Source organism: Labeo rohita, chromosome 7 (assembly GCF_022985175.1).
Source record: "Labeo rohita strain BAU-BD-2019 chromosome 7, IGBB_LRoh.1.0, whole genome shotgun sequence".
Taxonomy (NCBI): domain Eukaryota; kingdom Metazoa; phylum Chordata; class Actinopteri; order Cypriniformes; family Cyprinidae; genus Labeo; species Labeo rohita.
In genome coordinates this window covers 15,368,157-15,469,438 of record NC_066875.1, presented here as the reverse complement: position 1 = coordinate 15,469,438, position 101,282 = coordinate 15,368,157, and the positions used below count along the sequence as shown (strand labels likewise).

The 101,282-nt window shown below is 36.6% G+C and overlaps 6 protein-coding genes across 8 annotated transcripts; 3 read left to right on the top strand and 3 right to left on the bottom strand.

Annotated features, from left to right (window-relative positions):
* Nucleotides 1-14,874: 14,874 nt before the first annotated feature.
* Nucleotides 14,875-17,633, bottom strand: smim20 (small integral membrane protein 20). Its single transcript, XM_051114043.1, has 3 exons — nt 17,459-17,633; nt 15,474-15,530; nt 14,875-15,226 (listed from the first exon to the last, which is right to left on the bottom strand). Exons 1-3 carry the CDS (start codon nt 17,565-17,567, stop codon nt 15,186-15,188), a joined length of 207 nt encoding a protein of 68 aa, XP_050970000.1. The 5' UTR covers nt 17,568-17,633; the 3' UTR covers nt 14,875-15,185.
* A 210-nt stretch (nt 17,634-17,843) lies between these two features.
* Nucleotides 17,844-32,120, top strand: plaa (phospholipase A2-activating protein). Its single transcript, XM_051114709.1, has 14 exons — nt 17,844-18,054; nt 18,736-18,929; nt 19,043-19,143; nt 20,768-20,888; nt 21,088-21,255; nt 21,355-21,490; nt 23,149-23,318; nt 25,464-25,615; nt 25,858-26,077; nt 26,171-26,236; nt 26,316-26,387; nt 26,465-26,566; nt 26,756-26,923; nt 29,917-32,120. The coding sequence occupies exons 1-14, from the start codon at nt 17,906-17,908 to the stop codon at nt 30,486-30,488; spliced, it is 2,391 nt and encodes a 796-aa protein (XP_050970666.1). The 5' UTR covers nt 17,844-17,905; the 3' UTR covers nt 30,489-32,120.
* A 207-nt stretch (nt 32,121-32,327) lies between these two features.
* On the bottom strand, nt 32,328-60,368 carry tdrd7b (tudor domain containing 7 b). Of its 2 annotated transcripts, XM_051114707.1 has the most exons (17): nt 60,237-60,368; nt 55,610-55,816; nt 55,380-55,524; nt 53,095-53,290; nt 50,562-50,644; nt 49,902-50,122; nt 47,143-47,711; nt 46,757-46,946; nt 44,307-44,418; nt 44,017-44,219; nt 42,372-42,506; nt 41,930-42,013; nt 40,471-40,605; nt 39,968-40,078; nt 38,276-38,799; nt 37,711-37,871; nt 32,328-35,271 (listed from the first exon to the last, which is right to left on the bottom strand). In XM_051114707.1, the coding sequence occupies exons 2-17, from the start codon at nt 55,814-55,816 to the stop codon at nt 35,051-35,053; spliced, it is 3,297 nt and encodes a 1,098-aa protein (XP_050970664.1). In that variant the 5' UTR covers nt 60,237-60,368; the 3' UTR covers nt 32,328-35,050. The 2 variants fall into 2 exon arrangements, with proteins under 2 accessions (XP_050970664.1, XP_050970665.1); XM_051114708.1 differs by lacking the exons at nt 55,380-55,524; nt 55,610-55,816; nt 60,237-60,368 and adding an exon at nt 54,540-54,818.
* Nucleotides 60,369-65,479: 5,111 nt separating this feature from the next.
* LOC127168539 (SH3 domain and tetratricopeptide repeat-containing protein 1) lies at nt 65,480-87,304 on the top strand. The gene is made up of 18 exons (XM_051115484.1): nt 65,480-66,033; nt 66,999-67,064; nt 67,819-67,949; nt 68,054-68,159; nt 68,352-68,492; nt 68,610-68,808; nt 68,909-68,985; nt 71,469-71,664; nt 71,765-71,895; nt 74,867-74,899; nt 75,446-76,359; nt 77,646-78,405; nt 79,568-79,748; nt 80,251-80,401; nt 83,036-83,158; nt 83,316-83,466; nt 83,719-83,915; nt 86,043-87,304. The coding sequence occupies exons 1-18, from the start codon at nt 65,859-65,861 to the stop codon at nt 86,307-86,309; spliced, it is 3,999 nt and encodes a 1,332-aa protein (XP_050971441.1). The 5' UTR covers nt 65,480-65,858; the 3' UTR covers nt 86,310-87,304.
* On the bottom strand, nt 71,827-74,854 carry LOC127168540 (gametocyte-specific factor 1). Of its 2 annotated transcripts, XM_051115485.1 has the most exons (7): nt 74,666-74,854; nt 74,381-74,476; nt 74,176-74,273; nt 73,210-73,336; nt 73,026-73,109; nt 72,571-72,640; nt 71,827-72,430 (listed from the first exon to the last, which is right to left on the bottom strand). In XM_051115485.1, exons 2-7 carry the CDS (start codon nt 74,442-74,444, stop codon nt 72,343-72,345), a joined length of 531 nt encoding a protein of 176 aa, XP_050971442.1. In that variant the 5' UTR covers nt 74,445-74,476; nt 74,666-74,854; the 3' UTR covers nt 71,827-72,342. The 2 variants fall into 2 exon arrangements, with proteins under 2 accessions (XP_050971442.1, XP_050971443.1); XM_051115486.1 differs by lacking the exon at nt 74,666-74,854 and having other exon boundaries at nt 74,381-74,495.
* A 1,080-nt stretch (nt 87,305-88,384) lies between the features above and the next one.
* Nucleotides 88,385-101,054, top strand: htra3b (HtrA serine peptidase 3b). The gene is made up of 9 exons (XM_051115911.1): nt 88,385-89,117; nt 93,301-93,400; nt 94,754-94,976; nt 95,076-95,270; nt 98,947-98,979; nt 99,178-99,292; nt 99,442-99,499; nt 99,613-99,708; nt 100,125-101,054. Exons 1-9 carry the CDS (start codon nt 88,703-88,705, stop codon nt 100,291-100,293), a joined length of 1,404 nt encoding a protein of 467 aa, XP_050971868.1. The 5' UTR covers nt 88,385-88,702; the 3' UTR covers nt 100,294-101,054.
* Nucleotides 101,055-101,282: the final 228 nt, after the last annotated feature.

The following is a 101,282-nucleotide window of genomic DNA, read 5'->3' as shown; positions in this document are numbered from 1 at the left end:
CAGTTGTTTGGCCAAGAATTGTGATAATCACAACGAATCTTTGCAGTTTCATAACACGCAGTCTTATTTGCCATTCAGTGCACGTGTAATCACCCTGCATGAACTGACATTTATAGCTGTATATATTGGGGGGAGGCTGTCTCAAGACAGGAATTAAAGCCTCTACCAAACATGACTGTAATTATACCCTTTCATTTGTGAGCGGCCTTTCAAATGAAAATTCCCTATAACGCGCTGAGGAATTTGCAGTGCTAGTGTTAGTGCTTGTCAATCTAGCAAAATTCCAAGGAAAACACCAACGTTGTCAGACAAATATATCACAAAGTTGGTGTAGCGTCTCTCCAGTAAGAATAAAACACCATTCCAGCTACTGATCCGAACTTCCATAGAGACTAAAACAACATTCCACCTATTAACCTGGAAACCAGCTTTCGGTCTCACAAGCTCTATGTGGACAGCGCTTATTATAATAGCTGGAATCTCATTTGTGGTCCTTCTCTAAAAGCGTTTTGCGATGTTTTCGCCAAATAAAATTCACAAGTTCACTGGTAAGACTTATGTAGCCTCATACATAAGGATGAATTAGTATTACAATTGTATTGACCACCAATTTTCCAACTGAAAAACGGCTAAATACGTGAAAATAAAACACTAAAAACTAAAATCCACCTTTTTAAATCCAAATGAAAAATGGATATTCAGCTTGGCCTTACATACATTGTAAGTTAAGGCGATACATTGCGCATCAAAAAGTTTTTTTTTTTCCAGAAATATCAAAACTTTTATTCAGCAAGCATGCATTAAATTAAATACTTTTGCAATGACACAAATATGTTCTATTTAAAATGAATGTTGTGCTTTTGAACTTTCTATGTATTAAAGTATCCTGGATTTTTTTTTTTTTTACAATTATTTAAAAAAATATTAAAAATTACTCCTAAGCAGCACAACCATTTTCAGCTGTGATAATAATGGGAAAGGTTTCTTGAGCGCCTAATTAGATTTTAGATCTGTTTTTAAATCAAATTAGAATGATTTCTGTAGGGTCGTGACACTGAAGAATGGAGCAATGGCTGCTGAAAAATCAGCTTTGCCATTACCGCAATAAAATATTTTTAAATGTTTTAAATTATTATTAGATATTTTAAACTAATGTTTCACAATAAACTGATTATGCTGTATTTTAAACAAATAAATGCAGCCGTGGGGGACATTAGAGACTTACTGTCTTACTGACTCCAAACTTTTGAACTGTAGTGTAAATTCAAATATTGATTATAATTTATAAAATGATTGATAATAATTGAAAAGCGCTTAAGACATTTAAGCATATACATTACATATTATTTAGCAAGGCTGTACCCACCTAAATCAACGATTAAAAAAAGCATTTTTGGCAAATCCAGTTAATTTTTTCAGTTTAGAATAGGGTGACCAGACATGCCACTTTGGCGCAGAACAAACAGCGAACGCCTGGTTATTTTAGGCAATTTAGAAAACCTTTCCCCAGGAAGTGGCACATCTGGTCGCCCGACCACAGAAATATGCCATTTTTAACATTTTTAACTAAAAGTGGCTCTGCCCCCTTCAAATGCTTTGGCGCCCCTTTGCGACGGTGAGTTTTCTTCTATAATTATTGATATTCACTCTCCAGAGAATCTTTCTGCACTGTTTTGGTTCCAATCAGGCGAAAAGCTAGAACTAGTTCACAATTGTATGTTTTTCAAAAAATGCACAATACCTGAAAAAGTATTCTTTTTTTTACATTTTCTCAATCATTTAACATACAATTTGATTGACAGTAGCAGTTCTAGAGGAAAAGTTGTCCGGAGTGAGGAGTTTTATTGTATGATATAAATATTGTGTATAAGTGAAAAACTGCGCAATGTATAAGCGTTTATGCTGTAGAAAAATGCGGTATCGCCCCCCAGTGGCTTATTTCTTGAAAATTTCTCCTAGACCTTTGCGGCCGTGAGTCGAACAGGCCCAGCGAGTTTCATTACAATCGGCCTTTGTTAAACTTGCCTAACAGGTGCTCAGACATCGTCGGCCAATGGGGGCCATGTTTTTTTTAGATACACAAATGTCCTTATAGACACTTGTCGCACTTCAGACCAAGACTACGCACAGTTTGGCAGAGATATCTCATTTCGTTCAGGAGTTATAGGTATTTTACTAATTGCCCTGCCCCTTTTGAACGCTTTGGCGTCCCTTTGTGACGGTGAGTCGACTCTCCAGAGAATCTTCTTGCACTGGTTTGGTTCCGATCAGGCAAAAAACCTAAAAACCTTTTTTCAAAAAATGCAAATTACTCCAAAATTTCACATGGCTCACGATCGAATCTGGCAGCCATTTTGTCCAGCATGAGCCAAGGAATTCAACGACATAAAACACTTGAGCCTGCAACTGACAGTTTAGGAGTTATAAGCAATTTTCATTGATCACTGTAGCGCCCCCGTCAGGCCGATTGGGTCGTGCCTTGGTCACATTGTCCATCAAGACTACATTTAAAGGGTCACCAGATGCCTATTTTCCACAAGTTGATATGATTCTGTAGGGTCTTAATGAAAAGTCTATAATATACTTTTATTAAAAATTCTTAATGGTTGTGTAAAACAACATCCTTTTTACCTTGCTAATATCCGTTCTGCAAAAATGATCCAATTCTGGTCGAGGCTGCTTTAAATGCAAATGAGCTCTGCTCGCCCCGCCCCTTTCTTCTCTCTGTGGAGTGACGAGCATGTTTACTTTAGCCGCATTTAGCCGGTAAACTTGCTAGCTACACACCACGCCACAACGACAGGCATCTGAGAATGGCTCAATTTGAAAAAGGGGGATTTTTGCATCAAAAATATCATAATTTAGAATAGGATATTTCAGTTATAGAATAGGTCCTCTTTCTTTCTGTCTTTGAGATTCAGTCTTTCCGAAAATCCAGCGTCAATTTGTGCCTTGTTTGTTAACAAATCCACGGTAAAATAAATTAAACAAAGGACCACGTTCTTATTGACGCGGTCTGGATCGTCATTAAAAATAGAGGTAATACACTCTTTTCTAACATTAGGATCAGAAGGAAGGCAATGCTAAAACTGTTTACAACTTGGCACCTTCTTATTTTTGGCGCGATCTTTATCATTTGGTATCTGCGTAGACCTGCATTTGCCTCTCTTATTATTTACGAGAAACGTTTGAGTTCTAAAACTTATATGTTATTAAATGTTATTTAGTGTTATTAAAGTGCAATAACCTCTGATATGTCAAAAGATCAATTCACACACTGCACTGACAGATGCTGACAAATGACAGCACTTTCGTCAGGTTTTGTAGGATCAGTGTGTTTCCCCCGTAACTGTCTATTGCTATTGGTCTGCGCTTATTTTCAACGACTGAACATGTTGAACTGGCGTTTGTGGGGTCAAGAAGTGACGTGCTGTAATCTGCTAACCATCGATGTTGGTCTGCGGTGTGAATTGGCCTTATGTAACTGAAATCTAGCGAAAAGCACTTTTTTTGGTATGTGTTGCAGAATGATCTAAGCAATTGAGAAATTAAACATTTCTGAACAACCGCAGATTCTCGAGTTACATGTGACCCTGAGGCAGGAAAAGCTTCAGCTCTAACTGTTCACTAATTTTCATTTTTCACAATTCCTTATTATTCCAGTGGCTATGGTCCTGAAAATTAACCTCCATCATTAATAAAAGTCGAAAGGAAAAACCCAGCATACACAATTTGGTTTTTCTGACCACTACATAGCTTTTGCAGTGCTTGTGAAGGTTAATATCTCCATAGCAAACCTCATGATCGAGTACCATATGAGGGGTTCTTCCAAGGGCTCGCGAGCCAGCAGTGGACAGCACTGTGTTCCGTTGCTTGTTCCAAAGTTCCACGTCTTTTCCCAGAATCCTCAGTCCCTGCCAGGCCGTATATTGTGCTGTCATCTGTTGCACGCTAATGAAAAGTCATGGGAGACAGCGGTTGTGCATGTGTATGTACTTCTACTTTTTAAATGCATAATTTATATGCTGTGTGTTAGTGGACGTTGCACGCCGTGGATAAAGTCATACGCAGACTGCTAATGTGCCGGCATATAGTATGTCTCACTCATATCTCCAGCATTACAGTAAAACATACTGTGGGTTAGATTCCTCGGCTCTTAAACCGACAGGATTGTGCGGTTTGAATATTTACTTTTGACCGTGCATTGTGGGGGATCATATATACAGTAAAAACCAGCTTATCCTTGTTCAGTAACTCAACAAACGACCAATAAAAACACACTGTTGTCCAAAGCAGAGATTTTTAAAATCAAAATCTTCTTGGTGTCTACTGATATTGGACATATTTTTCCTAAAGGGTCGCACAATATTTATTTTAAATGCACACAATTCATATTGAGGTTAATTCTTTTCCTTCCATGTCAAACATCCACTTTTCACCTAGACATCTGTTATATTGCCTGTTTGTTGTTCTATAGGTTTTGAGGCCAGTTCTCAAAATCCAAGCCAGGAAATCTGAAATGAAGTCTTTAAGGACAAATGTATTGCGGAATAGTTCTTTGATATGGTTTTGAAGTGTTTTCAAGGCTGAAACTGTCAGCTATTAATGGAAGTTTGCTTACAAGGAGCACCTTGAGCCAAAGGAAATGTTGCCTGAGGCAACAGCCCCCCACAGTTTATTACCCCACTGATACAAATGTAAAGGGCTGTATTAAATTCATATTGTCTTATTTAACTGACAGCTAGGTTACAGGAGTGGCAGTCAAGCCAAACATTTCTTTATAAGACTACTGATCATTTGAATGGTCATCTTCCAATTTAAGATCACTCAAGTAATATGATATAAGCACTAAGCCACAGGTAATCACAGGCCTGGTAATATTCAGTTTGACAGAACATTTGAGAGTATTAAAGGGATAGTTCACCTAAAAATGAAAATTCTGTCATTAATTCCTCACTCTCATTTTGTTCCAAACCAGGAAGACCTTTGTTCATCTTCGGAACACAAATTAAGTTATTTTTGATGAAATCCGAGAGCTTTCTGACCCTGCATAGACAGCAGCACAACTGACACTTTCAAGGCCCACAAAGGTAGTAAGGACATTGTTAAAATAGTCCATGTGACATCTGGGGTTCAGCCTTAATTTTAGGAAGCTATGAGAATACTTTTCGTGTACAAAGAAAATAAACATGAACATTTTTTCAGTCTTCGACACGTTATCTGTCACAATAATTCTAATGTTTTTATAATCATTCTGATTATGTCAGAAAAAGTCCACATCGCAACTATAATGATAACGAGGCAGAATGAACCACTTTCAGAATGTTTTTTTTTTTTTTTTTTTTTTTAGAACATGAATGGCAGATACATTGACAGCCAATTGGAATACACCCAACTTTAGAGTTTGTGCATATGAGGCTGCAGACAACAAAACTGCAGGGCATACTAATAGCAAACAGAATGTTATCTAAAATAGGTATTGTTATTGTCATCTTTATTGTCACAATATGTAATGTAAGTCTCAGGTGTCCCCAGAATGTGTCTGTGTAGTTTCAGCTCAAAATACCCCATCGATCATTTATTATATCATTTTGAAAATACCTATTGAGTGGAAGCAGAAGCTGTTTTCGTGCATGCCTCTTAAAATGCAAATGAGCTGCTGCCTCCCGCCCCTTTTCCAGAATAGCGCTGTGCCTTTACAGCTCGTACCTCAGATATTCTGCTAAAAAACATCTGTTTGGATTAGATTATCATGTCTGTCATGCTGAAATCACGCATTTTAAACTATATTAGTTAAACTTTTGATACGGTTAAACTTCTGATATGGTCTGATGCGGTTTTCTGAACGTACATATCCGAAGCGAACACACAGAAAGTGGCTGTCACACATTAAACTTCTCTTTCATGTCTTATTGCATTTAAACCTTTAAATACACACAAGGGTATATTAAAAACACACAAGTTACAAAAACAGACGGTAATATACAATAAATAAATCAATAAATCCACAGCTCTTTTGTCTCCTGAGGCTAGGACTCTAAATGTGCTCGTCTGTGCAGCCAACAAGAGAACAGTTAGCATGAACTCGAACTTTTGCCATGGCGTTAGAGCTGGTACACTTTTGTCACTTGCGAAAACAAAATAACGGCGCCATAGGTGGAAACGTGGAGAAATCTGACACGTAGAAAAAAGCTTACCAAAACAAAGTTAATGGTTTGTGCTTTGTTTTTGTTTTTTTCTGGGTTGGTAGAAGCACCAGGGAATTTATTATAGCACTTAAAAACTTAAAAAGTCAAATTTTCATGAAATGTCACCTTTAAATAGCATATATTTTAGAGACATGATTGTTAGTTAATTAGCCTGTTTTTGCTCCACCAATGCAAGTAGTATAAAATGTCAAATTTGTCTGTCACATGACAAATAATCAAAAGATTCTGGACTCGGGGGATGAACGAATCGTTTGCGATGAGACTTGCACTTTAATTTGATGAGTTGATTTACTGTGGGGAACGCGCCACTATTTTTGAAAATAGGCTCATTTTCCAACTCCCCTGGAGTTAAACAGTTGAGTTTTACCGTTTTTGAATCCATTCAGCCGATCTCCGGGTCTGGTGGTAGCACTTTTTTCCACAGCTTGGCATGGATCATTGAATCTGATTAGACCGACACCATCTCGCTCAAAAATGACCAAAGAGTTTCAAAATTTTCCTATTTAAAACTTGACTCTTCTGTAGTTACATTGTGTACTAAGACCGACGGAAAATGAAAAGTAGGAACTATACTCTCATTCCGACGTAATAATCAAGGAACTTTCCTGCCGCAGCACCTGAAAATAGGCTAACTTTTGTCAACATAACCAACATGACCACCTGCTTGCACAGGGAGAATATTTTCAGGTGCTGCGTAATATCATTGCGCCTGCTGCACCCATGGTGAAGAGTCAAGTTTTAAATAGGAAAAATATTGAAACTCTTTGCTCATTTTTGAGCGAAATGCTAACGGTCTAATCCCATTCAATTATCTATGGTAAGCTATGCTAAAAGTGCTCTTACCAGACCCTGAGATCTTTTAATGTTCCACTGCTCATAGAGCATTGTGCAGTATGTAATAACCAGCTAGTGGCTGAAATGGGTACTGCAATTCCTTCCCTGAATCTGTCCGAAATGCACATTTCAGAGTAGAATTACTGGCTACAGCATTATTTTTCAGAGAAACAGCTATGTATACAAAACATGCTTTTCAAATATCTACAAACATATTATGTTATTTTTGGGCTTAAGAAGAGTCAAAAACTTACATACAGCACCTTTAAAAGCACAATATGTAATTTTTACGGCTAGAGGGTGCATATTCAAAACAAACAACGAAACAAAGGCGTAGTTTGATGATGCCGGGATTGAGCGTGGAATTATGGGAGTTGTCAACTTCATTCCCACAGCCGATGCAAGCCGATTGCAATCATAGCCGACTGCTATGAAGCAGGGTAGGGCTGAAAGTCATGAAATAGTTACTATAGCTACTCTGTGCATTCGTCACCTGTCTACTAAAATGCATAACATATTAAAGTGTGTTTGGTGTTTCCAACATTCTTGGAAACATTTGTGATCATGTAAGTACACGTCAAGAAAATATATAACATTGTTCTAGTGGTTTTTGGATATTTTCATCAAAAAATCTTACATATTGTGCCCTTAATACTGGAAAAAAAAAAAATGATTGTGGCAACAAATTAGGAATTTTAACTACTAATTGTACTAATTTGTTTTAGTTCAGTTAAACCAAGACCACAACTGAACTAATTAAAAAAAAACTGTGGAAACAAATTCCTAAATGAAAGTCATGTTGATTGTTTGTGGATAATTGTGATGTTTTTATCAGCTGTTTAAACTCTCATTCTAACAGCACCAATTCACTGCAGAAGATCCACTGGTAAGAATGCTAAATTCCTCCAGCGAAATAAAAAAAAGAGATGCCACTTCTTTCAGACTGCAGCTTTGCTTTATGGTTCAGTACAGGTGGCAGACAGCTCTAAACACACACATACACCCCATTAGCTTTTCATTAAGGAGTCGCACTTGTGTTCCACATGCTGAAGATCCTCCTGTGTCATCTGGGCTAGCAAGGCCTCCCAAGGCTCATTTTCCCAGATAATACCAAATACTCAAGCTGTCTGTTGGTAACTCAAGAATGAAACAATCAGTGCAATTATGTTGTTTTGAGTCATATCATTGGGGAACGAAGAATGTGAGCCATGCTTTGGAAAGTGTGTGTGTCTTCAACAGCATGTTGAGTACACATGTTTAGTCAAGGAGGGAGAAGAACTGTGAGCACATGTAAATGTGTGGAAAACAAAAATCCCTCATGAAGAAGTAATTATAAGATGGATGTATAAATAGATTAATGACATCATTGAAACTGAATCGAAGAGTGATTTGGTTTGATTTACTACAGCTGTTGATACTCCGACAGTAAAAACATGACATGCAACTTAGTAGGAAAAATTTGCTTTTGATTTCCCCACACCATTGAACAGTACTTTTTTCTTCTAAAGCCCTACAAATGGTTACCTACAAGTTTTGTATTTTAAAGCGAACTGGTTCTAAGAAAGAATAATTTGCTTTTTGGGCTAAAAGAATTTCTTTATATGAAATTCAAACTGTATGACAATTAGAGATCTACATCCCAGATAGCACATGTATGTCTGTTAAAGATCTCTTGATCTGTAAAGCATCTGCTGTGTACAAACGTCTACATTTTAAATATTAAACATCTTAAAGACATCTAATAGACGTCTATTTGACATCTGACAAGAAACGTCAACAAACGTATTGCAGATGAGCAAACTACATCTTGCAGATGTCTTGAGATGTAAATGCAGATGTAAATGTAGGCGTCAAATAGACGTCTCCGAGATGCTATCAGGGATGTAACACTAATACACACTTCATACACATCACACAATGCTGATGTTGTTAACGTTAACATTTTGAGAACAAAGTATAACAGTAATAATAATTTGCATGGTTAGATGTGATATGAGGTAACTGATCGTTAGACTTAATCACCATTGTAGCGCAATTTATTGTAATGCTTTTTTCCTCAGCTGGTCAGAACAAACGTTTTAGACTTGTTACTTACATGTTCAGATGACAATATCCAGTGAAAATTCTTATTTGGTCACATATTCCAATCTGTGATTCCTACGTACAGTATCCCCACCGGTGCGGTGACTGACAGCCACACATAAATTCAAAACATTAAATTAATCCGCGCTGGAGCTGTGCTGGTGCACAACCCACGAAAGGAAGATAATTCCGCAAATAGCTGCAAATGCAGGTTTTCAAACAGAGATGGTGACAAAGAGGCTAAATTTACGGGCTGCAGATTTATACTTGGATTATACTAGAAAAAAAGCATATTTGGTAGATATTGTATATAATTCTAAGTATACTTGGCTAGAAGTTGTGTAGTATAAAGTGAGCAGTTTTGCATAGAGTATAGCTAGTATATAGTATATAGCTAGTAAACTAACAGACTTAGGCAGCGTTTACACTATTGCGTTTTCATTTGAAAAAAAAACACCATAACTTTTGCTATGGTTATGCCTGTCGTTTATGTTAAAACAGAGACTTTTGAAAACACTGCAGACCCCGTTTTAGTTTGAAAACTCTGGGGTTGCGTTTCAGGCCCTGTTCACACCAGTGCGTTTTCGTTTTAAAATGAAAACAATCCTCGTCTACACGAGCATTTTCACTGCATTTCAGAAACGATATCCGTCTACACAACCGAGAACGCATGTCACATGACCATTCATGCAGGTACAACCATAGATATGTATAGATAGATTCCCTGTTATTTAGATGGGTCTATGTGCTTGGAGCGGTCAAATGATGAATCTACCTATACATATCTATGGGCACAACAATGAGCAAGATGTTATTGTTTACACGGTCATCAAGGATACGCAGAGAGAACGTAGGCAAAGACTATAGAATACCCAAGACTTGACACTCGTATAGTTTTGAATGGGGAAAGATGCAAAGCTCATTATGGCCACGAAGCCCCGCCTTCTCAATGAAAGAGCCAATCGTTGATTAGTAAAGTCAGCGCCTCACTGCAGCTGCCGTTAGAAGAAGTTAGAGTTCTGAGACGTGCACTCAGTACTGCACATGCGCACTGGCTGAAAAAGCCTGAAAAATATGCTTTTTTATCATTATTGGAGCATAAGGAACTATATTTATGACGCAGTTCTTGTCAGATTTCATTGGTGATTTCATATATGAAATTTAATTTACGCTTGGTGAACAGTTTTGGAGAATTTGATGTTTCCCCATTCAAAGAGACAGCCGCGCTTGCATGCCCGAGAGGCGTTTCAAAGATGGTCGCCGAGTGAAATTACTTGCCTTAAAGGGACTTTGACGTAGGCAGCCACGCCATTGTTTTCAAAAGTCCCCCCCTTCAAAATTTTTCAAACTAAAACGGGGTCTGCAGCGTTTGCAAAAGTCTTCATTTTCAAGGGTCGAAACGCCGGGGTGGTGTAAGGCCTAACCGTAGCAAAAGTTATGCATTTTAAATGAAAACGCACTAGTGTAAACGCAGCCTCAATGTAAAGGGGCCAAAACGGAGACTTTTGAAAACGATGGCGTTGCTGCCCACATTCGATCTGTGTATCCTTGACGACCGTGTAAACAATAACATCATGCTCATTGTTGTACTCATAGATTTCTGCAGGTAGATGCATCATTCGACCGCTCCAAGCACGTAGACGCGTCCGCATAGGGCATCTACCTAGCGTTATACATATCTATGGTTGTAAAGATTGTATATGGTTGTATGTCGTGTGACATGCGTTTTCATTTGTGTATTGTAGACGGAGATCGTTTCTGATACGCAGAGAAAACGCTAGTGTAGAGGATCGTTTTCGTTTTAAACACTGTTTTAAAATGAAAATGCACTAGTGTAAACAGGGCCTTAGTTAAGTTCACTTATAGTACAGTTATATAGTTGCAATAACTTGCGTACTTACACTTCAGGTACACTTAAAAGTATACTTTTCTAAATATAAAAAAAAAAGTGGGCCAATTCAGTCCTAAGAAGTATTAAAATAGTACACCTACTCCATACTTGGGAAAATATACTTCAACTTCAGTTTACTTGAGTACTCTTCTTTTTCTTAAGGGAATACTTGTTTAATACAAACACCAACTTCACATATCTACACTATCCATGTCCGATTTTGGTTTTGTCTGGAGTCTGTGCACTTATTTTTCCCAATGGAAATCATTTCTGCCATTTCCCAATAGCTTTGGCTGGAGAATCGGTTCCCGTCCCATTGCTGTTAAAAAACTCTGACAACCAGAAAAGTGCAAAAGAGGCTTCAAGTTCGTCTCTTGAGTTTATATCAGCAGTACAATCTGTGGACAGCTGTACAATAGAGCCTTAACAGAGACAGTGACTTATGAAACAGCCATCTGACTCCCTGCTGTGAGTGTTTAACTCTTTCACAGCTAAACTAGATAAAAAGCCAAACTCTTAGGAGGATGAAAGCCCACGAGCGCACTCAGAAACGCTTTTTCACACGCAGCCTGAGGTGAAGGATTCCATCGATCTTAACGCTTCGTGTTTAGAGGTCTGTCGGGTAACTTGAGGAATGCTGCTCTGGTTGCTCCAGCACAGTTTTTTGACATTTCCCCATTGTGGCGGCCTCTGCTCGCATCCAAGGCCTTGTCGTCGTTTCAGGAATCTGGAAAACACTGTAGGAGGAATGAGAGGAATTTTGCGCTTCTCTCAGTCCCTGTTTTCCTCTCTTCACTCTGGGTTGTCCTCATGGCCGGGGCCCTTAAGATTTTCTTTTGTTTTTTTGAATGGTGACCAACAATAACAACATCCCATAAACAATGGAGTTGGTTGAGTTGATGGGGGGTTGGGGGGTGAAGTGTTATTGCGTTTGGCAGCTGCTGCGCTGGCAGGCTCTCGGCTGAGGGTTAGCAATGTGCTCTTTGTGGTAGTGAGGAGATATTATGTCAGTTCTTGGATATGCGGCAGGTCTCGCGGGACAGAGGACTCTGCATCCTCTAGTAAACCCCCTCTCTGTTCCTTTCTCACACGCATTCATTTTAACAGGCACAATGTCATTGGAAAAGCACCTCAAATAACTTTAGTTCACAGTTAGTCTGTTCATGCACATATGGTTAACAGAAAACTAATACAAAGCTAAGTTTATACATTTTCCTAGTGTACTTAATATTTGGTTAGCTTGCACAATACACTCTTAAATTTTTAAGAACCATTTTATTTATTAGTGAAGAACAATTTAATCTAAAGATGCTTGGTTGGTTGGTGTTTTAACACCACACCAGCTTCTTTGGCTATGGGTGAGTAACAAGTTAAAAGAGGTCTACATATATTTCACAAGACAAAATAGTAGTTGAATTTATAAAAATGACCCTGTTTACATCCGCTTGATTCTTAATACTGTGTTGTTACCTGAATGATCTTGGTTTAGTGATAATTGTTCATGAGTCCCTTGTTTGTCCTGAACAGTTAAACTGCTTGCTGTTCCTCTGAAAAATCTTTTAGTTCCCACAAATTCTTTGGATTTTTGGCATTTTTATGTATTTGAACCCTTTCCATCAATGACTGTATGATGTTGAGATCCATCTTTACACACTGAGGACAACTGAGGGACTCATATACAACTATTACAGAAGGTTCAAATGCTCGCTGATGCCCCAGAAGGAAAAACAATGCATTAAGAACTAGGGGTGTAAACTTTTGAACAGAATGAAGATGTGTACATTTTTCTTATTTTGCCTAAATATCTTCTTTTTTCATTTAGTACTGCCATTTAGAAGCTACAGAAAATACTTACATGTTTCCCAGAAGACAAAATAAGTTACATTTACGCTCATCTTCAAAGTCAAAATGTTTTCACCCCCCGGTGCTTAATACATTGTGTTTCCTTTTGAAGCATCACTGAGTGTTTGAACCTTCTGTAATAGTTGCATATGAGTCCCTCAGATACTCATGAACAATTATCACTAAACAAAACCAAACAAAAACTGTGGATCATTCAGGTAACAACACAGTACTAAGAATCTTTTGAACAGGGTTGTTTTTATAAATTTAATATAAATCTATTTTCTCTTGTGGACTATGTGTAAACGTCTTGTATGTGAAATATCTTATTCAGGTCAGTACTAAATAAAAAATAACATGCATTTTGTATGATCCCTCTTATTTTGGTAAAATATTTACCGTTTTGCAGATTCTGCAAAGTGTATGTAAACTTTTGACCTCAACTGTATATAAATTCTTATAAAACATATATAAATCTGTTTTTTATGAAAATTTCTAGAAGTGTTTGCTGAGTAATATCATTTCCTAGGAGAACTTAATAGAGAAAGTAATAGTTCAACTAAAAATGAAAATTCTGTCATTAATTACTCACCCTCATGTTGTACCAAACCCGTAAGACCTTTGTTTATCTTCAGAACACAAACTGAGACATTTTCAATTAAATCTGAGAGCTTTATAACCCTACATAACGTTAATCAGCAATCTAATTAGCACATTCAAACTTCAAAAAGGTAATACATACATCAATAAAATGGTCCATGTGACATCAGTTGTTCAACCGTAAATTTACAAAGCTACAAGAATAGTTTCTGTGCACAAAGAAGATTAAATAATGACTTTAATCAACAATTTCTTCTCTTCTGCGTCAGTCTTTAGCGTGTGTTCACGAAAGTAACACGCCATTGTGGTACTCAAGCCGTTATTTTTGTTTTCTTTGCGCACAAAAAGTATTCTTGTACCTTCATAAAATTACGCCTGAACCACTAATGACACATGGACTATTTTAACGATGTCCTTACTAACTTTCTGGCCTTTAAATGTGGTTATTACATTGCTGTCTATGCAGGGTCAGAGAGCTCTCAGATTTCATCAGAAATATCTTAATTTGTCTTCTTAAGATGAACAAAGGTCTTTTGGGTTAGGAACGACATGAGAGTAATTAATGACATTATTGGGTGAACTATCCCTTTAATTCAGCTCAGTTTAATAAAATATGTTTTTACTAATGACCTAAAGAAACCTTTTCCACAATAAAGAACCTTTTATGCAGTGGAAAGGTTCTATTAAACGTTCTTCATAGACCCCTAGATGCCAATAAAGAACCGTTATATTTAATTCTCTCTCTCGATATATATATATATATGCCTGTACAATGCATATATTGTTAAGTATATTGTAAAGCTCAGCTTGATATCATTGTGTCATACTTAATCTTGTGTTTAGCCTGTGCAACATTGTTGAAGATCTTGTCCTTTGGACCCTCACACACAAAGCGGTTCAGTAAAAAGGGGCAGGGCCTTGGGTCTCTCCGATGCACAGGTGCTGGCCCAGTGTTGTTGCCATGACAACAGGTCTTGGTTGGCACAGGGTCCTGGCCGAGGTGTGTGCTCTCAAGTTACAGATTTTGCAACTTTTGAGGGCCAAAAGACTCCTCCAACTCTCGGCGCCAAAATAACACAAGAAATCTAATCAGGAAAAAGGGCAACAAAAATATTACAAAAGCACAGTTGAGTGGAAATGATGTTATTATAGAGTGAAAATATATTAACACAAAGGTCTCTAGTGTGAAAATAATGCTGATAGACAACAAAGCTCTAGTGTCAGATTTGAGGTTTTCAGTAGAGGTTTCTGACTTGTGTAAGCAATTTGATTGTAAATATACAGCATGATGAACTACGCAAAGTTAAGATCCTGCTTTAGTATTCATGAAAGGTTTGACTTGTTAACAGGATGTAGTAATGTACAACATGAAGTGACTGCCATCTAGTGGTCATATTTGTAAAACAAACAGGCAGGTTGAGGAACATTGTTTTTATTCAGAATACAAATAGCAGAATAGTAATTTACTCCATTAATACACCAGCAATAAACACAACTATTCAAAGTGATTCATGAACATAATATTTTTAAGTGCTGAGAAACAAAGCAACTTTTTTTTGTTATTCAGTCACATTCCCACATAAAATATGCACACTCAAAATATTCAAACATCCTTAAAGTCTCATCTGATGCATGGCAGCAACGAGTTAATGTGTTTGTCTCAAATACTCAATCCTCACACATCAATCCTCATGTTTATTTACTTAATTTTCGTCCACACACTGGAATCATGATTTTGGCTTGAAGGGATCAGACCAGATCTTCACACCTATTTCAAATAAGACACACAAATGACAATCATGTAAAAAAAAAAAACATAATGTCTGTTAAATAGCTTTCACTTGAGCCCAATGCAAATAAACTGCAAAACACAGAACATATAATCCTGCCATTTAATGATCCTGTAAATCACGTGTGATGTGAGGTGTCACATGTATGTTTACAGTATGTTTACAGTCCTAACAATGCAAACGTATCACACTGGACAGATGATATAAAGAGTGAACACGACTTACCAACCGGCTGCACATCTGCTTGATTGATTCCGGCTCGATTTACCTTCTGGATCTGCTCTATAATTACATTGACACAAATTCAGACAGCATAAAGACAAGTACTGGGGAAAATGCTGACACTTTTTAGGGTAAATCTCACAAAAACAACCTTCCTCCACTTTATTATTATTATCATCATTATTTTAATATATATATTTTTTTGTTTACTTAAGAATCTTAGTGGTGTTCTGTTTTATTTTAGTATAACTAAAAAAAGGTAACTATATTTTTAAAACTAAAAATATATATATATATATAAATTTTATGTATATATATATATATATATATATATATATATATATATATATATATATATATATATATATATATATATATATATATATATATATATATATATATATATATATATATACACACACACATATATATATACATACATATATATACATATACACATATACATATATATAACTTATAAAAATTTAGTATAACTAAAATATTATATATATATATATTCTTTTTTTTCAATTTACGTTTATTACTTTTATTTATTATTATTTTATTTATTAATTTTAGTACTTTAATGAAATTAGAAATGTTGCTTAGGCAGGTAGCTGAAATTACATACATTTTTTACAAATTATTTATTTTGCATGTTTTTAGTTTTAGTAGATGATAATAACCCTGGTGGTTAATTTATTAAATGATTTTTAGTGCTGTTTATTTTTCTCATTATAATATTATTAGAATACAAAATGCAATATAATTAAACTTGATTTATGCCACTTTAGTTAACAACACAGCAGAAATTAATTAATTAATAATTTCCATTAGGGGCAATATTTGCCCCCAGAAATTGATTTCCAGGGGCATTTTTTATATTCGTGAGGGCAATTTTTATAATCACCTTAATATTATAATCACCATGCTATGTTGTCTTTAATGTCAAAAACTTAAATTTACCCTATTACATTAATAGTCAATATTTTAATAGTCAATATTCAACGTTTTAATATCAAATCAATATTTTAAACTGTTGTCGATAACAATAGACTGTTTAAAATTGTATCTATATTATACATGAAAAAAAAAAACAGGAGCTCATAGGGATGCAATATTATGACAAAAAGGATTATTGTAGATTATATTATATTAATATGAAAACGTTTTTGTTTTGTGTGGCACATCACATTCTGGTTTCACAGACAAAAAACATGTCGGTCTATGACCTTATTCTAGTCTAGAGTACGTTATGCAAAAACTGTTATAATCACTGAAGCTACAATTTTTTTAATCTTTTATTTTACATCGTATCTGCACTGTTGTTTATGATGAGGAAATTCGCGAGCGTTTCCAGCACTGACTAATCTAAGCGCCTCTGATTGGCCAATGCATTCCTAAATTCAACAGAAACGCGTTTGATTGGTTCTAAGGCTCAACGCTGCACAAAAAGCAATCTGATGCAGTGTGAGCGAATCTAAATATAATCTTGCGAATTGACACTTTTCATTCATATTCACATTTCATTTTAATCGCGACAGCCGTAATGCCCTAACTGTGGAGGAGCTTTTTTGCCCCTTTGTCTTTAATTTATGTGGCATTTTTGCCACACACCCTCTCTAATTTCCGACCCTGCAACAGTGTCGAATTGTTACTTTAGATTTTTTTTATTCCCAGTTGATCTCAGTGGTGTTTCTCATTAGAGTAGTTTTACTACAACATATTGCTCTAAATTGTATATATCCCCTTTTATTTAATATAGTATAGCAGTGTAACTGTAAGTTATATAAAATATTTAATAGCAGTATAGCAGTATGGTGATGCACAAATTCTTCACAATAATATAATAATATGTGTTTTAACTACTGAAACTGATTATAGGATTATTAGGTTACAAAATACAATATAACTGAACCTGAAGTTCACTAACAACACAAGAGCAGTGTCATAATGACCAGTGTCACTGCGTTGTGATAAAGACTTACTGTAGTCTTCAGTGTGAGTGAGCGGATGGAAAAATATAGGATAAAAGGCCACAGCAACAGCTGCAATGAAGCCTCCAAATATGAGCGTTATCCTTCTATTAGCAGACATGATTTTGATAGATTCACCTCATCCGAGGACAGAAAGCAACTCTTTCATGCTGTTCCGGGTTGAAGTTCATATATTAAAACAAGTTTAAAGTCTATCATTGTTTAACATTTGTTTTACATTGAAAGTGTATATTTAAAATTATTGTAATGTAAAAAAAATGAATGAATGTGATATTATGTTCTTATAATATAAGATAATATTGTGAGCTAACAGTATCCCAGTATAATATTTAATAGTAGGGCTTTTATTTTGTCGGGAGGTTTCCCGTCATGCTGTGTGTGTGTGTGTAGTGTTGCTGTGTCAGTGTGTGTAGGGATCGCTGTCTTTCATCAGTAATAATGTCGGACAGTAACTCATACAGACTGCGTTGCTCTCTCCCCGCACACGAGATGGATGTCAGGGGTCTCGCCGCTACCGCGTATCCAGACGGAGCGTTTGTGTCCGTGTCCAGAGACCGAACCGCACGGGTTTGGGTACCAAACCCAAGGTAACGTTACATCTCCAACAGCTTCCTCCTGCTGTTTTTTGAGACCTGGTTTACTTTTCGTTTCGTTGGTTACTAGGCTAAGTGGTTATAAGTTTTAAGAGTTAGTTAATGTATTGAAAGGGGTTGCCAGATCAAGCGAAATTTGGCAACTGATGAACATCATACCTGAAAGAAAACTGACCGGGTTTGGTTTCCTGACAGGGAGCGATCTATAAAAAGCCTATGAAACGTTAAAGGAATAGTTCACCCAAAATGAAAATGAAATCATACATTCACTTTCTTGTTGTTTCAAGTCCTTATAACTTATTTTTCTGTGAACACTACTGTAAAACAGCATTCACTTGGATCTTTCCATACACTGAATAGCGATCGAGTCATTCTGCCTAATCACTGCCTTTGTGTTCCACAGAAGAAAGTCATACACGCTGGCAGATTTGTCATTTTTGGGTGAACTGTCTCTTTAAATTTCACTAAGCGTTCTCCGAGATTAAATTCAGTTCAATTCAACTCTGTTGAATTTATTTTATTTAGTGAAGCTTTATTATTTAGTAGTGTACAGCACTGGCAAGTAAAAAAATGCCTACCTCAAATTTTTAAATAGGGTAAATAGGATAAATAATATAAACAACAACAAAAAATTACCAACATCTGTTTAACTCTCTTGTGTTTTTTTCTCCACAGTGAAAACCATGCCTTTACGGAGATGCACTGTATGAACGGCCACTCAAACTTTGTGTCTTGTGTGTGTATCATAACTCCTAATGAGACATATCCACGAGGACTCATCGCCACTGGAGGACATGACAACAACATCTGCGTGTTTTCACTAGACAGACCAGACCCTTTGTTCACCCTCGAAGGTCACAAAAACACAGGTACTATCCACTGCTAATGATGTAACTGCGAGCAGGTTGTCTTGAAATGCCACTGGAATGATTTCTTTAGCCATATCTGATGTTTTTGTGTGTCTGTGTGTGTGTGTTTACAGTCTGCACACTCTCAGCTGGCAAGTTTGGCACGATACTGAGTGGCTCATGGGACACTACAGCCAAAGTCTGGCTTGGTGAGAAATGCATGATGACCTTACAGGTAAAGTGGCATGGTTCTTGGTATCACCACAGTAGTATTGCGATTTGGCTTAGTATAATGTATCAAATCACAAAGGCTGTGATTTAATCAAATAAATGCGCTGTGTGGTTCAGAGTGAGGCATGCTACATGCTTTAACATGCTATAAGAACTTGAGGTTTTCAACAAATGTTATGCTCATTAAAAATAAAGAAATTAGTTTGCACTGTAAAATAAAATTATTCATTTATCACTTTTCTTAAAATATATATATATATATATATATATATTACAATGGAATATGACAATAATAATATTTTTGGTTTTTAAAATGCATTTATTATTATTATATTATATTATTGTTCTTTTTTCCAAAATTTGCAGCCTTACAAATTTCACAATTATATTTTTTACACTTTAGTTGAAGCCTTTATGTATAATAAAGTTAAAAAAAATATATATATATATATATATATATATTCATTATAAAGATATTCGTAATATATATTCTAATACATTAAATCTTCAATAACTAATTGTACCCCAACATAAAATGCATAATATTTGCAGATTCCTGAAATTGTAAAATTGATTGTTTTTTTATGTTTTAATGCAATTACACTACCAGTCAAATGTTGTTGAACAGGAAGATGTTTTTAATGTTTTTTTTAAGAAGTCTCTTCTGCCCACAATCCAACGTACAGCAAGAACAGTACAATTCTGAAATATTTTAACTATTTAAAATAACTGTTTTCTATTTGAATATATTTTAAAATGTAATTTATTTCTGTGATGTCAAAGCTGAATTTTTAGCATCATTACTCCGGTCACATGATTCTTCAGAAATCATTTTAATACTTTAAATAATTTTCTTTGATCAATAGAAAGTTCAGAAGAATGGCATTTATCTGAAATAGAAATCTTTTGTAAGATTATAAATGTCTTTATCATCACTTTTGATCAGTTGAATGCATCCTTGCTCAATAAAAAAGAAACTATACTGGCTCCAAGCTTTTGAATGGTATAGCATATAATGTTACAAAAGCTTTTTATTTCAGATAAATGCTGATCTTTGGATATTAAGCAAAGAATCAGCATATTAGAATGATTTCTGAAGGATCATGTGACAATGAAGATTGAAAATTTAGCTTTGATCACAGGAATAAATTACATTTCAAAATATATTCAAATAGAAAGCAGCTATTTTGAATAGTAAAAATATTTTCATAATATTACTGATTTTTCTGTTATTTGGATCACATAAATGCAGGCTTGGTGAGCAGAAGAGAATTCTTCAAAAAAACATTCAAAATCTTACTGTTCAAACACTTTTGACTGGTAGTGAATACATTATAAATGTGTAACAATCAAAAGAAAACTATTATAATGTATTATAACCTATTATGTATTTACGTAATTATAATTATTAATTACATAATATTACATATACATAAAGGCTTTATGCAAAGTGTTAATTATTCTGCAAATCATGCAGCCCTACTTCACAGCTTTTCTCAAATATTCTTTTTTTCTCCTCACACTATATCTTTAAGAGGGAGATCAGATATACTCCCATTGCCTGCAATCGATTTCAGTACAGTGTGAGTATGTGCTGACTGGTTTCTTGTTTAATTGCTGCTTCTCAGGGACACACCGCTGCTGTATGGGCCGTAGTCATTTTGCCAGAGCAGGGCTTAATGCTGTCTGGATCAGCTGACAAGACCATCAAGTTATGGAAGGCTGGTCGCTGTGAGAAGACTTACACTGGTACATGGGTGCAACTGATACCTCTAATGCTTTTAACAGTGAAACAATGTTTATTTGATGCTGAATATAGACCCTGTGGAGCTTGTTAAGTTTTAACAGATCTCCAGCAGGGGTCAGCATTAGTAAAGATTGTGGCAAGGGTCACATGCAGTTTTTGACTTCAGCTGTGTGAAATATTTATAGTGTGTCTGCTCTGCAGGTCATGAGGACTGTGTGCGAGGGCTCGCTGTGATAAACGAGGTGGAGTTTTTCTCCTGCAGTAATGACGCCAGCATTAGACGGTGGATGGTGACGGGTGAATGTGTGCAGATTTACTACGGTCACACTAACTATATCTACAGCCTTGCTGTCTTCCCTAACGGACAAGGTGCTTACTTTTAGTTTTGCAGTAGGTTTGATATGGTTTAGATATTTGTGCATAAAATCGTAATAATTTCCCATATTGTTGTCTTTTTTTCTGTCATAGACTTCGTAAGCACAGGAGAGGACAGGACACTGAGGGTCTGGAGGAAGGGCGAATGTTCCCAGACTATCCGTCTTCCTGCCCAGTCAGTATGGTGCTGCTGCATTCTACCTAATGGAGACATTGCTGTGGGAGCCAGGTACACTACTGTTTGTGTTTCGTAAATATCTGAACTACAGTGCCTTGCAAAAGTATTCATACCCCTTCATTTTCTTCACGTTTTATGTTGCTGCCTTATGTTAAACTGCTTTAAATTACTTTTTTCCCCATCAGTCCTATACTCTATTGACAAAGCAAAAACAGAATTGTCACAAATTCGTCAATTTATTAAAAATAAAATCCTGAAATAAGTACATTGCATAAGTATTCATACCCTTAACTCAGTACTTAGCTGAAGCACCTTTACAGCCTCAAGTCTTTTTGGGTATGATGTGACAAGCTTTGCACATCTGCATTTGGCAATTATCTGCCATTTTTCTCCTCACCTCTTCACCCCTCAAGCTCTGTCAGCTTGGATAGGGGCAGACACACATTTTTGGGATTCTCCAGAAATATTTGATTGGGTTCAAGCCCAGACTGTGGCTGGGCCACTCTTGCTGTGTGCTTAGGGTCATTGTTCTGTTGGAAGGTGAACCTTCTGCCCAGTCTGAGATTCTGAATGCTCTGGATTGGGTTTTCATTAAGCTTATCTCAATATTTTGGTGCATTGAGCTTTTCTTCTACTCTTGATGTGTCCGTCAGTGCCACAGAAAAAGCCCCACAACATGAGGCTGCTACCACCACACTTTACTCTTGGGATGGTACTCTGCAGGTGATGAGCAGTGCCTGGTTTCCTTCAAACATGATGCTTGGAATCGAGGTTCATCAGACCTCTCATCAGAGAATCTTGTTTCTCACAGTCTGAGAGCTCTTTAGGTGCTTTTTTTGCAAATGCTAAATGTGTTTTCATGTGTCTTCACTGAGGAGAGGATTGAGTCTTGCCACACCGCCATAAAGCTCAGATCAGTGGAGTGTTGCAGATGTTTGTCTTTCTGTAGGTTTCTCCTATCTCCACATATGATCATGGAGCTTAAGTAGATAATCTCCTTGATGGAGAAGGGCGTCACCACTCTAACCAAAGCCCTTCTCCATCAATTGCTCAGTTTGGTCAGGAGCCCAGTTCTAGGAAGAGTCATGGTTGTTTCAAACTTTTTCCATTAAGGGTAACAGAGACTACATGCTTCTGTGAACCTTCAATGCAGCAGATTTTTTTTCTAAATCCTTCCACGGATCTGTGCCTTGCAACAATCCGGTTTCTGAGCTGTACAGACAGTTCTTTTGAACTTAGGGCTTGGTTTTTGCTCTGATATGCATTTTTAGCTGTTAGACCTTTTATTGAAAGGTGTGTGCTATTCCACACCCATTATATACTCATATATACCCATTATACCCATTCAATTGAATTTGCCACATGTTAACTTCACTCAAAGTGTAGTAACATCTGCAGGCAATATAAATGCTGCTAATGAGCTAAATTTCAACTGTCCCCGATAAGGGTTTGAATACTTATGCAATGAAATCATTTAAGTTTTTGTTTTTTAATAAATTTGCAGAGATGTTAAAAACCTGTTTTTTGCTTTGCCTGTGCGGTGTATGGAGTGTAGACTGATGTGGGGGAAAAGTAATTTAAAGTAGTTTAACATGAGGCAGCAATATAACAAAACATGGAAAAATGAAGGGGTATGAATATTTTCACAAGGCACTGTATTTGTAGTTTATTATTCTGCATGAGGCTGACCAGGTCACGTTTCTTTGAAGCGATGGTGTTATCCGCGTTTTCACCGAGAGTGAAGAGCGTGTAGCAAGTGCTCAGGACCTGCAGGCTTTTGAGGATGAGCTCTCCAAAGCCATCATCGACCCCAAGACTGGAGACTTGGGTGACATCAAGATAGAGGACTTACCTGGCAGAGAGCACCTGAATGAACCAGGTAAGCAGATTAAAGTGTGGCTTGAACGCATATAGTATTAATTAATATTTTGAATTAGCTTTCATTTTTATATATTTATTTTATTTTGAAGTTTTATTTTAATTTTAGTTCAAGTTTTTGTGAATTTGTTTGTCACTTTTGTCATTTTTATTAGTTTTTGTTTTTCATTGCATATTGTTTGTTTATTTATTTTTAGTGTGCAGTTTTTTAAATTATTTTAATTTCAGTTTTAGTAAATTTAGTACTTTTTAGTTTGTTTCTAACTGAAGAGTTCAGATGCAAAAGCCTCTAAATCCATCTGACGTATTTCTTTAAAATGAGCATTTCTTTCTGGCTACTTTGTATAGGTTTCTATGCAAGTACTAGCACTTCTGTTTGGGCTGAGGCTGGAATTTAGAGAATTTGAAGTAAAAGTATTTGATGGACGTATAATATGTGTGTCAGGAGCATTCACTCAGTATCATTATCTCATTTTTGACTGAAGATGGCTTTTAGCTGGTTTTGCATCTGAACTCTTCCATTTCTGTTTTAAATCTAATACAGGTGCATCTCAATAAATTAGAATGTCGTGGAAAAGTTCATTTATTTCAGTAATTCAACTCAAATTGTAAAACTTGTGTATTAAATTCAGTGCACACAGACTGAAGTAGTTTAAGTCTTTGGTTCTTTTAATTGTGATGATTTTGGCTCACATTTAACAAAAACCCACCAATTCACTATCTCAACAAATTAGAATACTTCATAGGACCAATAAAAACATTTTTAGTGAATTGTTGGCCTTCTGGAAAGTATGTTAATTTACTGTATATGCACTCAATACTTGGTAGGGGCTCCTTTTGCTGCAATTACCGCCTCAATTCAGCGTGGCATGGAGGTGATCAGTCTGTGGCACTGCTGAGGTGGTATGGAAGCCCAGGTTCTTTGACAGTGGCCTTCAGCTCATCTGCATTTTTTGGTCTCTTGTTTCTCATTTTCCTCTTGACAATACCCCATAAATTCTGTATGGGGTTCAGGTCTGGTGAGTTTGCTGGCCAGTAAAGCACACCAACACCATGGTCATTTAACTAACTTTTGGTGCTTTTGGCAGTGTGGGCAGGTGCCAAATCGTGCTGGAAAATGAAATCAGCATCTTTAAAAAGCTGGTCAGCAGAAGGAAGCATGAAGTGCTCTAAAATTTCTTGGTAAACGGGTGCAGTGACTTTGGTTTTCAAAAAACACAGTGGACCAACACCAGCAGATGACATTGCACCCCAAATCATCACAGACTGTGGAAACTTAACACTGGACTTCAAGCAACTTGGGCTATGAGCTTCTCCACCCTTCCTCCAGACTCTAGGACCTTGGTTTCCAAATGAAATACAAAACTTGCTCTCATCTGAAAAGAGGACTTTGGACCACTGGGCAACAGTCCATTTCTTCTTCTCCTTAGCCCAGGTAAGACGCCTCTGATGCTGTCTGTAGTACAGGAGTGGCTTAACAAGAGGAGTACGACAACTGTAGCCATATTCCTTGGTGGTGGCTCTTGATGCCTTGACCCCAGCCTCAGTCCATTCCTTGTGAAGTTCACCCAAATTTTTGAATCGATTTTGCTTGACAAGCCTCTCAAGGCTGCGGTTCTCTCGATTGGTTGTGCATCTTTTTCTTCCACACTTTTTCCTTCCACTCAACTTTCTGTTAACATGCTTGGATACAGCACTCTGTGAACAGCCAGCTTCTTTGGCAATGAATGTTTGTGGCTTACCCTCCTTGTGAAGGGTGTCATTGATTGTCTTCTGGATAACTGTCAGATCAGCAGTCTTCCCCATGATTGTGTAGCCTAGTGAACCAAACTGAGAGACCATTTTGAAGGCTCAGGAAACCTTTGCAGGTGTTTTGAGTTCATTAGCTGATTGGCATGTCACCATATTCTAATTTGTTGAGATAGTGAATTGGTGGGTTTTTGTTAAATGTGAGCCAAAATCATCACAATTAAAAGTCTGTGTGCACTGAATTTATTTAATACATGAGTTGAATTGAGAATTTGAGTTGAATTACTGAAATAAATGAACTTTTCCACGACATTCTAATTTATTGAGATGCACCTGTATAATATAATACATAGGATGTAACCATTTTGCTCACTGTATTATTATTGTATATGTGTAGGGAATCGGGATGGCCAGACGCGGCTCATAAAGGAGGGTTCTAATGTTGAAGCGTATCAGTGGAGCGTGAGTGATGGACGCTGGATGAAAATCGGAGATGTAGTGGGCGGGTCTTCTCAGCAAAATTCAAAGCGAGTGATGTATGAGGGCAAGGTGAGATGAGTGGTGTTTATCTTGTAACGATCCAGTACATTTTGTGCACAGTATGTAAGTATGATATAGTCACAGTTTGCTGTCAACAGCAGTTTTTCTTCATAAATTGATTCAAGCAATGTATTTATAGTCAACACTTATGTTAGTCTGTTGTGTGAGAGCTGTTAAATGTCCAGTGTTGGTGCTGTCCAGAGGTTACTGTAGTTGCAATCATGTAACTCTTGTGATTTCCCTGCCTGAAGGAGTATGACTTCGTCTTCAGTATCGATGTGAATGAGGGAGGTCCTGGTTTGAAACTGCCTTACAATGTGACAGACGACCCCTGGCTGACAGCTCACAACTTCCTGCAGAAGAATGACCTGAGTCCCATGTTCTTAGATCAGGTGGCTAATTTCATCATCGAGAACACTAAAGGACACACCATAGGCCCAGCCACCGCCTCGGCCACAGACCCCTTCACAGGTATCTGGAATGATATGCTTTCACATATGCACACTTTGTTCAGCTGAAGGTAAAAACTGAATTGTGTGATTCATATCTCTCCCCTGTTTTCAGGTGCGGGACGGTACATTCCGGGTTCAGGAGGTGACAGCCAAGGATTTGGTGCTGATCCTTTTACAGGTAGGCCTTTTTGAATAGCATTTGTTATTTGCTAATATGAAATCAAAGTTATGAGAGATGTTCGTGTTTGTTTGGGCAGGGGCTGGTCGATATATACCAGGGTCAGGGTCTACAGGCACAGTGCCTTCAGGCGGAGCTGATCCATTTACTGGTAAAATATATAGAAATATGCAAATTCACAGCACCACATGGATCAGGTAAACTAATACACCTCTTAATTCTTTCCAGGTGGCAGTGCGTATTCCTCTCTTCCAAAAGCTACGACAAACATCTTCTTCCCCAATACGGATGGAGTTATGTTTGAACAGGCAAATACAACTCAGATCCTTGGTAAGTGACACTTCTACTTGACTTAAAGGAGCAGTTCACTTCCAGTACCATATTAATGGTACTATTACCATGGTAATAAGATTGTATTCTGTGAAGTATTATTGTTAAATGTTCCTTTATAGTTTTTTATTATTTTGAATAGATTGGAATGGGTTTTTTTTAATGTATTTTATGTTTTTATTTTTGTAGGTAAGCTTCGGGAGCTGAACAACACTGCTCCTGCGGACCATAAGTTGAGTGATGCAGCACTGGACTGTCTGGAGAAGTTGTTGCACTTAGTTGCAGACCTGAAGAGTCAGGAACAGCCCACGGCAGAACAGATCAGTGTTCTCTGGAGGTCTTGCCACTGGCCAGAAGGTAAGACTATTAAGTCTAATTAAGTCTACTAGTAAGTCTACTATTACTAAATAAACAATTCACTATACTAAGGCTTTAGCAAAGTATCACTGTGGGCAGGGGTGTGCGGTCCTGTTTCTGGAGGAGCATGTTCCTGCAGAGTTTAGTTACAACTCTAATTAAAAGATTAGTTCACTTCCAGAAAAATTGTAATTTCCTGATAATTTAACCACCCCCATGTTACCCAAGATGTTCATGTCTTTCTTCAGTCGAAAAGAAATTAAGGGTTTTAGGAAAACATTGCAGGATTTTTCTCCATATAGTGGAATATAATGGGTATCAACGGACTGAAGGTCCACATTACAGTTTTAATGCAGATTGAAAGGGCTCTACATGATCCCAGCTGATAAATAAGGGTCCTGTCTATTGAAATGATCGGTCATTTTCTAAAAAAAAATTACTCGTCTTGCACTAGCTTGACCGTTGGAAAGGTCAGACATGATGTAGGCGGAAGTAGCGACCCAGTGCTTGCAAAGCAAACATGCAAACGCCCTTCACAAAAAAAAAAAAGGTAAAACAACAATGTCAGACAATTGTGAAATTGGAGGAGAAAATGTGATGAAGTTTTTCACTATACCCTACCTTTTTGAACTGGAATACACAGACGAAGAACTAACCAAATGTGACCTTTCCATTGTGATTGGATGTGCCTGTGCATCACAGAGCTAGTGCAAGATGAGCATTTGTGGTTAAAAAGTATATACATTTCCCTGAAGTCCACTATATGGAGAAAAATCCTGGAATGTTTTCCTCAGAAACCTTAATTTCTTTTCGAAAGTGTTGCCTTGTAAAAGTGAACTGAACAAAGGAGAAATTGAAACGTAACAATGTAGTTCAATTCACAGTTGTTGTATTATTTATATACTATATTATACACTATATTATAGTTTTTATTAATATTTTGAATGAGCTTTTATTTTTTATATTTTCTTCCATTTTTAGTAATTTTGTTACATGCTTTTGGAATTTTTACAAATTTACAAACGAAGTAGGGTTGGGTATCGAAAATGAATTCCGATTCCAGAATCAGATACTTCAGGTCAGGAATCGGATACTTCTTGTGAAATTAAAATTTCGATTCCACATCGATTCCTATATACGGTTCTTTTTTCTTCCGTGCAGTGTACAACCTGGTCTGTTTTTTTTTTTTCTTCAGAATCGTAAGAGAACCATTTAAACTTTTGAACTTCCATTTAAAAAAAAAAAACCCAACCCAAATTATCCAGAATCACACAGCTCTATTTTGCAAACAGCTCTTAAGTGAATCTTGTTTTTATGTAGCCTGTTGATTTTTGTTCATGGTATTCAGCTGCAACTAAATGTTTAGCAAAAAAAAATAAATAAATAAAAAAATAAATATGCCAATATGTGTTATTCACATTGGAATCGAAAAGAATTGGAATCGATAAACAGAATCGGAATTGATAGTATTATAACAATACCCAACCCTAGTGCGACGGCACCTATTTTCAACATACCGAGTCTATGGCAACCAATAGAACCGCTGGTGGGAAAGTTGTGAAATTTGCCACACTGATAGAGGACAGTCCCATCATTAACCATAGCAAGTTTAGAGTCTCTAACTCAAGCTCTCTTTTCCAAAGTTTAAGTTATGTTTATGCTAATAACTTTTGAACTCTGAATCCTTTGGTCATGCCAAGTTGAATGAAATCCAAAATCGTAAGGTTTCTTTTTTTCCGCTATTTTTAATAGTTGGAAAAACCTACTTTTTCAAACTCGTCGTAGACGGTTTGTCTGATTTTCACCCAAATTGGATCAGATCATCTTCAGACCGTGCTGGCTAAAAGTTATGGAATTCAAGTTGATTTGTCAAACTGTTCTCGAATAATGCGCGAACGAATTCTACAAAAAGCACACAAAAATGGATGTGAGGCTATATCTCTGCAAAGTTTTGGCATATTAAGACCAAACTTGGTTTGTGTTATAACAAGCATGACCTGAGGCTACCTGCAGTGTTTTGCCGCAGTGCCACCTAGTGGTCAGAAGATATGAAAAATGGATATTTTTGCTTATAACTTCTGAATGGTCTGGCCAAAAATCACTTGTCAGCCATTTTGGACATCTGCCATTTTGAATTTTGTTGTAAAATGCTATATTTTACAACGGCATTGACATATTATGAAGCTCTGTATGTGTCTTCGGCGCCATGTCCTCACACTACTCAAAAAGTTTGAAGGCAGCGCCACCTTGTGGCCAAAAGTTATAATGAAACGTTGAAAAATGCTAATAACTTTTGTTAGCCCATTGTAATAAAACTGGTCTTGATATATTCCTTGGATCATGCCGAGAACATTGATGCCAATTATGCCGTAATTGAATGAACGTCCTGTTCATCATTTTGATTTATGAAGAAAACCTACTTTTTCAAACTCTTTCTAGACCGTTAGTTTAGTTTTTCACCAAATTTTAATCGGATGATCTTCAGACCATGCTGACAAAAAGTTATTGACTTGTGTCGATATATAAAACAGTTTTTGTTTTTTACTATTTAAAATAACTGTTTTCTATTTGAATATGTTTTAAAATGTTATTTAGTACTGCTGATCTTTGGATCTTTTTATTCATCAAAGAATCCTGAAAAAAATTACTCAGCTGTTTTAAATACTGATAATAATAATAAAACATGTTTCTTGAACAGCTAATCAGCATATAAGAATGATTTCTGAAGGATAATGTGACACTGAAGACTGGAGTAATGATGCCGAAAATTGAGCTTTGATCACAGGAATAAAAATATTTCAGAATTTTACTGTTTTTGCTGTACTTAGGCTTGGTGAGCAGAAGAGACTTCTTTAAAAAAAACATAAACATACTGTTCAAAAACATTTGACTGGTAGTGTATAATCTGTTACACTTGGACGTTCGTCACAGTACAGTCGAAAAGATCTGTCACTACTTCCAATCAATTAATCAGTCATGATTTCCGTCCTCAGACATTGTCTTCCCAGTGTTGGACATCCTGCGTTTGGCTGTGCGCCATCCTGAAGTCAACGCCCAGCTTTGTGGTGGGACTGAAGGTGCCAGTCTTTGCAACCATCTCCTGGGTCTCATGTCCCCCGAGGGCAGGCCCGCAAATCAGATGCTGGCGCTCCGCACTCTCTGCAACTGTTTCACTGGGTCTCACGGCCGCGCTCTACTCCTGGGTCAGCGTGACACAGTCCTGTCCCGGGCCGGAGACCTCCGCGTGGTCTCCAACAAGAACATCCACGTGGCGCTGGCTACCCTGGTGCTCAACTACGCTGGAAGGTTGTACGGTCAACCCACTGAGATCGAGGCGAAGGCACAGTGCTTATCAGTGGCCAGCACTGCCTTAGAGGTCGTACAGGACAGAGAGGCCGTCTTCAGGCTTCTGGTGGCCCTGGGGACTACAGTGGCCGGGGACAACACCGCAAAGGACCTTGCACGATCTTTGGGTGTCAACTCTCAGATTTCTAAATACGCCAGGGTCTCTGATCCGGCTAAAGTGGGCGAGTGCTGCCGACTAGTGCTTGATGAACTGCAGTGATCTTATGAAGGTGTCGGAGTGCAGCCAACTTCTCCTTCCATTACTACTCCTCCATGACAAAAACCTGTCTCTTTCAGATCTCTTAAACCTCAATCTCTATACCATTAGTTTGTATTTAAATTTTCACATTTTGATGCTGAATGGATCTGAATGAATGCATGATGTGAATAAACACTGATCATTAATTGAAATCTTTCCTAAAGCAAGGCTCGTGTTATTGAGGTCAGGGTTCGTACAATGTGCTTAAAGGTCCACTGAAGTGCTTTGAAACACACAGCGTTATTCTGTGCTGACATAATTTCAACTGAAACAGGAAGAGAGGACGTCAAGCAGTCCTGCACCCTTTTTTAAATAGCCAATAGAGTTTAGTTTATTTCAGAGGCATTGATCTTGGGAAAGCTACATTTGTCAGCATATTTTACATTTTAATTAACAATTTTAATTTCATAGGGACTTTAAAGTACTTGAATTTGACTTTTTGAAATTTAAGCGCTGGAAAATCTTTGATAATAGCAGTATTCATGAAGAAGTATTTGAAAAGTGCTTAAATTATTGAAAGGCAATGTATCTATCAAATAAGTGTTTAATTTTGTTAATAAGCACGTCTTTTCACGTAATTAAAAAACATACCTTTTTCGCTTATTTTAGTTAATGTCAGAAAAGAATCAAACTAAGCAAGTAGTAGTACTGACAGTAAACATGGCTGAAGATGTGAAAAAAATACTCATTTACGCTGGAACCGCTGCGATTGATTTAAACTTGTGACTTTGATCATTCATTTCAAGAGATTCAGTTAATTAGCAAAAACCACATCAAATTAAAAGAGCTACTCATTTTCAAATTTAGCCATTGCTTGTAATGATTTTAAAAATGCATGTAGTTATTGTAGAGCTTTTCGAAACTCTGAATCAGTTAAACCATTGCATCGCAAAATGATGCACTGTTTTGAACTGTATCGCAAATCATTTGATTCAGATCGGGCCTTCATATCGCATATTGCAAACTGTTTGATTTAGATCTGAACTTCAGAAAGTCCAAAAAGAAAATGTCAAACCAAGGCAGTACAGTTAAAAAAAAAAAAAAAATACGCAAATACAAATCCTTTAAGAAAATTAACCAGTTTTACTATAGTAAAAGTGTAGTATACTTTGTAATACTTTAGTAGTAATACTTTGCATGTGCTTCACTTTATTTTTGCCAATATATTTTTATTTATCTATTTCCTTTTTTTTTTAAATTTGAAATGGAAGACTGTTCGATAAGTGAGATCTCTTATTGAATACTTGAAATCAGTATCAGTGCTTGTCAAGTCCTTGAAAGTCCTGGAATTTCATTTTACAATATCTGTACGAACCCTGTGAGGTAGATTGGAGGTTCTCAACTTTTTGACTCAAACTCCCCCCATAGTTTCCCAACCACATTTAGACTAAAACATTTGTAGTGTTTCTGCTGTAAATATTACCAAACTCCTTGTTTTTAGACCTTTAAAACTACGAGTATTTATATATTGATTTACATATAATGAACAATTTATTTAGTGATTTCAGGACTCTCAAGAACTGAATGATTACCGTTCATCTTGATTTAGATTTATTTTTATTTATTTTTTAGCATTTTAATGCCTTTTTTTTGTTGTTGTTGTTTTGTTTTTTTTAGCATTTTAATGCTATATTTTCTCCAGCCCCATGGTTGAGAACCACAAATATAGAGATAATGGCCTTCATATCTCATTTTATTTTCATAATGTGACAGTTCTGAATTAAACTTAATATTGGACATTGAAAAGTCATCTTTTACAGCAGGTCAGAGGAGAAGATTTGTAAAATAAGACTGGTGACGTCAGCTGAAAGAACAAACTATTTAATTTTGATTGCGATTGATTCTTCATTCACATAAAACCAGAAAGGTGTATTAATAAAGAAAATTGGTTCAATTTTGATTCCAAGTTGACATTTCAGGTGAAGGAAATATATTAAGTTTAACTCTACTACCTATGGAAGCCCGTTTCCGCCACTGAATAAAAAACTAAAAAGATAATTGCTACTTTTTATCTCACAATTCTGACTTTTTTTCCTCATTTATATGTTGCAATTCTGACTTTTTTCTCAGAATTGTGAAATATAAACTCGCAGTTGTATGTTATAAAGTGAGAATTGCAAGATATAAACTCACAATTGTAATTTTTTTTTTTTTAGAATTCACAATTCAGACTTTTTTCTCGCAGTCTCGAGTTTATATCTCAATTCTGAGAAAAAAAGTCAGAATTGCGAGAGATAAACTCGCAATTGTGAGTAAAAAATCTGAATTGCAAGTTATAGAGTCTAGTTTTGAGGGGAAAAAAAGACTGATATGTTCTCAGAATTGCTAGCTTATATGTGACCCTGGACCACAAAACTAGTCTTAAGTCGCTGGGGTAAATTTGTAGTAATAGCTAAAAATACATTGTATGGGTCAAAATGATTGATTTTTTCTTTTATGGCAAAAAACATTAGGAAATTAAATAAAGATCATGTTCCATGAAGATATTTTGTAAAATTCCTACTGTAAATATATGAAAAATTAATTTTTGATTAGTAATATACATTGTTAGGAACTTTATTTGGACAACTTTAAAGGCAATTTTCTCAATATTTAGATTTTTTTTTTTTGCACCCTCAGATTCCAGGTTTTCAAATAGTTGTATCTCGAACAATTCTAATCTAATCTCTACAATTCTATTCTACAATTCTATTCTAATCTCAGTTTTGAAAAATTGACCCTTATGACTGATTTCGTGATCCAGGGTCACATATCACAATTGTAAGAAAAAAGTCAGAATTGTGAGTTTTTCAGAATCGCAATTCTAACTTTATTCTCGCAATTGCGAGTTTATATCAATTCTGAGAAAAAAAGTCATAATTGCAAGTTTGTATCAAACAATTCTGAGAAAAAAAAGAATTGCATGTTATAAAGTCACAATTGTGAGTTTGTCTCGCAGTTGTGACTTTATAACATGCAAGTTTCTATCAAAATTCTGAGAAAAAAGTCAGAATTGTGAGATATAAAGTATAGTTTTGAGGGGGAAAAAAGACAGTTTTCTCAGAAATGTGAGTTCATATCACAATTCTGACTTGATAAGTCGCAATTGTGTTATAAAGTCACAATTGTGAGATATAAACTTGCAATTCTGGGACTTCGTGTAACAGAATTTGTCTCGCAATTATGACATAACGCAATAGCAAGTTTATATCACAATTCTGAGAAAAAAGTAAGAATTGCGAGATATAAACTCGCAATTGTGAGTAAAAAGTCAGTTTTAAAGTGTAGTTTTGAGGGGAAAAAAGACTGATATGTTCTCAGAATTGCCAGCTTATATCACAATTGCAAGAAGAAAGTCAGAACTGTGAGTTTTTATCTCACAATTCTAACTTTATTCTCGCAATTGTGTTGATATCACAATTCTGAGGAAAAAAAGTCATAATTGCAAGTTCGTATCACACAATTCTGAGGAAAAAGTCATAACTGCGAGATAAAAAAGTCAGAATTGCGAGTTTGTGTCTACGATTCTGAGAAAAAAAGTCAGAATTGCGAGATGAAAATTCGTAATTGTGAGAAAAGTTGCAATTACCTTTTTTTAATTTCATGGCAGAAACTGGCTTCCATAACTACCAGTGATTGTTCCACATTTATCTCTAAAATATTAAGCATCTGTTTAAATATAAACACAGGTGAAATCCTACATGCCAACAATTGTTTAGCTTTCAAGTCTAACTGTCATATTCAGGTAATAAAACTATAATTTACTATGCCATTGCTAATAAAATACATTGAATGGTCACAACCCCAAACATTTCATGCCTTCACTATATTATTAGCAAGACACAAAGAAAATAAAAACTAAATAAATAATGCTAAAACCAGAGCTCAAATACATACGGCTACAGCATGGGCGGCTTTTGCCGTCCTCTTGCCTTTTAGACTATTTAGACTCCAAAAAGCTTGTCCATGTAAACAATTTCTGAAATAACACACTATCAGCTTTGTGCAAGTTAGAGCACTGTGCGTTGTTAGTCTGTTTTGGACCATAAAGAGTAGTAAACTGGCAGCTTTGTAACATGCTATACTTGAAGCATGAAGCAAGCCACCACATAGCACGTAATCTGGACTATCAAACTTATAATGTATTCAGACAGTTTTCAGATACATTATGGAATATGATTGACAGCATCAGGGTTTGGTACAGCTTTAGTGATCATGATTAACTTTAGGTCCCACAGAAGATGAAGGCTTGATTTCACTGATGATGGATCTTCACAGCTATTCAGTGTTAAAGCAATAGGGCAATAGCCTACGGAGTGCATTACCAATAGATGTCAAACCCTTGAAAAGGTGCTGCTAGCCTGCTCGTTTAACATATGAGTTGCTATAAATTGCAATACTTCAGTCTAAAAGTTTAACCTTTGAACTCTATGGTTTACATTTGCTGATGCAGATCTGCATCCAAGTCACATGTGGAAAAAATAAACCTTTTTATTCTACACCATACTAATAAACAAGCCTTCAAAAATGTTTAACAATGGATTCTACGCTGCGTTGGACATCTCATCAGTGAATTCAGCCATAATGTCATGAAGCCAAATGTCCCGTTCCTCTTGCGAAGTGTCCACCAAGTAGATAACCACCTTACGGTCCCAGGACTGTGACGCCTCATGCACCGATTCCAGCTGGGCTACCAGGGGCTTCTTCTCGACGTGGTTTCTGAACACAATGGCGGCCTCCTCAGACCACTGCCTGGGTTTTACACCTGGAAAGATCAGAAATACCTTCAGATCTACTGAACAGAATATAAAAACATACCTGAAATGAGCAAAATGAAAAGAATAGAAGTTCTGAGATCAGTTTGTTCTGAGTCATGGACTTTGACCAGCCTCTTTGGAGGCAGGAGTGATAGTCAAAACAGCACACAGTCTGTTATGTTCTCAGGGAAGTGATATAAATGTGGAAGAGTTATATTCAGGCAGCTCCCTCCAAAAGCAATTTCCATTCTCCTTTAGTGTTGTTGTTTTTTAGCTGAATTTTATCCAAACAGGTATTATTTTACTTGTTCAGAACAAAAATTATTTAAATACACTTTTTAAACTTCATTTATATACACTAATAAGGTCATTTTTGTATTTTAATGTTTTTTTTTTTTTTTTTTTTTTTTAATTGTAGACCACTTTGCTAAACTATGTTTTATGGAAGCCCGCTTCCGCCACTGAATTAAAAAAGCGTAATTACGACTGTTCATCTCACAATTCTGCCTTTTTTCTCGCAGTTTTGTTTACATCTCTTTTTATTCTCAGAACTGCATTATATAAACTCACAACTCTGACTTTTTTTCTCAGAATTTCGAGATTTAGACTTACAATTGCCAGTTATAATTGACATTTTTTCTCAGAATTGCATGATACAAACTTGGAATTCTGAGAAATAAATTCAGAATTGTGAGATTTAAACTTACATTTTGGACTTTTTTTTTCTCAGAATTGCAAGTTTTATCTTGCAATATTTGTATTTTTACTTTATTTCTCGCAATAGTGAGTTTATATATTCTGACTTCATAACTCACAATTTTGAGTTCATATCACGCAATTCTGAGAAAAAAGTCATAATTGTGAGTTTATATCTTGCAATTCTGACTTTATAACTCACAGTTCTGACTTTTTTCTCAGAATTGTGTGATATAAACTTGGAATTCTGATAAATAAAGTCAGAATTGTGAGATTTAAACTTTGACTTTTTTCCTGAGTTTTATCTTGCAATTCTGACTTCATAACACAAATTCTGAGAACATATCCGTCTTTTTACTTTACTTTATTTCTTGCAATTGTGAGTTTATATCACACAATTCTGAGAAAAAAAAGTCAGAATTGTGAGTTTATGTCTTGCAATTCCGACTTTATAACTCGCAGTTCTGACTTTCTTTCTCAGAATTGTGTGATATAAACTTGGAATTCTGAAAAATAAAGTCAGAATTCTAAGAAATAAAGTCAGAATTGTGAGATTTAAACTTACATTTCTGACTTTTTTTTCTCAGAACTGAGTTTAATCACAATTTTGAGAAAGAAAGTCAGAACTGTGAGTTAATAAAGTCAGAATTGCAAGAAATAAACTCACAATTCTGACTTTTTTTCTTGAACTTAAAAGTCTGAGAAACAAAGTCAGAATTCTGAGAAAAAGACTTTTTCTTAGAATTGCGAGTTTTATCTTGCAATTCTGACTTTATAGCACATGAATTCTGAGAACATTTAAACTTACATTTTTGACTTTTTTTCTCAGAATTGTGAGATTTAGACAATTGCGAGTTATAAAGTCAGAATTGCGAAATATAAATCTGAGAAATAAAGTCAGAATTGAGAGATTTAAACTCACATTTCTGACTTGTTACTCTCAGTTCTGAATTTATAACATGCAAACATGAGAACATATGTCTTTTTAACCCCTCAGGATTGGACTGCAAGTTTAACCCCCCCTTTTCACAGACAAGGCTTAAGCCTAGTCCCAGACTAAAATGTAAATCTGAGCTGTATCAACTGAAAGAAACTTGCAATGATTGATCTTTAAATATATCAGTGCCCTTGTTTTGTCTCAAGATGCACACCAGTAATGCTTTTTCTAAGGTATGTTCATTAAAATTGCTTTCCTAATTAAACTATGGCCTAATCCTGGTTTAGTCTAAGTCTGTGAAACCAGCTTTACATCTCACAATTCTGAGAAAAAAAGTCAGAATTGCTAGTTTTTATCTTTTAATTTTTACTTTATTTCTCGCAATTGTGAGTTTATATCTCGCTATTCTGACTTTATAACGCACAATTGTGTTTATATCATGCAATTCTGAGAAAAAAAAAGTCAGAAAGAAAGTCAGAATTGCGAGTTTGAATTAAACAATTCTGAAAAAATAGTCTGAGAAAAAAATGTAAACTCGCAACTGCAAAAAAAAAGGTCAGAATTGTAAGATTAAAAACTTATGATTACCTTACCTTGGAAGCATGGAAAACGGGTTTCCATGCTTCCATGTTTATTTCATGTTTATTCCTTGCTTAAAAGTTATTGTAAGAACATTCACAGGAACTGCATGCTATCATGGAACAAGTGTCTTCTGAAAGGACAGTGGATGGGTTTTTGAGAGCTAATGAACTACATATCTAAACCAGCCTTTTCAATAAATGAAAGAGCCTTTCTAAAAGGAAATGCAGTGTACCAGCCAGCTGAGCAGTGATGGCCTGGAAGGGGAGCTGGCAAAACTCCTGGGTGAGGGGCCGAAGCTGGGTGCAGTTCACCAGCTCATGTTTGCCATAGTCCAACTGAAACACTGACACCAGACCATTGGTCAGCACTCCCTTCACCAGTACACGGTACCAGCTGCAAAATGAAACAGATGATGAGTGGTCACATGGCCTCATTAAACACCTTTCAGTGACAAAACAGCTGTCTTATTTCCCAGGGTCAAATCATATTCCTGGAGGCCCACCTTCAGGTTAGAGTTTAGCTCTAGCCCCAACTATAAACTGGTCCTTAGTTGGTCATGAGCCGGTTTAAGCAACTAGTTCCTGCTCATGACCAGCTCATAACCAGCTTAGAACCAGCTGCCATGCTTCAAAACATACCTAAACAGCAAATACTGCCTTTTTTTATCGGAGAAGGTCTTCAGGATCATTAGAAACTTCCAGGCAGTTATTTTGGAGCTAAACTCCACAGAAACTCTGGCCCTTCAGGAACAGAATTGGACACCCCTGACCTAGACACATATACAAATGCTCACTTACTTGTTTTCCACCTTGGCAGCACAGACCTGGTTCTTCTCTACTTTAGGTGGTTTCTCCTCCATCTTATTATAATGCAGAATCATCTCCCCCATCAAATCCACCAGTTTGGACATATCCTGCCATGGCTGTAGCACAAAGTGCCCAGGATGGCATGCCACTGAAACAAACACGTCCATATTCTGCCCAATCTCAGGCAACTCCAGCAGTGGCGGAAGAACCAGCTGTTCAGGCGGAGAGCCTGGAGGTGCGCTCTGGCTCCCCAGTGGAGATGAGATCCTCCTGGGTGTGTGTGGGGCTTTATCCTGTCCATCAGTGCTTAGGCTGGATGTCTGGATGGTGGCAGGGCTTGTCGGGGCGTTGAGGGATTTTGAGGGCCCCCGGCTGCTTAAGAAAACATCCTTCTGGTGGTTCCACAGATTAGAGTCGGCCAGCTGTTGGTTTAAACTGCAGCTTGTGTCGTGGAAGTTCTTGCTGGTGAAGAGATAAACATGTGCGAGGCGTTTGGATTCATCCACTTTAGCGATCTAATAATAAAGAATAAATGGAACTGTTTTTAGTGCTTCTTTTCTGTCATTCTTTTAGGCATAATTTCAATGAACATCAAATTACTTGGAGCAACCAGATATATTATACAGCCAAAGCAAAGAAACAGGTTTATCTTGTTAAATTTAGTCTTTGTTCCTGGTTCATGAACTACTTGCCCTCCAACATGAATGTAGCAACACTTTGTTAATAAAAAAAAAAAAATGTTAGTTAAAAAAAAAACTACAAGCATCAGTTTAGGTACTAAAATTACTAAAACTAAATTATTAAAAATAAAAAAAATGTCCAATAATTCCCTTCCAACAATGACTGTATGATTTTTAGATCCATCTTTTCACAATGAGGACAGCTGAGGGACTCATATGTTCAAACACTCACTGATGCTTCAGAAAGAAAATGATGCATTAAGAGCCAGGGGTGTAAACTTTTGAACAGTGAAGATGTGTGCATTTTTCTTATTTTGCCTACATTTTTGCCTATGTTTTTCCACATTTAATACGACCCTTCAGAAGCTACAGAAGCTACTTACATGTTTCCCAGAAGAAAATTTACCCTGATCTTCAAATTCAATAACTTTACACCCCCCCCTTAATGCATCGTGTTTCCTTCAGAAGCAACAGTGACCACTTGATCCTTCTGTAATAGTTGCATGAGTCCCTCAGTTGTCCTCAGTGTCAAAAGATGGATCAAAATAATACAGTCATTGTTGGAAAGGGTTCAAATACACAAAATTGAAAATACAACTATTATTTTCTCTTGTGGACTATATGTAAATGTATTTTATGTGAAATATCTTATTCAGGTCAGTACTAAATAAAAAATAACATGTATTTTGTATGATTCCTCTTATTTTGGTAAAATAATTAACATTGTGCATATTCTGCAAGGTGTATGTAAACTTTTGACCTCAACTGTATATACACAAAAATGACAACAACATAAAATTAATGAAACAAAGTAAAATGTTTAAATGCTCAATGTTTTTGCTGATTTAAATGCTTAATGCATTTTTTTTTTTTTGTGGGGAAATAGTTTGTACAAGCATTTCTACATTTCCTCTGAAATATGTCTTAGTTGTATGCTTGTATCTTATGTGCAAATAAAAAAATTTGAAATGTGAAAAGAGAGCAGCATTAGCATTTAACTGGCCTTCAAGCTGCAGTCACCGCAGTGGAGAACCGTGTCTCTGAGCCACTGTACAGCATCTGGAGTCCATGAGCCTACGCTCACAGGCAGATCTGCCAGACAACACTTCAGCGCCTGCAGAGTGACAAATACAGGCAGACAGACAAGCTGACATATTACTGATCTAACAATTAAATCAGCTCATTCAAAAATGTCTATTCTTTCATTATTGAGTCACCCTAATTTATTCATGTTATTCCAAAACAGTTTGACTTATTGTTTTCATATTTATAGTGAAATGCCTAAGCTGCTATTTCCATACAGTGAAAGTGGACGGGGACCATGGACAGCCTTGGACAATATGGAAAACAGTAGCGTGGATATTTCTGCTTTACTGTTTGCAAACAAAAACAAATGTTACAGTTTTTCATGCCCTTCATTTAAAAAATCTAAAAATCAACACAAACTGCTTTTATAAACCACTACACTCATTAACCTCTTCGTGTCATCATTAGCTGTTGTCTGACCTGGGCCGGGGTGGATATGAGGTCACGCAGCAAAGGAGGTGGGATCTCTCTCAACTCAGTGACCTCAACAGACGCCTGAACTCCGACATCCACAAACAAGATGTCCAGCACCCGGCTCCCATGCAGGTTTGTTATCTATGGCAAAGTAGACACAGATATAGTCCTGATAGCGCAGGTTTTAGGAACCAGACAAAATTAGATTTTATGCTGTTCTCACAACATGTGAGAATTCTTACTAAAATTACGAGATCTCTGACCTATTCATGTCTATTCGTGGTCAAACTCATAATTACAGATAGGAAATGCTTGACCATCATGTAAAAAGGAACCAAATGATAGTGGATTCAATAGTTTAAAGGTTATAAATTTGGTAGCAATCTCTATATTTATGTTTGACCTGTCATGTTTTATATGTTTTATGTTTAAGTTTGGGGTCGGTAAGACTTAATGTTTTGAAATAAGTCTCTTATGATCACTAGGGTTGTATTTATTTGATCAAAAATAGAGTAAAAAATAGCAATATTGTGAAATATGTGACCCTGGACCACAAAACAAGTCATAAGTAGCACAGTTATATTTGTAGCAATAGCCAAAACACACTGTATGGGTCAAAATTATTGATTTTTCTTTTATGCCAAAAATCATTAGAATATCAAAATATCAAAACTTTATTTTTGGTTAGTAATATGCATTGCAAAAAACTTTATTTGGACAACATTAAAGGCGATTTTCTCAATATTTTGATTTTTTTGCACCCTCAGATTATAGATTTTTAAATAGTTGTATTTTAGCCAAATATTGTCCTAACAAATCATACATCATTGGACAGCTTTTAGCTTTCAGATGGTGTATTAATCTCAGCATCAAAAAATGACTGGCTTTGTGGTCCAGGTCACATATTATTACAGTTTAAAATAAATGTTTTCTATGTTAATATGTATTAAAATTAACTTATTCCTGTGAAGGCAAAGCTGAAATTTCAGCTCCAGCCTTCAGTGTCAAATCATCCTTTAAAATCATTTTAAGCCATTTTTAGGATTCTATAATAAATAGAAAGTTCAAAAAAACATCCTTGCTAAATAAGATAATAAATTAAGTCTTACTGACCCCAAAATTTGATTGGAAGAATGTAAGAGACTAGTCTCTGCAGTAATGAAGAATTTTCATTCATTGCCAAGAAAGCTACAGATCCATTTTACCATTATGATACCATAAAAAGAAAAATGTCTGAGTCTGAGGACATGAACAGTCTCCCAATTGTCACTCTCATCATTCTGGTAACATGAATGCATAACAACATGAATGCAGCATTCATGATGCATGATGGAACTCTTCCACAAAATACAAATAAAGCAACAAAGGAACAAACAGATAAAATGCTTAATTGAGGCCTTTGGATTTACGGATTTACAGTTGTCGTTATTAACTCTTTTCTTTTCTACTAACAGAGCAGACTCACCTCCACCCGGGACCATTTGCCTTTATATCGAGCCAAACAGTTTTTGCCACAGAAAGGCCGTGAAACCAGCAACTCTGATGTGACCTTTCATAGGAGAAAGACATATGAGCATTTCCTGTTTGCCAGACAATGGGAGGGAACACATCATGAAATGGACAACACAATTATCTACAGGGTGCTGATATGCAATAAGCTACAATGAACAATTACTATTTAAAACACTTTGATATATACATTCATGGCTGTGTTAGGCACTCTATAGCACAGAATCTGTGCCAGCAGGTAACTATTTACTAGGGATTATGTACTTGACGCCTGCCAATCTGATTAAACCCATAATCCCAATCTGTCTATTTTGGCCTCTTCCCCTCCTCTAAAGAAGTCTCTAGCAACATATTTGAAGCTGCACATACAGAGATTATGCCTGTTGCAAGTGTGGTACCTGGGAATGGAAATAGTTTTCGGTCTTCTCCAGAATTTCGTTGAGTTTAGTCAGGCCTCTAGAAGGCACCTGACAGTAGATTGTCCCATCTGAGCAAACGCTGGTCACATTCACATTCATATAGGCACTGTTCACCTATGAGAGAATACAAATATATATGTAATTCACATAATGACTGATTAACACACTAGCTTTTAAAACATTGGGGTTGTCAAAATACTAGTCTTGTGGACAATGCTTTGATATATAGTGCAGTGCTGCTTCAGGTAACCTGACATCTCAAGTATAGACTTGAATTTCTTTCAAATGGATTTCAGAGGGCCCTATGAAATCCATTTGATTTTTTTTTTTTTTTTTTTTACAAATTCCATTTTTTTCCATTTTAATTTTTCTGGATTCCCTTTTTTCTGTTTTAATTTTCTAGACTGTTTTAACGGTTAAATTAAATGTTATTAATCAAAAAGTATGTGCTAATTAACTGAAATCACAAAACTTGCACAATTTCTTAGGAATGTATTAAAAGTTTAACAAAAATTACATTTTTAAGGCCCTATGAATTTTTTTTTTTTCTCAAATTCAGTTTAATTTTTTTTTTTGTTTTCCATTAGTTTTCTGCATTCCATTTTAATGTTTTCATTAAAAGTTTAAATAATCAAAAGCATCTCTAAATAATTGATTTAAAAAAAATATTCTTATTTTATTTGTCCCTTTTTTTTCAGAAATACTGTTTTGTGTGGTTAGATTTTTCTGATAAATAAATTTTGGTAAATATTTATTTCTGGTAAATATTATTAGAAAATAATGTTTAAATAATAATTATATTACTAGTCGTAGTAGTATGATCATTACATTCAGTAATATATCTGTCACAATTTCTTCAAGTTAAACCAGACTTTTATGTGATATGTGATGATAGTTTTTCTCACAAGAAACAGTAAAAAAAAAAAGTCACATGAAGTGACTGTGAGAGTCGTTCTACAGATTATATTCATGTGTTCATGTGCTCAAATATTGAGGAGCGCTCAGTAAATGTGTAGCAAATGAAACCATGCATCTGGGCCATTCATTCACACAGAGACAAGCAGCACATGCAGAATTCATATTTAAATAGTATTTTGGTGGCTTAATATTCACAGACACTAATCCATATTGTATTTTGATTGATGTGTATTGACCTACTTTGATTTATTCATCCAAAATTTGACAAATTCCATGACATTACGTGTTATACAGTAAATTCTAAATCAGCATAATCTAAGGATTTTTTGAAGGATCATGTGACACTGAAGACTAATTTCACCATATTACTGTTTTTACTGTATTTTTGATCAAATAAATGCAGCCTTTCAAAAACATCAGAAAATCTTACTGACCCCAAATTTTTGAACGTTAGTATTGATTATGCAACAGTTCTAGTCCACAAATTTGACTGGCTAGGCAGATTTTCCAAAAGCATTGATATAAGTAGTGTTCAGTACTATAGTAGTATATGTACTGTATGATAGTACTACAATGTTTTTGGGCATGCTATCTTGGCAAAACATGGTATTTTTGAGGCACATTGGAATCTACCTCAAGGTACCATTTCAGTATTTTTTGGATCTGAGGGTTTCATTGTAATATCAAACACTTCCATTTTGGTTACCTTTAGGGGACTCTCTAAGGATCTGTCTTGCAGAGCTTTCATACAGGCAGCATTGATGTTGATATCATCATCCTGTGATGTGTCATACAGGACCACCAGAGGCACTTCTTTACGCTCTAAGATTTCAGCCAACAGGATTTTGCCAGTGGCCATGGACTCAAACCTCTTCAGCACTGCCTGCTCCTGACTGAATGACTCCAGGCCTGAAACAAATTGATATAAAACAATTTTTGGCATTAAATGTGAAACTATTTTGTTTAACAAAATTCATAACTGAATGCAAATCTCACCCGCTAGTTTACATTTGGTGGCTTGGAACGGCAATCTATAAAACTTCTCACGTAACTCCAATAGTTTGCTCTTGTTGACAACTTCAGAAAAGCCATGATCCACATAGTACACCTGTTTAAACAACATACAAGTACAGTAATGGGTATTACAAAAACAGAGCATCATTATATGGTTTATGAGCAAAGATATTACACAAATGTATCACAGATCAAAACAGCTTCAGTTCTACAACAGAAAACCATAATGATTCACTGTGAACTGCACTAAACCAGTGGTTCTCCACCAGAGGGCCTGGACCCACTAGGGGGAGCTGCAAAATACTTAAAGGCACAGTATGTAATTTTCAGAGCAAGAGGGTGCATATTCTAAACAAACAAAGAAACAAAGGCATAGTTTGATGACGTTGTGATTTGAGTGCGGAGTCAATGTAATCCGATATTCATCTGATGTTCATGGATGAGCTAATATACTAAAGTTTTATTAACGTCACTGCAGTATGAAGCAGGGTGGGGCTAAAAGCCGGTAAAGCAAAACGAACCTGCTGGAGCGATTGCTAATTACACGGCTCAAAAACAGCAAAGCTTTTATTATGCCACAGTCAACCGCTTCAAAACTAGCCCAAAAGTAGCTCAATCATGTTTCGAGGGGAAGTCCCCCAGTAAAATCATGTTCCAGGGGGTAAAATACACGTTTTTTGGTGGGGTTCCTCTGGTAAAATGAGCATTCCAGGGGCTAAATATTAAATTTTTTGGGTGAAACATGAAAAATAACCCCCCGGAACAGTATGAAAGTAGCCCAGTTCTGTGGGAAAAAATGCAGACTTGGCAACACTGCTTTTCAGTCATGTGTATGTGGGGTAAAGCAGTAGATACATTTGAGTGTGTTGAAAGTTCTGTTATAATGCTGCTTTGTGCATTCTTCACCTGTCTAATGAAACGCATAACATATTACATACATAACCGTCTTTTGTGTTTTTTTTATGTTTTCTAATAATAGGGAATAAAAGGGAAATAGAAGCTGTATGCATCATTGGCAGGCAATGCAATAACAAAGGACGGACCACTAGTTAAACTGCTTAATTTTTTTAGGATTTAAACATTTTTAGAAACATTTGGGATAATGTAAGTACACAAGTCAACAAAATATATAACATTGTTCTAGTAGTTTTTGGATATTATAATCAAAAAAGCTTACATATTGTGCCTTTAATTTAAACTGGTTTTAATCAAGACAAAAACAAGCTTTTAAATAAGCTAAACATTTACCAAGATGAAACCTTTTTTCATATTTCTTAATTTTAATTTCTTTCTTTAACAACTGTCTCATGCCACGGTCATGGATACCTGAAAACATGAGAGAATTCTAGATTTCTAGACCTGGAGAATTTTTAACGAACATACATTTTTCTATTTATGTCAAATTTCAAAGTATTTTATTGAATGGAAACTGCTGTGAAATTTGTGTGTTTAAGCTATTTCTGGAAAAGTCATAAAAATTCATTATTGAACACTAAAGAACATGCAGTCTGAAATAACAAAATTGACTAATTAGGGCTGGGCAATACAGCAAAAAAAAAATGTCACAACATTGGCCGATTCTCGATTTTTCAAATTTTTTAACTAGTGAACTTGAAAATGTAACTACAACATGATTTAAGTAACTTTTTCTTTATTAACCCTGTAGTTTTAAAAAAAAATCTTTTCTAAGTGCACCACACAAGTTGTCAACATGATGTAAATGTTAAACAAATCATTTGTTAAATATCTTTGCAGAAAAGATGCATGAACTACAACTGTATCTTGTACAACCTTGTCTTATTATATGTTAATAAATAAAAAAGACAAGTAAAATGCTTTAAAAACAATCTCAAAAGTCAAGGTAATTCAAATTCAAAATGACTGAAGGTATAACACCAGTAGACTATTATTAACTATAAATGTTCTGTAGAAAACAACAAACAGCAGCTATCAGCCTGTCGTGCAAACATGAAATATCAGACATAAATTTATTCAATTGCATTACTTTTCCATTGTTTTTTCTACATATTTATGGACTACATATCCATATTTATGGACAGGTTTGACTGTTGTACTCGCATCTCTTGCAGCATCTAAAAACGTGGCGCTCAGGTAAAAAGAAGTTCACTCCCATCTTCTTGCATGTTTTTCCTATTCCACGGCCCACGTCGCATCTTAGTCAACACAAAAGCGCATTCCGTGTGAATTGCGCCTAACGATATGAGCGTGTCACACATGAGCAGTTAATCACGTGCGCCGACATACGGTTGGATCGTTCTTTTCTCTTTGCTGTTATCATTACCCGACATGGGGGGACTTTAAATATTGTCTTGGATAATGGGGGTCCTTAAAGTCAAAAAGGTTGAGAATCTCTACACTACTCTACTACATTAATATGTTGAGCTGTGATCTTCAATGACCCCATAACGTACCTTGACCTTGTCAGCCATGACCTCACAGACTTGTGCTCGGAGGATCTCCTCCTCTTCCTCAGCACGTATAGCAGTCAGCTGACCTGGTAATGGTGAGGTCAGAGCCACCTTGTTGATGTCTTGCCCATAGAACTCTCTCATTTCATCTTCTAACTTTTCCTGCGCCTTGGAGTAACCTTCACCTATGTACCTGCACATAAACAGACACACACTTTATCAAAAGCACTGCGGTCACCAACTTTTACAGTGGCCTGACATATTTTTCCTCCACAGGCATTTCCAAACATTCTTCAAACAAAGAAATCTAAGCCTTGATATAAACATGAGATTAATCAAAAAAAGTAAAGTGATAAGCGTAATTGTAAGATATTGATTAAAAATCGCACCTCAGAATGACGCTGTTTGTGTCACTTGCTTCCACCACGAGGACAGAAGGGTATTCCTCTCTAGGAATGACAAGAGAAGGAACAGTCTGGCTGCTCAAATGACGCTCTACTGTTTCTTTCAACTCTGAGCCAGCCAATCCCGACTGGTTACGGTTCTCGTCCTCCACTACTTTTGCATACAGAATTGCTCTTTTGGGGTTGTCCGGCATGGGGTAGTCAATCGTGCATATATCTGAAAGCAGGGTGAGGTGGTCCAGCACAAACTCTGGTAGCTTGCATTTGTATGTGTCTTGATACAGTTTAGGCAGAGCGTGGGCCCACAGGCCACTGCTGTATTTCATGAGCAGCTCTCCAAGCTTCTGCTTGACGTCGAGCGGTAGATCACTAGGGGACGTCGGAGTGCTTGATTTGTAAGTGGGAGATGATCTTTGAGTCTGGGGTTTTTTGTGATGAAATGGGGATTTGTCATGGGTGGGGGGTGTAGCAGCACTATGTGATGTTATCTGGCTAGTTTCTTTAGCAGGGTATAGCAGCAGCTCTTGAGGTTTGGTACTGCATGGTTTTTCAACCTATAAATCGAAGACAGCATTGTTATTCTGCAGACAAATACACAGAGCTAAGTTATTATAAGGGATAGTTCACACAAATATGAAAAGTCTGTCAATAATTACTCATCCTCACATCATTCCATATTTGTAAGACCTTCATTCGTCTTCAAAACACAAATCAAGATTTTTTTTTTTATGAAATCGGAGAGCTTTTATGACCCTACATAGACAGCAACAGTACTACCACGTTTAAGGCCCAAAAGGGAAGTAAGGGCATCATAAAAATAGTGGTTCAACCTTAGTTTTATGAAGCTACGTCAATCATTTTTGTGCGCAAAGAAAACAAAAATGAGACACAGGAGCCAGATTTCTGATCTAGAACCCCGATGCGCTGCGCTTTGTTTAGAAGCAGAGGAATGCACACGCACGTGAACGCACGTTGAAGACTGACATGGAATAGAAGAAATTGTTAAATAAAGTAATTATTTTTGTTCTCTTCGAACACAAAAAGTATTCCCGTAGCTTCATAAAATTCAGGTTGAACCACTGATGGCACATGGAGTATTTTAACAATGTCCTTACTACCTTTCTGGGCTTTGATTGTGGTAGTTGCGTTGCTGTCTATGCAGGGTCAGAAAGCTCTCGCATTTAATCCAAAATATCTTAATTTGTGTTCTGAAGATGAATGAGGATCTTACTGGTTTGGAGGGCTGCCCTCAACTAAAGATTTTTCTGGTTGACTAGTAGCATTAGTCAACTACTAGTCGCACGTTTAATAAACCATATAAATCACAATAATGGGCCTTTAATTGCCTAAATAGCCTAATAAGAGCTCAAGCACACGCTAAAAAGCTTGCCACAGCGCACTGGCAGATAATTATATATGTGTATATATATATATGTAATAATTATAAATGTGTCAGGGAAAAACAGCAAGCAGACTGCATAAACATTTTAGCAATTTATTAATAAACTAGCATTTTCTTTGTTTTCGGCTTAAGAGATGAAGTCGATGACGCTGACTCGTCATCTCTGCAGTAGTGGATGCGTCTGTATGCATGTTTTATACGGATTACGTAATCTGAGAATATTTGTTTCCCATTTGAATTGGTTCATTTTTTCATGTCTGTAAGGCAAGTATACACAGAGTTTCTGAGTTCACAGAGTTCACAGTTCACAGAGACCGAGACGGCAGAAAGCACATCCTCTTTGCGCTAATTATTTATTTTTATCTGTATGACCAAAAATGATGGAGTATTTTAAGAGCAAGTGACCACACTGGCACCTCTATCTGTCATGCAGTGAGCGCACTACTATTCAGCTTCCACACTCTGCACAGACACTTGAATAGCGCACATTTTTCTAGGTTAACAGGTTTTAGATTGAGTGCCATGTGAAGTTGCTACTTCATACATCTTTCAGATGAAAAGCCATATTTGAGGTTGATTAATGAAGGCGATGCATTTGGATGTCCTGCCCGATGTACTATATTACCACATAGACCAGCCGTTAACAATCTATACATCATGGACTGCGACCTCGTCACTAAGCGACTAACAAAGTATTGGTCGACCAAGCCTCTTCTCGTCGACTAGCGGTTAGTCGGCTATTAGGGAGCAGCCCTACTGGTTTGGAACGACATGAGGGTGAGTAATTAATAAAAAAAAAAATATTGGGTGAACTATCCCTTTAACCACACTTCAGTTTGAGGTTTCAGCATAACTAAAAATTTCCCAATCAGTGGGCATTTATCAACTACTTCAGACTGCATATCCCTAAACCTAGCACTAAGTACACCTAGGGTACTGCAGAAACCAATACTTGGGCAGACTTCTGGCTGCCATCAGTCCCCTTGACCAAAAAAAAAATAAATCTGAATGAAACAATGCACTTGGAAGATGTCAGACTCTTTCTATTACATTTTTTGACATGAATTTACTCCCTCATCATGACAACTCAAAATTCACAATTTCAATGTCTTTGCATAATGTTGACCAAGTTCGGTTAAAATCACATTAATTGTCTCCAATTTTCTCTCCAACCCTTAGAATTAAACTGGCAAAATACAGAGCTATAGGTGCTACACAGTCCTATATTGTCAATTAATGGTCTTTTAAATTTTAATTTCTGAAAGTTACAATTTATATTCATAAACTGGTTCTCATCATGTCATCAGATGACAGGCTAATCAGGCCATTTCTATAAACTTACAGTACAAATGTGGGTCCAGTGTTCCAGATCTTTCAGGGCTTCGTTGGGTAGATCTTGTTTATAATGCTCTCGATATAGCTGAGGCAGCTTGGATACCCAGAGGCCATTGCTGTGCTTGTTAAGAACTTCCTTAAGACGGGACTGCACCAGCTTGGGACTGTAAGGCGCAGAATGAGGCACCCTGGGTTTTGCTGGAGTGTTTTCATTCAGGATAGAAGGGGCTGGAAATATCAACAACAAAAATGCTTCAGCTTAGTAACAATTTTACATTGACAGATTTTGAATAGATTTGTAATGAATCACAAGTCTTATGACAGTTTGCTCATTATTTTTTTCACCCTCAGAATATGACTTTCTACTGACAACATTTTTTTTCCTCTTCTGGGTGAACTATCACTTTAAGATATAGCCCATAGCAACGTCAGAACTGAAGGCATGTAGTCCTAAGAGATCCCTCTGTGTAACAGCGGGAGCTTTCTGCCCGCTTTAGACAGAAGATGGCTGTTCTCTTTTCATCCTTAATGAACATCCCATGAATGCCTTCTGGGACAGGAAGTTAACTTACAGAGTCCAGGATAACTATAACCTTTAAAGGAGATTCTTGTGGAGAGAAATGATTAGACAGTCTACATTAACACTTTCCACCCAAAATTTGCTCACCATTGCTCAGCTGTTGGTTTTGGGAGAGATGGGCATGTACTTCTTTTTGGAATCTGGAGGAAAGGGTCATTCTTTTGTCTGATCTAGAAAAAAAAAACGAGATTATATTAAAGAGAATTTAAAATCTGTCATTTTCACCTGTCCTTTTACCTAAAATTTCCATCTGTTGATGTGCATCCAATTTTATAAAACAACCAACACCTTTTACAATGAATCAGACTCAAACCTCTTTAGGTGGACAAAAAGCAACCAGTTCTGAAATTGGTCAGTAAGAAAGGACCTCAGACTACCACTTTTTTACTCAAGCCACTAAAATGTTCTATTAGTTATAATCAACTCTTCTTCATGACTTTGGCATACCATTGCATTAAATGTGTTTTTTCACATTGTTACCTCAAAAATAATACTATAGCAAATACCACTTAGCGAACCCAAATTTGCTTAATAATTCATTATTGCTGGGTTATCCTCCTAATCTATGTAATTAACTGGTCAGCTTAATTCTGCAAAACAGCCTAGTACAGTTTTCATAAACTAAGCAGACAGGAGGGATATAGAGCAAATAATACAGACATTTTGGCAGAGTGCTGCAGCATGATAAAGCAGGGGTGTGGAGGTCTTTTTGCATATGATTCTAGGTATCAGATGACCCAAACTCCCCCTCAACCTGTTCCAAAGGGAAAGTGCTGATTCATTGTGGACTGGTTTAGAATGGCTAATCTGTAAGAGAATGGAGGGAGGATTAACAAACCCCAGTACACCCGCTTAACTCTGCCACCCTCCGCACACTCACAGCCATTGTGTGTGTGCCACAGTAAGCGATACAGAACACAATTCTAAAGAGTGAGGTCAGTTGTTTGCTCTCAATGGTTTTTGGCTGGAGTGATTTCACACACACAAACACAGACAGCACCCTCCATTCGATTGCTGAATAAGCACTGGGTTCAGACAACATTCAGCTAAAATGCTTTCTGTTATTGCCAATCAAGTCAGACAGTATCAACAGCTAGAGACATGCAGTTGCAAAACTGGAAAATTAAGAGTCAGTGAAGAAATAAAGAGCTTGTTTCTGTCCACTCATTAGGACTTGATTTGTATTCTCAGCTACTTGCTCAGCAAAATGCTGCTCACACAGTGGATGTGCTTACTTTAAAAGATGCTTTTCCGTAAGAAAGTGTTAGCTGTACATGAATGTATCTTCTTTTTATCTTTCAAATAGTGCTGTCAAATCGATTAATCATGATTAATCACATTCAAAATAAAAGTTTGAAGTGAAGTCAAAAGTTAACATACACCTTGCAGAACCTGCAAAATGTAAATTATTTTACCAAAATAAGAGGAATCATACAAAATGCATACTATTTTTTATTTAGTACTGACCTGGATAAGATATTTCACATAAAAGATGTTACATATACATCCACAAGAGGAAAAAAATGGTTGAATTTATAAAAAATAACCCTGTTCAAAAGTTTACACTTGATTCTGTTCCTCAGAAAAATATTTCAGGTCCCACAATTTTTTTTTTTCAGCAATTTTGTGTATTTGAACCCTTTCCAACAATGATTGTATGATTTTGAGATCCATCTTTTCACACTGAGGACAACTGAGGACAACTATTACATAAGGTTCAAAGGTTGACTGATGCTTCAAAATGAAAAACCATGCATTAAGAGCCGGGGGTGAAAACTTTTTGAATTTGAAGATCAGGGTAAATTTAACTAATTTATCTTCTGGGAAATATGTAAGTATCTTCTGTAGCTTCTGAAGGGCAGTACTAATTTAAAAACAATATGATATTTAGGCTAAATAAGTAAAATGTACACATCCTCATTCTGTTCAAAAGTTTACACCCCTGGTTTTACACCCCTGCCTCTTTATTTATTGTTTTTCCTTCTAACGCATCAGTGAGCTTTTGAACCTTCTTTAGTAGTTGCATATGAGTCCCTCAGTTGTCCTTAGTGTGAAAAGATGGATTTCAAAATCATACAGTCATTGTTGGAAAGAGTTTAAATACACAAAAAGCTGGAAAACCAAAGAATCCGTGTGACCTGAAGGACTTTTCTGAAGAACAGCATGCAGTTTAACTGTTCAGGACAAACAAGGGAATTATCTACAACTATCACTAAACATAAAAAAACACAGCTGTGGATCATTCAGGCGACAATACAGTATTAAGAAGCAAGTGTATGTAAACTTTTGAACAGGGTCATTTTTATAAATTCAACTATTTTCTTTTGTGGACTATATGTAAACGTATTTTATGTGAAATACCTTACTCAGGTCAGTACTAAATTTTGTATGATCCCTCTTATTTTGGAAATAATTAACATTTTGCAGATTCTGCAAGGTGTATGTAAACTTTTGACTTAAACTGTATGTGTATATATAAATACACAAACTTTTATTCTGGATGCAATTAATCGTGATTAATCGATTTGACAGCACTGTTGCTATAATGCAAACTGTCACCGATTTTACGATTTGTTGTGTTTTATCACTGTTTGAGACTCCACTTGATGGGCTTTTTCACCTTTCTGAGGGAAGAGAAGGTCTTCTTGTGGGTGTGTTTGGGGGTGTGTTGTGGGGTCTGCCGCCTTTCACATCAGACTGGGAGTCCCTCATGCTTCCTGTTCGAGGAAGGGGGTCTCCGTGACCCCCTCCACGACCTCCACCACGCCCCAGACGTCCACGATGGTCGGGCTGTCTCAGAGATGTCCTTGGCTTTGCTATGAAGGAAATGAAACAGTATATAAATCATGAAAGTAATATATAATGTAAAATATAATAACAAAATATAACTAAGACTCATTTTCCCAAGCCTATTTTGAAACATTTGAGTGTCCTGTGACCCATTTAACAGTGCTTTGTGATGACAGGAATTTCCTTGAACAACAATTTCTATCAACATACTGGAATTATAGCACACTTCCTCACATGAACACTATTATTGCAGAATTACACAGTGCCTTCACTGGACGCAAATAGAAAAGCAACTAGAAACCACTATAATCAGCGCTTCTGTCTACATTGTATGCACGCCATGACAAGTCACCATCGAAAAAATGATGCAGTAAGCAGCATTCTCTAACAATAATATCAAAAAGATTAAAAAACAGTATAATTCTGATTGTAAGACAACAAGGCATGCAAACCCACCATAAAAGTATCATAAAATTGATCCACATGACTCATCGATTATTCTAAAGATTTGTGTGAAAAAACAGATTTAAATGTTGTTGTTTTGTCCTTGAAATCTTGGGTTGTTAACTGCTGTGATTGGATCACTGATAAATGAGTCGGTGAGTAACCTGAGGCAATATCATTCTGACTCAAGCGTTTTTTTAACCAGATCAACAGACTGATAATTGAAAAAATTCCAACTCAACATATCAAATATTACTGTTTCTCTCATGAACACATCAAAGAGAGCTATGTCAAAAGAATGCTAATATTTTCAGTGAATTGTCTGTTCTTCACATGTCATATATATGGCTTCAGAAGACTCCTTTGTATTCAACAACAGAAAGACAATCATACATGTTGGGAACAACATGAGAAAAATATATGTATTTTTTCAGTTTGTTGTGCTTAATCCTTTAATCAAACAGATGAAGCCAAACACTGTAAGCTAGATCAAACATATATCATTACACACAAGTCAGTTTACTTTACAAACAGTCTCTAAGGTATTACTCTGCACTTTCTTCTTCAACAAGAGAACCATGAAGTTTCTGGAACTCAGCATAATCACTAGAAATTAGAACATGCAACAAAAATATTACTCTTTTCTTTATACATTCAGATAACAAAGCATATGCAGTTCAACAGCAGCTGCAAATTTATTTTAACTAAATAACTATTACATCATACTCACACTGTGTCGACCAGACGTTATAACTTCAAACCCATTTTCTCTCATACACATTCAGTATGACATCATACCACTAACCTGACTGTAACAGAATGACATCATACCTTCCAACCCGGCAGTAAACTCAGCCGGCTGCTTGCTAACAGCGCAAGCCGTCCAACCAGCCTAGCGTGGAAAAGAGGCAGCAATTTAACACCTTATCACTGTCTACAGCCCTCCTGAGATAAGCGTTCCACAGGCTGATAGTTTCTGCAATACAGCGGATGGTGAGTTAAGAAGACAAAAACAGGCAGAGCATCACCACAGCAGTGCCAGTTGAGTCATTAAATAACAGATGAGGGGAAAAAAAAAGAAACGTTTTCAGACAATCCTCCCCTCAACAGCCACGCAGGCTCTGCTGTGCCTCTCCACAACACTGCAGTCTCCAGACCTCCCTCTCTCTCCCTCTCTCTCCCTCTAGGTCAATATAGATGCCCGCTTTCTGCTGTATCACGGCAAGCCAAGTAACTACTGAGTCACTGATCAAGGGACAGCGTGAGCCCTGAAAACGCTGAAGCTGACAGTGAGTTTGCAGTTCCCAGAACAGCCGCAACCTGTAATCTGAATGATCTAATGCAGAGCTTTATTCTTAGTACATCCAGAACTGTGCTCACATCCTCAGAGGAGTTTAAATAGGCCATATACACAACCAAAAAAGACACGAGATGCACAGGACACCAGCATATATTATCTTTAAAATGTCTTTTGACTAACACATTACAAGAAGTATCACATCCACAGCTGCATTTAACAAAACTGTCAACTTAAACATACTTTAATGTAACTTCTGTTGACAAAAGATTATCAATGATTATTTAAAATATACTTTAAAGTATGTATTTAAGCAAACATTCTCTATATAATGTTATGTGCATGACACATTACAGTAAGAGTTGCAGCCTCACCATTCAGCACAAGAGGAGCTGCAGGTTTGACTCTCATTTGACAGTTCACCACTTGAGGTCGGCCGGTCCTCTTAGCTGTGCGTTGACGGGCCGCAAGTTTAGTAATGTGGGTCATCTCGTTTCCTGTGGTAGCATGGCACACCACCTATGGGTTTTTAACCATTTAAAGATTTAGTATTTGCATATACCTGCTGAATAACTGAATTTCAAAAAGTGAGTGAAAGACTTACCTCCCCAGACTGTACTTTATCCAGTTTCACGACCGAAGGCATGCTGTGCAGGAGGGCATCCAGTGTGCCATACCCCAACTGTTTATAAGGTATGAGCTCACCCGTCAGGTCTTTATACTCTACCTGCAGGTTAGAGAGTGACACGCCACTCTTACTGGACTGGAGCACCGCCCGTACCATCTTCTTCACCAGTTCCTCATCCGCCATCTTAAAAAAATAACGAGAAGTAATGATGTTGGATCTGGTCTAAAGACACTACTGTGTTTTAATGTTTACCAAGGCTGCATTTGTTTGATCAAATTTACAGTAAAAACTATTTAAAAATACAGCTGCAAGCAGTGATTACCGGGGTTCAAGAGCTTTACGGCATTTAAGCACATAAAAAAGACATTGCATATTATTTAGTAAGACTGTAAATCAAAAATATGCATTTTCGGCAAATACAGGTCATTTACCAAATATGAAGTGTTTTAAAGTTTATGAGTTATAGTGCCAGCTGCAGTCCGATCCCCTTAAAACTTTGCTTGCTTGTTTAGAATCACCTGTCACATGTGCTCAGCGGATTTTGTGAAGTTTAGATTTTTTCTTTAGACTTCATAGATTTTTTGTAAATTTAAGCAGGCCCCTTTTCAAAATGACCCTGTTACAGCTTCCCAAAGGGTAAATTTCAAAAAAAAAAAAAAAATTTTTGGATAATTATTGGCCTAGAGAGTCCAGAGAATTGTACTGCAGTGTTTTTTTTTTTTCAGTTTGAGCAAAAAACCTAGGACTAGTTTGCAAAAGTATTTTTTTTTACATCTTTTTAGTCATAACAAACAATTTGATTGACAGCGGTGGATCTAGAGGCAAAATTGTCCAAAATGAGGAGCTCTATCGTATGATGAGAATTTCACATGTATGTGCGAAAAAATGTTCAACGCACAATCCTTTTATGTTCTTGAAAAATGTGATATCGCACCCCCAGTGGCCGATTTCTTTCAAATTTCTCTCAAAATTTTGGGGCCGTTAGTCAAACAGGAGTTTTGTTCCGATCTGCCTCCGTTAACCTTGTCAAACAAGTGCTCAAAAGTCGGCCATTGGCGGCCATCATTTTTGAGACACAAATGTCCTTGTAGACAATTTGGCACTTCGGTCTAAGACCCTGGACGCTGATTTTCATGTTGACAGGACAAATGGTTGAGCAGTTACAGCCATTTTTATGTTTTTTTTCCCTCTTACAGCGGGAAACAGAGATATCTCATTCCGTTCAGGAGTTACAGGCATTTTACTAAAAGTGGCCCTGCCCCTTTTGAGCGTTCTGACGTCCTTTTGTAACGATGAGTTGAAGTTCCTTTTGTTTTTTTTGTTTTTTTTGACAATTCTTAATATTGACTCTCCAGAGAATCTTTCTGCACTGGTTTGGCTCTGATCGTGCAAAAAACCTAGGACTAGTTCGCAAAAGTAGGTTTTTTAAAAAAATGCTATATACCCAAAAATTTCGCCACAATCACGGATGAATCTGAGGCGTGTGTTCTGTCCGACATGAGCCAAAGTTTCCAACGACATAAGACTTGAGTCTGTAACAAGCTGTTTGGGAGTTATGAGCGATGAGTACTTTTGATCGCTGTAGTGCCCCCTTCAGGCCAATTGGGGCGAGCCTTGGTGACGTGGTAGACAGTGTGAGCACTACCATTCCTCCAAGTTTCAAGTCTCTATGACTTATGGTTTGGTCTGCCCGATCAGTTTTACGTGGAGATTGCTGATTCTTGGCCATTCTAACAATTACAATAGGGGTTTCAGCGCTATGCGCTCAAACCCCTAACAATTTTAATATATTTAAAAATGTAATTTACTCCTATGATGACAAAGCTGTATTTTCAGCATCATTACTCCAGTCTTCAGTGTCACATGATCCTTCAGAAATCATTTTAATATACTGATTTGGTGATCAAGTAACATTATACTGAAATCTGTTGTGCTTCTTAATATTTTTGTGAAAACCACTACAGATTTTTTATACTTTCCAGAACAAAAGTATTAGTTTCTTCTAAAACATAAATTTTACTGACCCCAACTTTTTAAATGGTAGTGTACCTTTACTCTTGATACAAATATAACAATTTTGCATGAGCAGATCATTGTAAAGCCACATTGGCAGAACAAACAGTGCTAGGTGGTCAGAGGTCAAACTTGACTGTTTATGGGTTTATGAGCCTAGCACTGATCTCCTCTATGCCTCTGAAGAGTGTTATTGATTACAACACATAGAAAGCTACTGGACATAAATGACCATATCTGATAACAGGCAAACAGTTAAATGTGTTTAGAATAGATCTCATCAAGTCTTGTTTATGCAAGCTAACCAATGGCAAGTAAAAATATGCAACTGCAGTACTACTGGCATTCCATGTCATTTTATTCTTGGTATGGGCATAGTGGTATTGCTGATGTGACTAATGAATTGAGCAAAGCACACTGCCTTCTGGACTAGCCGCTCACAACCAGACAGTTGAAGCTGCACAAATAGATCATCACATAACACACTGTTTATTCTTTTTATGGCCAGTCAAAATGGCTTATGTTCAAGAAAGCAAGAGCCAACACCAGCAGTGAAAGAGAAGCACATGTTAGCATACTTTCAAAAAAGAGTACTTGTTATGAAAATAATACATTTTAAAATAATATATTTAAGTGCAAACTGAATATAATGTTTTTATGCACTAAACTGCATATAAAACGGCATAATTATAGTTTAAATTTACATTAAATACAATTTGCTGAACTTTAGATTGTTTTTGGCCCACTTGAGTTGGATTTACAGTAAGTAGGCTAAATCTTTATATGTAATTTTATAATTACTTCTATTGTCTTTGAAATATGGTTAAAGTCTTCAGTTGAAGTTTCTGTACTGACAAGAATTCGTAGTTAAGTATACTTTAAAGTCATTTTTATTGAAACTTGTGTGTCATATATTTAAATATATTTAATTACACATTTGTAATGATTAAGTTGCACTTTAGTACACTTAAAATATATTAATTTTGTAATATTAAATAACACAATACAGCTAAAACTATTAGCAAGTACTTTACATGTCACAAAAAAAACACTGTTAACAAATGTATTTAAAAAATTTACTTTTAGGTAAAACGTTTATTTTGACAGTACAAAATACAGGTCGACCGATATGTGTTTTTCAGGGCCTATGCTGACACCGATTATTACAGATCAAGTAGACGGATAACCGGTATTTTGAACCGATGTCTGGTGTAAAAGTGAAAATGAATGTCAAACTTAAGAATAACAAGGGCTCTGAGAAAAAACATTCTTTAAATGCTTTTAAATTATTTTGGAAATGACGACTACCAGTAACCATAAAAATGCTTAATGTCAGCGCAGATAAACGGTCAACCCCTACTACAAAGTGCCTTTTTTTAAAAGTGTATTTAAGTGTCTTTAAAAAACATAGTCATAAAAGTGACTTTAGTTACAGGTAAGTGGCTTTTTATTTCATAAAAATTTGTGCAAGAACATTACAAATGCACATTCAAGTGTGTACTCAACTTCTGCAATACATGCAAACCTTACTAACCCTTTATGTCAATGTCACTACATCAGACATATTTTATAACCATTTCTGTATTATCTTCTATTACTTAATAGTGGTGTACATTTATGTGCATTTCATACATAAATATCCGCAGTTACTAAAGTCAGTAAGGCCCCTTATGGCATACACATCACAACAAATGCATTCCTCCACAAGCTATTTGTTGACATACTACATGTATTTACAGTGAATTATTTAAAAGAGGTCAAAAATGACCTTAAGAAAACCGAACAGTTAAATAGGTTTGATCATGTTTGTAATAAATTTCATTTTAAACCATAAAGCTGCAGGCATTTGACATGACATGTCAAGTACTGTAGTGACAGCAGCCTTATACAATATAACAATTCTTCATCTAAAACTACTTTAAACATGCAGCATTAAATTGGACTCCAAAATTGAATTGTTGTGACCTTTACGCACTTCTCTCCCCTTTATATACCCATTTCCATGTTAAAATGCCCAATGTGTCAACACACCTGTAGCACGAAGTGAGCATCTATCACAAGAAATGAAAGAGAAAGTAATGAGAACCCGTGTGCACTACACGTTTAGAAAGTTGACGTGCTGTTTGGCAGATAGAGACACACCCTTTATTATGGACAGCAGTTAACGACGGTCGCCATCAAAGACACTTTATAGCTGTATTTTACACAGCTCTTTTATAGTTAGACGACTTTATTCCGCTGAAGTTTGATGTTAGTGTATTTACAGCAGGAGAGCTGACACAATGAGCATGCATCATATTTAAAGTGTGCGTGTTAAAGAATTCGGACCGGCCAACTACTGTCCCGAATTATCCGCTCCCTCCGACCATGAACTCCTGAATATTTCACTATAAACGTTTTAAATGTATGTTCAAAAGTTTTGTTTCACTGTTTTGATCCGGGTGATTATTCGCAGTCTGTTTAGCTCACTGTCAATCAAAGTTACAGTAGTAACTATAAACTGACACTCATACGCGTCTGTCTTCCACCGAAGCTGCTTAAATATAAAGCGGCGAGTTCAGATACTTTCACTTTTTTTTTTAAGTCTTACCGCGCAGTGGATGTGGGTCGGTCAGGCCGGTTTAGATGACAGGGTCTGGCTCTGTGACACTGGTCGCGGTGTCCTCCTCGCGGTCTGTCCCGCAGGCGGTGAGTGTGAGTCCCGCTGAGAGCTGCTCGCACCATCCCATCTGTAATTACACAACGCGCATGCGCACTACATACAGCATAAGCAGGTACAGTACTACTGATGTATAGTATTATAATATGCTTTTACTGTGGACTCCTTATTGTTTTATACTTTTAAACATATTGGTCGGGAAACGATTTCGTTTTCGATAACGAAAAGAGCGTTTGCTCGGCCAATTTTTTGTGATTACAGCAGAAAACTACAGAATCAATGCGTAGTTGACAATATCAACTATTTAAACCATTTTGAGCATATTATTTCCACTTTAGCATAGTTTTGAATAGCCAGCAGGTAGATTTTTCGATTTCAATGTTGCAATGACCACTTATTGTATGGGGTTCCATTTGTGCCAAAACTGAGTCAACATCGCTGTGCTTTGTACAACACATTTGTTTTTGTCTAGTCATCACCTGCTGGTTCAGGTAAATCAGTATATGTTGATTTGTATCAGGCATGTGCACAGGTAGGGCTCAACCTGTGCAGAGCACATGCCCTTTTTGTAATTACACTCGGAAGTGCCCTTTTTTTGGGGGAGTTTTTTTTTTTTTTTTAATAAATCAATGCTATTGGTAACCCTTTACGTCTGTTTGTCTTTTTAACAAATATTTAACCAATTAAAGGCATTAAAAAGCGCATCTCTTAGAACCGCTCAAACTGTCAGTCAAACTTCACAACTCCGCCCCCTGAGCGCCACGAACTTACATTTCAGCACATCAGTCAGAGTCATAGAGCAGAAGCAGATGAACGTCTTCGTCTTGTAACGGTAAAATATCTTGTTGTTTGAATAAGTGCATGTATGAAATAAACACTAGTATGTCTATAAAGGTTCATATAATGCATCACCACACCGGTGTGATGTTGACGTAATGTGATGTCGTCATTTTAATGATGGACAAATTGCACACATTCGCTGGTCAAAAACCCGCGGTGTAACTGCATTTGAGTTTGACACAAAGCAACCGAGTGATCCTTGTCAGCTAGGTAAAATATATTATAAGAAATTTCTGTTTTGATTTTATGGCTATCTGCTGAATGTGCTGATGCATGTAAATTACATGATGTAATTTATTAACATTTCATCATATTATATAGCCTATGGTCACACAGCATGGTAGGTTAAAGTTTACGATGCTATTATATTATGCGTGTGTTTGCTGGCTAGATTTAAAAAAAAATCTAGTATTGTATACTCCCCGCTCGTCTTCACATGTATAAACAGAAAAACATGGTTTACTACTGTAATAATGTTGTATTAAATAAAAAAAACTTTACACAATGAGAATGAGAATCATCAGGTCACTGTGCATTCTGTATATTTTATCATGCAGAATGTAATCTGCATGTATGCAAAGCAAAGAAAAAAAGAAAATGAACATCTTACACAACTAAATAAGAGAGAGTGCACAACCAATTCACAAACACAGGACAAATAATACACAGACAACCACCCAGGAGGCAAATTGGTAAAGCTAACTTTACTAGAAGGCCAGGTGTGTTGTTGTAATTAGTTTTAAAGATACCCTCTATATGTATATATTATCTGTATAAAAGTTATTAATACTAATTAAATATAATATAAGAATATTATTGTGTGTTATTTTTTTGGTGGTGGAGGGGTTCGTGGAGGGGTTGGGGGGGGTGCCCTTTTTTCAGTTTCAGCACATGCCCCGCAAAAGGTCTGTGCACGGCCCTGATTTATATGTTTTCTGTTGATGTCATCTTAATCTGTAATCCTGCTGTCTTTTTCTCTTATTGTCGTTTTGTTCTGTCATCTTTTCTGTGGTCTTGTTCTGTCCTCTTTATTGTCATCTTATTCTGTCGCCCTTACTGTTGTCTTGTTCTGTCTTCCTTACTGTCAGGACTTACAGTAGGATGTCAGAATAAGATGACATTAAAGACAACAGAATAAGATGACATTAACCCTTTTAAACCGACTGTGTCAGCGCCGACACGTCAAACCAAGCTGTATTCATGTTACCATAACTCTTCAACCTTTTGCACTATCAAAACAATTGCTTCTGACAGTAGACAATATGCGCTTTCCGGCACTGTATAGCTTACTGCGGTACTATTTTGCGCTCCGTCGGCAAATGACGGCAGATTTCCAGGAGAGCAGGAAGGAAGAATTTGAACAGAGCGCGGAGATTTGGATTGTGTAAAATAATAAAAGAAACGAAAACAAAAAACATGGCGAAGGAGGAGTAAACAGCACAAAAGGTGACTGGGATGATTTTTGATAAGAGCAGGCTGAGTGAGACTTTTTCACATGTGGTGTGTGCATCTCTATAATGTGTCCATGCGTGTAAATGTATGTGCGTATATATGTGCATGCATGTGTATATGAGTGTGTGCATGAACAAAAAAGTCTCTTGAATTAAAACTGAGCAACCCAGTGTCACAAAAACACTTGTATATACATAATATAGTTGAATATTCAAATATGAAGTGTTGGATTATTTCGATCATGATTTTTCTAAATAAAAATCTGAAAATTTATTCCAGTTTTTTTTTTTTTGTCTATTTAAATTCTGTTTGCAAACTCACCACACAACACTAATGGTCAGTAACTATACTTTTTAGCCATTTGTTTTCTGAAAAAAATGAAACTTGCATTTGAAAATTGCATATTCTGTTAGAATTTTACAGTCAAATAAACAAAATATGTGAAAAATATTTTACCCTTAGGTCTTAAAGGGTTAAGGACGACAGAATAAGATGACATTAAGGACGACAAAACAAGACGACAGTAAAGATGACCTTAAGGACAACAGAATCAGATGACAGTAAGGATGACAGAACAAGACAACAAGATCAGAACAAAATGACAATAAGGATGAATGACTGTAGACAAAGACAAATGTGTAGTACAGTGCACAAAGCAGTCCTTTTTGGCACAAATGGAACCCCATATTAATGGACGATTAATGGATGTCTGCCACCAGGGGGCGCTTGGGGGTTCAAAATCCCGAATCTCCGTTCAAACCTCAGGAATTTATTTATTCATTCATTCATTTAGAACTCTAAAAATATAATCGATTAAATATGTTCATTACAAGTAAAACTAATTTCATTTGCCTTGCCCAGTATGTTAAATGACTGTGATTGGGTCTGGATAATATAGGTAATAAAGTTTATTTATTAGGATTAACCTCTTGAGATATACCATTTCGTTTTAGATAATCTGAGTAATAATATTTTCTTGATGAATGTCAAAACCTACTGAATTTCAGGCACCTACTGAATGTAGTGAAAAGGAATAAAAAAAGAAGAGAAAAAAGTATCAGCCTTTCTACCACAATGCATCTGACCTTTTTTTTTTACTTTGCCCATTGAATACCCTCATTCATTCTTTTCTCGCATATTCTGTTATTCTATTAATAGACATTGGTAAGAGGGTACACGTGAATGTGATTTCACCAAGTACAACATGTTCCTGGATCAACATCCTTGTTGATCCTGGAACAACATTTCAATAAACCAATCAGAATTGAAGGATAACTTTTCAGGAAATGTCAGTTTTAGGCGTATGATCAGAGTTAAATTCTTCTACACCCTTATTAATCAGCTATCATTTTCCTCTGGTATTAGGAATAAATTATGGTTAGGGTTAGGTTTAGGGTAGGGATTGGGTTAAGTCTATATTTTTGGACAGTAATGTTGATCCAGGATCAACAAAAGATGTTGATCCAGGAACATGTCTTATTTGGCAAAATCACGGCGACCGCACATCCAAAGCTGAAAGCTCTATGGCTAGTAAGTTTTGGCTCATGAATATTGATTAGGAGGCGTAACTAGACAACAAATTGCCTGGAAAAGGGACACCTTTTGCCAAAGCTGTGTGCTGTGTATATTCAGACCAATTTTATGTCAGTTTCTCAACTTCCCTATGAGGGTATTTACATTTACATTATACATTTAGCAGACACTTTTATCTAAAGAAAATTACACTGCATTACATTTTATCAGTTATGCATACAGTATTCAGTTCAATGGGAACTCAACCAATGATCATATGACATAGCCATGCTGTCATGTTTGAACATCAGGAAAGTGCTTTTCCACATTTCTTCTGTTTAAAATGTTCTCCAAACTAAATGTTTAAAAAATGATATGTTCACACATTTGTTTTATAATGTATGCACTATAATGCATGGAAAACACTGAAATTGTGTGTTATGGCATTTTTGGTTTAAAATGAAATAACCTTGGCTCACACAAGTTTTGACTTTTGTTGGGGGTCAAACAAATAAATGTTCTCTATTATATAGTCAACATTTAAAGTGGGTCAAAACCTTCCATCAAAGTTGTCCTAAAACCAAAACAATACCTGTTCTTGTCTTAGGACAACTTTTTTGATCCACTTTAAATGTTGACTACTGTAGATTAGTGGTAAGAGGTGCTAATGTTAAATGTTTGCTGTTTTCGCCTGATTGTTTCCTTTTAATGATTTTTGATGAATTGTATTGAATCCAGTTGTGACCCTGGACCACAAAACTAGTCACAAGTAGCACGGGTAGGCCTTTATTTGTAGCAACAGCTAACAATACATTGCATGGGTCAAAATCAAAAAAATCATTAGGATATTCAGTAAAAATCATGTTCCATTAAGATATTTTGTAAATTTCCTGCCATAAATATATCAAAACTGATTTTTGGATTAGTAATATGCATGGCTAAGAACTTAATTTGGACGAATTTGAAAGACAATTTTCTCAATATTATATAATATAATAATTGTTTTACACCCCTCAGATTCCATACTTTCAAACAGTTGTTTCTCCAAATATTGTCCTATCCTAACAAACCATACATCACTGAAAATCTTATTTATTCAGCTTTCCTATGTATACATACAGATATTCAGATGTATACAGTAAATCTCAATTTCAAGAAACTGAAATTAACCCTTATGACTGGTTTTATGATTGAGGGTCACAGTTAGGACCCCCACCATAAAAATTGCACCCACATAATAAAAGGGTTTTAAAACTCAGCTCTCCTTTAGGCAACCAGAGAGGAAAGGGAAATGCTGACACTCTTCCTCTGAAGTTTTCTGTTCACCCAAATACACAGAGACACACCTACTAAGTTTACACTCATAATACGGACCACCGGTGATTCTTTACTTCTTTACTCACTCCGTGTGATTATTAACTTTTGCTTAAACGCTGTGTGCCAAGGTTTTCCCAAGGTTATTTATTTTTACAAACAAAAATGCTTACCAATGCCAAAATCACATAACACACACCTCCGACAGGGGTGTAGTGCGAGAAGCTGGACCTGTTGCAAGACTACGTTGTTTTGGACGTTTATTGTCTTTTCGCTTTCACCATCAAGGACAAGAGTCCCTGCAGTCTTAGAATGATGTAACAAACGCTCTTAAAATCAGTTCCGCCACCTGCGCGCTTTTATTTGGTGACAGTGCGATGAGCGCGTGATCGAGAGCGCTCAGCCATTCGCTTCTCCTCTCGGAACTCTGACGGGATGTCAGCCGCTGTTCGTAGAAACTCGTCCAAAACCGGGGACGGCATGGAGCCCAATCCGAATGGAATTCGGACGATACGCAGAGAGCTGTCGAATGAGTATACACACAATGAATGGGATAATATTATGGAGTCTTCATCCAGAGGTAGGGACGCCGGTGAGCAGCACGACCGCCGTAAGTATTTGTAATGCATTATTATGGTAATGATGAACGTATGAAGTTGACCTTAGCTTTTAAATAATATGACCATACATATTGCACTGCCTGATACTGGATACAATCTCTATTAAAACAATTTATGAATATGAAAATCATGTCAATTAAGTAAAGAGAATTCTAAATTCTCAATAATTGATTTGATTTGAGCAGATGTTGCTCTCCAAGTGCTATGGCTATGCAATGACTTAAAGCACAGAAAACAGCTTCTTGTTTTGGATCTTATGAACACTGTATTAGTTGGTAGTCATTTCATTGAACTTTTCTGTGTCCTTCACTTTCCATCCTGTTAGTCTTTTGCAAAATCCCTGAAACTAACAATGGCATTATCCTACAGGAAGTGACATCACCAAGTATATATTAGAAATGGATTTAACAGATTCTGTGATGTTTTGTGGTATTAACTGCCCTGCTAAAAAAAAAAAAAACAGCTAAAACCAGCCAACCAGCTTAGGTCATCCAGACTGGTTTTAGAGGGGTTTTGGCCACTTCCAGGCTGGGAAACCAGCTGGAACAACCAGCTAAAACCATCCTGACCAGCCTAGCCAGGCTGGAAGACCAGCTAAAACCAGCTACTTCCAGCTTAAACCTGCCTAGGCTGGTTTTAGCTGTTTTTTTTTTCAGCAGAGTGGTTTGTCTCTAAAACATACAAAAGACCAGTTTTGAAAGTTGACACCCTCATGTAAGCTACCTCTATATCCCACACTACTCAACGGCTAACAGGTCTTCATTTTCATTCTGTTAGTTTGTTGTTAAGGTAATTAAGTTGGACTTGATTACAGTATTTCTGAAAGCCTGATGTAAAATTCCTTAAAGTACAACAGAGTTATATTCATCTAGTAAAGTGTTATAAAAGTAATTACCCACATCATTGTTGGGACCAAGATTAAGGGAGTGTGCAATTTTTTTATTAATTTTTTCAGATTTTAAGACCTCGAGAGGAAGCATCAAGGGTACTTCAGGAGCTTCTGATGATAATATACCAACAGGTGAATCCTGCTCTTTACATACAATAATCACATCATAATCTCAAATAAGAATAAAATACTTTGGAGAAAAACTGTCTAGAGTTGACAGTTCTTGGTCAGTTTCTGGAACATTTTATTCACCCTCATGCCATTCCGAACCTGTATGACTTAATAGAACAGAAAAGAACATATTCTAAAGAATGTTGGGAACCAAACAGTTTTTGTTACCATAGACTTCCATTATACCGTTACTGAGGGATTTCTCAAAATATCTTCTTTTATGTTCCATAGTAGAAGTAAAGGGTGAGTAAATGACAGAATTTAATATTTCAGTGAACTATTCCTATATTAGTTGAACTCTGACCTGCTTTGGTGACACTCAAAAAAGAGTAACTTTTAGAGATCATACATTGGACTTTACAAAGCCCATTGACTGTCATTTATTAACCCTCTCTGCTAAACACAGCAGTGGAACATCACATGAGTATGGTAAAATACAAAATCAAAACTGTGGATTGAACAGTTTAGAATATTGCTCTTGAGAATGTTTTAGATTATAAATGAATACAGTAGAACTACACCTGGAATTTACAGCATTATAAAGGTTTGGTTTATTATGTGATCTTACATTAACTGACTGGCCTCTTTACATCACTGAATCACTTTCCTTACACATTTACTAGAGCTGACTGGAATATTTTCCATGTGGAAGTTGATCTGTATTGGATGCAGTGGTAGATACAATGTTAACTGTATACACTGTTTCCTTTTGCAGTTTTGGCTATGCAGCTGGCTATGGTGGAGGGGCCAGATCGACTTCCTGCTGATGAGGGCACACAGGAAGTGCTTTGCAGGAAACTTTGTGTGCTGGAAGCTGACCTCTCAGGGGTCGTAACCTTAATCTCTGTATGGTCATCTCTATTCAGACTACATAAAATATTCTAAACTTTTCTGAAACGCATTTTAGATAAATACACACCATTTAACATACTGATTTCCCTGTCTTGCAGGAACTGTCTGCTCACTTTGTATCCATCAACAGTGAAGAAAGGACTATATTTATTACTTTTAAAACCCTTGAAGAAATATGGAAGTTCAGCACATATCACAAAATGGGTCTGTTTTAAATAAATGCTGTTCTTTTTTAACTTTCCATTCATCGAAGAATCAACATTAATAATTGATCACCAGTAATTATTGATAATAATTGAGCATCAAATCAGCATTAGAATGATTTCTGAAAAATTGGTGGTGTATATTAATAGCTAAATATCTGATAAGACTTACCAAATGTGTCATTTCCACCAGGCTACTTGGGTCAGTGTATGGAAAACCTTCTCATGAACCAGGAGTTCTGGTTAATCTCCCTCGATCAACATTCAGGAATTGAGATCTCAATTAAAGAAGAGACACTAAATTTGATGTACAAAGGCTTCCTAATGCAAGAAGGTAACAAAATAGTGTTTATGAACACTGTACTTTATATGAATGAAAATTAAGCTATTTAATTTCAGAAATAGACTGCTACGTGTATGAGTGAATAAAACAATATTGTTTACTTTTTAGGGTCTTTCTTTGGATGCTGCACAGCAAATCAGATGTTTGATAGCTCTACGTCAGGTAGTGACCTTTATCTTGAGAAGGGGGATATTGCTCTGTTTGAGCCTCCATTCCTAGGATCAGGGTGGACAGTAATGTCACTTGCAGATGGGGCTAGAGGAACCAAACCAAAACCTGCTCTGGAGCCGGTCATTCCCTTTCATGAGTATGTGCCACCATCTGAATTTCATAGTAACTCATTGTTATAAAACCAACCGAGCACCCACAACTAAGAACAATGAATTTTTTTTTTTTAACTTCCCAAGGTGGTTTCTAAAGTCCTGCCCAGAGAGCGTATTAGTGGGTGGTGGAAAGGACACCAGCGACCTTCCCTTCCAGATTGGTGAGAAAATGTTACATTTTAATTTTACACTCCCAGGTTTCCATCCAAGTGGATGGCTGCTATTTGAGAACGCAGTCGTATAAGACAGTTCTGGGAGGCAATTATACAGAAATACTTTGATGACAGACTTTGCTCTGGCATTTCAGAAAGACCATAACAATATTCCAGATGCTGTGGAACGAGATCGGTCCGCTGGTTAGTCAAATCTTGCCGTTCCATAGCGCAAAGTCACACGACTTTTTTTGATGCGCATAGAGGAATTTATTCAGCAAATGCGTTTCCATCTTCCATTATTGGCATTAAGCCTTTTTTGCACAAGTCAAAAACCACCTCAAATATGAGTAATAACTTTTTTGCGAATTATTTTTATTATTATTTTTATTCGAAATTTGGCGTTTCCATCCCTTGTTTCTGATGCGATAGGCTACTTCAAAATGTGCATTAAAACAGAGTGATAACAAACACTGACAAACAAATAACATACATGCCACAAATACTACAGAATACTGAAGATGACTAAAAACATATATGTTACATTTGTCACTTTCATCTTCAGAGTCCTTCCCTGTTGAAAAAAACAGCATATGCTTGTTAGGTAGGCTTTGGTGCTGGTATGCTGCTTTTGGCTGGTCCTTTGCTGGTTTGTGCTGGTCCAGGACCAGCATAAACCAGCTAAGGACCAGCAAAAACCAGCAAAGGACTATCATAAACCAGCTTAAACCAGCATATCATCACCAAAACCTACCTAACCAGCATATGCTGTTTTTTCCAACAGGGTTAAGAATTAAGAATTTCACAAAAGCCTGTATAGCCAACAATTCAAACTGTTACAAAAAAGGAAAATTCTTAGTTTGGTCATTACTGTTTTAAAAGATGTAGAGCAAGAAGCTTTAAAATTTAAATAACTAGAAAATGTTTGAGGATAAGTGAAGAGAGAAAATAGATGTAAGCTGCACACGATCTAGTGGTTTTACGCTGACTTAACTCTTGTGGGAGTTTTAAAGGGGTCTCTGATTACAATTTCGCTTTTTTAACTTTAGTTTGGTATAATGGGCCTGTTTGATCATAAACAACATCTACTATGCTCAAAGTTCAAGCAAAGGGAGAAATTATCTTTTACAGAATTTGCTTTGTAAGGCCTACAACAAACATCTGGTAGAGACTACAATATATTTATATTTATATATATAGGATATATATATATTTATATAGGATATATATTTAAAGAAGATTACTGTAATTATTATATAACTTTTTTAAAGGAATAATTCGCCCAAAAATGAAAATTCTGTCATTAATTACACACTCTCATGTTGTTCCAAACTCGTAAACCTCCGTTCACACTACAAGCGACAAAGCGACATGATCCCATTCATTTCAATAGAGAGCTGGCGATTGTTGGCGACCAGATGGGCCGTATCCAGCCAAGTTCAGAATCCCTCAACTTTATGCAAATGAAGAGCGACTTTCAGGAGCGACAGCCAATAGGAAAGAAGACGGTAGAGCTCATGTGATCATTCTCCTCTCAGCCATAGATAAGCATACGCAATGGATATTTTTTTTTGTATGTACAGATTTAATTTAAATTTATATTATATTTAGTCTTTTGCCTCCAAAATGTTTGTATTTAGTGGCAAGAAACCTGATTCATTGTCAAGGCAACCAGTAGTGTGAACGCCCACTAGCAACCTCATCGCCAGCCCCTGGCAACATGCAGCGACATACCTTTGTTCATCTTCAGAAAACAAATGAACATATTTTTGATGAAATCCAAGCGCTCTCTGACCTTGCATAGACGGCAACACAACTGACATGCTCAAGGCCCAGAAAGGTAGTAAGGACATCGTTAAAATAGTCCATGTGACATCAGTGGTTCAACCACAATATTATAAAGCTAAGAGAATAATTTCCGTGTGCAAAGAAAACAAAAATAATGACTTTATTCAAAAAATGATGCAAGAGACGGCGTTTTGACACAGAACGTCGGTCTCTCTTAGTTCATCCACTGTATATTCTGGTTAAAATAAGTAATGCTGGGCAAAAAATTGCAAGTCATCCTCTCCTGTCGAATTATTCAGACATGTTTATGAAGACAGTTTTATATACAGCATGCGTCTTCTTCTGCTTGTAAACAAGGCGCAGCGCATCTGGGTTCTGGGTCAGAATACCAGCTCCTGCGTCATGAAGCACCACATGCATAAGTCGTGATACTCTCGTGAATGCACGCCGAAGACTGACACGGAAGAGAATAAATTGTTAAATAAAGTTGTTTTTGTTTTCTTTGTCACAAAAAATATTTGTATTTAAAAAATATATTATGGTTTTACCATTTTTGAGGTTAAAACACAATTTTAATTATGTCCTTGACTACCTTTCTTTATATATATATATATATATATATATATATATATATATATGTAACTGTGCATCATTACCATCATCACAATTTAACTTTACCACAATTGTAACAACATCTTTCACAGCTGTAGGGGTCTGTGAGGCCACAGAGGAGTATGATGCGGACGGGCCAGATGAACTGAGTTTCCAGGCTGGTGAACGCATTATCATCCTGGGCGTGCTGGTGGCCTTTTTTGATTGGTTTATGGGAAGACTGGAGAGAACTGGGGATGTTGGACTTGTCAAAACCAACTTGGTCAAAACAACCGGTTCATTTTGTGAGTAAGTGCTTGTGTAATAGTACTTCTGTTGTGTGGTTTGTCTCAAATGTCTGTTTTTACATTTTTACTCACAATAACTTTACCCTGTGCTTACATCACAGATCATCTGACATATTCTTGAAAGATGAGGACAGACAAATTGTAACCTTGGACCAGGAGAAAATCAAAGAGGACACTATTGCTTTATTGAAGAAAATATGCCAGTCTGATGTTGGCACAAACTACAAACTTGGTAAGGTTCACAGGGATTTGCATCTTAACATTTTAGCATTTATAAATTAAGTTTTATTTGCTTTTACAACAGTGTCTGTGCTATGAACAGCATTTGTCTAAGAAAAAACTGCTAACAACTTTATTTACAAAAAAGAGGTTTTTCTAACAGACCACAGAGGTTGAATTACAGGCACAAAGCAACTACGACAACACAAAAAATGTCAACTAAAGTCTTGTATATATCCTGGTCGTAAGCTTTTCTATTGTGTAGTGTAAACACAGCTAAGAACCTAAACCATCATTACTGCTCCACCTTTGGGAAACTAAACTCAAGATTAGGAAACTAATTTGTCACTGCAAGAACTAGTGACCTATACAAGAAATGCTAGAACAGGTAACCAGCACAATCAGGATTCAATGTAATTTGCACAGGAATATTCTTGGCATGGTGGACATATTAAAAAACTCAAAAATCAGTAGAGCTGCTCATCCAGGGAAGAACTCGTGGTGCTCTGAGACCAGCAATCACATTGCAGGCAGTGCTAGAGTTTTCCCTAATGCAAAGAGAGATGTGTGGTCATGATTCTGTTATTTTAGTTTAAGATTCAACCACTCTGATCAAAATGAACCATTACCAAACCTAAATGCTACTGTGTATGATTCCGTAATGTTGTTAAGTTAACTTTAAACTGACCTGTCCTGAGAAAGTGATTTGGACACATCACAGACAAAAGATGGCGCTGATGTTACATGCTTGTCCACCTCTGTAAGACGCAGATACAATTTGATGTTAAAACATCCATAGCATGCTCATTCATAATTTCAGAAATTTATCTTTGGGGTCTGTTAGAATACATTTACATGCTCTTTTTTAGCCTTTTCTTTAAAGCCTCTCCCTTCCAAAATGCCCAGACTACATTGACTGGCCAGCTGGCCCAGTCTGTCATAATTGATCAACTACTTAGAGCATGTGTCAGAACTGTAACAACCCTTACCACATTTTAAACATCATACCAAAGCTTTTAGTACAACTGCAAGTTTGAGAAATTTTGAAAACAATTATTCATTTCTATTTAATTTTTAACACAGTTCTGTTGCTAGAGGTAAAAAATGACTATTATTAAATAAGGATACAGATCTGAGTTTTACCTTCATCCCAGTCCTCATCACACACAGGAGCCGTCCAGGTGCTTACTGGGATTTGAAACTTGCTATCAGTCTTGTCACTGGCCACTGCCAATGAACATTGCAAATGAATCAGGTTCATTATGAATGAAGTGTGTCTGCATTATTATCTAACATGATGAAGGTTAAAGGGTTAAACAGAGCTTACCGGAGGTGTCATTAACAGAGCATCGGTCAACACAGGTTGAGATGTGTTGGGACAGCTCATGTTTTCTCATCAAGTGGCGTGCATTGAATGGACAAGTCCATAATTCACCGACTAATTCAGGATGATTCTACAAAAGACAATCTTCCAGTGAATATAACACATGCTGGCTTTCTCCTATTATTTAAACTCTGCCTGTCCCTTTCTTACAATCAACTGCAAGCTAACATTTAGATCTGCCTCCGTCCCTTTCGCAAACAGCTTGACTGACAGGCGATCTGACCATCATAATGCCAAATCCGCAGAGCCACAAAACAGTATTTGTTGTTTGACTTTCTTAAAAGCTGAGACTTTGTTTCATACCAGAAATAACCTGCTCTGTCTTGTCTGTTGTTCCACAATGTATTTTTCACTGCATGAGAACATGATGTGTAGTGTGAGAATGGCATTGTTTGTCGGAATCAGCAACAGTAACTAAGGAAGGCGGGTTTTTGCGAACGGGTCAATTAACACCCGACTGACAGAACATCGGCTTCCACTGAACCATAAGAATGTTAAATATTCAACAAATGTTTAAGCCTAGACTTCAGTTCTGTTTCATGATAGGAGTTCATTGTAGGTGCTTTGCTGTTGCTCATTGCATTCTGGTGTGGGAGACCAACACCATTAGGTTTAATTTACAAATGATATTTATTAAAATGTAAATATAAAACAGCTCTTGAATCACTGAAATGCTTGTAAGGCAGCTGTCAAATTACAGATTCTCCTATTCTTTTTTTAATTCAAGTGGAGCATTTACAGTCCATTTTGTAGGCCTACATCTTATTTACACATTTTTTAAAAACTTTAAATAATTTTAAGTAATCTTGTGGCCCCATTGGGGGTTCACTGGTTGAGAAGAGCTCATAACCAGAACATTGTCACTGGCTCTACTATAATAATTTGTTGTGGAAGCTTCTGCAAACGCACCTTCCTGCATTTGATGAGATGGTATGGGAACCGGCAGGCCCGGATCAGATGATGTGGGTCATAGGGGCACAACAGCAGTTTGTCAGGGTTGCAGAAATCTGTAAAATCCGTAATAATGAAAGCAACTGTAAAGTAATGCAAACCGATGATGTCTCAGTAGGTGCGGGTGTTATTAAAGCTCCATCCGGCCCATGTGCACTTCTACCTTGAGCTTCTTCCCATCGTGGAGCTGTAACAACGGGCTTTGAGTCGCTGCTTTTCTTCGGCATTTCACTTACACACTGTCCAGCGGTTTTAAATACTAAAACAGAAAGTCGTTATCACTAAAACAGTCGTCTACAAATCGCGGTGCTCATCAAAACAAAACTCAACAGAGACATAATAGCTAACGTACTAAAAATTGTGCGTGGTTTATTTACTGTTTTTGTGGTTCATGTTTGCATATAAAGTACACACAGACAGCACAGTGCCACAACATTTTTGAACTTACAGGGATGGGTCGTTATTGTTTTTTTCTGCCGTGTAATCAATAACCCTTCTAGTAGCGCCTGACGTGATTTACACTAGTCAGCCACTTGAGGCGCTAAAGCGCAACGAAATGAACGAACATGACAGAAAACAGACTTGATTTGTATTTACATTTATTTCTTAATTTGTTTTCTTTAACAAACGTTTGTTTTACATACCACAGATCTGGCAAAAGAAATTCCAGGATCAGTTCAAAGTAAGTAATCTATCTATCTGTCTGTCTGTCTATCTATCTATCTGCCTGTCTGTTTATTGTTTATTTGTTCATTCATTCGGAGCAAATAAAACTACATTCATTTTGGTTATTAGAATGGTGTAGTAGAAATTAAAATGTGTAAATGATCATTTTTATCATTTTTAGTCATATTTAAATGACTAATGTATGGATTGATGCTTATAGATTCATGGAAAAATGTAGTAAAACCATGGTTAATTCCGTGGTTACTATGGTTTTATTACAAAAACTATAGTTAAATCAAAGTTCTTGTAGTAAAACCATATAGTTAAGTTTGTAGCATAATGGTTTTACTGTAAATTCTATGGTAAAACCATGGTTAATTTTGTGGTTGCTATGGTTTTACTACAAAAACAATAGTTAAACCATGGCTCTTGTTGTAAAACCATGGTTAATTTTGCAGTTACCATGGTTTTACTCTAAATGTTATAGTAAAACCATGGTTGATTTTCGTAAGGGTTAAAATAATTAAAATAATGATCCGTTTATTTTATTCTTTGTCTATAGCCACGACTCATCAGACAGAATTAGACAATCTAAAACAGAAAGCCAAACACATTTTGAGTGAAGTAGGTGAGTCTCAAAGAAATGATGTTTCATCAGTCAGCATCAAGCAACAGATGAAGAAAGAAGATGATGATACGCGGGCGTCCCGGAAAACCCCACGTTTTTCTGTCTGCTCAGAGAAGGACAGCACCAGTCCGGATGAACATCATTCTCTCCTCTCATTCTTGAGCAGCCGTGATCACCAGCCAGAGTTCCTGCTCTTGTACAGCGCTTACCCAGAATTCCTTATCTCACATTTTGAGGGTCACTCTGATGAGGAGGAGATAGTGGCGTATTTAGGCGCAGCCCGAGAACTGGCGCGAAAGAAGCGTGTTTTGTGGGCGCAGAGCCGAATCTGTTTTCTTCTTGGACAGCTTTGTGCAGGGAGGTCAAAGTTCTCTCAAGCTCGGGTTTATTATGAGGAAGCCTTGAATGTACCCAGGGATTGTTTTACGGACATGTTTCTGCTCTCTGCCATTTACTCCAACCTGGCACTCATCTACCTAACACAGAAGAACCCTGAAAAATTCTTCAGCTTTTCAGAACGCTTCTCTGCTTTGTTGATGGCTGTCCCTGATTGTTTGTTTGGCTGTGAGGACCCTGAGGTATTAAAATATGTACTGAAAAAGGCCATCCTGGCCAAGAATCAGCCTGCCGAGGCCCGAGCCTGCTTCCTTCTGGCAAAGCTCCACCTGAAGCTTAAAGACGGCACGAGCGCAATCCCGTTCATTGAAAGACTTTTGATCATTGCTGATGAAGTTCCTGAGGCATGTGATGAGACATTGAGCCATGTTTTCCTGGTGTTAGCAAGACTCTACAGTGACCAGAGACTGCCACACTTGACTGAAAGCTGTGCAAAGCGAGCATCACTTCAGGTCAGTGCTACACCTTGATAGTAGTTTGAGAAAGCACTTATATTAGATAAATTATATAAAAAATATATTAAATAAAAAATAAAGTAAATCTAATTACAATAAAAAGGTTAATTGTTATATAATTATATTTTATTTAATAATTTATAATTTAATTAAAAATGAAAAGATTTATTAAAACTCTAAAAAAGAAAATGATTTGTCCATTTATCCATTCTCTTTCACAGGCAGCGGCACATATTTTTTAAAAATTAAATAAAATAAAAAAATAACATGATACAAATAACATATTTTGGTTGATTACACAGAATAAATTCAAAAGTTAATAAAATTATTAATTTATTTGATGACGTAAATTTTAATATAATTTAAAAATACACTACCAGTCAAAAGTTTTAATTTCTTTTTAAGAATTCTCATCTGCTCACCAAGCCTGCATTTATTAAAATACAGCAAAAGCAGTAATATTGTGAAATATTTTACTATTTAAAATGAGTGCTTACTATTTGAATATATTTTAAAATGTAATTTATTCCTGTGATTAAAGCTAAATTTTCAGCATCATTACTCCAGTCCTCAGTGTGTCACATGATCCTTCAGAAATCATTCTAAGATGCTGATTTGCTGTTCAAGAAACTTTGTTTTAGTATTATTATCAATATTTAAAATAGTTGAGTGCATTTTTTTCAAGATCCAAAGATCAGCATTTATCTGAAATAAAATATTTTGTGACATTATACATTATACCATTCAAAAACGTGGAGTCAGTATATAGAGAGAGAGAGAGAGAGAGAGAGAGAGAGAGAGAGAAATTAATACTTTTATTTAGCAAGGTTGCTTTAAATTGTTTAAAAGTGATGATAAAGACATTTATGTTACAAAAGATTTGCAGTTTTTCTTTCTAACTTTCTATTCATCAAAGAAACCTGAAAAATTCTACTCAGCTGTTTTCAACATAAATGTTTTTTGAGCAGCAGATCTGAATATTAGAATGATTTGAAGGATCATGTGACTGGAGTAATGTTGCTAAAAATTCAGCTTTGAAATTTTGAAATTTATAATATATATTTAACTAGAAAACAGTTATTTTAAACAGTAAAAATATTTCAAAATGTTACTGTTTTTGCTGTACTCAGGATCAAATAAATGCAGGCCTGGTGAGCAGAAGAGACTTCTTTAAAAAACATTACAAAAATTTTACTGTTCAGAAACTTTAACTGGTAGTGTAAATATTTAATATTAATCAAATTATGATTTATGATTTATGCATCTTCCATTCTCTTTCACAGGTAGGAGCCACTGTGTCACACTGTCTTTGTAGTGTCTCGCTATTGTTGGAAAATGCATCAGAGCTTTATGGAGTAGCCATCCCAACACAAGTGGCTCCATACCTGACCCGTGCCGCTGCTTTAGTGCCCTCCAGGGAGGAGCCTGTCCTTGTTCATGTCCACGCTCTGTGTTTGTCCTGGCTCTTCCATAGACACAGCATGCCTGACAGAGCTGTTCGCTACATGTCCGCTGTCCTCGACCACAGTGGTATGTCCAGCATTGGCAATTCAGACGCTACTGCAGCTCTCCTATGGCTGGCATGGCTGTACATCTGCAACCAGCAACCCGGCACAGCTCTGAAAGTGCTAGACGCTGTGCTGTCATCGCTCCCCGAGCACTGCACTACTCAGCTGGAAGGAGTAGTTTACAACATGCGGGCCATTTCATACAGACGTTCAGCGGACATCCGACAGGCCGCTGAGAGTTACCGGGCTGCAATTGAGATATGCGAGGAGTTTGAGGATAGACATAACTGGGCCGTAGCGCTGGCCAACTTTGGATTCATGTGTTTGCAAATCAAAGCAAAGAGATTGGCAGAGGAATATCTCACTCAGTCAGTGGAGCTGTTCTCGGAGCTTGAAGATGAAGGGCATGAACACAGTTTTATTTTAGTGCTTCTTGAGTTGGGGAAACACTTTGTTTCCCAGGGAAACCATGAGAATGGGAAGATCTACTACGAATGGGCCCTGCTGATTGCTATGTTTATCAGTCACATTGATAGTAAGTGCTTGATCTAAGAAATTCTATAGTGATTGTATGTCAACATAAAAACCCAAATGACTAATAGTCTCAGGTGTCCCCAGAATGTGTCTGTGAAGTTTCAGCTCAGAATACCACACAGATCTTTTATTATATTTTGAAAATTCCTACTGAGTGGAACCAGAAACATGCTGTTTTTGTGCATGTCTCCTTAAATGCAAACAAGCTGCTGCTCCCCGCCCTCTTTTCCAGAATAGGACTCTTACAGGTGGTATCTCAAGGTGCATTCACACCATATCAGAATTCCCGTAATTACGAGATTCCAACTTGTAACGTTCACGTCCTCGTAGAACTCGTAATTACAACTTTTGAACTGAGAGTCTTCTGAGAGCTACGACTTGTACCACATGACCGCTGTACCACCTGACCAACGTAGGTTCTGTTTAGGCGTTGATACTGTTGCCACTTGGCCATTAGAACTGGTACACCGTTGTTGCTTGCGAGAACAAAATGGCGGCATCGTGGGTTGAAACTTGCAGATTAAGGAGCGGAAATATTATAATAAGATCCCCTTTCTTCGTCACGGGGGGAGGGAAATCTAAGTGGCTCGTTTTTTCACATGCTTGCAGAGAAAGGCTTACCAAAATAAAGTTATTAGATTGTCCTTTTTTACGTTTTCTGTGTTGGTCGATGCACCGGGGACCCTTTTATAGCACTTAAACATGGAAAGTCTAATTTTCATGATATGTCCCGTTTAAGGCTTTTATTTACATACAAGCATTGATCAACACACATACATAGAACTAATCAATTATGGTAAATGGAAAGCCAACCATATTTGAGGTGCAAACTTCATTTGTCCTAGCATTTAGCTCAAACATGCTTTCGTTTGAACAAACTTCACTGTGTTGATCCATGTAATGACATGAGAGTGAGTAAATGATGACAGAATTTTTATTTTTTGGGTCAACTATCCTTTAATACTTGATCCTAGTGTTGTTCATGTCTGTGGACAGTATTCTGAATAAGAAATGTATTCATAAACTTAACTGGCTGCATTCTAGTATGTCTACATCCAGTCAGTTCCCTATGGATAAAATCAGTTCCCATCACTTTTAGTATTGTATATTTTTGTTAATGTCAACAGACTTACCTCAGAAATACTTTCTTTGTGTAACAACAGGCCAGCTGCAAGCCACACGTCACCTGTGTCAGCTATACGAAGAAGTATGTCCAGATGAAGCCCAGTGTATCATCTACAATGAGCACCAGCTGAACCTTCTTCAACAGACTGGAGACAAGAGCTTAGAGGGAGAAATACTGGAGAAGATCAGCCAGCTGTACCTGAACCTGGCTACTGAGAAGTGAGACCTACTCATTATTAGGTTTATGGGAGATGTTCTGAATATATATATATATATATATATATACACTGCAATACGAGAAATAGTTCATCCAAAAATTACATTTTCATTTATTCACCCTACGTCACTCCATTGTGGAATGTTATTTTGTTGGCTTTCTTTCTTCTGTGAAACAAAAATGAAATTTTTTGAGAAATGTCTCAGCGTTGTTTGTTTTTATTTTCATCACAATTTTAGTTAGTGATCACTGGTGGTCACCAACATTCTTCAAAATATCTTCTTTTGTGATAAACGAAAGTCATATAGGTTTGGAATGACGTTAGGATGAGCAAATTATGGCATATTAATTTTTGGGTGAATTATCTCTTTAATTCGATAAATATAATAAAGTTCTCAAGTGTCCAGGAAAGACAAAGAGGTTTAGCCCAAAGTTGTTGTAATAATAATGAGTCGCCAGTAGTAAGACATCACAAATTATTAAGTTCGTCATGTTGTCTCACAGAGCCAGTAGAGCTGCTTTAGAGTACACCAAGCAGAGCTTGGGCATCTTCATCGACTTGGGCAAAAAACGCAAGGAGGCTCATGCCTGGTTAAAGGCAGGAAAGATTTACCACATCCTCCAACAGACAGAGCTAGTGGACCTCTATGTGCAGGTGAAAACCTTCTTCATTCAGCAGTCCTTCCCTGCATTTTTTAGAGTTACTGTTACTGGAAACATAATTTCAATCTCTAAATCAAATTTAAATATGATAATGTGAATTTTGTATACACCTAATATGTCTCAATGCATTGACTGGCAGTTAAATTTATGCTAAGTTCTGTTATGAAACTTTAGATGCTGCATGCTGATGGGTCCTTAATTCAAACTGATGATAATCACAGTGTTAAAGTGCCCCTATTATGGATTTTTGAAAATTACCTTTCATGCCATGTGTAACACAGCTCTAAGTGAATGAAAATACAAAGTTTCGTGTTCAGCGGAGCAAACATCAGTTGGTTTTACTGTATGTGTGTCGCATATAGACTGCTTTCTGCCGCCTGCAAATAGACTATTTTGAGGATACAACTGATTGTCATTCATTTGCCGCTCTGATGGCACTCAGAGGACTTCCACTTCCAAGGAAAATCATCAACATTATTATCTCTGACATGTGTTTTATTGAAATAAATACATTGTAATCGTCTAAAACGCATACTTTACTTCCTGAACAAGTGCAGACTCGAATCCGTGTTGCTTTCATAATCATGCAAACCGTACCACAGTTCGAGTGCAACCACCACCTTCAGGTAGTCTCAGGTTCTGTACCCCGGTGCACACCGCGTTCACATGACAGCTTTCACACTAGCCAAACGTACTGAACTCTGACGTCAAACGAACCTGGGTGCGCACTAAACATGCTAATGTAAAAGTGCCCTTAGGGTAGGTCGAAATTTTCCCATCTCATTTTCTCCTCCAACTTCAAAATTGTCCTACATCGCTGCAGAAGTACCAGCCCAGTGTTTACAAAGTGAACAATGTAGAACGGTTTTAAATTTGGAGGAGAAAATGGGATAGGAGTTTTTCAACATAGTCTAACTGTCTAACAGAGTACACATGTGCATCGCAGAGCTAGACAAGATGAGCATTTGTGGTTAAAAAGTGTATAAAAATGTATTTTTAAGAATTAATTAATTACGAAAATGACAGATCATTTTGCTAGAAAAGACCCTTATTCCTCAGCTGGGGTCGTTTAGAGCCCTTTGAAACTGCATTGAAACTGCATTTTTAACCTTCAATTCGTTGAGCACCATTGAGGTCCACTATATAGCGAAAAATCCTAGAACGTTTTCCTCAAAAAACTTAATTTCTTTGCGGCTGAAGAAAGACATGAATGAGGGTGAGTAAATTATCAGGAAATTTTTATTCTAAAAGTGGAATAATCCTTTAAAAATTATTGCTCTCGTCGGCACCAATAGCCTCGTGGTTAGCGCGCTGACGTGGTGCGTTGCGCTGTAGGCGTCCCGATCCCGCCCCCTTCTCTCTCTCCTGCTTCACTTCCTGTCCACCTACACTGTCCTATCTAATAAAAAGGCATGAACGCCAAAAAAAATCTAAAAAAAAAATATTGTTGCTCTCATGTACTCTGTAGCATGCAAAATACGTATGTAGTTGTGTGTGTTGTGTTCCCTCCACTCAGCTTGTAGGGCTCCAGATAACTGGCTAACAGCAATATCTGTGTGCTCGCAATTGTCTACAAATGTGTCGATAAATAGCGAATGTTTATCATTGTTATTACTTGGAGTTATGATGAAGAATAGACCAATATGTTGGTGTACAAACTGCAGTGCTTTGTCAGTGCATTTCTGAGTTAGGCTAACGCATATACCATGGCTGTTTGGGTGTTTAATGCTAATGGGCATTCCGTTTTTGACATGCGCTGCATGCAGTAGACCAATCACAACAGACTGGGTCGGACTAATCACAGCAGATTACTGTAATGTAAAGGAGGGGTTTGGAAAAAATGTATCATTGAGCGCTTCGTTTGGGAGTTGTTGAGCAAATAAGGTAAAAATAAATGCATATTATAAGACAATGAAAGTGTTTTTTGACCTTGCATGCATGTCAACCTGTTGTTGGAGACTCCCAAAACCAAAATATGAACCTTTCATAATCCATAATAGGGGCACTTTAAACTACGTGACACAAGCTGATTGGTTCATGTTGCATATGCAGCCAATAAGCTTGCTGCTTCACACTTAAATGGCTGGTTAGCATTCACTAGAGCAATTTGTAGTTCCTCTGAAACCCTTCACCTTCCCTAGCTCCACCTGTATAGATCTGCTACGGATTATTATATATGCTATTTGTGCAGCAGCAGTATGTATTTACAGCACCATATTAATGTATGTAATGGCAGTAGCACTTTCCTGTACTTGCTTTGCACCAGCAATTCAGCAGCGTGGCAGATCTATTAGGCCAAAACCAATACATTAACGTTGTCATATCCATTACCCTGCTAAAATATTCTGATTGTTGTCATGATATAAATAAATGTATTGTGTTAGGAGTATACTAATGGTGATAGAAAAATATACATAATATAATGGTGAGAACACACTACCAACTCCTTCAGTGCCTTTTAGAAGCATCCAGTGTGTGCGTGTTTGTGTTTGTGGTTAAGTACTAGGGACTTGTAGGAAAAAAGGCAATTTGACAGCATGCCGTTACATTTCAAATAAGATGTTGCTGGACATTTGCTTTACCTTTTCTTTAGAGGTGAATTATAGGCCTGTTCTGTATGTAACAGGTAGCCCAAGACATGGCTTTGAGCACAGGAGACACACTCTTCACCCTGGAGATGTTGGAGGCAGCTGGAGATGTGTTCTTCAACAGTTCACAGGACAGGGAGAAAGCCATCTGCTTTTACAGGGTATATCAGGCATATGTTGTTGACGAAGAAGGAAGTCTTTCCACAATGTGTTGTCAGGTCCCTGTTTCCTTTTTTAGTATTTTTCATTAGAAAACATTAATCACAATCATAATCCTTCCGTTTGTTTGTATGTGTGCTGTGAATGTGTGTTCATAAGGACCGAGCCCTTCCCATCGCGGTGAAGACGAGCAGTGTGCGCTCTCAGCTCAGGCTGTGTAATAAGCTTTCAGAGCTTCTGCTGCAGCTGGGACAGTGTTCAGAGGCCATTGAGTTCACTCAAACAGCATTAGACATTAGCATAAGTCTGGGTAGGTTAACACATGTGCGCAAACTCAAGCTCACTTAAACCCTGTTATGTAGAACTGTGACTTGTTTTTTCTATATCCAAGTTATTCATTATATTATACTGATTTATAATCTTTCACAGATTGTGGCTTTCTGCCAGATATCTGTTTTGAGAATGAAGCACACATGGTAAACTCATGTTCGTGACAGTACACAGCCAAAAACCTTTAAAGGCAGATAACAGTCTTTCCCTTTATGTGTGTATTTTCTTACAGCTGACAGTTTAAATGAGCGGGTGGCATTTCATCGACTCGCAACTTTGTACCATTGTCTGGGTCAGTTTGAAATGGCAGAGCACCACTTTCTGAAAGCCCTGTCCCTGTGCCCCTCACCCCTGCGCTATGATGAGGAAGCCCTGTACTATGTCAGGGTTTACAAAACACTTGGAGACATTATCTTCTATGATGTAAAGGTAAGCCAGTGGATGTGTGCCATTGGTTTTGCCAATGTCAGGCTGGTGAGAATGATAAAACAAGCAATATAAAACTCCATTATAGTGGGACGAATAGCTTGTTTACAGTTGTCACTATATATGAAGTTGAGACAGATGTAAGTATTTTAAAATAAAAAATATATATATTACTTTTAACTCCAGATTTGTACTTCTAAATGAACCAGAAGATGGCAGTCTAAGTACATACTCAGTAAATATTTATTCATACCTCTTTCACAGTCACATCCCAAGTAGAAAATATATGATAATAATAAATTATAAGTTGATTGTTTTACTAACATTTGGTGTTTGAGGAGTTTTAATTTTGGACCCTGGCAAAGATGCTAAGGGTGTTTTATACACAGCTGCTGAATGCAGTGCAGAAGCTATGGTATCCATTAGGGGTATGGTATTGATGATAATTATGATAATTAAAAAATGAAATATTGTTGTCGTGTTAATTAGGGGTGTCATAATATACTGGTATTGTTGATAACCATGATATTTGATGAAAAGCTCACAGCGCTAAACTCAATAGTGCCAAATACTTTTTTTCTTAATAAAACAATAAGACTAATATTTTAACACTTACAGACAGTTTCACAGACAGGGCTTAGCCTAAGCCATGATTAGGTCATAGGTTAATTAAGACATTTTTATAAAAATTAAAAACATTACTGGTGTGCATCTTGAGAGAAAACAAAAGCCCTAATAAATTTTAAAATCAGTCAGTGCAAGTTTCTTTCAGTTCAGACAGCTCAGACTTACAATTTAGTCTAGGACTATGCTTAAGCCTTGTCTGTAAAACCGGGGTTAGAAGTAATATTTGAATCTCTTAATAGAACAATAGGACTAATATTTTAATCCCTTAATGGAACAATAGGAGTAATATTTTAATCCCTTAATGGAACAATAGGAGTAATATTTTAATCTTTTAATAGAACAATAGGATTAATATTTTAATCTCTTAATAGAACAATAGGATTAGTATTTTAATCTCTTAATAGAACAATAGGATTAATATTTTAATCTCATAATGGAACAATAGGATTAATATTTTAATCCCTTAATGGAACAATAGGAGTAATATTTTAATCTCTTAAAAGAACAATAGGATTAATATTTTAATCTCTTAATAGAACAATAGGATTAATATTTTAATCTCTTAATAGAACAATAGGATTAATATTTTAATCTCTTAAAAGAACAATAGGATTAATATTTTAATCTCTTAATAGAACAATAGGATTAATATTTTAATCTCTTAATAGAACAATAGGATTAATATTTTAATCTCATAATGGAACAATAGGATTAATATTTTAATCCCTTAATGGAACAATAGGAGTAATATTTTAATCTCTTAAAAGAACAACAGGACTAATATTTTAATCCCATAATGGAACAATGGGATTAATATTTTTATCTCTTAATGGAGTAATATCACTAATATTTTAATCTCTTAATAGAACAATAGGATTAATATTTTAATCTCTTAATAGAACAATATGACTAATATTTTAATCTCATAATGGAACAATAGGATTAAAATTTTAATCCCTTAATTGAGAAATATCACTAATGTTTTATCTCTTAATGGAACAATAGGACTAATACTTTAAATTCCATAATGGAACAATAGGATTAATATTTTAATTTCTTAATAGAGCAATAGGACTTATTATTTTAATCTCAGAACAATAGGATTAATATTTTAATCTCATAATGGAACAACATGATTAATACTTTAATCCCATAATGGAACAATAGGATTAATATTTTAGTCTCATAATAGAACAATAGGAGTAATATTTTAATTTCTTAATAAAGCAATAGGACTAATTATTTTAATCTCATAATAGAACAATATGACTAATATTATAATCTCATAGTGGAACAATGGGAGTAATATTTTTATCTCATAATTGAGCAAAAAGACTAATATTTTAATCTCATAATAGAACAATGGGACTAATATTTTAATCTCTTAATAGAACTAATATTTTAATCGCTTAAAAACTATAGCAACTAAAATTATAATCTCTTAATAGGACAACAGTAGTAATATTATAATCTCAACTAATCTTCTCTTCCTCTATATCCCAGGACCCATTTGATGCTGCTGGCTATTACCACCTGGCCTTGGCTGCTGCTATGGATCTGGGCAACAAGAGGTCTCAGCTGGAGCTGTGTACTCAGTTGGCCACCATCTACCACAACTTTCTCATGGACCGTGAACTCTCGCTGTTCTTCTACCAGCGAGCACGAGCTTTCGCTAATGATCTCCATATTCGTCGTATCAACCTGGCACCAGACTACAGCTTTAGGACCACAGCCCAGTACAAAAACACAATAACTGGGGCAACAAGATAGAACTGGACCCTAACTGGAATTGAAACATCAACTGCATGCTTTTGATTTGACTTCTGTGTGAATTTCCCGTGTTTGCTTTTTGTTTGCCAGATGTTATGTGTGTTCGTTGATTTACGGAATGTCTGACTCATGAGACATGTTGATTGGTCCAGCAAGTGTTTACTGGAGTGTAAGCAATACAACTTTCAGGCACTGTCCACTTGGCTCAATATCCCATGTTGAAAGTAACTGATAAAAATTTTCTTTCTTTCTTTCTTTCTTTCTTAAGGGAAATAATTGTCTAAAACTGTAAATTTGTTGTGTTTGGTTTCCATTCTGTAAAGTCTTATTACCTTTGGTTGACACGTGCAAATGATGTCACTGACACATTTTTACCTCAACAAGGGCTTTTCTGTTCATACTAAGTGCAGAGAATGACAGGAGTTATAGTATTACATAAACATGTTCATACCTGGTGAAATACATGACTTACTCCAAACCCTCCCAGTTCAGTGAAAACAAACACATTGGCACTGTAGGGTCGAATGCCTTGGCGGCATTCAGATCGATGTGCTAAAAAGAGACCATGTCTCCCTGGTCACCAATAAAAGGTGGATTTAGTATTTAATTACTTGCAATATAAAATAGCAAGGTAATTTATAACAACACAAACCTTGAGTACTAGTGAGCCCTTGTTGTACTCTTGTTTTTCATCCTAAAAATAGATCTGTTGGTCTCCAAGCAGTTCATTATAACTCAGTCCAGATTAAATATGGGTCAATCAGCGAACCTAGTGCACTGGTGTAAGTTGGAAAAAAAAGATGACAATTGAATTTATGAAAGAATAGTTATTGTGTGTCAGATCTGTACAGTTCCTTGTGAAAAGAAGTACACTTTAGCATACTTACAATGCGAACTGAATGTAATGGTTTTGGACACTTAGCTGGATGTTAACTGCAATTAAATTAAATGTATTATCATTTTAATTTATATTAAATGCATCTGGTTGAACTTAAGAGTGTTTTGACCCACTTAAGTACATATTTCTAAGTAATTTCTTAATTATTTGTATTCTCATATTAAAATGTGATTAAAGTATGCTGCAGAATGTACTGACAAGTGTTTATGATTAACTAAAATATAATATGTCAGTTTGTATTAACAGTATCCATCTTTTCACACTGAGGGAGTGAGGGAAAAACAATACATTGAGAGCCAGGGGTGTAAACTTTTGAACAGAACAAAGATGTGTACATTTGTCTTATTTTGCCTCATATTTTTTTCATTTAGTACTGCCCTTTAAAAGCTACAAAAGATACTTACATGTTTCCCAAAAGACAAAATAAGTTAAATTTAGCCTGATCTTCAAATTCAAAAAGTTTTCAACCCCCTTCTCCTCAGTGTGAAAAGATGGATCTCAAAATCATACAGTCGTTGAAAAGGGTTAAAATAAACAAAAATGCTGAAAAAAACAAAGAATTTGGGGGACCTAAAGGATTTTTCTGAAGAACAGCGGGCAGTTTAACTGTTCAGGACAAACAAGGAACTCATAAACAACTATCATTAAACATACAAACAAAAAACAGAATCAAGCATATGTAAACTTTTAAACAAGTCCATTTTTATAAATTCGTCTATTATTTTCTGTTGTGGACTATATCTCATTCAGGGGTGCGTTTCCCAAAAGCATCGTAAGCTAACTATTGTAGTCAGTTCCACTGAAATCTATTGGTAACGACGGAACTTGCGACCATAGTTGCTTTCGGGAAACGCACCCCAGGTCAATACTAAATAAAAAACTAACATGCATTTTGTACGATCCCTCTTATTTTGGTAAAATAACTGACATTTTGTAGATTATGCAAGGTGTCTGTAAACTTTTGACTTCAACTGTATGGATTTATTTGTTTATTTAAGAGAGAGAGAGAGAGAGAGAGAGAATGTAAAGTAATTTTGAACCGGTTCTCTGAAACGAACTGTTCCAAATAACCGATTCGCGGAAATGAGTGGAACTTCCCATCATTAGTGAATACTACAGCGTTCTGAGGTAAACGTAATTCCCCGCCTCCTCTAGAGAGAAGAAAAAAGCAGACTTCACTCGAGGATGTTGAGATGGTTAGCAGATACAACAGGACTAACATCTAGAGGCTTCGCGTTCGCTGTGTTAATAAATTGCACTTGAAATCTCCGGCATTTGCGCGCATCAATAGATCAGACTTACTTGGATAAGAAATATTGCTCTTCTTTGGACAACCGCTCACCTCACACCGGTCTTTCAACTCTGCAGGAACGCACACATATCATCTGAAAAAAGCATTTGCTTTGGAAGTCTGATGCGTAATGCTCATCTCCAGAAGACACTGACTAGCTATCCAAGAATTGTCTGAGAATTCGTTTTAATTTTAAACCAAAAAATGCAGGTCATTTTGTTTGTATCGGTCGTTTTTCTTTGCATCAAAGATGCTCTCGCGGATACTAAACTCAAGTGTCCGGAGCGCTGTGATGTGAGTAAGTGTCCGAGCCCGAGCTGCCCGAGCGGGTATGTGCCAGACCGCTGCAACTGCTGTCTGGTGTGCGCGCAGGGAGAGGGAGAGCCGTGCGGCCGCAAAGACGATCTGCCCTGCGGGGACGGGCTGGAATGCAAACACCCGTCTGGAAAAAGACTGTCCAAAGGCGTGTGCCAGTGCAGGTACAGCAGTAAAGTGTGCGGCAGTGACGGGAACACGTATGGTAACATCTGCCAGCTGAAGGCTGTGAGCAGGAAAGCCCTGCAGCAGGGTCTGCCGGCGGTCACCAACGTGCACAAAGGACCCTGTAAAAGCAATCAAGGTAAGTGATTTGTGTATAGAAAGAGAAAGGCATGCTACAGTAACTATATATATATATATATATATATCAAAAATATATTTATGTCTTAATTTATGCTGAAACTTTAATAATTGAATGGGTTAAAACGGTCTATAAAATCATAATGATTTATTTATTCAATTATTTATTAATTTAAGGTTTAAAAAAGTTATTCATAGTGGTGTAGTAAAAGTTATCACTGTACAGTAATAGTAGGACCTAACTTAGTTGTGGTTACTGTGGTAAATGACCACAGTAAAAAGTGAGGGATGGGAAGGATGGGATGGCTGACATTAGACTAAAATCTCTTCATCAGCTTCTAGAATGCCAAATACTCTTTCTGTCATGTAGTAATTGCAAGTCTAAGCCATCCACACTCACAAACACACAAATCAAAGCCTAAATGGAGACAATATGCGTCTGGGTCATTTTTAACAAAAGGTGCAGAAGACAATAGTGTCATTATTCAGTTCAAGTCGGTTCATGTTAGTTCAAGTAAATTCTATAACCGCATCAGTTGCGGTTCATCAAGTTCATCAATTATAAAACATATTCAGTTCAGGTATAAATCAGATGCCAAAAGTGTCAAAAACTCAGCTCAAACCGGTTCAATGTTCATTTAAATGAGTTCAAGCTCAGTATTGCAAAGTTCATTGGTTATGAATAGGCAGATGTATTATAGAGACAATAGTTTTATTATCTTAGTTCAGTTCAGATTTTATTTTCATAGACACACACACATACTGTCCACTGTGTGGATATTGCATTCAGATAACACTCTTGCGCTCCTCTAGCGACCATCACATAGCATAACTCAACTGATAACCAGATGAGCCATCGTGGGTATTTTGAAAAATAGGACTGTGAACTCAAATTTGATGTGCAAATGCAGCTGCAGAGAAGTTTGGAAAATAGGGCTGCTTTGTTCTCTGCAGACCGAGTATGACTTCCTGTGGGGTTCTCAGAGGAGGCTGCCCTTTTGCTCTGATCTTGGACAAGACCTTGTTACCAACACCCTATCCTTTATCATTTTTAGAGGAAATATCAAACTGCTTCCAGATCAGCAGTAAAAAGTTTTTTCAGTTGTGACAGGAAGAGGGAGGAGGCACCTATTGGAAATGGTACCACCTCACTGGAGACACGTTGTCTGTAAGAGGTGACCTAGAATTGGATGAAAAGATGATTTATAGGGTAAAATGGTCAAGAGATATTACTTGGGGTTATAAGATCAAATATTTAGGTCTGTTAACTCAATAAATGATTCAGCAAAACCAGGTTTAAAGAAGTCCGTCTGGTAGCAATCATCCACCCATTAGTTCCAGTTGGCCCTTGCGATGCCACTGGCCACACTGGTGTATATATTTAGTGAATAACCCGGTAGTGAGGCAAGCAGAAAAACTGTAAGCAAAAGAACCCACAGAAAAGCCCATGACTATTTGGAGAGCAGCAAATCATTACAGCATTAATAGTCTACTAAGTCAAAAACCTCAGAATACAACACCAAGCCTTGCAATCACTATATTAAGTGACCCAGTGCCTTAGAAACAGATGCTGCCCATCATCTTTCCACCAGATTGTGTGATCAGCTGCTCTTCTGATGTCTCGTCTCTTCACCACTCCAGACTGGAAAAAACGACTGAGGAAGCTATTTAGAACATATTTTTAATAGGCATTCATCTTTGGTTTATTCCTGGCTGACCTCTGGTTGAGTGGCATTTCTTGATAGTATATGTGATTGTCTAAATGAAATTGCATTTCCATTGAAAGCTGACTTGGCAGTCATGAAATCTGAGAGGTCATGGTTCTGTGATGCAGCTCTACAGGAATGTGCTTTTATATGGGGTGTTGCATTTGATTAATGATTAACAGTTGAGTGTAATTCATAACATGCTTATTTTGGTTTCTCACAGCTTCCAAATTATAAAGCTTAAATACTTTCATCCAGGAAGCCAGGAATAAAGCTTTAGAATATACAGTTCAGTTTAAAAGTTTACATCCCCCTTTCAGAATCTGCAAAATATTAATTATATTACCTAAAATAAGGGGGATCATACAAAATGGATGTTGTTGTGTATTTAGTACTGACCTGAATAAGATATTTCACACAAACGACGTTTACATGTAGTCCATAAAAGAACATAATAGTTGAATTTATAAAAATGACATTGTTCAAAAGTTTACATGCCCTTGATTCTTACTACTGTGTTGTTACCTGAATGATCCACAGCTGTGTTTTTTTGAATAGTGATAGTTGTTCATGAGTCCCTTGTTTGTCCTGAACAATTAAACTGCCTGCTGTTCTTCAGAAAAGTCCTTCAGGTCCCACAAATTCTTTGGTTTTCCAGCATTTTTGTGTATTTGGACCCTTTCCAACAATGGCTGTATGATTTTGAGATCCATCTTTTCACACTGAGGACAACTGAGGAAAGTTAACTATTACAGAAGGTTCAAACACTCACTGATGCTCCAGAAGGAAAAACCTTGCATTACAAGCTGGGGGGTTAAAACTTTTGAACAGAATGGAGATGTGTACATTTTTCTTATTTTGCCTAAATATCATATATTTTTCATTTAGTACTGCCCTTTAGAGGCTACATAAGATAGTTACATGTTTCCCAGAAGACAAAATAAGTTAAATTTACCCTGATCTTCACATTCAAAAAGTTTTCACCCCCTGGCTCTTAATGCATGGTTTTTCCTTCTGGAGCATCAGTGATTGTTTGAATCTTCTGTAATTGTTGCATATGAGTCCCTCAGTTGTCCTCAGTGTGAAAAGATGGATCTCCAATCATACAGGATGTAAAGGATGTTTCTGAAGAACAGCAGACAGTTTAACTATTCATGACAACATGTGTCCTGAACAACAAGGACTCGTAAACAACTATCACTAAAAAAAAAAAAAAAAAAAAAAAAACACAGCTGTGGACCATTCAGGTAACAACGCAGTGTTAAGAATCAAGAGGATGTAAACTTTTGAACGGGGTTCGATTTTATAAATTCAACTATTTTTTTCTCTTGTGGACTATATGTATACTTTTATGTGAAATATCTTATTCAGGTCAGTACTAAATAAAAAATCAATTGTTTTTAGCATTGATAAAAATAAGATTTTCTTCCCAAGCACCAAGTCAGCATATTAGAATGATTTCTGAAGGATCATGAGACAATAAAGATAACTAATCGCTGCTCAAATTTCAGCTTTGGCATCACAGAAATCATTTGAATTTTAGAATAATAAAACTATTAAATTATTATTTTAAATTGTAACAATAAAATGTCATAACATTACTGTTTTTATTGTATATTCGCTCAAATAAATGAATCCCTATGAGCATAAAAGACCTAAAAACATTTAAAAAATGACTATTGTTTCTGTATTAACACATTTCTGGGGCTTGCATCTAACCTCTAACCAAAAAGAGATGACCCAACGCTATCTCACACCCATTTCGTATGAGGTGGCTAATTCGTATGAATTCGTACGATTTTGTACGTTTTCTGAAAAGGGGTAGGTTTAGGGATGAGGTTAGGGGTGGTCACAAATGTCACAAATATTTCACAAAATGTATGAATTCGTACTAGCCAGGTAAAATATGTACAAATTGCTGTGAGATCAGGTTGGATGACAATTAGGTGTATTAAATTAAATTAGTACTAAACTACTTTTGATTTTTTAATGACTTTGAATTTTAGGTTAGTAGGACAATCAGGGTGTGCACACAAAGGAATGATGGCTGTGCCAACATGGTCACAGGAAACGGCAGTCAAGGGAAAAACCACCCTGAAGTTTGCAGAAAATAACATATCCTAATTACTAGGACTTTACACACTCAGCACACTTTCATCATTCTCTTTCATACACATACTGCATACCCAGCACAAGTCAAGCATGCACAAGGATAAAAGCCACCTAGTGATTTTAGACCCAATTATAGAGGAACATTTCCTGTGTGTGAAAAGACTTTTTTCAGCTATCATCATTGCATACCATTTGGATCTGCAGGAAAGCGTTCAAATGCTGCATGCCTGCTAATCATGCCCTCTTGAGCCAAAAAAGACTATTTGGGTTTATAAAAAGACAGTGGCTGCATTACAGAAAAAACATGGTTTTGATCATTTTATAGAGTGGAGTTATTAACATGAGCAATTCTTTCTGCTAGTATAGGTCCCACACACCCCAGCAGCCCAAGGTACAAATTCAACTTCATTGCTGACGTGGTGGAGAAGATCGCCCCTGCTGTGGTGCACATTGAGCTGTTCCTAAAGTAAGCCCAAACACTTGCAAACACTTTCATGGTGTGGCTGCCGTCTGTACGGGGCTTTAAAACTGTGGGGAAATGAGGAAGGTGCTTGGCAAACACAGCTGTGTGAGGGTCACTGCTGTCTGTAAATAAGCTGAACACATGCACAACTGCTTTTGCCAAGGCTGGTCATTTGGGAATGATGTCAGAGAGTGTGGCATGGAGAAACTGGGTAAACAAGTCTTTATAAAAAGTGGAGAACAATCTTTACATAATTGATTTTTTATGAAATCTTCATCATTCAAAATTTGAAGGACTATTAGCTATAGGTATACCTCTGTTCTACAAACGTGTTTGACAAAATATCCAAAGCATTTCAACAAAGATCTTTATTTTGTGCAAAACTCAGTGATCAAAATTAGAGAAGAGTAACCTTTGTGGCATGAAAGAAGATTACAACTAAAATTTTGGAGCGTTACAGCTGTCAGAAATTAGTAGGAAGTATAGAGGCCCTTGCTTTGAAGGACTTCAGCACATCTGCGTCCGCAGGAAATTGCTAGTTTTTCAAACTGTGCTGATGTGATCTTTATCCACTCTTCTTCCACTCTTTTCCATAGTTTGATAATTGTAGTGGGTTTCTTACAAACTGTTTCCCATTGGACCCAGATAAATTAACATTGCTCTCATCACTAAAGTGAATTTTGGACCAGTTCTCCTCTCTCCACACAACATACTCCCCAGCAAAGATGAGCTTAGCCATTTGATTGTTTCTGCTGATGAGAGGCTTGGTCACTGCAGAGTGTACTTTCAGTCTGACTTCTCTTAAACATTGCCAAGACAGAGCCTTACCTTGTTCAGCACTGAACTGGCAAGCAATTCCAGCTGCAGTGCTGAACCCATTCCCCACTGAGAGTCTCTGCATTATTCTGTCTTCTTGTGCATTTCTTTTACATGGATGACCAGCCTTTTGGGGGACTTGAATGAATTAGTGTCACTGTAAACCTGCAGTATTTGAGAAATCACAGATTTGGAATGACCAACTTCTCTTGTAACGGCTGAAAGTGTCATCTCTTTGGCCTTCATCTGAACAACCTTTCAGGCTTCAGGTTTCTTAGGGCATCCCGCCATCTTGCAATCACAGTGAAAATCAGATTAAGACCAATAACTTGGAAGTATCTGTCAGTGTTCTCCACATTTGATCAGAGGTTTTTTTTTCAGTTATCTCATTTAAGGTTTTTATCCTGTGCTTAAAAAAAACAAACAATTTGTTAATTAAATACATTATCAGTTTTAAATACTTTTTTGAAAATCTTTGAATGTTTAGAGCAAGTTTATGTAACTAAAGGTGAATTTTATATTTTTGTTTTTTTCCCCTAGCCACCCTCTCTTTGGCCGGACAGTTCCGCTATCGAGTGGTTCAGGTTTTGTAATGTCAGAAACCGGGTTGATCATAACTAATGCTCATGTGGTCTCCAGCACCACACCTGTTTCGGGTCATCAGCGACTCAAAGTACAGATGCGTGATGGGGACGTGTATGAGGCAACTATCAAAGACATCGACAAGAAGTCTGACATTGCCACTATTAAAATCAACCCACAGGTGAGAAGGAACTTGTATTTATTGCACTCTATAATCTTTCTTTATAATACAAAAGTCAAAATATGTTTACTTAACTACTTCCTATGACCTCTTTGGCAGAAAAAGTTGCCTGTTTTATTACTGGGTCACTCTGCAGACCTGCGGCCGGGTGAGTTTGTGGTCGCCATTGGCAGCCCATTCGCCCTGCAGAACACAGTGACGACAGGAATAGTCAGCACTGCACAGAGAGATGGGAAAGAACTGGGTCTCCGTGACTCAGACATGGACTACATCCAGACTGACGCCATCATCAATGTAAGACACAGAATAACCAGAACAACACATGTTTTGAGTCTTACCGACTGTTGCATAAGAAATTCCGATCACCTCTGAAATTCGTTTCTGAAATCATATTGCAATCAAGAAGGAATGCTTATGTGTTGAACATAACTATTCAGTTATTGAACAAAAATATGAACTGTGAAGAAAAAGCCCTTTAAAACAAAAAAGTCAATAACTTGTTGCTTCCTTTATGATTAGCAGAATTTATGATTGCATTACTAAAGTTTTCATATTTGCTATCAATTTTATTTTATTTATTTATTTTTTATCGTTTTCATTTGCAAATCTGACATTTGGTTTTCATCAGTTCTGAACGGAGCTTGACTGGGACAAAAAATTAGCTCTGGCATTTTTGGTCCAGTAGGCCCACCACTGTTTACAATCCAGAATCAGTCCAGTTAGACACCACCCATATATACACACTGTCATTCAAAATGCACACACACACAAACACAAACACTGTGGGTATACCTACTGTGTGTACCTGTTTAAGTCCAGTTCAGTCGGACACCCCTCAGTACTCCCTGATCCTTCACTCTCTCCTCCACTTCTACAACTTGGCTTGACTAGATAAAGAGAGATGATTCATTAAGGTACTTACATGACAAAGACTTGTTTAAAATGGGGCAGTCGTGACGTGCCCTAACGGTTAGAGAGTCAGACTTGTAACCCAAAGATTGCTGGTTTGAGTCTCAATACCAGCAGTAATTGTAGGTGGGGGGAGTGAATGACCAGTGCTCTCTTCCACCCTCAATACCACGACTGATGTGACACCAGGCCCGTAGCCAGCTATGAGGTTACTGAGGTCTGGATCTCGGTAACTTTTTCATGTTCAAAAATAAAATTTGTTTTTACAGAGTGTTTACCGTCTGTGGCATGAAAATGATTGCTGTGAAATGATGGCAGAGTGAATGAGTCTTGAGTTTTTTTGAGTGAGGACACGGGCCCAGCATACATGTTGCCAGATCCAGTTATTATAAGCGTTTTTGGACTTGTCTTTTCCACTTAATTTGACACTTTAGAAAGTTAATAAAGTTGGAAATTGCAGCTTTAGGGGCAGCGATATCTTAACCAAAATAATTTTGGCTTATTTTTATTTATTTTTCAGCTATTGATTGTTTTGATAGCAATATCTGGCGACACTGCATCGGTGGAACTTAAACTGACAGTAATCAAAAAAACCCATAGACAGGTTATTGCTGATAGGATACAACACTCGGTAAGGGAAGCACAAGAAATATGATATTATCTGCCAGAAACGTTATCAATGCTGTCAAAAACAGTAGCATTTAACACTAGTACACAGCATGAAATGAAATATGCAAACACTAGCCATGAAGAACTCTATGCTATGTCAAATAGTATAATAGTTTACATTTTCACAAATCATGCTATAAACAATCATAACAGCACTAGAAAATGTTGTCAGCTATACAGCAGTGATTATTAATAAAAACTATAACAGGAATATGTATCGTTGCATGAATAATAAACAGCTGATAAAATTATCCACCCTAACTATAGTAAAGTATTAACAAATTTTGATGCAAAATAGGGTATGATTTAAAAATCATCATCCCTCCAAAACATAGAAAACACAAACATATACATGTCTGTCTCTTGTAAAGTGTTTATAGTGTATATAATGAGTTGTATTTGTAGAGGTTATTATAGCACAATTCTTTAACATGAGTAGAGTTGATTTTTCAACATTTAATGCAGGGAGCAGTTTTAGTTTATTTGATAAACTAATAAATATTCAGTTTATACAGGATCATATCCAAATATCCAGATATTTAGTAAGGGATAATCAACGGTTTGCCGTGCATTAAAGGATTTTGAATGCACGACGTGGAAGCTAAGAATGCCCGATGCAAAGCACATTTAAAATCCTTTAATGCACGGCAAGCCGTTGATTATCCCGCTTATTCCATGGTCATTTGCCAAGTTATAGAAAAGTAGTATTGCTCTTTGCAGTGCAATATTTGACCGAATGGGTATGGTAGGGTTGTCAGTTATGACACAGTAAGATCACATTTATTTGAATGAACTATAGCATTTATTTCAGTAAATTATCGATCGACCGAGAGACAGAGAGAGAAGGCGAGAGAGAGAGAAAGAGAGAGATGACAGTGTGCGATGCGTCTGCGCGTCTCTCTCTACAAACAACAAATTTATTCAAAAACAGCAGTTTTACCACCTCGTTGCTGAGGAATATAATGTAGCGATTTAGAATCTAGGCTATTTTATTAATACCTGTGCATTAAACGGTTTTACTGCATACCTGCCAGCCAATCAGTATCCAGTATCCAGACATTCCATGGAATAATGACGAATATATATATATATATATTAATATATATATTAATGTTTACACAGTTAAGGCCATCCTTTTGTTTAATATTAATGAGGTGATGTACAAGCCTGTTATACTTTAAATATTAAATATTAGCTAGGTCATGTTTTAAAATAGTTCATCAAAGTTATGACAAAGTTGAGGAAACTAACCAGTAGGCTATTTACAAAAACAACGCCAAATAGCTTCTGCTGCACTGACTAATTACTTTGGTGATATTTAATTGACAGTCATCACTTTTTATGCTGCACACACAGTAGGACAGGTTACCTCCCTCTTCACAAGGCTACTCCTTACCGATTCAGCTACAGTACCCTTTTCTACTCATCCTCCTGCTTGGCCCTCATAATCAACAACAGAACAAGCCTGTTCATCCTGGCTCACCACCTGAACTTTTACTTGATTATGCTGCTTGCACAAAAAGTAGAGGCTACTGCAGTGGCCCCTACAGTAAACATGTCAACAATCTGTGCACATTTGGTGGCATCCGCCTCCAAACTTTTAAGCTTTCAGGAGATTTTCAGCACCACTTTTGTGGTTTGGTCTGCTCATTTTGAGAGATGATGAAGAAGGGGAGAAGAGCGATACAATATTTATATAGGTGGAGCAGGCTCATTGGAAATACATGCATGTATATACATACATACATGTATGCATGGAATGGAAATGTATGGAAATATATACATGTATGCAAAACTGAAAAACCATGCTTTTGTATGTATCACTGCAGTTTCCAGTTAAAATGAACACTAGGCAGTAAAACTCTGATAACTTTTATTCCTTTTCACACAAAGTATGATTTACAGGTACAGCATTTTGATTAATAAAGCCTAATTGCCCCATTTTGATTAATACAGCCGACTGCTGTCCCTGCATGATAAATAAAAATAAAATACAGACCCGAAATGTGTCTCCCATTGGGAAAATGCCCGGTATGCCAGATTACCAATCCAGCCCTGATTTTGAATTTATGTTTTTGTTCAATGCTTGAAAATGTGTGTTTAGTAATTTTGGAACAAATCTAATCCAATTTAGATAAGGTATGAAAAGTTTTAGCACTGATAATAAACATATGTTATTATTTCACTTGCAATTCTGACAGATGGTTGTTGTTAGGTTTTAAAATAGAAGCTGTTTATTTGAAGTTTACTTCATTTTATATTTTTGTTCAATGCTTCAGCATTTATGTTCAGTACCTTTGGTATAAATCTAATCCTAGATATAGATGAATGTCTAAAATTGTTTGAGAACTAACAATTCACTTTCTTTTTTTTTTTTTTTTTCTTTTCTTAGTATGGGAACTCAGGTGGACCTCTCGTTAATTTGGTAATTATTTATTTATAACTTACTTTTATGTTTTCAGTTTTCTGACAGTAGACTTACAGGAAAATCAACCAAAAAAAAAAAATCTCTCATGACTTTAACAAATCTGAATCAAACACAATGACATTGGAACAATATAACAACAAATTAAAATTTTTAGGTGTCCTTTTAATACTATATTCTGGTTTTGTTTTGTACAAGGATGGAGAGGTGATAGGAATCAACACCCTGAAAGTAGCTGCAGGAATCTCCTTTGCCATTCCTTCAGACCGGATTACTCGCTTCTTAAATGATTCCTTGGGAAAACAAAACAAAGGTACATGGGGCAGCTTTTGTACAAGGGAATTTGTAGAGGACATAGTATAAATGACCTAATACTAAACATTTTAGTATTTCATTTTTTTTTTTTTTGGAGAGCCATTCTTGTAGGACTAAACGTGTTAACACATTTACATATTGTTTCAGAGACAAGAGCGGTGAAGAAGCGTTTCATTGGAATTCGAATGCTCACCATCACAGAAGCGTGAGTGTCCTCTTCACTACAGACGTTAACACGCGACACATGCCAATAAAAAACGCTGTGCTGTTTAGTCATTGTGTGTGTATGTGAAACATTCTGACTCCATTCTCCTCCAGACTCGTGGAAGAGCTGAAGCAGCAGAATCCCGATTTCCCTAATGTCAGCAGTGGGATCTACGTCCATGAGGTGGTTCCTCATTCCCCTGCTCAGAAGTAAGCATCAGCCAAACCAGATGCTCTGTGGGCTTTAAGTTGTGGCTGTGCTTCAGAACTCCCAGCCAAATAATTCATCACTGTCTGTGCTCAGTGGTTGACAGCATATTGACGATCTCAATTAACAACAAAGAGAAGTGACAGATTTGTTTAATACAGGTTTAAGTCTGTTTGGAATTGGGTGATATAGAAAAAAATAACATCTTAATCTTTTATTAAAATGTTTGATTGATTCAAGATAACAATTAACATTTAATAGCCAACTTAAAAATGTAAGATTATTCAAGTAATATTCTACTGGTTAAATATTGATAGAAAAGATGCACAAAATATGAAGGCAAATACTCATAACCTTTCATTTATTCCAATATACTGTATCAAAAATATACTATATAATTTCTCCAAATGTGTTTCAGAGGGGGCATCAGAGACGGTGACATCATCGTTAAATTAAACGGGGAGCCTCTGATGAGCACCAGCGACCTGAAGGAAGCCCTCAACCAAGACACGACTCTGCTGCTGGAGGTGCGCAGAGGCAATGACGACCTGCTCTTCAACATTGAGCCTGATGTCATCATGCAGTGACGTCATCTTTTATTCGGAATGTGAACTATCAAACTTTCACTGAAGACATTGGCTTTATCATGCCAGTCATGGCCAAAGGGGTGTCTAACAGTGCATCCTTCTACAAAACAAGGACCTCTTTTACAAACTGAGAGAAATCTAATCTTGAGCTTTTGCAATCTCAGTCATGCAAAGTCTGCCTAAGAGATTTTATATGAAAGGCATTTCATAACAGCACACTCTCTTTGAAGCAGGTTTGAAGCGAAGAATGATTTTGTTCATTGCAAATATGAAAACTTGCAGTACTGTATTTTGTAGAAGAAGACAAAGCTGGTGATATTTTACAGTCAATCCACAATGAATCCACAATGAAATGTTAAGCTGGGGAAATCTTTTTAAAAGATGAAATACACATAACCACCTCACAAATAATAATACATTTTCAATTAACTATCAACATTCATTGCTGAAACTTCATTGTGGCACCAGTGGCAAGAATTAATTGCTGTGCAAGGTTTTTTTAAAAGTTTTATATAACATGTGCATTTTTTTGGTCATCATGTCCGATCAAATGTAGTGTGCTCTTTATATTCAGATATCAGAGTGAGACGTCTTCTGTTCATGTAATCTGTTTATCATTCTGTATATGCTCATGTTCCTGTTTGTCTACAGCATATCATACATCTTGATTACCATGTCTTCAAATATGCTATATTTTTTTGGTTCTTTTCAGCTGGATCTATGAATGTTGGACCTATGAAATAAAACGTTCTCAGAAAAGAGTCATTTGGCAGATTTGTGGATGATAAATGCTAAACTTTAACAGAGCAGTTAGTCGAAACTAATTTAAAGAAGAGTCTAAATAATATTATTTCAGTTAGGGTATGTGAAAGAGGTAAGTTAACTGACACTGTCATGTCTAATGATTCACGATTAGTCAGCGTTTAGGTTGGAAATTCACAGGTCCAGAATACCCTTCAGAACTTTCCAGTACACAAAGCTTTTTCTTC

Excerpts from the sequence above, each read along its gene's own strand:
- smim20 (XM_051114043.1), bottom strand. The coding sequence starts at position 17,567 with ATGTCTGCTAATAGAAGGATAACGCTCATATTTGGAGGCTTCATTGCA. Across the intron at positions 15,531-17,458 it reads CACTCACACTGAAGACTACA|AGCAGATCCAGAAGGTAAAT; the intron begins GTAAGTCTTTAT and ends ATGTAATTATAG. Across the intron at positions 15,227-15,473 it reads AGCAGATGTGCAGCCGGTTG|GTGTGAAGATCTGGTCTGAT; the intron begins GTAAGTCGTGTT and ends TATTTGAAATAG.
- LOC127168539 (XM_051115484.1), top strand. The coding sequence starts at position 65,859 with ATGTCAGCCGCTGTTCGTAGAAACTCGTCCAAAACCGGGGACGGCATG. Across the intron at positions 68,986-71,468 it reads CGACCTTCCCTTCCAGATTG|CTGTAGGGGTCTGTGAGGCC; the intron begins GTGAGAAAATGT and ends CATCTTTCACAG. Across the intron at positions 83,159-83,315 it reads AAGCCATCTGCTTTTACAGG|GACCGAGCCCTTCCCATCGC; the intron begins GTATATCAGGCA and ends TGTGTTCATAAG.
- plaa (XM_051114709.1), top strand. The coding sequence starts at position 17,906 with ATGTCGGACAGTAACTCATACAGACTGCGTTGCTCTCTCCCCGCACAC. Across the intron at positions 23,319-25,463 it reads AGAGCACCTGAATGAACCAG|GGAATCGGGATGGCCAGACG; the intron begins GTAAGCAGATTA and ends GTATATGTGTAG. Across the intron at positions 26,237-26,315 it reads TGGTGCTGATCCTTTTACAG|GGGCTGGTCGATATATACCA; the intron begins GTAGGCCTTTTT and ends TTGTTTGGGCAG.
- LOC127168540 (XM_051115485.1), bottom strand. The coding sequence starts at position 74,444 with ATGCCGAAGAAAAGCAGCGACTCAAAGCCCGTTGTTACAGCTCCACGA. Across the intron at positions 73,110-73,209 it reads CTCTGTTAATGACACCTCCG|TGGCCAGTGACAAGACTGAT; the intron begins GTAAGCTCTGTT and ends GTTCATTGGCAG. Across the intron at positions 72,641-73,025 it reads TGATGAGGACTGGGATGAAG|AGGTGGACAAGCATGTAACA; the intron begins GTAAAACTCAGA and ends TGCGTCTTACAG.
- tdrd7b (XM_051114707.1), bottom strand. The coding sequence starts at position 55,816 with ATGGCGGATGAGGAACTGGTGAAGAAGATGGTACGGGCGGTGCTCCAG. Across the intron at positions 50,645-53,094 it reads CCTTCTCTTCCCTCAGAAAG|ATCAGACAAAAGAATGACCC; the intron begins GTGAAAAAGCCC and ends TTTTTTTTCTAG. Across the intron at positions 42,507-44,016 it reads CCTTAGAGAGTCCCCTAAAG|GTGAACAGTGCCTATATGAA; the intron begins GTAACCAAAATG and ends ATTCTCTCATAG.
- htra3b (XM_051115911.1), top strand. The coding sequence starts at position 88,703 with ATGCAGGTCATTTTGTTTGTATCGGTCGTTTTTCTTTGCATCAAAGAT. Across the intron at positions 95,271-98,946 it reads AGACTGACGCCATCATCAAT|TATGGGAACTCAGGTGGACC; the intron begins GTAAGACACAGA and ends TTCTTTTCTTAG. Across the intron at positions 99,709-100,124 it reads CCTCATTCCCCTGCTCAGAA|AGGGGGCATCAGAGACGGTG; the intron begins GTAAGCATCAGC and ends AATGTGTTTCAG.